This window comes from Amblyomma americanum, chromosome 1 (genome assembly GCF_052857255.1).
Source record: "Amblyomma americanum isolate KBUSLIRL-KWMA chromosome 1, ASM5285725v1, whole genome shotgun sequence".
Taxonomy (NCBI): Eukaryota; Metazoa; Arthropoda; class Arachnida; order Ixodida; family Ixodidae; genus Amblyomma; species Amblyomma americanum.
The window spans coordinates 331,508,395-331,652,573 of NC_135497.1; the positions used below are offsets into that span (position 1 = coordinate 331,508,395).

General features: G+C 46.2%; 3 protein-coding genes and 1 pseudogene across 3 annotated transcripts; all 4 read right to left on the bottom strand.

Annotated features, from left to right (window-relative positions):
- Positions 1-26,237: 26,237 nt before the first annotated feature.
- Positions 26,238-27,235, bottom strand: LOC144120903 (protein disabled-like; annotated as a pseudogene).
- A 6,539-nt stretch (positions 27,236-33,774) lies between these two features.
- On the bottom strand, positions 33,775-69,183 carry LOC144120911 (O-acyltransferase like protein-like). The gene is made up of 13 exons (XM_077653712.1): positions 68,838-69,183; positions 53,667-53,875; positions 52,369-52,492; positions 50,942-51,029; positions 50,191-50,303; positions 49,167-49,346; positions 47,399-47,495; positions 43,380-43,475; positions 39,928-40,093; positions 38,198-38,280; positions 37,370-37,492; positions 35,560-36,004; positions 33,775-34,287 (listed from the first exon to the last, which is right to left on the bottom strand). Exons 1-13 carry the CDS (start codon positions 69,181-69,183, stop codon positions 33,910-33,912), a joined length of 2,448 nt encoding a protein of 815 aa, XP_077509838.1. The 3' UTR covers positions 33,775-33,909.
- Positions 69,184-88,836: 19,653 nt separating this feature from the next.
- Positions 88,837-94,397, bottom strand: LOC144115501 (nose resistant to fluoxetine protein 6-like). The gene is made up of 4 exons (XM_077649910.1): positions 94,320-94,397; positions 93,757-93,879; positions 92,050-92,494; positions 88,837-89,889 (listed from the first exon to the last, which is right to left on the bottom strand). The coding sequence occupies exons 2-4, from the start codon at positions 93,852-93,854 to the stop codon at positions 89,524-89,526; spliced, it is 909 nt and encodes a 302-aa protein (XP_077506036.1). The 5' UTR covers positions 93,855-93,879; positions 94,320-94,397; the 3' UTR covers positions 88,837-89,523.
- Positions 94,398-102,201: 7,804 nt separating this feature from the next.
- Positions 102,202-114,095, bottom strand: LOC144120914 (uncharacterized). Its single transcript, XM_077653727.1, has 8 exons — positions 113,687-114,095; positions 108,818-108,934; positions 107,530-107,738; positions 107,230-107,356; positions 106,314-106,401; positions 105,246-105,355; positions 103,179-103,358; positions 102,202-102,302 (listed from the first exon to the last, which is right to left on the bottom strand). Exons 1-8 carry the CDS (start codon positions 114,093-114,095, stop codon positions 102,202-102,204), a joined length of 1,341 nt encoding a protein of 446 aa, XP_077509853.1.
- Between the last annotated feature and the right edge of the window lie 30,084 nt (positions 114,096-144,179).

The window sequence follows — 144,179 nt, forward strand, 5'->3', positions numbered from 1 at the left end:
GGCGCCCGTGTGCTGTGCGATGTCAGTGCACGTTAAAGATCCCCAGGTGGTCGAAATTATTCCGGAGCCCTCCACTACGGCACCTATTCTTCCTTTCTTCTTTCACTCTCTCCTTTATCCCTTCCCTTACGGCGCGGTTCAGGTGTCCAAAGATATATGAGACAGATACTGCGCCATTTCGTTTCCCCCCCCCCAAAAAAAAAACCAAACCAACCAATTATTAAATATAAAAGCGTCTCAATAATGCAATCGGTGTAATCCTTGTGATTCAGTATGGCGCCTCCCGATCGAACGATCAGTGTCGCCACCCTACCAAAGGCATGCTCTATCTATGCAGCATGAGAGATTATAAAAAGCGGCTTTTGAGGAAAGTAAATGGCGCAGTACCCCTCTCACTTCTCAATGCACTCCTCAATCGCGCCGTGCCACTCGGCCTACCAGGTAAAAACAAACCTGGAGAGAAGATACAGTCTTTTTGTATTTACCTTTTACATTATTGTTATTTCAATTAACAATTTTGTGCAGCTCCTTGAGGACAGCGATTGTAATAGAGTGCCCGAGCCTTCGTTGTGGATTTTAAGGAAACTCTGCCTAAATATGTTAGCTGAATCGGAATACTTTTTAGCGCTGAGTACTAGGATGTTCGGTACAAAACTGCGTGTAGGACGGCTTCTTCTAGCGTTCAATAGTATTCGTCGTGGGTCTAATGAAATCGATGTAATAAGCATATAAACAAGCCCTGAAGGGCCAAGGCACTACTGGACGAAAGCCTACATGCTTATATTGTTGCGCGTGTACTATCGCGATGGAAAGAAATGCGATCAGAGCGGATTCTAGGCACTCCGCTGTTTGAATTTCTTTTGATCGCGCTTTTAACTTGGTGGCAATGAAACGATATGTTAGAGTCATCCTAGAATGACTGACGGACGGCTCTAGCGTCTTCTTCCTGCCACCGAAATAAAACCGCGATGAAAAGAAACGCCAACAGTGGAGCGCCTAGGCCCTGCTCTGTTTGCATTTCTTTCCATCTCCCCTGTACGTGTGTGTAGTGTTGTTTGAGCTAATACGTGAGAAAAAAAACCGAGACAGTTTGAGCCCCAAAATATACCTCTGCCTTTACTTCTGCCACGCGCCGCATACATACATGTGTCCTGCACTTATAACATTTCATTGTTATTTATATGCACTGCTAAAATGAGACATTGCGTTGTTGTGTCTGTGAACAAAAACTAATGTACGCCAAGAATATTTAGAAAACAATGCAGTAGCGTTTACCACGACAATTACAATAAGTGTTAAATACAGAATAGACTCACAGCAAGGAAAGTTAGTAGGTCGCTTAATTACCCTTACCCAATGACATTGCCACAGCACTGGGTCTTCTAAATTTCACTCTTCTAATCTCCCGCCATTTTGTGCGGTGTGCGGCATGCTAGTCTGACGACGCTTCCACGCGCACCGATGAAAAGGGATGAAGACGACACTTTCAAACTACAGCATGAGAGACTGGCAGTTTGACACCCGTGAACGCGGGTACGTGACAAAGATGACGACATCGCAAGCACAGCTCGAGAGCTTGGGAGTTGCTCAGGTAGGATGTCAAGAGTTCTCCCAACTGATTATTCAATTAAGGGAAGTGTATGAACCAACTTACTTTAAACAGGAGTGGCACTCCCTCTTGGTGGTGTGCTGAGCCTTACCTCGCGTCTAGTGGTCTATTGCTCTCTTTTTGCAATGTTTCGTGGCATTTCCTTAATGGTTTGTAAATAATTTAGTTAATGCAAATGGAATATATTTTCAATGTAATAGATTTCATGCTTTTAAAAAAAAAAATCTGTGGTGATGGCATATTGGTCTGAAGCAGCGGCCAGCGGAACTTATTTTTGAGCGCTGCCGCAGTTTAGCATCGCACTCCCCCAGCTATGGAGATTTTTTATTTATTTAGTGCCTTTTCCAAGTGTGATGCCGGCTTTCCGCTGCAGGGAAACTTTTATGCTGTCGCTTAAAGTAAAAATTTATTCAGGACACTTCAAAATCAAATGGTTCGTTAAATGCAGCAATTGGGCTGAATAATGGTAATCGCTAACTCCTCGAGTCTCGAATGAAGCAATCTTGTGGTTGCTATTTTAGTGCCCTAGCGCTTCCACTCTGCCGAAAAGCGGTTGTCTGTCTGTCCAAAGCCTGCATATAACACGTGGGCCACGTTTATCACGTGACGTTCTGAGGTCATTACAAGCTGCCCCCGGATTGTGAGCAAACTGCCCACCGTGGCAGTTCAATTATTGATTAGTCGCGAGAAGTTGCTCAGGAACAATGTGGGTATGACAAGCCCCACCGATGGCAGCAACTGCTATCGCAGGGCAGTGGCGCGTAGCTTAGCTGTTGCACCTCTGCGTCGGGAGCGGAATCAGGACTCGCAGGAATCGGTGAATGTATGGACTGACCAATTCTACCGCAGTGCAAGTCTAAAATGATGCAATATCACGCAAACTTACATCATTTGACATATCAACCTAAGCAAGCCAGTTCAGGTCAAGCAAAAGCCTAGAAAGTGAGGATAAACCGTGGAAACCTGGGGCTAATGGTGCTAGATCATGATAATTCGTGGTAAACCCCAAGCTAAAACACCCGTGATTTTTTTGCTTCCACGTATACGGATTATCCAAACACTGAGTGGCCCCCTACCATGCCTGCAAGAAATGTGGTTCATGTAATCAGGCACGCGATTACGTGGCAGCAGCGCTTACCAGGGAGAGAAATAAACCAACATATGTTACTGTTATTTGGAGAGCAGTGCAACTTTTTATTTTTTAGCACACTGTACAATGCAAGGCGGAGCGAGCGATGATTCACACCAAGGTAATTAAGGTGCCGCTTTATTTTCATGGTAAGATTAAAGTGGTCGCCCTTGCTGAACACATTGTGGCACCGCTTTCCTATACTGCAATTCAAGCGAAAATAGACAGATGATACGACTGTACTTAACTACTCACCGTGTGAATGAAAAAATTTCACAGCAGCGCCACCAACACGCTTTGATTTGACAGTGGAATTTCGTAGAAGCATTTTTTGCGCCGCAGCCAATTCTTTGAAACCTCACTAAGCTGAAATCGCGCTTCGTTCCGGGAAACAAGGATTAGAACTTCGGAATTCAACAACCTTACTAGGTATAATTTCTACAGGTTCTACTCCCCACTCTGATCATCTGAGAGACTCGGGGCTGTTATCGAAAATGCTGACTGCGGTACCACGGTTTCTGTTGGACCGGTGGCCACCCGCAAGGCCCCGCAAGTGCCCCCTTGTTAGCCCTCTGTACAAGGGGTTTCATCTAAGAATTTACACCATTTTAAAGAATAGGCTTTTTGAGTCAGAAGAGCGCTTTTTTCAGCATAGCATTGTCAGCGGTGTAGTACATCGTGGCGACGGAGAATGCGTTCGGCTCACCGGCTTTCGTGTTCTCCTCGTGTACCTCCAGTCTGCATAAACTAAGTCTTCCCCGGGAACCTTCACCCAAAGAACTAGTGCTTTAGAACGGGAATTTATAACGTGCTGCACAGACAAAATGCCTTAGCCAGTAGTATGGTTCGGACCACCGCCCTCGCCCTGAGACAGTGCATCTTGCCCTCCCGCACCCTCACCTCATCATGTGTTCCCTCCCTCGCCCTCACCTCACCACGTCTTTCCTCCCTCACCCTCGTCCTCACGAATTTTCTTGCGCCCATCCTCCCTCAACCACACCTCACCGAGGGAAATCCTCATGAGGTCAGGGCGAGGACGCCCTCATGACGGCTCGCCCTGGGGATGATGCCAATCTCTGGTGACAACGTATTTTTCTACTTGTAGTGCCATCTAGCGGCTGCCACAGCAATTATTATAAAAACGTCAGGATAGCCCGAAAAGACGGCCCTACACATACGCACAAACATTTGTTTTGGGCAATCATTTCTAGAGAAGAAAATAAATTAGTCTCGAAACTATAGGACAAATGTTGCACGTTCATTACACGCGCTTTCCTTCCACCGCATGCGAAGAGTTTTGGACAAGGCACTGCTGCTTGCTCCGTGGAGACTTGAGAAAAAGTCGAAGACGAAGTCGTTGTTCAATCTACTGTCGCCTCAGCTCTGTTTATTTACCTAATTTTGCCTAATTTACCTAGTTTTATTTCAATATTCGAGGACGTCAGCATCTTCAAGGCGGTACTGTCCCTATGTGAATAGTACGGCTGCTCCAGCGCCGGCAAGCCTAAAGGGACCACGCCAATCAAAGGAGGCTGGCTCGGAAGAGGCGGCCATGGCTTCCCAGGCTGTAGAGCGAACAGAACATGGACTCGACCACCCGTCCAGCGAGACGTCATTGCTTAGTGGGGATGCGTCAACGTTCGTGGACAGTGACGTGTCAGTAGCCGATATGGCTGACGTGGACAACGAGGGCTTCAAGTTGGTGAGTCATCGCAAGCAACGAACGGTAGGGATCCCGGTAGTGGTTGAGCCCACAAAAAAAGGGGTTGGTTTAAGAGAGAAGAATCCAATCTTACTTTTCGCGGCCATTCATTCAATCGCTGCCGGGATCAGCTCCGATTCGAAGTCGGTTCACCATACGCGGGGCTCTTCAGCTGGATGTCTCGACGGAAGAGCAGGTTGACAAGCTCCTGCAGAGCTCTCAGATTTTTGGCATCAAAGTTAACGTGCGGTTACCCCATTCCTACATGAAGAACGCCTGTGTTATTAAGGTTGTACCAAAGTGGTATTCAGAACGCGACCTACTTGATTATCTGAAACCACAAGGTGTACTGCACGTGAAGCGACTTGTGCGTCGTGTGGTGTTTCCAGGAAAAGAATGGGCTGCGAAACCTACCAACTCTATCGTGTTGACATTCGCTCCCAACTCAGAGCGCCCCGAAAAAATTGAACTGGGATTCACAAAACACGCAGTTGCAGATTTCACTGAAGCTCTTCCCAGGTGTTTTAGATGCCAACGTTTTGGGCATGTGGGCAAAGTTTGCACAAAGTATCGACGCTGTAAGCGGTGCGGAGGCGACCACGACTTTAAAACCTGCAAGGCCGATTTGGCTTGCGCCAATTGCGGTGATGATCATCCAGCGAGTTTCGGAGGGTGCCCCTTCCGTGTGAGCGCTCTGCACCGTCGGATATCCTTTATTGCGGTCCCAAAACCCAACCGAGTGAGACGCCTGTCCCAGAATTAGACGAGTTTCCAGTGTTAAAGTCTGATGTTGTTGCGTTAGCCAACAATGTCCCTAAGAGACCTGAGTCCAGCAAGACGCCAAGGTCCAGTGCGCGTCAGTCGGTTGTTCGACCTCCAGCAAAAAGTGTCCATGCTCCTGAGCGGCCGGATCACAGCCAGACTCCAAAGCAAAGGGGACCCTCATATCAACACGTGACAAAAAAACCAGCTACTGCGGCCAAGAGTGTGTCCCCGTCGGCATCTTTTGTCGATGCTGTAAGTGAGTGTGTTGCGCAAAATAAGGTGCTCAAAAATCAAGGTATGTCTGACCTTCATGTTTTGTTTGGGGCCCTGCGTTCACATGTTCCAACGATGGCGCCTGGTAAACTGAAGAACTTCCTACAGCTTGTGCTTTCTTTTGGGTCCCTATTTACCACCTTCGCCGCGAACTTCCTTGCGATCTAAAATGGATGGGGTTAAACCTCGTGGATCTCATATGCACCGAAAAGTGCCGTTTATATGTCAGTGGAACTGCGCTGAGATTTTAAGTCGGTTAGCTGAACTAAAACTATTCTTGAGAATTGTGTTCCAGTATTGGCCCTGTCAGAAGCTGGCCTGCCAAGCGGGAGATGTTTGACTGGATATGGCGGCCATAAAAACTGCAGCATAAAGCAATTTCCTGCAGGAAGTGCTGCGCTTTACATAAAAATGGAAATTCTACATGTTTCTCTAAGCGCTCCCGATCTTTGCACGGATGACATTGAGGTAGCGGCTCTGAGAATACAGCAAGGCTCCCGAACCCTTTCTATCCGTGTACGTGTCTCCGCGGAAGAAGGTAGCATTGGATTTGTTTCTACAGCAGCTCTGCGACCACTGCCCAGCTCCTCGAATCATCTGTGGTGATTTCAACGCCTATCATGCCGTTTGGGGTCAATAACCTCTACGCAATCTCGTAGAGGTTATTGACAGTTTGGACCTGTGTGTCGCCAATGGCGGAAGCCCAACTTTCTTCCGGCCTCCAGCCTCAGCGACAGCTGTAGACCTGGCACTGCATTCACATGATGTCCGCGTGAGTTGCTGAGCAGCGCCTGACCGCATGGGAAGTGATCACTATCCGATTTTTGTGTTTGCTGCCGACTTTCGTATGCATGGTCCTAAAATTAGCAATGTGGTCAACTGGGACAAGTACAGAGAGCACCTAAAACGTGTTTCTGGTGATGTTGTTGACAAAATGATTTCTAGTGAGCTAGCAGCAACTACGGCGGTCTAGTTACCTGATCATTTTCCGGCCCCGGATTTAAAACTCAGGAACCTTTGCGCAGCGAGAAGAATGGCGGAGCGCCAACTCGTGCGGAAGGAGGACGACAGGCAACTGAAGACGACCTTCAATAGGCTGAATTCTGCTATTAGACGGCACACGAACAAGCTATACAGGTCGCAATGGGCCTCATTCGGCGCTAGTTTGACTGTTCTCACCGATGATGAGAATATGGCGAGTTATTCGCAGGCTTGCTGGAGAATCTCGACCTTCGAAGCTGTTTGAAGCTCTTGCAATACGCAAGGAAAAACCTATATCGTGCTTGGCAGAGGAGGTTGCAGACGCACTCGTACACGCTAATTCTAGAATAGATACATATACACCACCTGCTTCCTCCATGTCTATCGTGGACGTCACGTTCACGCTTCGTGAGCTTCAGACTGCGCTCAGTGGCCTGCGGCGCCGGTGTGCACCAGGTCCCGACGGCATCACCAATCAAATGCTGAATAATCTGCCCTTGCAACTTAGGAAAGAGCTCCTCAACTTAATCAGTAGAGTTTGAGAGACTGGCGATGTTCCTCCGGCATGGAAGGTGGCACATGTAGTTCCAGTACTGAAGCCTGGCAAAGACATGACAGACCTTGCCTCGTATCGCCCTGTCTCACTGACCTGTGTAGCTAAGTTGATGGAGAAGCTGGTAAATGAACGTTTATCGTGGTGGCTTGAGGACAGGAAGGCACTACCAACATGTATGACATGATTCCTCCGAGGTCTTAGTGCCCAATATAGCCTCTTAGACTTGGTGATTCACAATGAACACCAGAGAGCTTTCAGCCTTTCCACCTTAGCCATTTTTCTTGACGTTGCAAAATTTTACGACAACGTGTTCCAGAGCCCAATTCTGAACAGTTTGCAAGGCATGGGCATACAGGGCCATATGTTAAGATTCATTTACAAGTTTATAAGTGACCGCGCGGTTCGTGTATGGTTAGGGAGTACGTTAAGCACCGAAAGGGTTCTATCACGAGGTGTGCCTCAAAGAAGTGTTCTTTCCCCCACACTCTTTAACGTCGTAATGGCTGGCCTTCCCGATTCGTTGAAAAAAAGTTGCAGGCAAGCGCGTATGTCAATATATGCTGACGACATCTATATTTGGATTACTGGCTACCAACACAAGCGATTAGCCCTGATAGCTCTACAGGCTCTACTTTCGGCACAAGCTTACCTTCAAGGTGTGGGATTGTTTCTATCAGAGGCAAAATCCGGCTTTGCTCTGTTTCCAGGTGTAGGAAGACGGCAAGCGCGGTTGAAGATAGACCTCGGTCACTCTTGCATCCGTCAATTCAACCACACGCGTTTCCTGGGCGTCATTATTGACTCCCGTCTACAGTGGCGAAAAGCTGTAGACGCGATTCTTTCATCTATATCTTCGCGCCTCAATGTGATCCGTAGAATTGCACGTGAGCAATGGGGAAACCATCCTTCTTCAATGGTCAAACTTCATGAAGCGCTGGTGGTCAGTCGCATAATGTATCAATTACCTTTAATTTCTCCCTCGGCATCACAGCTTGAACGTCTCGAAGTGGTCCACAGAAAGGGCCTAAGAAGAGCCATTGGAGTTCCTCAGGCGGCTGCGAATAATGCACTACTTCATGTGTCCCTATCGAAAACTCTTAGCCTTATCGCTTCTCAGAGACTACTAATGCATCTTGACCGCCTAGGGGAGACGGTAGCTGGGCGATCCCTTCACCAGCGGCTCTGCAAGAGATATAATTCTAATGCCTACTTGGCACTCAATACTCTTAGTCCTTTAGGCCTTAATGTCCGAAGGCAAAGGAAACGGTTGAAACCCCCCTGGTCTTTTGCGACCCTCGACTGTCAGGTCACAATTCCCCAAGTGAGAGCAAAGCGCAGGTCTTCTTTGGCAGCAATGCGTTCGCTTGTACTTGAACATTTGGAAACAGAGTATGCCCGCCATCTTCAAATTTTCACGGATGGTTCTGTGGACAAGGTCAAACAAGCTAGCGCAGCGGCTTTTTACATTCCTTCTTTGGACCGTAAGTGGTCCGTACACTTTACTGCTGTCGTATCCTCCACAACGGCTGAAAGTGTTGCTATTGAGGCGGCTTTACGAAGTTACGGTCTTGTCCGGCTCAACCTGTTGTCATCCTAACTGATTCAAGATCTGCCCTTCAGAGGTTAGAGCGCGGATTCCCTACTGACGCCTTGTCTATAAGCTCTGTGCGCTTGGCGCAGAATCTGCACAGCAGAGGCTTTACTCTACATTTCTAATGGGTGCCCTCTCACATAGGAGTCGACGGTAATGAGGTAGCAGACAATCTCGCCCATAAAGCTCTCTCAAGGATTCCATCAAAAAATGTACCTCAAGATGGAAAAATTCTCTACAGGAAAACGGTGCTCGATTATTTCAGTACCCTGTGGAGTGCGTCCCACAAGTCATGTGTGACCAAGGCACTGAGAATATCTCAGGCGACCCTACTACATCGAATTCGCACGGCCTCTGCTCGCACTCCTGCATGGATGCATAAGACGGGCATAGCATCATCTCCGCTCTCTTCTTTGTGTGGTGTGTGCGGGGATATCGAACATTATATTATGTACTGCCCAGAGTACAACGCGGAAAGGTGTGTGATGTTCGCTTCGTTCAAGAAGACAGGAACCCGTCACAGTACAGTTCAGGACATTGTCTACCCGAGTGGAAACCAGACATGCAGAAGGGAGGCTGCACGCCTTCTTTTAACATTTCTGCAGGACACGGATCTTGTTTCTAAATAGTGACAGCAGGAACGGGCTATGACCTACTGTGATTGAATGTGAGCGTAGATGGTGTCTCCCGGAGTGGACTACGTTATACTGTGAGTGAATGTGTGTATGGATTGTGGCACTACAATGGCCTATGTTCTACTGTGACTGAATATGTGCATAGATGGTGACTTCTGGAGTAGACTGTGTGGATTGATTGTGTGCATAGATGGTGACTGCGGGAGAGAATGTGTGCTATTATAAGAGACTGAGCGCATAGCGGGGCAGATGCGGCAGGCTTTAGGACATTGTTAATATAGAAGGGACGCTACGGTGGAGCATTTCGGCAGATGAAGTAAGGCTAACCCCACCTGTAGCATTCAACACCTCAACTCAACTCAACTCAACTTGAGAAAAAGTTACCCTCAGTGGTTTCCATTTCCACATGTATACATACAGTTAGAAACGTATGCTTGTTTATTGTAGCACGTCGTTTATAAAATTTATGAGCTTGCACGCAAAAGGGCACAGCTTTATCGATCAAAATTCAGCCCAGTGAGAGCCGAACTTACCTAGCTTGCTTTGTGCGAAGCAACAAGGCAAAATGAGAACCGCTGCATCTTGCTCACCTTATCTGCTGGCTTAGTCATCCACCCACGGCGAAATTCTTCAAAGTCGATGTCACTGATTTGAAATTCCCTCCAAAGCGCGTGTAGGCCGCCTATCGCGTCACGCCGGCCGTTTCCAAACGCCAGACAAGGATTTCTCCGTTGTTTCTCGGTTATTCCTTCACACCCTCTAGACGAGAAAGTGTTATCGAGAAACTCGTGAGAGGTTGCTTTCGTCCGCAAAAAGTGCGAGTTTGTCGCGAGATTTAGAACTAGCGCGATTCTACATAGGCTGACACAGGCAGCAGTCCTCCGTAGCCCCGTGATTTGGATAAACTGAGGCGCCCTCTCTAGGCCGTGAAGGTCACCAGTATCCGCAGAGAAGATTTAACTGTGTAGGAGGCGCTCTCATGCAGTGATGACGTACGATGTGCAAGGAAACGGGAAGTTTCGCTACCTTCTCAGTATTGAACAGCCTTAGTCCGACATGACTTACAAAACAAAACTGAGCAGGGGACAAGACACAGGATAGAAGCAAACAGGACGAGCTCAAACTAACAACTGATTTATTGGAGCGAAACCCCTTTCCTACAAAAGCAAAACGCATACGCCACGAACTCTCAAAAAACCACACATAACGAAATCATCTTATCAAACCAGGAACGTGAAGCTCTTTCTTATACAGGTGAATCGATGCCTCACTAACAGAAAAATAAAAAGAACAATGCACGCCACTTTTCACGCATACAGAGATTATAGGCCGTGCAAGGGACAAAAAGGCACGTGAAATCATTGAAGCCTTGCACATTTATAAGTTATGGGCCTGATAAGTGTGTTACTGAGGCGTCGATACACCTGTAAAAGAAAGAGCTTCACTTTCTTGGTTTCATAAGATGATTTCTTTGGATGTGGTGTAGCTTGATTGTAGCTGCTAGCTACAGTGAAGTGCAAGCGATCCATAATAGATTGTAAATTATTAATTCCGAATAAAAGCAATAGGAGGTGCGCCTCGCACTGCAACAACTTCGTTAACGTGGGGCAAAGCAGTTAAAAATTTTCGCGGCAGATGCCCGAACGCAGATGCATAATAACCGGCCGCGTAACTGCTTCCACGGAATTGCAACAACGAAAGCAGATTTTTTTTTGCACTCGTGGCAAACCAGCCTTGATCGGAAACATCTATCCTGGGAAGGCGAGCAAAAGCCACAGTGTGCTTGCTTGCGAGGAAAAGCTCCGTCATCTACATTCGCGCTGCCATCGTTATCGTTCCATGCCTTTCTTTTTACTTTCCATCTTCCCTATTCCTTTGTAGGTGGGAAGATGTGCATGTCGTCATGTCGACCTTATTATGCAAAGCCAGCAAATGGCAGTCACCACTGCGCCTTTATGCGAACGCGTGTTCACTGCTATCCCGGATGCCTTCGACTGGGAACGTTTGCAGTCGTTATTCCATAGCATGCATTCATTTAAAAGTCCGAAGTGCAAGAAACTGCACTCAGAAACGACTAAGAGGAAAATGAATCAGAATAATCAGGTCCAAATGTGTTTTGGCTGCCACTTAAAAGCAACGCGAGATCTTTTCACCTGAATGCAGGATGTCATTGATGGCGATTGCTCGGGCCTTTTTCAACTCAGGTATTGCACTGAAATGAGAGGCTCGTTATAAATATGAGAGAAGCCAACAGCCACAGAAACCAAAGAACATTTGGCTACATCGCGCTAAAATACATGCACTTTCGAAAAATATGCCGGAAAAGCAATCCCTCCAGTGGTCGTAACTAGTCGAAATAGCCAACTTTTGCCGTGCCGCAGCGGCGATAGTAATGGCGTTTTCGAAATTCTGAAAACTGATATGGCTATTACTGACCGCCGGCTACAGCACTCTAATTGCATTCAGGTGCCTATTGATAATAGTTAAAAAGTTGATTATTTGAATTTAGTTACTCACTTAGCTATAGTCGGGTACAACTTTAGAAGACAGGAGAGGCCCCGCCCAGATGACCGAAGCACGTCAGCCAATTTGCCTCTGCGACTAAAGAAATAGTCCCGCTCTAAAAATTGTGACTGCTTCTAAAACGCGTATTTCTCGGTATAAATAAGATTTGTGTATCTTGATGAGTGGTTTAGTAAAACTATCATGATGCAAATGCTTCAGCACATGCCGGATCGCGAGAGAAAAATAACCCCGTGCCTTCTACAACGCTGTGCGTCGTCTGCTACGGAGCGAGATCGACGGCACCGGGCGTGTAATTACAAAACAGTCTGGCTCAATAGCATAGGATTCATATGTACTTTTTGTGTGTTTTCACAAGCTTATTTTTTTAATGTGTGAGGCTTATTTTTCAATTGCTACTTGTTTCTTTTTTTTGCGGTTGCGAACCTACAATCTCGTGAGTTCACGCACGTTCGCGCACGGTATTCCGTACCTCTTTTCCGCCATGGAGCCCAGCGAGGTGACATCGGAACGCGAGCCTTTGTTGCCGAACGAGCCTTGTGTCGCATCGATGATCACACCACCAAGGAGCCTCGGCAAGAGCAAGAGCGGCCGCATCCTGAACAGCGATTCACGCAACATGATCTTCCACTGCTACACGTTTTGGCGTAACAGGGAGCCTGAACGCCGCGTAGAGGAGACGAGCAAGTTTGTCGCTGACATGCTCGGTGTCAGCGAAAGGACTGTGTTCAGGGTGAGGAAGGAAGTTAAAGCTTCGCATTTTTCGGGTGGCAAACTGACGACGCCGTCCCGAAAGCGCCCACGCAATGCGGAGAAGAGAAGACGCAGCGCGAAGTTTGACAGCTTCACGTTGTGCGCGCTGAGGTCATGTGTGCACGAGTTCTTTCGCCGCAACGAGATACCGACGGTCGAGAAGATCACTACCGAGTTCTCGGAACGTATAGAACTCCCATCACTAAGGCGGTGGACTGTGCGTCGCCTGCTTGCCGAGATCGGCTTCAAGCACGAAAAGAGAAGCCGCAACTCGCTGCTTATCGACCGGGATGACATCACCGATTGGCGGAATCGCTACCTCCGTGACGTGGAGCGCTACCGAGCGGAAGGCCGAAAGATCTTCTACCTGGACGAGACATGGGTGACGGCGGGACACACTCGGTCGATCGTGTGGACAGACACCGTGGTGCAGAAGCGCGGACGCCTGTTCGCTCGAGCAAATGGCCTAACGACGGGTCTAAAACAACCTTCTGGGAAAGGTCAGCGCCTGATCGTCACGCACGTCGGCAGCGAGGATGGCTTCGTCGACGGCTGCTTGGATGTATTCCGAGGCCAAAAGACAGGCGACTACCACGAGGAAATGGACGGAAATTGCTTTGAGGGCTGGTTTAATGGCGTTCTGCAGAAGTTGCCAGCTGGTAGCGTCATTGTTTTAGACAATGCACCTTACCATAGCCGGCGAGAAGAGAAATTGCCAACGACGGCCTGGAAGAAGGAGAGGATACAGGAGTGGCTCACAAGCAAGAAGATCACCTACGCTGAAAGGATGATAAAGAAGCAGCTGCTTGAGCTGGTGGCATCTGTAAAGTCACGCTTTCTGAGCTACATCATAGACAATGCAGCTGTAAGCGCCGCTTGCATTGTACTCAGGCTCCCGCCGTACCACTGCGAATTTAATCCCATTGAGCTTGTTTGGGCCAAGGTCAAAAAGGTCAAAAAAAAAACAGAGACTTCAAGCTGTCCACGGTCGACGCCATCTTGAGGGAGAAAATCAAGCACGTAGCGGCGGAAGACTGGGCGAAGAGCATTCAGCACGTGATGGACTTGGAGGCAAAGTTCAGACTTGACAGGTCTGGGAGTGAGTACATTCAACCCATCATCATCCAGCTGGGTGAAGATGACACTGAAGAAAGCGACTCCGACTGCGAGCTGTCTGGCATTGAGCCACTGGACGAAGCATAACGGCTTCTTTTAACGAAAGAACAGCCTTTATTAGGGCTACCAAAATTTTTCCCGTTGGTTCGCAACAGACAACCATCCATTCCGGGACCTCTGAAATAAATAAGCAGTTCCATTTATGGCGTATTCCTTATAATAGAAGCTCAATTCTGATAAGCAACGTCCAGCACACATTGTGCTCGATTTAAGAAGTGGCATAGAAACATGTTTAAATGCTGGTATATCTGAATTGAAACACAACTGTTCACTCTGATTATCTTTGGCGGGCTCAAAATGCTCATTCAGGCAGCCACTATCTAGTTTGACAGGCCCCATGTTGAAATAACAGTATTCAAGGCACGCTTTATAGCTCTGTTAGCAGTCTGCACTGGGAATCGCAGTCATGTCATAGCCAGTGCTGCTGCGATACCAGTAGTCAACACGAAACTGACAGCCACTGTTAGCAGCTTGCACGCCAAAACACATTCATGTGGTTGCATTGTTTATTTTGGTTATCTGGCTCACACAAGTAATGAGAATAAGAGAATAAATATAAAGCATCATTAGCTTATTGAGACCCAAAATGCTCATTCAGGCAGCCATCGTCGAGTTTGACGGGCCCTATGTTGAAATAACAGTAGTCGGAGCACGCTTTATGGCTCTGTTAGCAGTATGCACTGGAAATAGCAGTCATGTCATAGCCAGTGCTGCTGCGATACCAGTAGTCAACACGAAACTGACAGCCACTGTTAGCAGCTTGCACGCCAAAGCACATTCATGTGGTTGCATTGTTTATTTTGGTTATCTGGCTCACACAAGTAATGAGAATAAGAGAATAAATATAAAACATCATTAGCTTATTGATGCCCAAAATGCTCATTCAGGCAGCCATCGTCGAGTTTGACGGGCCCTATGTTGAAATAACAGTAGTCGGAGCACGCTTTATGGCTCTGTTAGCAGTATGCACTGGAAATAGCAGTCATGTCATAGCCAGTGCTGCTGCGATACCAGTAGTCAACACGAAACTGACAGCCACTGTTAGCAGCTTGCACGCCAAAGCACATTCATGTGGTTGCATTGTTTATTTTGGTTATCTGGCTCACACAAGTAATGAGAATAAGAGAATAAATATAAAGCATCCTTAGCTTATTGAGACCCAAAATGCTCATTCAGGCAGCCATCGTCGAGTTTGACGGGCCCTATGTTGAAATAACAGTAGTCGGAGCACGCTTTATGGCTCTGTTAGCAGTATGCACTGGAAATAGCAGTCATGTCATAGCCAGTGCTGCTGCGATACCAGTAGTCAACACGAAACTGACAGCCACTGTTAGCAGCTTGCACGCCAAAGCACATTCATGTGGTTGCATTGTTTATTTTGGTTATCTGGCTCACACAAGTAATGAGAATAAGAGAATAAATATAAAACATCATTAGCTTATTGATGCCCAAAATGCTCATTCAGGCAGCCATCGTCGAGTTTGTCGGGCCCCATGTTGAAATAACAGTAGTCAGAGCACGCTTTATGGCTCTGTTAGCAGTATGCACTGAAAAGCGCAGCCTTGTCATAGCCAATTTTTAATTTATTTATCTGACTCTGGCATTAACGCGAATGCAAGCACAATTATCAACGTGAATAACTTTGCTAGCATTTTTTTTTGTCATATTTACGTTCCGGAAAAATGCTCAGCAAGGTTGAACGTGTTTTAGTGAGTCACTTTGTTCATTACAAGCCGTAGGCAAAATGACGGCCAGATTCAGACAGTGATATTGGTGAGGTAATAAATGGTGAAAGCTGAAAAAGCTCTCACAGCACTGCTTTGCTGGACTCCATTCACTAGAAAACTGCATTTGTAATGATGAAAGCGTCAAGACAGGAAATGATAATCCACTGCACAATGTTATGTGTACCCCCACATGGGACGGGCAGCAAAACCATCTACTGAATGCAACAACATCGCAAGATGTTGTTGCACAATATGGCATCCTTTCATGTGCACTCCTGGCGAGCTGCCGTATGCACTGATGCATAAACACATTAAGAGGGGTAAGAGACGAAGTTATTGCGCAAGCCACGTGATGCTTTTAACATTTTGTATCGGTCAATGTTTCTGTTGTCACAGCTGATAGAAGTTTCTTTAGTGCAAGTTGGTTAATCACGTTTCGACAACAGCACAAGAAGCAAGGTCAGAATAGTAGGAGAAAACACAGCAAGATGGCAGACTGAGGAGGCAAGGTAGACAAGAATGTAAGGATTTAATGACATCGAAGAGACCAGCCCTGCTATTCACAGGACTTGGTCCTTTAAATGAGACGATTTAATTAAATTGTAAAGGAAGAGGTGGATGCAGTATGCTTACAAGAACAAACACAAAAATAAAAGGACACAAATAGGAATAATAAACACATACACGCACAGAAGCACTCACATATTCACACACAGGCACACAAACGCGAGCGCGAAAACTAAGATCTAAAATGCAAAAAAAGGGGAAAATAACAAATATAAACGAACACGCAAGAAAACATGCACGCACATTTAATGCAGACGCGAGTAGAGGTATTAGGAGTCAGTTCACAAGCAGCTGTGCCTACTTTGTCGTACTTTTATTTGATGTACATAATGGCTCTGTTGCCTTCACTGTCTTGGAATTGTTTTAGTAGCAACATATCATAACAATCGAAAAGCAGCGCAATGCTGTGTTGTGGGAAAGAAAGTCGAGCGCTGGCAGCACAACTGATGTGCGATTGTGTCACAGCAGGCATTCTACAGCTGGCGCATGCAGTGAGTGAAGAATTCTAAGCCATTGAGAGACGCGAATTCATGCCAAGCTCCCTTGTAGAGGTACCAGTGTATCGGTCATAATTTTATATTAGTACTAAGGCTGACATTAAGGAAACAAACACTGCTCCCACACGCCTGGCCGTTAATAATCCAATGGCATTCGCTCAAGCAGCGCGTGTTAGTCACTGATTGTTAGCACTGGTGGAAAGTGATCAATCGACGGTGCTACACACCACTCGAACGACGCCCTCCTAGACGCTCGGCTATCTTGTCATACTGCTGCCAACGATCGATCGTTTGCGCGCTGAGCTGGCAGCAACAAATCTTTGTGTTGGAGGTTGCTTCCGCGCACGCTTTTCTCATTTATCCTGAGAATGGTTTTGCTCCATCACTTCGCCACGTCCGACGTGAAACGCAGGGGCACAGTACACTAACACACCCGCCGCTCACAGTAGGTACCAGACTTTGGCAAATTCTCCTCGTCGTAACTTCACTTAGGAGCAAAACAAAACACCATAGAACAAACACGCACGATGTTTGTTTGCATCGGTGTGCCGCTGCGGGATCCTGTTTCCAGACGAAGCGCAGCGCAGCGCAGCGCAGTCGCCGATGTTCACAACCTTTTTTCGTCGCCTCACGGCTCAGAACAAACGCACGCGGCACAAGTTGTGCATCGTAAGCTTGCAATAATATTTCCGACATGACAGACGCCCACAAACAATTCGAACTCACTCTGACGAAGGGAGACGCACACAGCTGACGCGACTCGGCCCAGTTCGAAGCGAGGGCGGCCATGTTAGTCATGTTCTCCGTCGGCGGGGTCACCGGCCGTCCGGCTCATGACGTCACCTGAAGTGCGCGCCTATTGACGGAGGCTCGTGTGCATCCGCCTTTGAGGGGCAAATGCCGCTGCCTTCTTAAGTTGTACCCGACTATAGTTAAGATGATTCGCCTGTTTTTTGACGTCCGCCACCACGCATATTACTATGCCACAAATTGATTCTCGTTACGTCAAAAAGCTTGTTTATAAAAATTAGTGATCACCTTCCCTGAAACACCTGTTATATGTTGTATGCTGATGTATTATATTATGTGCCGATTGCAATGCTGCTAAAGGACGCTTTGGTGTCAGCTGTACCCTATAATATCAATTTATACAGCTATATTTCATTGCCTTCGTAAGAGAGTCGCTTGTTCCATCGAAACCTTCGGAAAACACGAAATGCCGGTTTCCCGCAGGAACACTGAACACCTCTGTTGTAGATGTAATCCCCTAATCATGCCGAGTTTCACATGAAAGGATTTCCTGTTGACAGACGCGTTTGAGAATTCACCAAGTGATTGCTTAAGTTTATGAACGCATCCAAAGGTCGCAATAAAGGCACTGGCTTGTTGGATATATATATATATATATATATATATATATATATATATATATATATATATATATATATATATATATATATATATATATATATATATATATATATATATATATACACTGCTACAAGACTACAAAACTGAAACCTGGAAAGGTAAAAATTCGGGCAATTTCCGTATGTGAAGAACTCGGTTTACAGAAGCTCGCAAAAAGTATTCACGACAGCAAGCGTAATAGTTTGGATGTGTTTTTCACTGCGAAGACACACAAGGAAGGTGTACCTTTCAAGGCATAGTGAGCGAAAGAGGTTCCTGGCAAAATCTTGTTAGCCGCTGCCTTCAAAAACAACTCGATAACCTGGTAGTGGAAGATCCGTTTGGTGTCAAGAACAGTCTGGAAATCATTCAATTTCTGCGGGAAAACGAATCACTAGGTTGTATTTTTTCTGTAGATGTAATTGATCTCAGCGCCTGTGTCGTCTCCGTCTTTGCCTATGTGCCGCGTCTTTTGTGCGCTTCATCCACTCAAGCTATAAACCAACTTGCCCAAGGACGTGTTCTACTACAATACCTTCCTTCGTCGTTGTAATAGAGAGCATGCATATTTAATGCCCTTCTACGCAATAACTGCCGCAAATCACGACACGTCTTCTTCGTTAGCCATGGATTGGAGTGGCTGCCCCGTTCCGTGTCCTAGCTGATGACGGGCTTCACCCCAGCTTCGAGGGAGTAGCGCTAACAGCGAGCCTTCTCCGGAGGCTGTGCTTCGTGCCGCCCAACAACCATTCTTCGTCTTCGTGGTGCGTATCGGCCTTTGTCTATTCAACTGACAATGATACTAGCTCACCTGCTCCTCAGTCATTACCTGGTCCCCTTTTGGGAGACGGATGAAGGAAACATGGACAGCTGGATTAAACACAACCCTGGCCCTCTGCCTTGCGCGGCCTTCCCCCACTAAGTGGCCCCAACCCTCCCCTACCCGCTGTGTCCCTAAATGTTGCGCCTATTGAACCACTACCATGCTCGTCACCGTCTGTGGCTACGTCCATTACAGCGGGCCCTCTCAACCTGAAGACGGAAGCCGTTTCGGCCCAACCCCCACGTAAACGACCTCGAGGAATGCGTACTTCGACCCATGATTACGAGCCACTCAGCCCGTCTCCACGTCGTCGAACGTCTAGCTCAACTCGAACCCCTTCCTACCAATCATCAGTGCTCCTATCGCCGCCACCTGTGCCTCTCTAGGTGCAGCGCTACATCCGTGCGCAAGCCCCGCCTAGGTGTCCAAGGTGCCTACACGGAACTGACTAGGCGCTCAGCATTCTTCTGGTACGTCCCTTTCTCTTGGCATGAATAGCAATTTTCTACGGGCTCGTAACATAGTAGAGAAGAGAGTCCGCTCCAGTCTACATGTGTCTACTTTAAAGACGTACCTAGCTGCGTCCATTGCTCCTAAAGGCATCACTATTATGAAAAAGCCTGCCGTAGATCTGTCTTCTGTCAACCGTGCTAAATGTGATCAAAGGCTAAAGAAAGCATCCTTAGAACTTAGCTGTATAGTCGTGTGCCATTATGATAATTATCATATGTCGCTGTAAGACACAGAGAACCAGTTTCTTTCTGAGTCTAGAATGTCAGATCAAGAAATCTCGTTGCTAAACACATACCGTCAAAAGAAAGTGAAATCGGCGCGGTAAAAGCAAAAAAACCTCTTCGTGATGATGTGCCTGTGCCTGAGTGTTCGCAAGCTCTGACAAGCAATGAAACAATCGTGAGTACATCAAATAGCCCAGTAGATTCCCATAACATAGTCACTCTTAACATAGTCACTCTTTCCAGTTATAGCTTAAGCATCGAAGAGATTACTGCTTTGTCACGAGGGTTGAATTTCTGTCCCAGCACCGGCGGTTTTGATGAATTTCACTTAGATAATTTCGCTAGAAATACGGGACTACGCGAATACTTGTACGATCGACCTCTCGCAAACAACGCGATTAGCCACTCGGGTTCAAACAAACGGTGGAAACTTCCCAGCCAGTGCGATAGACGCCTTGATCTTTTCATAAAGGCAGTTAAAAACGACGTACTGGATGCCTACTACAGGCAACGTCGATTTAAACACAATATTTCAGCTGAGCAAAGCAATGCAATTAAAGAATTGGCGAACAATAGCGACATAGTCATCAAGCCCACCGACATACGTGGACTATGAACAATAACGACTATGTCGCGGAGGCTCGCAGGCAACAGGCTGATTCTGTGTTCTATAAGAAACTGAAAACTGACCCCACTGAACAGTTCTATTCCATAACTGAAGAAGTTATTGAGAAACTGTGCAAAGAAAAAGAATCACTGATGATGACAAGCGCTCTATTCTCCACTAAACCCTATTTCGGCTGTGAAGTCCTTGCTGCCAGGAGTGGAAGGGGCCGAAAAGAACTCATCAGCAAAGTGGTCCTGTCCCACGTTGAGGCTGAAGATGATATTGCTGTTGGACAAGGGCGAGGAGGGGGCGGCAGTTGCAGCTGCTGCTATGGCGGCGGCCACGTTCGGCAGGAATGGGGACACGGAGGACGCGTTGCTGCCGCCGCTGAAGCCGTCGTCTAGCTTGGTCAGCGGTGGTGGCGGGGGCGCAAAGTTATTGTTGTTGCTGTCCACATACTGTATGCGGGTGGTGGGAGACCCTCGTCCTCTTCTTTCTCCTCATCAAATGTCTTCCAGCCGCTGCTCGGCTTGACCAGCTCAGCGCGTGTCTTTGGGGGACTCCTGAGTTCCCCAAAGCCGTTGGTTCCCTTGCTGCTATTGCCCTCAGCCAGGTGGTCGAGGTCAACAAAAGGGTCAGGCAAGGCCGTGGGGGGGCAGAGATGCCGTCGCTTGAGGCAGGGTGCCAAACGGCAATGTGCGCCGCGGAGGCACTGCACGGTGCCGCTGCTGTGCTACTCGGTCGTTTCAGCGACGGTGGTGGTGCCACGCGGCCTCTTTCTGAAGCAGCGAGTCGGCGATCGCTCTGCGCGCCGCGTGCAGTCGCAGTGGTTTGGAGCTAAGGCTTCGAGCGTCAAAAATGAGCATATTCTGTTATTCTACAATGTGCGAACTTTTCAAATAACAATGATGTTGCTTCTGCGAACACGTAGAATTCAAAACGCGGTGATTAAGTTCATTCTGCAGGTTGGTGACGAGTTTCAGCCCACTGACCCGTCTGTTAATCAGCGACGTACTCTGTTGGCGCCACGGCACCGTGTCGTCAATGCACTCCTATTCGGAGTTTTGTTCATGCTACCAACGTAGCCTGTCACAGCTGCATGAAAACAGTGCAGTGCTTAAACACTTACATGATATTACGTATATTGGTTATTTTGAAGGCGGACGTTTGCAGAAACCAAAGATTTTTCATCAAGGTTCAGTCTATTCTCTAGATTAAACACGGCTTTCTGGCCACAGTGTGATTTCTAAATGTCGATATGAACGGCAAGAACTTCACAACTGTACCTTCATGTTATAATACGCAAAGTGGATGAATAACCACAAACGCTTCTTGAACTGTCGTCTGCTCACTCGATCACAGCGTTTTCCCTTGATAGTCAAAAACACATTCATCATCATCAGCCTTACTACGCCCACTGCAGGGCAAAGGCCTCTCCCATGTCTCTCCAATTAACCCTATCCTTTGCCAGCTGCATCCACCCTTTGCCTGCAAACTTCTTAATCTCATCAGCCCACCTAACCTTCTGCCGCCCCCTGCTACGCATACTTTCTCTTGGAATCCACTCCGTTACCCTTAAGGACCAGCGGTTATCTTGCCTCCGCATTACATGCCCTGCCCAAGCCCATTTCTTTCTTTTGATTTCGAATAGGATCTCATTAACCCGCGTTTGTTCCCTCACCCACTCTGCCCGCTTCCGGTCTCTTAACGTTACACCTATCATTTTTCTTTCCATGGCTCGTTGCGTTGTCCTTAACTTAAGCTGAACTCTTTTCGTTAGCCTCCACGTTTCTGCCCCGTAGGTGAGTACCGGTAAGATAAAGTTGTTGTACTCTTTCCTCTTGAGGGAAATTGGTGAACTTCCACTCATGATCTGCGAGAATTTGCCATATGCGCTCCACCCCATTCTTATCCTTCTAGTTATCTCCCTCTCATGATCCGGATCAGCTGTCACTACCTGCCCTAAGTAGACGTATTCCGTCACAACTTCTAGGCTCTCGCTGCCAATTGTGAACTGATGTTCTCTTGCTAGGCAGTTGAACATTACCTTGGTTTTATGCATGTTAATTTTTAGACCCATCGATCTGCTTTGCCTGTCTAACTCATTGATCATGATTTGCAGTTCACCTCATGAGTGACTCAGCAAGGCAATGTCATCAGCGAATCGCAGATTATTTAGGTTTTCTACATTTATTCTTATTCCCAACTGTTCCCAATTCAGGCCTCGAAATACCTCCTGTAAACATGCGGTGAACAGCATTGGCGAGATCGTGTCTCCTTGCCTGACGCCCTTCCTTATTGGAATTTTATTGCTGTCTTTATGGAGGATTATAGTAGCTGTGCAGTTGCTATATATATCTTCCAGTATTTTGACATAAGTCTCTTCTACCCCCTGATTACGCAATGCATGTATGACTGCTGAAGTTTCCACTGAGTCGAATGCTTTCTCGTAATCAATGAAAGCTTTATATAGAGGTTAGTTATATTCTGCACATTTATATATCACCTGATTGATAGTGTGAATATGATCTATTGTGGAATATCCTTTACGAAAGCCTGCCTGCTCATTTGGTTGATTAAAGTCTAACGTTGCCCTGACTCTATTATCGATTACCTTATTGAATAGTTTGTGGGCAACAGATAGTAAGCTGATCGGCCTATAATTTTTCAAGTCCTTGGCGTCTCCCTTCTTATGAATTAAGATAATGTTTGCATTCTTCCAAGCTTCTGGTACAGTCGAGGTCAAAAGGCATTGCGTATACAGGGTGGCTAGTTTTTCTAGCACGGTGTCCCCTCCATCCTTCAACAGATCTGCTGTTACGTGATCCTCCCCAGCTGCTTTTCCCCTTTTCATTGCTTCTAAGGCTTTCTTTACTTCATCTTTCGTTACTGGCGGGATGACGCATTGCTGTGCACTGCTGTCTTCCTCATTAACGCTCTGATTACATTGGCTACTGTACAGGTCTGTGTAGAACTCTTCGGCTACACTAACTATCTTATCCATATTGCTAATGACATTGCCCTGCTTGTCTCTTGGTGCATACATCTGGTTTTTACCTATGCCTAGTTTCCTCTTCACTGCTTTTAGGCTACCTCCGTTCTTTAAAGCATGCTCGATTCTCTCCATATTAAACTTCCTTATGTCGGCTACCTTCCGCTTATTTATTAACTTTGATAGCCCTGTTAGTTCTATTCTGTCCGAAGGGTTAGACGCCCTCATGCTTTGGCGCTCCTTAATCAGATCTTTCGTCACCTGAGATAGCTTCCCGGTATCCTGTCGAACTGTCCTACCGCCTACTTCTACAGCGCACTCCGTAATGATGGCTGTCAGATTATCGTGCATTGTATGAACATCAAGATCGTCTTCCTCAGTTAAAGCCGAATATCTGTTTTGCAGCGCTATCCTAAACTCTTGTGCTTTCCCTCTCACGGCGATCTAGTTAGTCTTCTTCTTCACTAGCTTCTTCCGTTCCCTCTTCAAGCCTAAGCTAATTCTAGACCTTACCATTATGTGGTCGCTACAACGCACCTTTCCGAGGACGGCCACATCCTGAATGATGCCAGGTTTTGCGCATAGTATGAAGTCGATTTCATTTTTAGTTTCACCATTGGGGCTCTTCCAGGTCCACTTCCTGTTTTCTCGTTTGCGGAAGAAGGTATTCATGATCCGTAAATTATTTCTATCCGTGAATTCGACTCTTAACTCTCCCCTGCTATTTCTAGAGCCTATCCCATAGTCACCTACCGCGTGGTCGTCAGCCTGCTTCTTGCCCACCTTTGCATTGAAGTCGCCCATCAGTACAGTGTACTGCGATTTTACTTTATTCATTGCCGATTCTACGTCCTCATGGAAACTTTCAACGGTCTGGTCATCATGGCTGGATGTGGATGCGTAGGCCTGCACCACTTTCAGCTTGTACCTCCTATTCAGGCTAATTACTATAGCTGCTACCCCCTCGTTAATACCATAGAGCTCCTCTACGTTGCCAGCTATATCCTTATTAATGAGGAATCCCACACCTACTTCTCGTCTATCCTCTAATCCGTGATGGCACAGTATGTGTCCGTCCTTTAGTACTGTATACGCCTCACCTGTCCTCCTAACTTCGCTAAGCCCTATCACATCCCATTTAATTCCCGCTAGTTCCTCGAACAGCACTGCTAGGCTAGCCTCACTGGATAAAGTTCTAGCGTTAAATGTTGCCAGGTTCAGATTCCAATGGCGGCCTGTCCGGAGCCAGAGATTCTTAGCACCCTCCGCTGCGTCACAGGTCTGACCACCGCCGTAGTCAGTTGCTCCGCACCCGCTGGGGACTGAGGGCCGAGGGTTAATTCGTTTGGTCAGAGAAGGTTGTGGCCAAGTATACTACACCAGGGTGGCCAAATCCTGCTCTGGTGAGAGAGTGCGTTGTCGGTTCTGGTCACCGAGATCAGGCCGCACTCCAGGCCTGGTTATGCAATTCCATAGACATGCTGATTTTTTTTTTTTGAAACCCGGTGGAGAATTGTGCGGCACCAGGATTCGAACCCCGGTCCTCTTCTACGCGAGGCGGATGCTCAACCTCTACGCCATCGCTGCATCGCACGTGGTAGTAGACGGAACCAAAACGGGCGAGGCTTTCTGCCGCTCCGGACGTTTCAGCATCACTCTTTTGGTTACTGGCTTTGATCTTCGTGCAATCTATGCCCTCAAATTACAACATGGCTGGTCGACCGTGAGCAGAGAGGGACTGCAACCCTTTCGGGCCCTAGGAATGCAGCTCTGGCCACACGAGAACTCTTTTTCAGTTTTCATCATCATCTTAACTTTGTCATCTGCAGGACACAGGAAACTCTCACTGGCCGTAAGTCAGTTAACGCTGCAAGCGCTGTACTTGGCCTTGTTCTGAATTCGTATCAGTTTTTTCAATGGGTGACTGTGCGCGGGCGATAGCCAGATAGCTCGATACACAGAGAGAACAAAAACTGTTAAAGCCATGATAAAGAACCCGGCAGCGATAAAGAAATTATCTCCCTTCTGTTTTCAACCGTGTCGCGCGTAATGCGATTACTGTCGGATTAGGCCTGTGATCGGGTCTGCAGGGTTTTCTCAACTTGCTTTAGCAAAGCAGGCAAGGTTTTCATAGAAGCCAGGCGGACACAACGACTTAAGACAGAAGCTATTACTTACAGTGTACTTTTAGTATTCATTGCTTGGCGTGCTCTACTCAAACGCACTGACCACGGGTGACCAAGACCGTACACGAGGGTAACAGTCGTCATGAGGTTGAAAAAAAACACATTATGAGCGCTAATTTCGACTATATTATAATGGAAGCTCGAATGACCCCTTGGCTGACGCTTCATACAACAGCTACATTACCTCTCGTGTTACCGCGAATATGTGACCAACGTGCGCTGCAGATGGGTATAGTCGGATACAATTAAGTCTGATGTGAAGCTTCGCCCACATTCAGGAGCACCGAACAGAATTTCTTCGTAAGAAAATTTAGACCACTGGTAAAACATTTCTGTGTACCTAAACAAGGAGCCAATCACGAGTCGAAATTGTAGGCTCAAAGATTTCGATGTTCCTGGCCTGTTTGATGCAGCCCAAGATTAAAAAGTTGATTTTGATATGTAATAATTGGTAAGTGTAGTTATATTACGGCGCGGACCGTGTTACCAACTACTTATTTGTTGTATTCAAAGGTGTGCTTATAAGATCAGCGCGCAATAAATACACTTACCATATTTATGCGGGAAAGGGCCGCACTCATGAACGCGCGAAATATAGTGTAACACTGTCTGAATCACTAAAGTAGTTTCTTTCTGTTTTCGGGTTAGTGACGTTATAACAAGAAAGTGAACGCGCAAAAAATTACAGTTCAAAGTTTGTCGCACTTTACTATGCTGAGCTCTAAATTTTCAACGCCGACAGAGTTTTTGCGGCACTTCAGAACTAGCGATTCGATGCGCATATCGATAAAAATTTATTTAGAGCCTGTAATGCTGCCAAACTTAAAGGTGGGATCTTATTGATAACGAAGAATGATTTACTGCTGCTTATCTAGACTCTAAAAATCACACGAAAGATGCCACACTGCCAAGAAGCCGCTTTGCTCCTATAGAGACGCACGCTATGGCGCTGGCGCCATCACCGCCGCGTCCGCCATATCGTACTGCCGCCGCGCCACCTATAGGAGCTGGAATGACCGAATCCCTCCGAAGGTGACGGCGGACTGTTAGGTGGCACGGGCAACAGGAGGCGGTCGTTGCAGCAAAGGTGGTGGAGGCCGCATAGGTGGTGCTGGCTCGGACATGAAGGCACGGGACCCGGGCTGATACTGCTGCCTGGGGTTGAACACAAATGATGTGTCGAACGGGTGGGGTGATGCCAGCGTGACCGCGGCGCCTATCATCGTCTCTATCTACTGGATGCCCTTTTGCAAGCAGGCGAGCTCAGACTGCAATTCGAGGATGTCGTTCACCGTGGGAGTTGTTTCCGGCACAAGGGGATCATTACTGCCTGCACCCTCTGGCGTGCAGATCACCTCCTGTAACTCCCCGCAGTTGGAGAAGTCGTTGGGTGGCGTCCAGGCGTGCAGCTTCTCCCGCTGCTCGTGCTGGGCCATGCGCAGCTGGTGCTGCTTCACCTCCAGCACCACCTGAAAGAGGTCGCTCATTGCCACCACTAGCTGGGAGGCCGTTTCTCGGTCTTGGCGATAAAGTGGTGGGAACCGTCCTCGGTCATGCAGACGTGGCCGAAAGCATCGGCGTCACTGGCATCTTTGGTGATGAACGAAGTTCGATTCATCGGATGGTGGAACACCAGCTGCCCGGTCTTGCTGTCCCGTATCTTGATCCCTTGGAAAGAGACGGTTAGCTGGACCCGCGTCTTATGCTCGCCGGACGCTCGGACAGCCATCTCGAGCCGGGACATAGTGTCCTGGCACATGGGGTCCCCACCGGCCTCGGCTACCGCCTGGCTGCCGATGATCTTGGCCCGGAAGACGAGCCCCTCATGCACCTTCAAACTGGAACGGGACGCCACTCTTTCCACCACTGCCGCTGCCGGTGCTCGGTGCTGCTGCTGCCGCCATCACGACTCACACCTACGTCCTTCTTGGGGTTGCTGCGGCGGTTAGCCCGGCGGCCCGCATCAATCCGCGTCGATGCATGGTTGCTCACGGCATCCTCCTCGAGGCTTCTTCTTCTTCTTCACCTCAGTAAATATGTCCTGGGGACTATCTTCGTTGTCTTCTTATTCGTCCCAAGGGCGTTCCGCTCGGCGGCTCGACCAGGGCTCCAGGACTACGGCCATGGTTCTGCTGCTGATTGTTGTTGTTGTTGCATCACAAGCGATTGCACACACCAACGGTGGGGGATTGGCTATTGTTTGGTGGGGATCCCAACAGGAGAAAATTCATCGAGGTTTATCTCAAGCGGCTGATAAATAGCAATACAGGATTTTGTGAATATAAACAACGAATTTAGCGAGATCTTGAGAAAATCGGAACGAAAATCGAGGAAACAAAGCGGAAATAAATGCCGTTTAAAAAAATAACCATAAATAAATTAGTTTCGTGAGAAAAGAAAAGGCAACGCAAAGTTAACACAAAAATCTCCCGGTTTCAGTGACATACCTGTGAAGAAGCTCACATACCTGCCTAATGGCATGCCCTTTCACGGTCACAGCGAAGGAGAGGAGGACGGGAAGAGTAAACGGCAGCCATAGTTGAGCGAGAGGATTTTGCAAAAACTAAATTCTCTGCCGTGCAAACCAGGAGAGGATGATCCTCAGGCAGACACGCGGGGGGGGGGGGGGGGGGGCGTCTCCTTCGTCAACCTTCGTCTCCTTTATATATATATATATATATATATATATATATATATATATATATATATATATATATATATATATATATATATATATATATATATATAGGGTGTCCCAGCTAACTTTAGCCACGTTCGCGGAAGTCTAAGACGACACGACCAATTACATGTAGCTGACTACTGTATGGAGCATAACATTATTTTTTGGGTTGGGCTTAACTGCATAATTAGTCGAGTTTAACCCCCTTCTCAAGCAGCGAAGATACGCGAAAAAGTCCAAAGAGAAAGTTGTTGAACGGTCCGCGAAGCGTCGCACTTAACAATTTCTAACTTTCCGTCTATTATGTATCGGCACTTTTTCGCTGTCTGCAGTTTCCCGCGAAATACAAAAAATAACACGTGACATGTCGGCTTGCGCGCCACGATTGCAGTGCTCTCAAACGTTGCGGCCAACATACAGCTAATTCAGACGGGTGTGCTGCTGCTTGACAGGCGACAGGGCTGCGACGCAGGCGCTGGCTGTGCTACTACGCAAGCGCTAAGCGATGAGGACTCTCTGCTTGTTCCTATCATCAAGCGCCGCGAGGCAAGCATACCGCTGGCGTAAATCGTGCAGCCAGCTGCTGCGTTGCTGCCCTGTCGTCTTTTAAGCGGTAGCATACCGGGCTAAAAGACCTGTTCGTTCCTACGCGGAACGTCTGAGAGCACTACAATCGCGGCGCGAAAGCGGGCATGTCTCGTGGTGTTGTTTGTATTTCGCGGGCATCTGCAGTGAGCGAAAAAAGTGTGATACGTAATAGGTGGAAAGTTAAAAACTGCTTAATCGGACACTCTTGTGGACTGTTCAAAAACTTTCTCATTGCACGCTTGCAAAAAGCGAAAATTTGAAGCTCTCGTCTTTGCCTCCGTTATGATGCTTACAAAAATAAAGAAAACTGAAAACATCTCGGTACATGTGGTTCCAACCCTGCGATTTCTGCGGTCGCTTGTTATGCATTGTATATCACAGTTTCTCAATAACATTTCCCTTAAAATGTCGATACATAGAGGGGGCACACTAGCCGAGACTTGCGAGAACACGTAGACTGAGAAGCAGCAGTTCCTCGCCACTGTTGTGTGATGTGTGCCTGAGGCGCGCTAATTGAGCTTTGAGATGGTTACTATCTAACGCGGCAAACCGATGCAGGCTGGTGAAATGGCGTCACGCAAGCGTGAGATGTTTGCCCCTTCTTTTTGCCATAGAAATCAGTGGATCTCGTGTTGTAAGTTCAAGGTGCGCTACATGCAAAACGTAATTTATGTGGCGAGAGATTAACAGGGCTGTATTTCGCTGACGTCTTGTACCGCTCCTTAGGCCGTTCTAGTCTGGCCCAAAGTAAGAGGAATGCGAGTATGCGTTTCTACAGGCGAATTCATAGCGCAGTATCCCGCACAGGAATAGGTTCCAGAAGAATAGAAAAACGACTAAAATATAACATTGGGGCGAAAAACCTAGGCGAAGCGCGGAAAGGGGTCTCGGCAGAAAGAAGCCGTGTTTGCAAGCGGTCATCTCATTTCCTTAGGACACATTACAGCACGCAAGTCTGGCTTTCACCTTCGCAAGTATTGTTTCGAGCCACCGGCTAATAAACGAGCTATCGATTTCGGAGAAAGTGGTAGCTTGGGGAGTTGGGCCAACTTCTTCTCAATAGCGCAAAGGCGAGAACGTGGAAAGAGGACACAGACAGGGCGCTGACTTACTACCCATTTTTTAAGCCGAAAGCCTTTAATGGCTCATACTCCCGTCCGTCCGTCCGGCGTTACATCCAGCGCACGGTGTGACTCATCGACGAACGCAGCAGGCAAAATGTCCGTCCGTCCGTTGCACTCTTCTACTCGATACGAAAAGAAATCTTTGTGCACGATGAGATTCGAACCACCACCTTTCCGTTCCGCAGCCGAGCGTGCTAACGACTACGCTACTTCCTGCCGACGCGCAGTTCTCCTTGTCTACGACGCTGGATAGTGTTTGAAGAAAGGCGTCGAATCAGAGGGATGCCTCCCAAACACCCTCCACCGTCTGCAGCATTTAAGATTCACAAACAATTGTGTACTTAATTAACATCTTCACCACACATCAGTGACACAAGCAGCAACACCGCGCTAAAGGCTTTCGCCTCACCGCCCTTTAGGTCAACAAAGTGCCCTTCTGAATTTTTTAGGCTTTGCCACAGCTTATATATTGTGGCACGCAACCTCAAGTGGAAACACACAAAAAATGACGAGAACCCCGCACGTGGCAATGGTGACATATGAACGACCGTGCGCATTTTTGTTATCAGTCTTTTAGAAAACGAAATTCCTTCTTGCAGAGTACTGCGGAGGCAGTGGTTACGCATTTCTCATACACAGGATTAGCTCCACCCAATATCAAAGGATGTGCCCTTTGTGTGGAGCTTGCCGTACGTTCTAACATATCACGTAGGGATGCGCAGCCAAAATAAAACAGTGAACGGCGTCTAACTCCATATATCAGCAGTGGGAGGTGGCCCTGACCAGCGAAACCCTGGATCATCATTAAAGTTGGTTCAGCAAGCCCGTCAGTCAGCGAAAGCCAGTGCTGCTCCAGGCTAGGGGACCACCCATTTGCTCGTTCAACCGTCTTGGCATGTAATAAAGGTTTTATCTGTCTCTGTGTCTTACCCATTTCTCTTCGTGTTTATGAATTTCGGGAGCTTCGATCATTTCTTGCTCAAAATCGGATAGTATGTTTTTTTTCTTTTACTTCTTTGCTTTTTCCTATGCAGTCGCTGCAGTGAATTCCCAGATGGCTGCGGCCACAGAGGTGCTCACGTTGTTATTATGTTCCCTTAAACGGTCATGCGAAATATATTTTGTATACTGAATAATGATTTATTTATTTCAGTTCCTTTTGGCCCAGAGGGCATCATAGCGGGGCATTATAGAGAGGAGAATCATTGAAGGGTTTTTAAATAACATCAGACGTACTCAATGCTGAGCGAAGTTAAGAAGCTGCGCCGCATACTAGAAAACTTCTAATTACACTAGATTCTCGTCCTCCTTTTTATTCCGGAGCGGGTTTTTTTTCTTTACCTCACGCGTACGAAACAAAGCCCGTTAAACCTAAGCAGTTGGGCGCAAGCTCGACCAGTAGGCTTGGATGCGTACCCGAAGAAACACCGCGAAAAATCAATCAGGTACCGGTTACAGTATTTAGCGATATAACGAAGACCGTGCAGCAAATACATTCCTCGAGCTTCACAGCTGACAACCACGGACCCCTAAGTGCAGTCATGTACCCATGTGCGCAAGGATTAAATACGGCTACCCTCTTTCCACTTACGCATCTCTATGCCGCAGCTTCACTTTGTAAGCACTGAATGAAAATTGAGTGTTTTCCCGCCATTAACTTTCTATTAATGGCAACTGCGTGACTGCTGCATCCAGTCGCTGGTTGGCTCAATGGATGCCCGCCAGCGAACTTTACCAGGTAATTTTAAACGCTTGGCCTGTTCCATTTGTCGCTGTGTGCCTCACTACCTCACATGAGGCTGCGACTGGACACCTATTCTCTTTTCATGCGGATAGTGCCAAGACGCACGAGCAGCTTCGGGGGAAGATGTTGTACGCCTACAAAATTTAGTGACGATATTATACATAAACGAGGGGCCACCGCGACGGCTTAGGGGCTATAGCGCTCGGCTGCGGACCCGAACGACGCGGGTTCGATCCCGGCTGCTGCAGTCAAATTTCGATGGCGCGAAACTTTAGAGGCCCGTGTACTGTGCGGTGTCAGTGCACGTTAAAGAACCTCTGGTGGTCGAAGTTTCCTGAGCCCTTCACTACGGCGTCCCTCATAGCCGGAGTAGCTTTTGGACGTTAAAATCTCATAAAACAAACATAAACGGTGGCCCGTGTTTTTTCTCATAATATGTGATCCCTGATTTGCAGAGCTTCAATTTTTCTTTTCATGCCCGGTAGCACGCATTTGCCCGTGAGCTCAACGCATAACAAAAACGGAGTGCCATCAATGTAACTCTGGTTTGTCAATATAGGAAAAGCTGCAAAAACTACGCCTAAAAAAGGAAACAACGTGCCGCCCGGCATTGCCGTGCTACCCCCATAATATTTACATAACCAAGGTTCTCTTCCAAGAAAACTCAGGCTTTTTAGTCGCCTTGTTCGCTGAAAGTACGGGCAAACAAAAAAAAAGAAAAGAGAGCGAGAGAGACATTCAGACGTGTGGCGCGTAAACAGTGCCGTTGAGCACTGCTGACGCTCAGAATCCTTTGGACAGTGGCCGTAAGGCAGTTTGCTTTTATCGTCGACGGAAAGTTTCACTAGGTCATTCAGTGTTAGCCGGTACACTTTCGGCGAAAGAATAGCAGTGGGTGAGTAGTCGGTAGTGGTCAGTAGTGGGTGAGATAGAGCACTACGCCGGGATACTTCGGTCTCCGTCTACTGCCGCTGATAGACGCCCCACCTCTGAATAGGTCTTCTGCCTTTATTAATCCGTTCACAGGAACGTTGAAATATTTGGTGACTTGACGCTTAGCAGACGTCACACGAATAGAACGTACAAGTAAAATATAAAGTTCATCTCAAGGCAATTTTTTTTTTCCTTTTTGCTGCGTGATACGCGCATTAGCTTCAATGAAATAGGAACAGTGCCAGATTACAGTTCAGGGGCGGTATTCCGAGTTTGTGTCATATTAAAAAGCGTCATAATCTGCCGTAGCGGCCACACCTGATTTGTCGAAACGCCGGAAGCAGATGTCGGTTCCGTTGCGACTGTGAGCGGCGGCAGGATGTCACTCCGTTGCGGTTGCCGCAACGCACGGTGCACTATGTGTTTGACGTCACCGGTCCGGTTTCTTCGACTCTTTTCGATGCATCCGGACCGCAGATCCGCTTCCGGCGTTTCGACCAATCAGTTGTGGCCGCTGCACCAGATTATAATGCTTTTTAATATGACACAAACTCGGAATACGGACCCATGTTGATGGGACAGCCTTTCATTAAGTCGAACCGAAAAGAACTGAAACGCAGCCTCATCACATGAAACCCAAGACTAATCTATGGCGCCCCCCTGTGGTTACGATGGTAGCAACTGTTTTATGATTAGCCGAAAAGGCAACATTACCATTAGCTCTCGTTAGCGGTTCCTATGGCAGAAGGGCGCTTCGACGAAATATATAAGCTTTTAGTATTTGGAAAAGGGAGCCTTCAGGAAATAATATACGCGGCGGCTAATGTAGCTTAACTGAGACCTCTTCGCAGTTTAACACTACTTCAGGCTGCACAGGTGATGTTTACTGCAGTTCTTTGTTTTCGTTAAAGTTAAGTCTCAATGTTGCTGCTCAAATATACTGGGGATCCGATCCCAAGGCAAACTACATCGGCCTGTCCCTAGTTGTTCTTAAAAGCGAAAGATATGAGGCAATTTTGTAAGTGATTACGGTGTGGTTGGATGTCTGTTGTCGGCGCTTTTCGTCTTATGCAAACGATTTAAAGACGTCACCCAGGACCAGCGAATATGTGATTTTGGTTGCTGCCTTGCCTGGTGAAAATCTCTGGAATAGTGGCGTGCCAAATGTAGTAATGCGATTCAGATCAGCCTGGACATTCTGAGTGCGGCAGGAAAACCCGTACTTAAATTCGTAACAATGAAAGATTCGTGGCGGCACTCGGCAAATACAACAGTTTATTGCGAAATTAGGTACATTTCACTCTGTATTTCCCAAGCACGTAAACATAAAAGTCTAAATCACAGCACAAACGAGGCACAGTTGAGTATATCCTCCTGCTCATTTCGTAGCTATTTACAGGGGCGAACAATAGGAAGCCAACTCCTCAAAGCTCGAGCGAGTTCATTTGTATTCACCCGAGGCGTGACGAGAACACGTGCCAAACGCCGTTCCGCAGTCAGAGCAGAGTGGAGGTCGAGGCGTGCCGCGTGACCGGCTTGCGCTGCCTATAAACGGCGTCGCCTGAGGCCCAAAACGTGCAGCTAGATCCGAGGTCGCCCCCTCACAACTTTACGGAAACAGCTGCAGCGGTGCCCTGCGGGTCGTCGTCGTTGGCGTCACTTTCGCAGACGGAGTTTGCGTAACCGTTAAGGCGCCTCCCATTTCCAACGTCTTTTGTGAGATCGGGAAAGCCGTTGATTATTTGGTGCGGTGCGGACGAAAGCTCCATATTCGTACTCGTCCCGTTGCAATGGAAAGTATGGAAGGACTTGATTTCGTGCGCGATTCCATTGGTTTTTGAGGCGCTTTGGTTTCCCTGTTTCGGCATTACTTTGCTGAAGGCAGTGTTGTCAAGGCCGGCCACGGGGCACTCGAAAAGGAGGTAGACGATGATGGCGAATCCATAGGACATCATGGTCATGGCTAAGTACATCTGGGCCTGCAGAAAGTCGGGAAACATGCGTTATAGAAGCCACAAGCGTGGTCACTGTTAAAAAAACCACGTCAAAGCATTTGGCATGATATTTTTTCCACGGGTTAAATTTGTTTTGAAGATATCCCCTTCAGGCAAGCATTCTGTTTTACTACCAAGATAAATCTAAAAATTTGTCTGTGCATAATTCAAGTCCCCTATTGCACGAACATAGGCTGAATGGCTAAGAAACTTAAGCAATTCACGCACGCCGATCACTTCCACGCTCACGGAATTTCAGCCATATTCTAAATAGAAACTTAATTATGACTAATAATTTTCGTTCTCATCTGAAGCTGTTTCCAAAACGAAAACTCAACTGCAGTGTCCTTTAGTAAAGCATTGCACCACGTAAGAGAAGAAAAAAATCGCAGCTCAAGACAGCACTTCCTATAGGCGTACTATAGGACTTAGCGACGTCCACCTTTAATCCTCATTTTTGAAGAGCGATCCTGTTCTATAGCCACGAAATGTCCCTACCATTCTGTTCAGCGGGGATTTGAAATTTAGCCAGCTTCGCTGACTTCGTGAAAACAGCCTCTAGACGCTTCGAAAAAAGTTTGAAATATAGACGTAATGCCTCAAGGTATTATGCTGCGAAGCTACACATACAGGGGCATAAGCAGTGAATGCAATGTGTTGAAAGCGTCTTCAGTACAGAGCGCCGATAATAAACTTACTCAACCGCCACGCTTTATCAATAGATGATCGTAAATAATGTACAAAACAAATCATAACGACTACAATGGGAAACGCTGGCGGCACCGGTTATAACACTTCTCGTTCCTTGAATGGTCACATGGCATCGCAAAAAAACACTCTTTTCTCTAGGCTTTTAAAAGGACGCCGTTTTTACGCGCGAATATACGAGGAAGTTCTTTTTTCTTTGCTTTTCGCGAGCTCCTCGTCATCAGAAATAGGAGCTTTGATCTATGAAACATGCTGCTAAAGATAAAGCGCGAAAAGTTTTAAACATGAATTAAACGTTCACGCCTTTGGTTCGTGAGATCCATTGCATTCCCTGCCTCTTATTTCCAGTCCTCGGAATGAGGTTTTCACAACGAGCTTGCGAGCTTGTGGTAATCGCGGCTGTTAAGTCGCGCTGTAATATGGGGAATAAGCGCCCGTTGTGTTGTTTCACATTTGTGGCTATACCAGAGGTCTGCGCTCACGCCGAACTTGCCGAGCACTAAGGTGTATTTCTGAACAATGTACGGCTAACAGCACCATGAAGCTTACATGGAGGAACGGTTGCTGACTGACAAGCTCTCGCCCAAGCACCGTGGTCGCTGCTAGCACCTCCAGGTGCACGAGGTAAACGGCAAAGGAGAGCCTTCCCAGGGGGTACATGACGGGCCAGGCGAGTATCTTGTTGACGAAGCCGCCGCGGCCCGTGGCACAGGCGTACATGACCCAAGAGACGCCCAGGCCCCAGGAGACGCGGTGCAGGCCCCCGTAGAAGGCCGACTCGAGCCGCTCCGGTTGGCGGCCCACAGACCACGTGCGCACGCCCAGCAGCGCGGCCAGGGATACGGTGGCGGCCAGAGCCCACGCGGCGCCCTGCACGAGCCTCGACATTCGGTGCCGCCGCACGGCCAGGCAGCCGAAGATGACGCCCACAAAGAGCGGGCCCGCGTGCGCGTACGGCTTGATGTAGATCTCGCTATGCATATCGCCGATTCTCCTGCAGACAATGTGCCAGACGGAATGTGAGGAACAGCCACGTCCTTTTCTTACTGGAACAGGGACTGCGGGACCGCGATTTGAACGCAAGACCATTCGCACGGCAAGCCGTTTGTCATGCATGGATTGCACATTGCTAAAATATTTTATGTAAATGGGCACTAACGGTACCGGCTGTTGTGGTTTGGTTCAGGTAGTATGTCTAAATGGTGAAAACAGAGGTGAAGTTTCCGGAGATGTTTTCTACGATGAAAGTGGCTGTTATGCTATGAGGGAACAAAGCCCACAGAATGGCAAGGAGCCCGGCGAACACCATTCATAGGACCGAGATTTTTGTTCTCCCATATGGTCGTACAACAACTGCAATATCTACTCCTGAATGGCTCTGGCTCTTAATGGAATGCTCAAATTGGTATCGTTTCACCTTGGTTGCTTTTTTCCTGCAGCCACGAAATGAGCAACAGTGGGCCGACGAAATAAGCAAATATTTTCTGAAACCTTCCTTCAAACCTTTCCTTCAACGTCTCAAAGGATTGAGATGAAAATTTAACAGCCATAACCTAGGTCATTAATAATAGTTAACTGGGCAGAAGCGATTTATGCCGCCAGTAGCAAATAGGAGCGTCAAGGCAAAGTAAAAGCATGACGCTGCTGAGCTCAAGTTGCCGTCGCAAGACCTAGTTCAACACAAGAGAGAGCGGAGAATATTCATTAGTGCGTCGCCAGTTTTCAGGGTACCTCCGAACAGTACCATCACAAAGCCCACACGGTATATACAACGTGGTGAGCGCAGCTTCCCTATGCAATTCATCATCCAGGCCAGATGAAAGAAAACTTCCTAAAGTCGTGCCGCACACGACTCGAGCGGTTATTTTCCGCGCACAGGTTAAATATGGTTCCCATATCGGATAAACGCTTAAAAGCGGTCGAAGCTATGCTGCAGTTTGGAAGGAACCGGCAGATGGTGTGAAAAAAATAGCCAAGATGTGTTCATATTAAGAGACGGTAGAATAGTGCCTGCATTCTGATTTTGCTCCATGCAACTATGCAGCATTCCCGCGACTGACAAGCACGTTTAAAATATAATTTTGTCAAGTACGATATCAGTCGTTTACTTAATTTCGTAAACCCGAGTGAATGATTTGTCAATCACGAGCTACAAGCTCAAGGTTTTACTTTTTGCCCTAGCAGGTCGGCCCAGTGAAGAGCACTAGCACCGAGTCGTGGTCGTTACGAGCAGTGCTGGGCAGCGCCCAGGAAAGGGAATGAAGTTGCGTGCTACGTAGGTATCTCTGCGCTTAAAGGGTTACCACACTAAAGGTGCTGCACAGGCATGGCTGCTGTGCTGTGTGCCCGGAACACTTACTTGATGTCCGTGGTTATGATGAGTCCATATGGTAGGGTGTCCATGACGTAAGTCTGTATAGCGGTGGCCAGCGAGGCCACCGCCGCAATCGCGCCCATTAGCCACAGGCTTAGCTTCGGCCACCTGGAAGAGGGCAGAAAAAGCGGCTTTAAAAAAATCCGCTTCTTTTACTCCCAGGGCCCGTGTTGTCCTCTTTCTTGTGTGTGTCTTCGTTGCGCTGAAAATCCTGGTAATCATCAAATGTTTTTTCATTTTTTTAATAATAATAATTTTTACATATTGCTGCCGACTCAATCTACGCAATTAATGAAACGTGGGGCAATCGGTCTTTTAATGTTTTACAAGCTATCTCTTCTTCTCATATTGTCGCGATTGCTTCGCATTTTTTCGGCCGATTAAGCAGCATGACTTTGTTTATTTGCTGCATATTTACGTTCAAGGTTTGAGATGCAGATGCTTGGGCTTTACCAATAACGTTGAAGCACTGAACCAATATTTAAAATCGATTGTAGTTCAGCTGTTTTCTGGTGCGAATATCTGGTTCCTCATTATCAGCCTGAGCCGAGCGTCGTTACCTCTTTAATTAGCCGGTCAGGGGGGTACTAGTGCGAACTACAATCGAAACAAAGAGCCGCTGTGAAATGTCAGCCTTCGATGCCTACGACAACAAGTGAAGCCCGCGTTACTAAGGGCTTTCAGCCGCCGTGTTTCCTCTAATAACAGGCAGTAACTCATGCCACTCAATATCGTAATATGGAACGGGGATTAATTAGCAACTGCACATCGACCATCGATTCATTGCAGCGGAAAATGAAGAAACGTGCTCACTTTGGCATTACGGCAGCCAAGATGATGGTACTGACGATCGCCAGCTGATAGTCCACAGCGATATACCAGTAATGGGGCACGCACTGCGGGAGAGATATGCTGGAATTAGGAGTCGAGGTTATGCATAAAGAAGACGCTTTGATTTTAATAGAAAAGTAGTCGGGGTTTTCAGGCATTTTAGTGTACACAGCAAGCTCCTGAATAGCAGTTCATCATGGTACGAATCATTTTCGTAATCCCTTGAAGAACAGGTGCGAACAACCGCTGAAGATTAGAAGTGTTGCACACGACTTATGCTACAGATTTTAAATTTAGCAGTATTTCATGCATCCTTAATTTCATGTGCACTAAGTTATTGGAAACGTGAAGTTAAATAGCTGTCCGTTTGCTTCATAAAAAGGAAAGAAATGAAGGAAACCAGTGGTTTTGTATTCAATCATCAGCGAGCACAGCTGGGGACACAGCCTTGAAGTCACTCTTAGTCGTTCCCTTCTACTGTGGGTGTTTCGGGGAAAGCCCGGAACTAATTTTTAAAACTAGTATTTTTGAGATTAGAAAGATTTTTTTCGGATGATATTTCCTTAAAATTTTGTGAGTGGTGCCACCTGAGCTGCCCTGGGGGAGACCAAGTTGCCGTGGTGCTATTTTTCCTCTTTATGCTTTGGTACCTTGTTTGCACTCTTTTGCATCTATTGTTTAAAATAATAGCCACCCAGTGTTAACGTCAGTATGCGCTGAGAGAAATTGACGGAAATGGATTGAACAGTGCTACCAGACAGGATGGAAGAGAAGAACAAAGACACAAGCGCTTACTTTATGGCAACGAAAGGATTAACTGCGACAGGGAAGGCAGCAGTATATATATAAAGGGAACATGGAAATCAAGACACATGTAAAGCATCAAACGTATTGGGAAAAGTGCACAATCGGGTGCTACAAATGGTGTCGCTAACTAAGGAAGGCAAGCTCTTGTGGAATCAGAGCCAACGACGGCTGGCTAACGCACGTGCCACCGTAGTTATGGATGTTGTGTGCCTCGCAGATGAGGCACTAGCTCTGGTCTTTACATCTGGCGATGATGATGGTCTTGTTATGAAATGCTTTGCAATCTTCGCAGTCCGCACTATGTATGACTATGTATGACCGTCATCATCGCCGAATATAAAGACCAGAGTCAGTGCCTCATCTGCGAGGTCCACAACATTCATAACTACGGTGGCACGTGCGTTAGCCATCCGTCGTTGGTTCTGATTCCACAAGATCTTGCCTATCTTGGTCAGCGACACCATTTCATAGCACCCGATTGTGGACTTTCCCCGATATGTTTGATGCTTTTTGTCTTGCTTGCCATGTGTCATTTATATTCCTGTCTTCCCTGTCGCAATAAACGATTTGGTTGCTAGTCAGCGCTTTGTGTCCATGTCCTTCTCTTTCGTACTGTCTGTTAACGCTGTTCAATGCATTTCCATCAGCATGCACCAACCAGTCCGACTGAGCCCACTTACTGCGAGAAATAAATACCCTAAAATTAAAAACAAAGGAACAGAGTGAAGCAGCATTATCACTGTTGCTAAATATTTTCTGTATCTAAATAAAGCCAGCCAATGCGCGCAGTGCTTTCAGTGGACACAGAAGCCCATAAATGAGCCTTTTTTTCTGTAATATCTTTGAGATAAAGGGAGCAAGCCCTACGGTGTACAAGGTTTCCCTCGAGAGATGCAGTTGCTCACCAGGTCACTAAACTGGACGTAGTTGTGAGCCATCAGGAACAGTCTCCACCAGTTCTTATCGCAGGGTACCTCAAAGCCACGCCAGTGCTCCCGCAGCATGGGACCGTCCACCACCGCGGGCAGCAGGTAGATGGAGCCCATCACCGCCGCCATCGGCACGATCATCCTGCGAGCAGCGCCGCGCCAAGTATTAGCACAGCCTCATTAGTAGCGAGTTATAGCACAACGCGATCCGCTTCTGCGCGCCCCCCGTGCGCACGCGCTGATTGGTCCCTGCGCGGCAGGCGGGCGCGCTGCTGGCCGTCACCCGGTGCCATATTGTACCCTCAAGACGATCTGCGCATGCTCAGTGGTGCCCAGTAGTAACAGATCGCGGATCGCGCTATTCTATAACTCTCGGGTATGTTTTTTTTTTTCGGCAGAGCATACTCTCGAGCCCACATCCTATCGTTCCGCCTAATTGGCCAATGTGGCAAGGCGACATGACGTCGGATGGCTATGTCTTGCTCCCATAAAAATTTAGTTTGTATGCAGTCTCGTCCGGAAGAAAGTGGACGCGGAATGAAACAAAATCGCAAAATGGTGTAACCTTCAACATGGTACACAGCCTGCTCCGTGTATAGGAAGTCGGCGGTGCCTAAGATACGACTTTCGTGCGACGGTTACTACATTGGTTAGATTGGACCATTGCCTCAATCTGCATTCAAGAGAGCACCAGAATAAGTTATTGCTGAGAGAATTTTCGCATCCGTCAAAACACTTTGCTAAACATGAATGTCACCAGCTGCTCTGCAATACCTGTGTTGGGAAAAAGCACAATCAGCTCCCGCGGGAAATTACAGAGTCCTTCGTAGCTCGCACTGGTAGTAGTTGCATCAGCCGGCCTTCATTTTTTTTACCACAAAAGTCCGGGCATGGCGTTTCTTGCCACCGCGGCCAAGTAGTTTAGCTATTCTAGAGGCTTTTTCATCCTTTATTACTTTTATGTCAATCTTTTTATTATTGTCTGGCCTTTGCAATGACCTGCATGCTGTTCAGAACCTGGGATTATTATGTATACTGTGGAAATGTGCTTGCTTTCTTTGTAATAAAACATCAGTTGCGAAAAGCGCGCGTGATCTGTAGCCGCCTGTTAGAGCTTCAGGCTAGTGATGAACGAATTCGAACTTGCCCCTGTCCAACATTCTCTATAAGTTTGAGACGCAGACCTGAGGGACAGAGGGACTCGCAAACTTCTCTCATCCAAACTAGAAAATGTTTATCGTTTTCCTGTGAAAAAATTCCGTGCTATAATAAAGGACGGGAGAATTTTAAAAGTAAATATACACCAAATTTTTCTTCTGCCATGGCTGGTCCTTCCACGTACCTAATCTCTGCTTACGCGTCCGTGATCGCGATTGTTTAGCGGGTATCAGGTGAGAGTTCAGTAAGCGAACCCCACTCATTATCACGAAATTTCGCATGCGTAAGCGACGACTGACTGGGTTCATGACTCCCAGCCCACTTTTGCCAAGTTTTTTTTTTTAAAAATAATCACGAGAACGGCAAAAAAGTGCCTTTTGTAGGGTGTATAAAAAGGCAGAAAAAAAGAAGCTTAAAAAAACAAAACAACACTCTGCAACTTAAGACAAGTACTACGAAAAGACGGAACACCACCGTGGCTGACTTCAGCTGGTTCCTTATTTCTGGAAGCAACAGCACCATTAGGCACAGTGGGCGGGGAGGCAGGTGAACAACTGCTGAGGTTGCTCCGCAGCACAAGATAACAAAGGTAATATGAAATGACAGGAGATAACAATGCGAGAACTTCGCATAAACGACTTACAACGAAGGAGGAAGTGTGTGCTTTTAAAAGGCTGAATTTGCTAAGCGGGCAATGCAAACAATTGAAAAATAAAAATAAAACAGGTAACAGTATGTGTCCATACCACAAAAACTAGAAGTAATAAAAGAGCTACAAGGGGCGCTGAAAGGCTGAAAAGTGTGATGCGAAATAAAAGAAGAGAAACATGTCGAAAAGGGGCAACTAAAAAAATCGAAAGGTGAAATGTAAGACCTAAAACAATTCCAACCTCACAGAAGAGAGCCCGGAAAAATTACTCATGTGACATCTGACTCAGATAATCTAATTGATGTTTTGTTAGACGTATTGAGGGTGTGCTAACACAATCTTCTAGTCTCAAAATGTTGGTGGTTTCAATGACTTCACGATTGAATTTATGTACATTTCTCGCGAGAACAGTGCATTCTTAAAACAAAGGCTTGCGTAACGGGAGGGACCATTTTAAGCAGTGCACTCCCAGATGCCCCATTCACAGTTGCGCAAACGTTGTTAGAATGCTGAATCAGTCCTTCATCGATGCAACGCCCGATCTGTCTGACGTAGGTTTCGTACAGCTCAAGGGAATTTTGTACAGGGCGCCAACTTTTCATGCGACAACTGGTGACGGGTGCTTGACTGCGCAGGCTGCCTTTCGCGTTGCAGGGGCGTCTACTCATTGACACGGCTTGGAGAGCTTGTCGGGCGCTGAAAACACAACATTGACGCAACGCCCCTTATGGCTATTCTTTTATTGCATCTTTTTTATGGTATTGTCAAATGCAGTTGCCTATTTTTTTTAATGTATCAATTGTAGCCATGCCCTGCTTAGCGAACTCACCCTTTTAAAAAACACCCACTTGCAACTTCTTCGCACTTCATTTGTGCGAAGTTTTCGCCTTGTCATCTCCAGTCTGTTCATGTTGCCTTTGGTATACCTTGCAGTGCACAGCAAATTCGGCAGTTGTTCACGTACCTCCCCGCTCATTGTGCCTATGTGTGCTGTTGCTTCCAGAAAAAAAAAAGAAACAGTTGAAGTCAGCCGCGGTATTGTTCCGTCTTTTCTTCGTACTTGTCTCAAGTTTTAGTGTGTTGCATTCCTTTTTTAAGTTTTCTTTTTCTTTCTGCCTTTTTATACACCCTACAAAAGGCACTTTTTTGCGGTTATTTTTCTTATTTTTAAAGAAAACTTGTCTGGAGTGGGCTGGGAGTCATGCACACAGTCAGTCGTCGCTTACGCATGCGAAATTTTGTGCTAATGAGTGAGGTTTGCTTACTGAACTCTAACCAACGTTGTCTTAAGTTACGCAGTGTTGTATTCCTAGCTATCACGAATTACCAGCTAGGCAGATCAGCCACGCTCGCGCGTAAATAAGGAGAACGTCTTGCTGGCTCTCCTGCTTTGCAAAATAACCCTGCGTGCGTCGTTATCTTTTCCCAGAGCGGTTTCATTAATTTATGCATATATGAAATCTGGTTAATTCAGAGCTTTTGCTTCTATCAGAAGCTCCAGAGGAGCTCCGTGACGGGTAAACTTCGCACTGCATGGGAAGGCGGTACAAAGAAAGCGAGAGGAAAGATCGAGTGTTACGGAGAAAATAAAGCATACAAGCAATGTCGCCTTAAACCTCACCTTATGTAGCGTCTGAAGAGTGCCACGATAATAACCAGGATTGGTGACATCTTCAATCGGCCATTCTTCATAACCAAGTATCCCGACAGAAATCCCCTGAAACGAAAAGCCGATAAGAGTTTGAACGCTTAGAGAATGTACTTTGATGTGCGCATAAAAGCCGCAGTAAAGTTCAAAAGCTCTATCGTTGCTTGCGAACGTGTGGGGCTATTGGAAAATTTGATGCATCCTTGAGTTATTGCTTGAGTTATTGAGCTCACGAATAGGGGCACGGAATTCAAGCGGTTATAAGTGAGACAGGTCGAGGATAGGCTACAACTCTAGATGCATTTTCCTGCCATAATGCGCGGTCAAATTTCATTCACTCCTAATTGGAAGGCGATCCAGTCGTTTAAGCAACCGTGTTTCGACAACAGCGCCTTATAAAGAGATAAAGAGTGTTTGTTGTCTCGCCAACTGCTATCGCTCGCATTAACGCATCAATAACATCCTTATACGACTGTTCTTATCTCGGACATTCCTTCTCGGACGGTTTATAAACATTCTCATGGGTTTTAACTTGACGGTTTGGTTGAAACACTCTGGGCAAATTAAAAACCAGAGCACATACGTCAAAAGGTTTAATTAGGGAGGCGTGGGCACACAAAGTAACCATGATTGACAAAATTTCTAAAAAAAGTGTCTTTAATCCTATGCGTTCATTTTTTTTACGCCCTGACGAAAGCGCTTTAAAAAACCAGAAGAGCAAAACTTCGGCCGCTCGCGGACGCTCATTTCAACCGTACAGCACTCTATGGGAACGGTAGATCGGGGAGCACCGCTGGCGCGTGACGTTCAAGCGTCGTGCTCCTGCCGCAGATGATTAGATGTTCGTTTGCTTAGTTCACAACCTTCAAGATAAATTTTGTTTGTTTTTATGTTGTTTTGTTTGCTTTTATGTGAAGAACATGAAACAGATAAAGGGATTAGAGCGAGAAACGCAGCAGGGGGGAAGCATAGGTCCATCGTCCGTTTCACGTCGTTCGCATCAAAATATACCTCCACTACTAGCCCAAGCCGCCACTGTCGTACAGAATATAAGTGTATTTTCAGTTGTTAAAAAATACCTTTAATATACTGATTTTCACTGGATAAGTAGATATGGCTAGCTTTCCTGCGCATCACCAACTAGCCCAATCTGTCAGCCTTCAGTAACGAAGACAGCGCAAATCAATGGCAATATTTTCATTTGCAATCGGGACAACCCTAAAGAGTGCAGTCAGATGGCGTGCGAAGATGCCGACACTGAGCGCCTTCATTTCGTGTGTGCTACAGAGCCTGACACACTAAAGATGTTCCTGTGCTGGCGCACACTATAATTCTTACGAAGACAAGAAATAAGTGGGAGCACCAAACCTTCGAAATTCCGGCGGTAATTCATGCTATTCAGCGCCATGAAGCACGAACTGGCATTCACACCAATTAAAAGAGCTTTTCCCGATTTTCTGGGCTTGTGTGCTTGTGTGGGCTTGTGTGTGCTTCCGACGGCCACAATCAATTCAACTTCTTTTTTTTTATTTCCCTGGGATGTGTCACCATCATCAGCCTGACTACGCCCACTGCAGGGCAAATATCTTCCCTATCTCTCCAATTAGCACCCGTCTGTGCCAGCTGCTGCCACCTTGTCCCCCCCCCCCCCCCCCCCCCGCCATACTTCCTAACCTCATCCGCCGTTGTAACTATCTGCTGCCCCCTGCTGCATTTGCCTTATCTTTGTATCCATTTTATTACCTTTAACGACCATAGGTTACCTTGCCTTCGCATTACATGCCATGGCTATGCCCATTTCTTCCTCTTTATTTTGACTAGGATGTCAATAACGCGTATTTGTTCCTAGACCCACTCTTCTCCTTTCCTGTCTCTTAACATCACATCTACATTTTGCTTCCCATAGCTTGCTGGTTTGTCCTCATTTTAAGTTTAACGCTTTTACGCTAGTTTCCACGTTTCCTCTCCATGGGTGGGTACTGGTAAGGTACAACTGCTTTTCCCTTGAGGGGTATTGGTAAGCTGCCATTCATGAACTGCAAGAACCTGCCAAATGTGCTCCACCCCAATCTTAATTTTCAACTTATTTCACACTCGTAGTCCGGATCTGCGGAAACTGCCTGCTCTAAGCAGATGTATTCCTTTACCACTTCCAGCGCCTCGCTACCTTTCGTAAACTGCTCTTGCCTTCCTGGACTGTTGAACATGGCTTCAGTTTTCTGCATAATAATTTTAGACTCGTCGTTTTGTTTTGCCTCTTTAGGTCAGTGATCATGCTTTAAAATCCATCCCATGAGTTACTTCACAAGGCAATGTCATCAGTGAATCGCTAATTCTAAGGTATTCGGCATAAACTCCTATCCGCGCCTGTTCCGAATCCAGGTCTCTGAACACCTCCGGTAAACAAGCGGTGAATAGCATTGGAGAGATTGCAGTTTCCTACATAACGCCCTGTTTTATTGGGTTTTTATGACTTTTTCTATAAGACAACTATGGTGGCTGTACAGCTGCTATATATATTTTCCAGTATTTTTACACATGGCTACATTACACTCTGGTTCCGCACTAACAGCATGACTGCAGAGGTTTTGACGTAGTCTAATATTTTCTATTATTTTGTGAAGAATATAAATAGGGGTTGGTTATATTCTGCGCATTTTTCTACAACCTGACTAATAGTGTGAATGTGGTCTATTGTCGAATGCCCTTTATGAAAGCCTGCCTGGTCCTTTGCTTGATTAATGTCTAAGGTTGCCCTGACTCTGTTAGCGACTACCTTAGTAAATACTTTGTAGGCAACGGACAGTGAGCTGATCGGTCTGTAATTTTTCAAATCCTGACGCCCCTTTCTTATGGTTTAGATAATGTTTGTGTTCTTCCTAGATTCCATTGCACTTGCGGTCATGAGACATTGCGTATACAGGGTGGCCAGTATTTCTAGCACAATCTTCCCACCGTCCGTCAACGAGTTACGTGATCTTCACCAGCTTCTTTCCAACTTTGGACTCCTAAGCCTTTCCTCCTTCGAGGTACATATGCACCATTATTCATGCGAAAGCATTACGCGGATCAGCAATGAAACCTGCCGTTGTTGTCCCCACAAAACGGTTCAAAAATTATATTTACGTCATCAGCACTGCTTCCATCGCAGTCATTAGAGTCAACAGAGGACTCAGTATATACATAGACACAAAATGGCCTTTTGAGTCAAAGGCCTTCACCCTAAATGCCTTTGACCGAAAGGCCTTCAACTTAGTGGCTTTTACCGTAAAGGCATTTATTTAACCTAAAAGCCTTCAACCTAAAGGCCTTCACCCAGAAAGTCTTTGAACTTAAGGTTTTTGAGACATTAATACTAGTTACTAACTAGTACTAATTAGTAAACAAATGTCGGCCCACGATAAGAAACAAACGCTTTCGCATTCACATCACATAAGTAGTGTTAAGTGCCCTCCCACATAAGTAGTGTTAAGTGCCCTCCCACTGTCCGTCAACAGGTCTGCAGCTTCCTGATCCTCCCCAGCTGCTTGCCCCTTTGCATTCCTTCTAATGCTTTCTTTACTTCCTTCTTCGAGGGATATAAGTACCATTTGTTGGAGGTGCGACGGGACCCACTTTCATCGAAGTAGTTGGTGTCTTGTGCACATTTTATTTAAGGAATTTGTAATCTCCCTAGCTTAATCAACGCTATTTCAGCCTGCCTACTTCGGAAAACGGTAGAAGCAGGGTTGAGCGCCGGCTGTTATCTGCATAGGACCCGCTCCCGATTAAAATGTTTGTCCCCAACCCTTCTTTTTTGTTGTTTCAGTGACCACATGGTGGATTGAATGCACCAGAGGTAGTTTTCATGTTTTCTTTCATTATAATAACTTAATGCCAAACTATGCGTGATAGTTTTTTGTTTTGTTTTGCGCCGCAGGATGTTATTTCTCCATTGACCCAACTCCAAACTACGCAGTTACATGAAAAGCGTGTAGCCTGACTTTACTTACGTAATCACGAGGAATGTCTCGACACCCATGAATGCGTTCAGCTGGACGGTAAACGAAAAGTCTTCCCTGATTCTTCTTAGAAATCCTATGCTGTCAGCTGTAAAGAAACACGCAACAGTTGTGTTCGCCAATATTATAATGAGTGCATCATTTAAATTTTAAACAATGAGAGGAGCTCTCGTTGACTTCAGCCGGTGCATCAGACAATAAGCGTGAACGCAACATGTCACAAGAGGCAGATGGGCACAGTTTTCTCAAGCACTTCGAAATACTTATGACCTGTTTCTGTATCCTCATTTCATATAGTTTATAAGTTACTGCATGTTAATACTTAACTTGAGTGTAGACTTTAAAGCACATCAGGGAATCTTCAGCGGGCTTGTAAAATATTATGTTTAAAAAAACTTCAACATAGGAATAGCTGGAAAACTGATGAGTGCGCCGGAAAAGTGCAGATAGAAAACACGAGAATAAAACGACAGTATTGATCACTTTGCGAATAGCGAGCTTCACGTCTTTCTCAGTTGCCATCTGTTGACGACAGTATTAAAAATATAGAAAAGACATTTATAAGGCCCACCATGACTTAAACGCAGAACATTATCCACGTTACTTTGGTTTTCTCCAACTTAAATATTGTTGCTCTTCCCACATTCAATTATTGAGCGTTTAAGAAAGGACAAGAACCGCCCATATAGGTTCTGTTGCATGGTTTTGCGGTGTCGGCCTGGATTGGTCTCCTATCTGCATTCATTTGAATAATAATAAAAAAATTGGTTGCTAACTAGTGCTCGTTCACCAACCTCAGGATACTCGCTGCGGGAATAGTCAGGGCTTTGATCTGGAGTGTAGAAACTGGCAAAACTAAAGAACTTCGGGGCTAGCAACATAAGTGTCCGCTATAGCAAGCATCTGAGTAGGCTTTCTTCTTGGGTCAATAAGGCAGGAAGTACGCATAGAAGGCCCACAATGACTTGAACGCAGAACATTATCCGCGTTACTTTGGTTTTCTCCAACCTAAATATTGTTGCTCTTCCCACATTCAATTATTCAGCGTTTAAGGAAGGACAAGAACCGCCCATATAGGTTTTGTTGCATGCTTCTGCAGTGTCGGCCTAGATTGGTCTTCTATGTACATTCATTTCAATAATAATTATAATAATTGGTTGCTAACTAGTGCTCGCTCACCAACCTCAGGATACTTGCTGCGGCAATAGTCAGGGCTTTGATCAGGAGTGTAGAAACTGGCAAAACTAAAGAACTTCAGGGCTAGCAACCTAAGTGTCCGCTCCACTATAGCAAGCATCTGAGTAGGCTTTTTTCTTGGGTCAATAAGGCTGGCAGTACGCATTTCCACGAATTCTACCATTTCTAATTTTGAGATGCAACGAAACAGTAAAACCGCCGTTTCGTTCAGTTCATTGAAGCTACAAAGTTGTTCAGTTAGGGCTTGTTGCAAAGTCCGCATACGAGACGACATCATTTGTATGCTACTGCGCTACAGCACCGTCCTGTTGCAAAAAAAAAAAAAAGAAGCCTTGAGAAAAAAAAATAAATGAAACCACGAGGTTGGTGCACTCAAGTGGTTTAACCTCAGTTACGGGTGAAAACGGGGCGTGTAAGCGCGGAATGGGCAGGTGTTAACATTGCTCGTGTACGTTTTTACTTGAGGCTGGGAAACTTCTAGGACTTGCTGTGACACAGTCGTGCCGTTTTCACGCTTTTTTCGGACAGATCGGGAAGGAAAAACTGTGCCCACACTACTCACAGCTAGCGTGAATATCTCGAATCAAGTGGGTGTGCCCCAGTATGACCCACGTGGCAGAGAAGACTCGCATGCCGTGCACAAAGCCAAGGTCGTTGGAGTAGTCTCCCCAGTTGGGCATGTCCATCAGCTTCTTGAAGGCTTTCCTTAGCGAGAAGGATGTCACTGCTCTGGAGAGGTAGCCTGCGCGACAAGGAATTTTCACAGTGTAGCTATCGCAATCGCTACAAAACCCGACGGTAGATTTCCTTTCAAAAAGTGGATCGATCATGGTTTGATGAATATGGTGGCAGGATTTAAAACTGATTAGATTTACGGAATGCGCCAGAAATCACCTCTCTGCCAACTTTAAACGATTTCGTATTTGACTATTTGCAAAGCGGCAAAGGACAGGGTTAATTTTAGAGACATGGGAGAGCCCTTTGACCCGAAGAGGGAGTAGTAAGGCTGGTGATGGTGATGATGATGATGATGATGATGATGATGATGATGATGATGATGATGATGATGATGATGATGATGAACCTGCAGTGGGCGTAGTGAGGATGATGATGTTGATGTTTGTGTGAGCCTACCCAGCTGGCCGAAACAGAGCCCAGGCGAACACAAAACAGAGGCGCGCTGTAGAAAAAGCGCCGCTTTAGCCACGTGCTTTACTGAGCCCGAAAGAAAAACAACTTAATTACGCTGTGGAGAGCTGGCCGTATTATTCTGTGCGGCCACTTCCCTTCCAGGGTCCACCGGACACCTGTGATTCCTTGGCGGTGCGCTTGCCCAATAAATTCGGAGTTGTACAAGGAAGTGCCTCGAAGACAAACCTCCTTCTTCGACTCTTTCCTCCTTTCTGTCACTAACACATCATGTGGTGCTATCATTTTGAGTTGGTTGCTATGGCGTTACTCTATACCGCAGTGACTTCGGAACGTACGCTCGCCATTAATTGCGAGGCTTCGCGTAGGCGTAGTTTTCGTGACTGTCAAGTTGCTTCCCGATCATCGCCAGCAAGTTCTCGCAACGAGACACTTACCAGAGGACGCCTCTTTTCCAGTTTCCTCGTTGTCACCCACGGAGAGCACCGTTCTGTAGATGTCATAGCCAGTCCCAAAAAGGATAAACGAAATCCACACTCCGAAGATGCACCTAGAGAAGTGGGGAACATTGTCGTACATAATGTGCGTTAGAAACGAGAAACTCCTTTCAGACAGCAAAAAGAGCAGTGGGTTCATTTCTCTACGCAATTTTAGAAAGGCTAAATGCCATAGCAGTCACGTAAATAGGCGTATGTTGTTACTTTGCCTGCACTAAATGAGGTTATGATTCCTTTAGCAACTAAACAAGTAGTTCAAGCCTTTTGTGATTCTCTTTTTTATAGCTATAAGGACTATTGTTCCCCCATTCAAAGGTTTATGAATGTAATGCGGTAATCTGCTCTAGCGTGAAATAAGCTGTGTCATGATTTTTCAGCACTACAAAGTGATGAAAAGATTTCATATGCCTTAGTTAGAGCTTTCCAGTCTTAATATTATGTACTACTACCTCGATGGAAAGAAACGCGAACAACACGGCACCAACACGCTCCGCTATTTCAATTTAGTTTCACCACACTTTTATTTCGGTGGTAGCAAAAAGGCCCTAGACTCGTCCATGATACTTTCTAGGACGACTCTAACGTCTTTTTTGTACCACCCAGGCAAAAGCGCGATGAAAATCGCGGGGCGTGTGGGCGCCGGGTTGTTCGCGTTTCTTTCCATCGAGGTAGTACGGAGTTAGGAACTTACAGGATCACACTTTGGCGTCGATCCAGTTTGACTGGTTCCTCCACCGTGCACCACTTGACCTTCCACTGGGAACCAAGGTCTTTGGTGACTAAATGCAAGAGAGAAATCGAGCCACAAAATAAGCGTTCGTGTCGGACAGAAACTGGATATAATAAAAACAACAATGCTTTTGGATGAAGCGCTGCAGCTCGCTGTATTGCAAAAACTGCAACATGGCACGTGCGCGAAAACGTGCCCAGCTTTGGGTTCGAAAAAAAAATTAAGCCTGGCGCAAAAAAAAAACTATGCTTATTTAGGCGGGAAAAAGGCGGCAGGAGCTTCGGGCAACAAAGCCCCAGTTTTGGTTTGAAACAGCTGGTTTCATTAAGTGGAATAACTTGAGCAGTGGTTTCCGGCGCTTATCTGCAGCATATAAATTTGAAATAATTAGACCATCATAAAGTGGTAACCTTAAGAGATAGATGAAAGGGGGGGGGGGGGGGGGTGCACTAAGAGGACAGGAATGCGTCAAAGACCAATTTTTAAAGAACAATCTTTAAGGTAAGGTCAAAGCAATAAATTGTCCGCGAAATTGCTACGGCAGCTTACAGCGGCAAACGATATGTGCCGAGAAGATAATTACGACGCACTAAGTTATAAGAAAGGAACCAAAAAGAAAAAGCAACACAAAAGCTGCATAGCTTCGTTTCCGGCTTGACTCGTAGACCAAAAAAACGTCCGTTCAGTTGATTAACACGTAACCTATGCTCAAGAAATCAGATTATCACACTCCAAGATGCCATTTCATGCATGCTTATTTAGCATGCAGGTTCGGCTTGCAGCGAAGTTTCGCTCGTGAGATGGGCGACGTGCACTTTATTTCGTTTAGCAAAAGGGCTAAGAGCATCCGTTAAATACGATCCCTCTGTAATCAAAAAGAATGTGACATTCTCTCTTTCTGGCTGGCTTACTCTTCTAATAACAAGAAGCAGCGCGAATAGACAAGGACTTAAAAGCGAAAATGTGAAATAGACAAGGAGCGATGATCAGCAATCGAATACGACGTGGCCATGTCTGCGTATGTGCTTAAGTTTTGTCCTTTTTCTCAACCGAAATAATCCATCGCTAGTCTTGCAATGCGTAACGCAAGGTTGTAAGGAAGAGAAATAGTGTTGAAATGTGGGTCAGTTGGTACATGCTCAGGAGTAAAACCAGTCAAAAGACGGAGACGAGGCCTCGTCTCTTCACTGTGTTCCGTGTTTTGACTGGTTTTACTCCTGAAGGAAGAGAAACTTGAGAGGGAAAAATTCAGAGTAAGTATAAAAACGACAAGGACGTCGGCAAGATGAAAATATGGCGTCATCTTCACAGTTCAGAGTGAATTTACAGTCGCGCGGCGAAGGCAACATGCAATTCTTAGTGAACTCCAGATCGCAAGGCGTGCTTACAGTGGTCGATGATGATCTGCAGGTCTTCCTTTTGGCACGTGGAAGGCACACAGGCCCCGACCTTGTAGAGTGGCACCCAGAGCGGAGTGCCGGCTTCGGCCTGTCTTGATAGGTTGCCAACATACTGTTCGCAGGTGAGAGGACAAGCGGGTAAAGCAAGGGCCACGTGCGGCAGTGGTGTCACAAGAAAAGTGGCACCCGACTGTTAACAGCGCATATGTACAGACTTCGGAAGTTTTGTTTACAGCGCTCAGGCGTTCTAACTACAAGCGAGCGTTCATATCACCTTGTATTGTGAAAGTGCGAGAGAGATAGTTAGCCCTGCATTTCACTGTAGATGGGCCTCGTTTACCGATAGAGCTTGTGCTTATCACAGCAGGTACCCGAGACATGTGAAGCATTGCTGCTATCAGTGATAATAAGTCCGTGCTTTAATCTTGGTATCCTAGGTCAGTATGCAGAAAAATGCTTTTAAGTGTGCACGCTTAGAAGAGAACACTCGCACCTGTCGAGCCTCTGTATCCGCGGTTCCTGACACGCAGTGCCTAGCTCATGTTGTGCCCGGCGCACAATTTTTTTCGCGTGGAATAACGGGCATGCCTTTGCACACAGCCTCTAGAAAACAACGTCAAAGAAGTCATAGTTTGTGCCACCACATGTACACGTAGACCCGCAACAGAAACATGCCCCGTATTAAAACAGCGGTAACAAAGAATGAGGAAGCCTACTCACAGTAACATTAATCTATATAATCTGCTTGCTTGGAACAGTCGCGGGCAAATCCAAACCAATGACGTCACTGAAGCAGAGGATACAGCCATCATGCTAGCCGCTGCTTCAAGAAAGAAGCCAAATGTTGTCACGAATTCATAGGCGGCTTGTCGCAGCCAAATGAAAGGGCGCTTTGGCATGATCTGAAAATATTTCAGACACACGCCACACACTTTGACAATGTCAGGTCATCTGACTTCTGGCGAGCGAGAAGGGAGCTGCCTCCTCCCAACAAGCACCTGAGCGTTAAGAAGTCAGCCATTGAAAACTGCACACTAAATATATTCTTAATCCTACAAAACTTCGTGCCATATACCCGGAACTCTACCACCCAGTATACCCGCACTGTGAAGAGCGCTGCGACTGTGTGCCATATGGTATGGGCTTGCCAAAAAAACCCAGAACTCCCCCAAGTAACATGCATGAGCGGCGAGCGGAGAAAACAATAATCACTAACGTTGTCTGTGGTTAAGAACCACAGTCAGCGTTAGGGCAGACTTCGCTAGTGCAGCGATTGGGTTGCCCACCTGGAGGCCGTAGTGCTCGACGAATCTGTTGACGAGGACCCGCAGTGATGGCGAAAACTCTGAGCCGTCGAGCTCCAGGTGCAACATACAGTACTTGCCCTGGAACAGCCCCTCATCGTGCCGCACCGCCAGACACTGGTCGTACGCACCGTAAGCCGCGATGCGGCCCTGCATCGTGCCAGCGTGCGGCCTGCCCATTGCGTCCACCACTGCGCGTAAGGAATTGAAAGATTTGTTCACTTATTTAGTTCTTTTAGTGTTTTCAGGATGCAATGCTATCAGCGAAGCGCCTGGAAAAAGTCAAAAGAAAGAAAGTAAAGCAGGCGGAATAAAAAATACCACGAAGCAACACAGCCAGTCAGCAAAATACGATTCTCGGCAGCACATTTGAATGCGGCAGCGTCGGTTATTGGGGTACGTTGCGAACAAATTGATATTGCTTTTATTGTTAGATTATTGCGTCATATTGACGAAGACGACCCTTTCACTGAAAACGCAGCCTTTATAAATAACAAAAGTGCGAAAACCGAGAAATGAACTACACGGTCCGTATTCTACAACCTGTTCATTTTCCGTTGCCCACTTCGCCTTCAATCGGTCCTCGGTCGCTGGTCACTCAGATGTCGCCACCGCTTTCAAGCGTCTGTGGCAAGCGACCCAGCCATTGGGCAGTTTGCGACTCGACCTTACTATTGGGCTGAATTGGATGCAAGATGCAGCCAATGGTGAGACGCATCTCAGTGCTCTGCCAACAGCAGGCGACCGAACATGACCAGTGGCTGCCATTAGCTGCGACATGCAGCCAATGGTGAGGTCCAGTCGCCAACCACGCAATGGCCGGGTCGCTTTCAACAGATGCTTGAAAGCCGCGGGTATGTCTGAGTGACCAATGACGGAGGACAGAATGGACGCGAAATGGACAACCGAAAATGGACAGCTCATAGAATACGGCCACTGGTGTCGCCATCGCCAGCCGATATCGCAAATGAATGACGATATGTGTGTGCAGTTTCTTGGGCGCCGATCCCAGATACTAGGCTACACCGATATCCGCTCCAAAACGCTCATCTAGAGGCACTATTTGGTGTAGGCGCCATGAGTCTGAATAGGCTTGCGGGAAAATTTTGAAAAGGAGTCTCCTCGGCCAAAAATGCGCCTTCTGCGGCCGAACAAATATCAACACACAGAGAAAAACCACACCACTGATTTTTACTGAGCAAAAATTGAATGACGTTGCCTTCACTGTCCCTTTAAGGCCATGGAAGGGGTGCAGTGGTTATGTTCTCCAGCAGGTCTTGACGAAATAAAGAAAAAAAGTAGGCTAGTACTGCACCACAGGCAACCTTTAAGGAAGCATACGAGATAGCCGTAGCGGCGTCCACTTTTGAAGAGGAAATGATTGACAAAGTATTGGGAACTTCGCGCCACTAACTGTGTTATGACATTAGAGAAGAAAGGAGAGAGAAAGATCGAGAGGGAGAGAAGGCAGCGAATGTGCTAAGCGCAATATTCTAAAAAAAGAGAAAAATCGACGAAAGAAATAAACTTGCAAGAAAACGGAAGCGAAGGAAGGAGAAAAGCTATCACGAGGGCAGCGCATTCATCCTCACTAATTAAACAAATACGAGAAGGGGGAGGGGGGGTGGAGGGGTTAAGCCTTTAGCTTTGCAAAGAAAAATTAACGGCACAGGAATCAAACTTGCCAGTAATTCATATTCTCCTCGAAGGTGAATGTACCTTTGACGTCTGTCCTGCAGCGTCGAAAGGCCCTTCAGAAAATAGGACTGTGCATCGTTCAGCATCAAACCACCTACTTGCCGTCGATGTAACATCTTCGCGGAAAGAACATTGTGTGCCCTTCAAGTGCTTCTTCAGATCTGGAAGCAAATGGTAGTCACTGGGAGCTAAATCGGGCGAGTAAAGGGGATGTTGCACTATCTGAAATTTGATGTTGGCCAGTTTCTGGGCGGTTATGGAAACTTTGTGAGCTGGGGCACTGTCATGCAAAAAGAGCCCTCCCGTCAACAGCTTTCCTCGTCGTTTCTTGAGCATCTCCTGCCTGACTTTGTGCAGCTTCTGAGTCCACGGCACCCACGTCTATATAATTCACAGACACATTTCCGTCACCTGGAAGGTGACCTTTCTTCGGCCGGGGTGAACGCAGTTCTCTCCACAACTTACAGAAATAACCTTGTCTCATCCAATGTGATAAGCTTACACAAAAACTCGCTTCACCTGTCTCAAGAATGGCGAAGAATGTCCTAGGAAGTCGCCACGAGTTCATACTTCCGGTCGACACTGAGGCATATGGGGACCCACTTTGCCGAAACCTTCGTCACGTCAAGTACATCGGGTTGTGTGTAAGACACGCGATGTCGTGAATTTTTAGGGTCCCTGCTACACAGTTACTCGACATGCTTCTGTTTTCCATAATCATTTCGCGAATGGTGTCGACATTTTCCGAAGAAGTTGCATCCACATGCATCTCAGGGATTCTACTGAAATGGCCTGTGGAATCGAGCCATCCACCATGTCAGTGCACATGGCGTTTGAAGCAGCACTCTCCGCTTCATTTGCTCACGCAGTATCAAAAGTGCTCTTTGGACACTTTCCTTCTGCCGAGATAAAAATCATCACACCAGGGCGTGAAGTTCGTTAAGATCACCTGCTATATCAGTTCAACAACAACAACCAAAAAGAAAATAGAAAACACTTGTCTTAGCCGGATGAAATTGGGCCCAGAATGTCTTAAGATAGGCTTTCTAGTAACGTACCAAAAGTTGACACTGCTCACTTGGATCAGGTTGAACTCAAGACTTATCTGCACCGACTCGCAAACCAAAGTCGTCGAACAACTGAGTTTTTTTTTCTACAAAACTTTTTGTGCGTGTAATTCATTTTCTCCTCCTCATAAATTTTTGTTTGGCTGATAGCACTGCCTTTTCTTGTCTCATTAAAAATACAGGCATCCACAAGTTCAACTTATATGCGGTTAATGGTGACTAAATAAGTCAGTGTGAAGCCTGAAACTTAATGAAGGCGGCTTAGATGAACCGGGCAAAGAGAAAGGCCCACGAAAGCTCGCTCTCTTTGTTCTGATGGAGTATATATATATATATATATATATATATATATATATATATATATATATATATATATATATATATATATATATATATATATATATATATATATATGCTTTCTCATTCTTGTCTTCCCGGATGCTTTCGTACTGTGTGTGGTGTGTGTGGAGGGGGGGGGGGGGGGGGGGGGCGGGTACCTGTCACTATGACTTCTAGTTGGTAACGCACACATATAAGTCTCATTTTCATCTCTTTTGCTCTTTTTCGACGTGAAAGGAAAAACGGATAACTCACTAGCTGGCATTCGAGCTAAGGGGACACAAGGAAAGCGCCCGCCAGCTCCGCAGCGGCTCTCTGAGCGCGGCTGATGACGACACCCGTCTCGCTGGAGGCGCTGCGCTTTCCGCCGAGAAAACCTTCCGCACGCGCGTCTTCGAGATAACTCGCACGCGTGTGGTGCTGATCGCGCGCGCGTAGATTACGCGCATGTTGCGCTGTCTGCGCGCGTGCTGCCAAGCACGCGTCGCGTCATCGCGCCCTTGCACGCGCGCAATGATCGGATTTATATACCCCCTCCTTCACTTCGCCGGAGGTTCTCGGTGTTTACGGTTCAGGTTGACAAGGCCTGCTTCAAGACACGTGTCTTCTGAGTTTTCGCGTCTTTTGGTTTCTGGTTTTAAAGCCACACTTGCTGAGCCCTTGATGATATGACATGTTTTGTGATTTGCAAAACACGAAACGCAGAGTTGACTGAATCTTAAAAAGCAGCTCAATCACGTTGTCTCTCGTCGTGCAGTAAAGTACGGTCTCGTTTCAAAATTGCCGCGGAACGCAAAACACGACCGCGAGGTGGACAGAAAAGATGCGCGAGCTCTTAACTTTCGGCCACGAATTGGAAAGTGGGCGCTCGTACTTCAGCTATTGTACTCCCGTCCGTGCGCAGAGAGCTGTCATTTTCAAACCGTGTCGAACCAGTTTGCCGAAACGGCCATTTCGGACAGAAGTGTGAACTCTATTCACATTGGGCGCTGTATGTATGGCTTTCTCTGAGGCGAACGACGCGAGCATCTCTGTCGTGAAGTGTTCTGGCCGGTGCCTACCGTTTACACTTCCAAGCCTATCAGCATGAGTAGAGACACAAACAGGGAGGTTGAGGGGCTCTTTCACGATTTGTTTACACAGGGAAAGATGCCAACAACCTTTCGCCTAGGCGGCTGGCACAGGGGAATGTTACTTTTTTGGTTGCGGCTTTCTTGATAGGAGGAAGCATTCATATATCTTTCTTGTTTAACCTACGAGACAAAATTGAAGAAATTAGCAGAAAAGAGAAGCACCCGCAGTCGGGGGAATACGAACATGCGACATCAGCATGTCGCATACGGTGTTCTAACGACTGAGCCACGGCGGCGATGGTTCTGCCTTAACTTTCGCACACATTTACGTTAAGTGTAGCCTAACAATCACAGTGTTCACCAGTACCAGCCCAACCATAGCAGTGGACGTGGAACGTCCTGTTATATATAAATCATATCAGCATGGCGTACAGAAAAAAAGGGCGTATTTTCGGATAGTGGTAACTCGACTACAAATTCATGATATTTGTAGTCCAACCAGTCTCATGTCACGCGCGATGGCACTCGACGACAATAAATTGTGCACTCTTTCATACGTATTTACTAGGTGGCCTGGGAACGAGCACTCAGTATATTTCTGCTGGTGCTGGAAGCTCCGTCTCTGACAAAATATCGAACAAACTCCACGGAGTCAAACTATGAAAGTACACCTGCTGGTGGTTGCGGGCTTAAAGGCGACCGCGACCACAGCATTACAATGCTGGTGATGCAAAAGCCCCCAAACATTTCGCTCGGTGGTGATGAACCCCGGGTCGCCGAAATTACCCTTTACGACGGAGTGCCTCATGTACTCAGTTGCGTTCTTTTGGCGTGTAAAAATTCAGGACTCATTAAAACGTTTTAGGTTGTTTTTTTTCTGAATGTTTACCTGCTCTTGAGATTAAGCTTATAGTTGATACTTATTCCTGGTGTTTCAACTGAAATTACTTGCAATTTTTTTTTACTTCAAAAATACTCTTTTTGGGTTAAAAGAGCGCTCTTTTCGCCATAGCATTGTCAGCGGTATAGCGCATCAGAATAAATCTAAAATGGAATAACTAGTAGGCTGCTTACCTTATATCGGACAGTTAACTTTTTAACTACTACTTTATTCTTCTTATTTATTGAGAGGCGTGTAGCCCACCGGAAGTAGCATCCATACAAGTTTTAGAATTTCGGAAACGCGGCTACACTCGGCGCTGTGCCCAACCAGATTTGGCTATTTCCACGAGTTAAGCGTACTGGAGAGATTGCTTTGCCTGCAAGTTTTTCAAAACCGCATGTATTTTGGCAGGATGTAGGCAAAATATGTTGGGCAACAAGGCCAAGGGTAACTGCGTTTTGGAAATTCTGAACGCTGATAGTGATATTACTTACAATGTTCTACACGTATCTCAATAAACAAGGAGACTAACGGCAATAGTTAAGAAGTTAACCATTCAGTATTAGTTAACCAGCGTACTAGTTAGCATTACTTAGCAGTATTTTGGTTCGCTACACTGCTGACAATGCTGTGCTGAAAAAAGCAGTCTTCTAACTAAAAAAGCCTCTTTTTAAAGATTTCAGAAGATCTCATGTGAAACACTCAGTCTTGCAGCCTTCAGCCGTTTCCAGGTAACACAGACAACGTTTTACCTCATACGCATCTTGATATATGTTGTAAATCTAATGTTTTAATTAAGTACAGGGAAAGAAGATAAGTACCGGAAATGTTACAAAATTGGCAAGCCTACCTGATGGTAATGGACTTAAAACATCGATATGAAGGGAAGGGCAGCAAAAAGCGAGGCGAGTTAGTGAATAGAAAAGGAGAAAAAAATTCAAAGGGCACTTTAGACGACTTACATGCTGTGAAGGCGAAAGGATCAGTGCGTCATCGTGAGCGTTCGACGTCGACGCAGGTTGCGCACTGAGAAATGAAACGAATACGCGCCTCCGAACGCTGATTCCACATTTCATTCTTTAATTGAAAACTTTAATGAACCAAAGAGGTTGCCGCTTTATCGCTTTGTTTGCGATGCAAGACGCGACCAGATTTATCTCGATTGATCGCATCCAGGCAGAGCTGATTCTACCTTGTTCCAGAATGTGCTAGTAACTTTGCACGCTTTATCTCGAAAGTTCGCTATGAGCTTTAAATTAAGCACGGCCGACAGCGGTGGATATTCTGTTCAACGACCGCCGAGCACGCTTGTCGCTTCGCCGCCGCCGAGTGATTCAGTTCATTGTTGGCGCAAGTCAGCCCAAATAAGGAGTTTTCTTTTGGAAGAACTTCTGTCCGTCTTCATCGCTCCTTCAACTGCCGTCGCCACTACGTGACATCTGGTGGAGGTGCTCGGTAAGTGATGCTGATGGGTATGGTGCTGGGTAAAGTGATGTCCGTGACGTGCTCGTCACGGACAGAGGAACAGCATTCACGGCGGAACTAACGCAAGCCATCCTGCGTTACAGTCAAACCAGCCACAGGAGGACAACTGCGTTCCATCCGCAGACCAGCGCACTCACCGAGCGCCTGAACAAAACCATCGCCGATATGCTCGCCATGTATGTCGATGCCGAACACAAGACCTGGGACGTCATCCTGCCTTACGTCGTCTTCGCCTACAACACCGCAGTGCAGGAGATCACCCGGATGACGCCTTTTAGGCTCGTCCATGGCAGGGAAGCCACGACCACGCTAGACCCCATGCTGCCCAACATTACAGAAGAAGAGAACGTCGACATCACCGCCTACCTTCAACGCGCAGAAGCCCGTAGACTTGCCCGGTTACGGATCAAAGACCAGCCCCGGACCGACGCCAGGCGATACAACCTAGGAAGACGCAACGCGGAATACAAGATAGGAGACCGAGTCTGGGTTTCGACGCCCATTCGCCACCGCGGATTGAATGAAAAGCTTTTTCGCAGCTATTTCGACCCATACAAGGCTCTTCGTCGGCTAGGTGAACTGGATTGTGAAGTCGTTCCTGATAAAATGACTGCTTCCCAGCGACGCCGCGTGTAACCCGAACTTTTCCATGTCGCAAGTCTAGAGCCCTATTATGGGCGCTACAAACTAACGACGCTGTGTTTCCACACTAGGTGTTTATTTTTCACAGTCGGTTTTGTTTGTACTCTTACGTCTTAAAGCGTCGGGTCGATGCTTGTTTGAGAGCGGAGTAATGCCGTATATCTTTGCAGTGTTTCTTTGTTCATTCTTCAAAGCTGACGGCACGCCGCTTTATCGCTTTGTTTGCGATGCAAGACGCGAACATAATTATCTCGATTGATCGCGTCCAGGCGTAGCTGATTGTCCAGAATATTCTAGTAACTTTGCACGCTTTATCTATAAAGTTCGCTTTTAGCTTTAAGTTGAGTACGGCCGAGAGCGGCGGGCATTCTGTTCGACGACCGCCGAGCCCGATTGTCGCGACGCCCCCGCCGAGTGATTCGGTCCATTGTGGGCGCAAGTCAGCCTAAATGAAGAGTTTTGTTTAGACGCCATCTTCGCTCTCTTGCTGCTCTCCGGATTGCAGTCACCACCACGTGACAATATTCTAGGGAGCCCAGCTAAGAAGCTTAGAAGGAAATCCCTTGGGCTCTACACTTTTGACGGGGGCTGTACATATGTCATAGAGTGGGCGCAAAACTTGGACATGGGCCGAGAAGAAACACATACGACGATTGGCAAGCGCTTTGCAGTCGTCGTAAGTATTTCTTCTCAGTCCTTGTCCAAGTTTTGCGCCCACTTCATTTATATCATGCAGAGCCAACTTGACCGACAACATGCTGCTCTGACCTGTACATATGTCGGCGATTCGATCCACTGTCGTCAGCTAGTCTCCAACTCGACTAAGAGACGTATGCTATATGCGACGAGAAATCGTATGACACCACCCGCAGCGGTGTCATACCGGTTGGCCCGGTATTGCACTACCTCCGGGATCGGCCTTGTCTTTAGCGCGTCTTTGCTATCCTGTCTTTCTATCCCCTCTTACAACTCTCGTTCTATCTGCACGTGGTAGCGATTGTGGCTCGGCTTGAGCCAGCGAGCAGGGCTGTGCACTTTCCTTTCTTTTTTCCTGGCAGTAACAGACAGACAGGCAGACATCTTTCCAAGCGAATGTCCGGACCCCCTAGAGTATCTGTTACGGGTCCAATTGGACTTATTTTGGAAATGTGGCTGAGAGTTTGAAGGATGCTTCACTCCCGCCTTGGCCCGGTATTGCACTACCTCCGGGATCGGCCTTGTCTTTAGCGCGTCTTTACTATTCTGTCTTTCTGTCCCATCTTTCAACTCTCCTACTATCTGCACGTGGTAGCGATTGTGGCTCGGCTAGAGCCAGTGAGCAGGCCTGCGCACTTTCCTTTTCTTTCTTCCTGGCAACAATCTATCTATCTATCTATCTTTCCTATCCTGTCTCTCTATCTCTATCCAATCTTTTAACTCTACTATCAGCACGTGGTAGCGATTGTGGCTCGGCTTGAGCCAGTGGGCAGGCCTGTGCACTTTCCTTTTCTTTCTTCCTGGCAACGACTGACTGACTGACTGACTGACTCCTGGCCACACGTGTGGCGCACTCCTACGCGTTTTATGTTCATCATTTCCGGTGGATTTGCTATGACGCGCCAGCTGCCGCTTCTTGCTCCATAGGCTTTCTGGTGGCGATATCATCACACGCCAGTTCTCGCGGCGCCGTGCGTCCTTTCTTTTCTGTACCATCGCCGTACACACGCAGACGGCGACAGCTTTTCGCGTAATGGGTCTACTATGGTCTTAAAAAAGCTCACGATTTAGGCGGTAGGCGTTAAAGGAATAAACGAAGACAGCGACAGGCGATTTGATGCCGTGCTGAAATCGACAAACGAGTTATGTACGAAGCAATTAGCAGCCTCGCAGAACCAGTGATACCAGAAAATAAGAAAACAATAATAGCAGCAGTATTATTCAGAAAGGAAAATAATGGTAGCAAAGAAAACCTGGAGAAAAATACGCACACAGTGTAAAGCAGACGAACCCATTCTATTCTTGAGAAAACCATATAGAAATGGGCAACGCATCACGGATGCGTTAGAGACACCAAAATTATCGCAATGCGTTTTCACCTATGCTAGGTACCTGACTTGTGACTGAATTCATTATTCCATGTAATTTAAGTGTCAGCAGTGTAAAGGCGGTGAAGACGTCACAGTGCACGTCAGATCACGTGAGGCGCAAGAAAACTGCAGTAAAATTGTTTCTTGTTAATTTCCTGCCATTCTGGCTTCTTGATAAGTTTAGCGTCAGAGTTTGAATGGATTCGAAACGACCAAGCAGTGGTACTTGCATGCCTCACGTCTTCCGATACTCACGACGCCGCAACCATCATTTCGCAACGAAACCGAAACTGAAACTGCCGAGGAAAAAAAATTCAATAACAATTTATTTATTGAGCGCTGAGGATTTCCACACGGTAATCGATGTCTACTAATGCCGTACGCATCATTCCAAACCAAAAACGCACTCCTCAAAATATGGTGCCTCTACTCCTTTAAGTGTTGAGAAACACTGTTGGTTATGTGATTATGTGATACGTCGGTTGTTGAAGGCGGCTCCGAATTATTGTATACACGGGCGTTTCTACATTTTACATCCGGTGACATTTTTTGCGGGAAGAGTCAATAAGAAAAGAAACCTACAAATAATGTTTACTAGATTCGAATCGGAGCGAAAGCAGGGATTTCTCCTACGTAGAAGACGACGATGAGCGGGCAGTGCTGCGAGACGGCGCGCTTGCGCTTGGTTATAGCTGCGTACACACAACGCGACAACGGACGATTCTGCTCGGGGTTGGTACCCATCGGATTAGTGCTTAAGCACTAAAAACTAAACTCATATTCCCCCAAGGCTCACCAGTTGCTTGGGAGAAAATTGAGAAGTTCATGCTTGCATTAAAACATCAAATAAAAAATGATGAAAAATGACTATATTCAGTGGAATCTTGAAAGCCTATTATAGGCGCCAGACGACACGCCATTGCTTCAAAGGTATATAAGGTTAAGGAGGATGGTGGCAGATACTTTAAACACAATCTGAGTAATATCGTCTGATTTAAGGCTTCATTAGCATTCGAATGTGTCACTCCACGAATTAACTTCGCTTGACCGAAATATTTACAGAGGTAATTAACAACTCATATCCTGGTTCACGGATGTTGCGTCGGTGCCTCATAATATGGAAATGTCTCACAATTAAGGTACCCTGCCAATAACTTGTATCTGATTTTTGTTGCAATGTTGCAGCAACATTCCCAAGGCGTTTTTGTTATCAGTGCAGATTCGTTCTAATTTAATTCGCCTCTTTCGCCCGCTCCTGGCGGCTGTTATACAGTACGTTGTCCGGTTTTGATCACAGCAATTTCTTTCTTCCTTTTTTTGCAGCGAGAACTGTGATAGCTTTGTTATAAGCCATTATAATCAAAAATGGGCCTGCCACCTATCGGCCGCTAATGGCAATCAGCTGTCGCTTATTATTGCGCTGAACCTGTATGCTTAGGTCTAATAACTTAGTTTCACAGCAATTGCTTCCTGGTCAAATGCAAAGAAGAGATTTAAATAACCGTGCGGAATTTCTCTCGTTCCAGCGCTTTTCAGCGTCCCATGGCCCTGTTCACGAGCACAGCTGGCCATAAGTAGAACGAACAGATGAAGCAATTAGTTGCTTTCGGAATATTTAATCATTGCCTTTCAGTGACACTCACTTGAGTATTCTTATCATCTTGCTTCCTAGACGTATATTATGGGGACATATATGTGGCAACATCTGCCTATGGATTTTCGGGACAACCATGTCGAGCATTCAGAATGTTCATATAAAAAGGCTGTCTCTAAAGGCCGCTCCGGACATTTTTTTTTTACCTTCTCACACGCCCCGAAGAATGTGTTCAGATATTTTTCGTGCGGAATTATCCCTCAGTTCACTGAGAGTAGCTCTTTTACTCCTGGACCAACTGTTAAGCCCGCACTATCAACCCAAAAACTCAGGTTGGAACCGGTTCCGTTGCCCTTATATGGTATGCATGAGTCACCTCCAAAAATTTTCTTGCACCTTCCATGGAATTATCATATAGGATTATACTATTCCGACCCACTAATCTACCTTAATTCACTTTCTGGGGTGGGCTTCCAAATTTTTTTGGCGTCCTTTGGAATTTCTCGGGGGATGAGCTAACTTCCAAATTGTGCAGATGCTCAGATTTTGAAATTTAGCGGTGTCCTATGATTGGTTTATTCGTGGTCACGTAGTGTTGATGACGTCACGACCCATTCAGTAGCGTTCATGGATCCCGAGGAGTCCTCGTGCAGCTACTGGCGCAATGGCGCGGTGGTTAAGCGACGCGCCAGTGCTCAGGTGGCTTTTTCAAGCACAGCCACCGGTGGGGCTGGTGAGACCCAGGTTGCTCTTCCGGAGTTCCCGTAAGGCTTATCCGCAGCGCCACGTTGGGCAGGTGGTAACTGCATTGACTTTATATGAATTAGCTTCACTGCCACGGGGGGCAGGTTGTACACAGCCCGGTGGGCAAGTTGCCAGGTGCCATGGTGGCCAGGTTGTGATGACGTCGCAAGGTCACGTCATCTCTGTAGACGAGTTGAGGAATTTTGTGACAGAAAAACCGGAAATTTTTTTTAGACGACAGCCTAAATGCTACAGCATTAATAATTATGCCGGGTTGCCTAAGTAATGAGGCTCAGAGTACGCTTTGCGTGGGTTAGTAAGCTCCAGCAAGGTCGCTTAATCGCGAATTATGTTAAAGCTGGTGTCATAAAGTTGATCCATGTGGCAGCGATTGGGTGCCTATAAATCATATAGTATTGGGCGTTTAATTTTGGTTTTGTTTTGCCCCTTTTGGCACATGCACAAGTCGCATAAGATTCTGTCAGCAGCAAACCGGAGTCCAGGGGCCGTATTTTGTCGTTCAGTTTGATGCTCTTTGAGGAAAGGGAGATCTCAACTGCCAGCGGCATAACGCTTATTCCTATCGATCTGCAACAGCCAGCGGCGTCATAATCGTCTTGGACTACCTTAACGCCCTCTTTCATCACACCTACGTTGGCAGCTGCTGCATTATAAGCAGCCCGCGGCTCTGATAAGCTAACCAGCCTCAATTTTTTCTGCTTCACCGACGCAGCGAGTGCTCGCCGGTGCGCTTTTTTCTGCTCCGTCCTCCAGCGGCGGTCTGTGTTTACACACGCAGAGCCAAATTGAGCTGAGCGATCATTATAACAGAGAGAGAGGGAGGAGAGAGAGACACGTATGTTTCACTTTTTATGGACAGTGAAAATTCGAGAAACAAAAGGACTGTGGATGGCGGATCGCAATTTGAACTAAAGACAAATTAGCGCAAAAGCAGACGTTTACATAGAGGTATTTTCGGGTCTTTTGACAGTGGTGTTCGCTTTTTCTTTTTCCACCAGGGCCGGTTGATCCTCGAACTGCTGCGAGGACAACGAGGCACTCCAGGACGAAGGGGGTGGGTAACAGAAGCTCGTTCCCTCCTCTGCGACTGATACGACGTTGTCAAATAAAATTCTTTCTCTCTCTCTCTCTCTCTCGATTTTACTTGTTTCTAAAATATTGATGAACTTCTTTATCTTTCTGGCGAACTAAAAAAAAGAGTCCAGTTAAGGTCATAGCTCGTCAGTCAAGTAGAAGTAGCTTCATGCGAGAGACGCCGCTTTATGAGTTTTTTTTTACGTGCAAATGGCTTCGTTATCTCAATCCTGGGGCCGATATAATGCATGATGCTTTTCGCTCAGTTCCGTTCCGCATTTATCGTTCACGGCTCTGAATGGCAGGCCCCAACGATGAACAAGGGCGTGGCGTGGTGAGTGACAATAATTAATCGAAAAAGAGATCGAAATCGAACACATTCGGAATATAATCACTTTATAGCTCCGACACTGCTGGCGAACGCAAGCTAGAGCTTCTGCAGCACTGCACCGCTTCACAGAGTTGACAAATAGAGTCACTCGTCAGCTGGCCGTTCATCACAGCGAGTGCTTCACAAGGACGAGACAGCGCAGCGTCTCGGTCTTTCCTGCGTCTGTATGCACGCTGCACACGCCAGAGACGCCTTACAATTTATCTGCCTCAGATTCCCCTTGTATTGGAATGGATCTGGTGGTGCGGGTGGAGCAATTTTATCTTTATTTTCCTCGCCCTTCCTGACCTTTGTATTGGAATGGAAAAAACTGCCCCGTTCCAATAAATCTGGTGAAAAACTGTAAAAGCTGCAGGCTCGTAAAACTTTTTCGGGTCTGGCTTGTGCCCGTTACTTCTGTTTTTTTTCCACCGTCAAAAAGGGCACAAAAACACCAGGACGCTCGGAAGGAGCGCCACGGACACGAGCGCGATTGCCCCGTGTCGTTCTTTCCAAGTGTCCTCGTGTTTTTGTGCGCTTTTTGACGATGGAAGAAATAAAGCACCAACTGGCCCAACGTTCTACCTTGCCGTTACTTCGGCTTCCGCTTTCAGAATTCAGAATCTCATTTGGTGTCGCTACTTGGGACTTCGACTTCAGTACTCAGAAATTGCGCGATACATGCTTCGATGTTGACAAGCCGCCTTGTTTTCGCTCCTATGGCCGTTTCCTTGTTTGCATCTTCAACTGCTTTTTCGCTGGCACAGTTCATAACGCATGCGGTACTGCCGTGTTACGTCATTAGATGTTTTAAGTCATCAACGTGACGTAGGCTGCCGTGAACGGCACTACAAAGTAAATGCATTTGCTGGCGTGTTGAACTTGTGCCAACATTAAGTCCCTCCTCGTCGGAGGAAGAATACCGTCTGTACTTTGCAGCTTTAACAAGAGGATAGAACGTATGGAGTCCACGTTTTTCCGGAAGCGAAAGGAAGTTGAGAAGTCGGTGGTTGTTCCAATTTCAGTGCTGGCTTATCTCACACAGAGTGTAGATATTGGTCGTTGAGCAAAGCAGTCAGTGCATGTTATGAGGTTATAGCCTTTCGGATGGCGAGTCTAGGTGCCTTCCTTTTTTTTTTCATCATAAATGTTTTAATTTCGTTTTTGGTCCCTACTCTTATCGTACAAATTCGCTGCTAGGAGATAAAAAATGTCGTTTTACTTCGTTATAATTTTTATACGCAAAAACTTAGCACCACGCTGTACGCGCTATGCAAGTCACTTGCTTGCAAGACCCGGAGTTTCCGCTTCACTGAGATGCAGCCAACGAGTTCGTCTTGAGATAACTAAGCTTAGGGAAAGCTATAAAAAACAGACACATGTCGTGCTCTTGAAGCTTAATGCAAAGAAATGGAGCGCAAAACAAGAGTGCGCTAACTTTGTCACGGCAAGCGACCCGTCAGACCAAGGACACCAGCCTGTGACTGAAAGCACAAGTCTAAACAAAATCACTGCTGTCTCTCTCTTTGCGCTTCATTTCACGCAGGAAAACGAGTGGCTGACCAGAGCTTAATCAATGTTCGTCTGCAGCCAGCCTGCCAGAAGAGCCAGCGTAAGAAGCAAAATTAGCCAACTTTTATTCAGGAAAAGCAGTGCTGAAAACCTACTCGGGCTGCGATTATGATTTTCTGTTTACCCTAGGCTGTGACAAGCATTGAAACATTTGAGAAATCCTCACCTCACTGCAATGATAAAGATGAAAGCAGCGACAAAGTTGAAGCTTTCTACTGAAACCCATTACTGAGCGTCCAGGCAAAAATTAATGGCTCTGCTGAAGTACGCTCATAAAGAAAACAAGGCCACTCTTCTCAGTTTTTTAACAGCGTTTTCGACTTGGTGGCACTTATTTAAAAGTGTTTTCAGGCCGGAGACAGGGGGGAGGGGGGTAAATTACAACTGCAAACAAAATTCACACTTTTCACAAAAATTTGGCCCAATACACGGCGGCGTTGTCGTTGTTGTTTTTCTACGAGCGCGCAACCGCTACAGAAATGTGTGGCCTTGTGGAAGGATTGAGGGAACTCGAAAAACACTTACTCTGCACGGCCCAAATATCGAAATTCCTCAGCGCCGGGCCAAGCTTCATCAGGGACCCAAGGCATCCCGTGGAAAGCCGCGTATCGTATATCAGTTCGCTGATGATGGGGTACAACTCTCGCACCACGAGTCGCGTCACCTTCTCCGACATTGCCTCGAACTTCTCCTTCAAGAGGTCCGGCTTGGCCGTCGTCGTGCGCATCGTAGTGGTCGCAGTGGTCGTAGCGTTCGTCGTGGACACAAGGGTTGCAGAGTCACTGTCATGCTGCGCTGAGGCATACGCGGCGGACGCCAGAACAAGCAGAACGATAACGCAGCGCGTCGGCGTCCGAGGCCGCATGGTCATCTTGGTCCGTGCCGCTCTACTCGGTGAATGAAAGCGCCAGCCGTTACTCCGTACTGCGAGTATAACCCCTGTTCTGGGCCGGCAGGTGGCCGACTGAGCGTCCGGACATCATGCGCAGCCCCAATAAACGACTCGGAAGAGGAAATATCGTTGCATCACAATGGCAGGAGAAGAGAATCGGGGAGGGAGCCGATGTAAATGGTGGGAAGCGGCGGCCGCAGCTTCTTCTATCAATCTTGGCACCAACAGCTTTTCTCACGGGTCGGCGTGGTCTCAGTAGGGTTCAATACGTGACGCCTTCCTTAAACTTGAAAAACCGATTCCCAAGCATCAGGAGGCATATAGAAAAAAGGTCGTCTAGGCAAGTCGGGGCCCCGTTCCGTGAAACCTTATTACGCAATGACAGAGACCACCACCCCGAACCGACTTGTCACAGCTCAGGCTCACGGCGTCGCTCGTCGTTTGACCTCCGTGACTTCCGAAGATGTCCGCCGTTGGCCTTGGCCATGTCCATGCACAAGTCTGAGAAGGTTGCAAAGCTAGCGTATAATCAGCCGCCGGCCTATTTCACAATACTCGCACATTCTCCACTGTGGCCGCTGGTGTGGAACTCCCGGAGGGGACAGTTTCATTAATTTCTGCGTGACTTTCTCACAGGAGCCATACACTTTCGTTACGACAGGTCGCGAAGGGGAGAAATGAGTTCTGAAAAGGAGCTCATAGTTTTCCTGTAGCCTGAGATCTCATCAGTCCGTATCGAGACGTTACCTGATTTTTTTTCGTGCTTATCTTTTTTCTGAAAACGCTGCCAGCAAGATGTTACTAGCGATTTTCTTTTCATTGTATCCTGGTATGTTGTCTCTTGAGCTCGGTCTCTTTTTAAAGGCTTCTCAATCCTTTTTTTCCGAGTATTGTTAAGGCTGCCATCATTGCACTAAATACGGCGTTCTACAAACCAGGTTAAGACTGATATTTTTTTTATATTCTCATGGGATACAGTGTCTGTAGTGTTCGCAAATCGAGTGTTGGAAAAAAAAATGTTTAGACCACTGTCTTCTCGAGCCAGTGAGAACCACAACCATTCTTGCAGAATCTACTGCCAAGGAAATATGGCTACCCCATCGCATATTTTGCAATCAATATCAGATCAAAACAAATCACTGTGAAATATCATCATTAATATTCTTACAAGCTGTACTGGCCGCGCTGATTAACAGCTTACTGGTATCACTGATGAGAAGGGTCAGTCTTTCCGCTTTTTAGAACTTTGCACCTTCATTGAAAACTTTGTCATGAGGAGGAGAGATGAAAATCATCTGTTGTCTTTACTTATGACAGAAAAAAAGAAGCTGAGGCTGCATCGGTAACATTTATGGTCGTTGATCCAATGTGTTGTCCACAAAACATCACATGACAGCCGCTACCATCAATTCAGAGTCTATTTTCATATCGCTTTCTTTCGTGCGTCATGCTTCAGTTAGGCAGAGGATTTGTCAAACACTATAGCTCTTTCATTTTTAAGGCTCAACGATGTTACTGGTATTTCAAATATTTATTCCTTGTTGCAAGTTTTAAGAATTTGTGCAGTAGTTTCTGCTTTCATTGGTAGACCTGATAGTGTAGTTTAGGGCCTCGTTAAGATATGTCTCGAAAAAAGCCAACCGTCTTTGAGACCACAGAAGGCATAGGGGAATGCTTATATTTAGAGCCTTTTGTTAACGATCGGAAGTTAATTCCGGAATTTATTTTTAGATAACGAGATAAATTAAAATAAAGTATAAGAAAAGAAAATCACATACCACCACTCGACTGCAAACGCATGACCTCCACATGTCGTATAATCAGCCGTAATAAGAGCCCGGTACGCAACATGCAGAAGTCGTGGGTTCGCATCCCACAGATGGCATATGGCCATCCTTTCTTCTACTTCATTGTTATTTATCTCGTTACCTATAAATTTATTGGGGAATTAATTTGCACTCATAAACAAAAAGCTGTGGCAAAAATTCTTCTATGCCTTCCGTGGACTTAAACACTGTTGCCTTCTTTCTAAATATGCCTTCATTTATGTAAGTCTACTTTTAATATGCGTATTTCTAAAACTCCATCGGTAACCTATACCAAAGGGCCTTGAGGAAATTTCGTGTACATGAAAAACGCAGGAAAGCCAGGACGCCAGTGCCATTTTTTCTACAAAACTTTCTTTTTAGCGAAAAGCGGTAGCAGTGAAGCGCGTGCGACTGCGAGGAGATGAAACGTTGCCAGGGAAGTCTGACGCAGCGTGACATTATTAAACAGTGCGCCGGCTTATCTGGTCATTCGTCCACTTGACATGTCGTTCATGCATCTATATTCTGGCGAAGAATTAGGTATTAGCACAGCGACAATAAGGCCTTTCCTTTCGTTTTCGTCAGTTCCGTCAACTGTGGTGTGCTTCTGTCGGTAATGCACGAAGTTGTCGGCACAATACTAAACAAATATATACACACTGAGGGGGTTTTAACAGAAAATAATTGCGCTTTCAGTTTGCGCCTTTAATATCTATGAATATTATTCGTTTTCCCTTACACTTTTTTTCTTTAAATTGTTTCCATTTGATTGCTTGGTGCTTGTATTTTCATTACGATTACTGTGAGTTGTATAATTTTTTTATTTCGTTTTTGTTTTTATTATTGTCTTCTTTTTAAAACTTCCACTGTTTTTTCACTGTGCTGCTGCCATGTAATGGTCTGTTCGGCCCCGTCAAGCTTATATGTAGCTTTTAGCCCCAGAGACCGTCCAGTTCTTTCTGGAAAATAAAGACGTATTGTATCGTAAATAAGCCCACCGCGGTGGCTCAGTGGTTAGCGCGCTCGTCTATTGATCCGGAGTACGCGGGTTCGAACCCAACCGTGGTGGCCGCCTTTCGATGGAGGCAAAACGCAGAAGGCGCCCGTGTGCTCTGCGATGTCAGTGTGCGTAAAAGGTCCTTAGGTGGTCAAAATTATTCCGGAGACCTCCACTGCGGCACCTCTTTCATCTTTCGCTCCCTGCTTTATCTACTTCCTTACGGCGTGGTTGGGTGTCCCCCGAGGTATGTGAGACAGTCACTGCGTCATTTACCTTCCTAAAATAAACTATTTTGAATTTTAAAATTTGTGAATAAACAGCGCATGCGTGGTGCATAGTGATTAGAGTAGATTGCTTTGCCGTTTATCCCTACTTTGGGCCTTCGTAAATAGTATTTGAGTAATTCGGCGATGTTGGTGTCATGTCTTTTATAGGATTATTTCTGCAATTAAATTAGTCAACATGAGCTTAAAGCTGCTTTGTGATACAGTTCCAGAAACAGCTCGACGGTAGTTTAAGCGGTGACGGGGGGTATTCGCTGTTTAGAATGGGTCGGCTCTGGAAGATGGACCGGCACTTTTTTTTTTTAACAGAGACCGCGAGCCATGCAATGAAGTTAGTGGCTCTCAACCGATCCATGAGTTACTCCTGTCCGGTTGCTCCGCGCAGAACAGTTTTATAGTTCTGGAAGGCGTGGTGGTTTGCCTGCAGGCGAAGACAGTAAATTCACCACGTCGTGGGGACAGGTCCCTACGGGCAAAAAACTTACGCCCATGCGGTTACTCGTGGGGCTGAGCGCAACAGAAACTAAAATCCCTATGCTCAGTGTGCGCTGGCGGGCGAATGCTATAGTACGGGATATGACCAACGGCATATAGATGGCGTGTGCTATGTTAATTCACATACCACGTACACTTCAAAACGTTGACAACTAAGAGGCGTTGATGTTCCACTCCTTGGAAAAATCTTCGCCGTTGTAATCGTATGGCTGTGCTATCTTTCTTTTTATCATAAACACCAACTTTACAGAATGGTAGAGGCAATGAGGTTCTAGCAAAGTTTATGACGTCGTTCTTATTTCTTCTATGTGAGAGCATAGCATGTTGAAATATTGAAGCTGCGCTGGCTGCAGCCTATTTCGTTGCATGGTATTATGGAGGCAGGTCTGGCGTGCAAGGGAATACTTGAAGAACGATAATAAAATCCAGACCTCAATTTTGCAAGGTGTGGCTGAAGAATGTTTTTTCTGGAGAACGAGGGAAATGCCCCAAGCAATTTTCGAGGCTCTATGAGAGCACCGTTATGTGAGCAACGACCTCAGATGTGCAGTCGCGGACAGAAGAAAATGGACAGCGCTTTGGTGCTCAAGATCTTCCGACGCGTTTAGTTGCAAAATTTTATGAATATGATGAAAATTTATGGATACAAAAATTTATGCAAATAAAGTTTACTTATGCACTTTCATCGAAAAGCAGCAAGCATTTGTATTCCCGTTACGCAACGCGACAGAAGAGTTTGAACGCGGAAGCGTGGTCTGGGTTATTCTGTTCGCGACTATACGTACCGAAAAACAAAAGGCTGATGCTATTGAGAAACTTCCCTGCTGTTCATCTACAAGCGTTATTCGTGTCAGACTGGCGGACAGACGCTGGCCAATGGTCACCAGGACTGTCGCCGAGGCCGCACATAGTCATGAACAAGTTCAATTGGTTAATCTTAGTTACTGTTCTGGCTGCGGCTACTGCTCTTTTCGCAAAAATTATAAGAACAAAATACCCACCGAGCCAGAAATTCTCAAGTGTACGAAACATGTTGGCTCACGTCGAGTGAGCAGAGTTAGGAAAATTACGATGGCTGCCGCAGCACCTGCAGTTTTCCGGTTGCCTCCAGGTGTCGAAGTGGTCGTTATCTGCGCGGCTACCTTGAGGGGCGCACGTACTCGTGCACAGGCTGGCTACTATCACCTAAATAAAGTCACCAGACACGAACAACGTATTTATAAAGATATAGGCGGGATTTCCTCAATCAGGCACGACATGTGATGTGATATCGACGAGTGCCCAAGACACTCAAGCGCATATAGGCTTCTTTTAGGATAGAACCCCATTGTCAGTTTGCATTACTCGTCACGTGTTCAGCGCGCCAAAGTAGTTTGCGATTAAGCTGTAACATGCCAACGCCTTAGATTCGTCAGCAAGGGGTGGGACTCTTAGAAATTGTAATAGCTTTCAGATGTACTTGAGCACTGCAGCCCTTTTTTTTCTCCTTTCGTTTAGTAAAGGTGTTGAAAATCATATCAATATAGTACCAGATATCAATCAACTTTGGAGCTACAGCAGTGTTTATTCCGCCGCTTCTCATGTGCTGTAGTGCATAGTGCCTACGCCTATAGTGTTCAATGTCCAAGCAACAAGCTCGCCAATTCAGATTAGCCTACGCCATGGGCACAGTGCAAGTTACTATGGGGCGACACGTTTGCTTTCCTTGTTGGTTATGCTTCAGCACATTACACGGTTGTGTTTGTGATTGTGGCTCATAATATATCATAAATACAGGGCCGTAGACAAATTATTCAAAGGTATCCCCGCTCACACGAAAATTCTCCGAAATCAATAGGTTCCCAGGGAAAAAATTGTTCCAACTCACCGAGACAATAATAAATTAAGGGTTCACTTAGGTCACCTTAAATGAGGAATGCGAGAAATTTCACATTTCTTTCAGTTTTTGATGTACTTCTGTTTGTGTTTGCGCCAGTTAATTTGCAACTGTCGGTCTATCAACGCCCATGTTCGGACTGATAACTGCAGTAACATGTATCCGCTATGCTGTGACTATACCGACATTTGCATATATCGCACCTTTTTGCGATGTTTGATTTAGCTTCTCTGTCTAGTTTGCTGTCTCGAAATTAGGTTGCTCACAGCCCGGCGGGCAGGTTGCGATGACGGCACAAGGTCATGTGGCCTTTCTCAAACAATCATCACATGGTGGGTACGTTGTTCATAATCCGATGGCCTCTCTAGACCAACAAATGCGATCCATCAGGGCAGCTTCGGATGACGTCACAAGGTCATGTGAGCTCTCTCGACGAATTAGAATCAGCGAATTGCGTCACACCGGCGGGGCTTTGCTGCAACAACTCTAATGCTACCGCATTAAAATGTGTGTATGTGAAGTGTACTCATCTGCTATAATGCGCTAGGAATTTTCGCCCGAGACAGCCCGACACTATTTTTATGTGAAACAATCACCGCCGTCTGGTGGATAAAGAAGCGGCTTGTTGATTTTCATGATTCAGCATCATATTTAGAGCAGCATAAATTTCAGTGCTAACTTGCAGTGAAGGTTGCAGTACACTGATTATAGTAGTCCGTACTGCCGGAAGCAAATACGGTAATTTATCTTGTTTTCCTTCATCTTTTTCTGCTCCATTTTTTCAACTCGTGGTGCCTAGACACCAGCTAGCTCAACCGATTTTAAATGTCAGTCCTATCAAGCGTACTGATTGCGAAGCGATGCAAACTTTCAGTCTTTGCAGGTTGCTACAGATGCACGAAGCTCCGCTCTCGCTATTTTTAATTTCTCGCTCAGGAGCAGGACGTTGCTGCGCACGCCCCCTCCAGCAGTTTGTCTGTATCCTAGACGCCATTGCAGTGCATGGCAGCAGCATCACAGAGCACGATGGACAAGAAAGAAAATGAATAGTCCTTTATAAGTGAGAGCAAAAGATACATACTAGATCAAAACTTGATTAAAATAGCGAGAAGATCCCATGACCAGAAGCCTCCTATCGCGCCGTTTACGTTCCTGTTCTGTTCATCCAGCACGGGGGTGATTCCATAAATTCCTTTTCGGTCGTGCCGTTAATGAGCATTTCGATGTGCCATGTTCAGGAACAATCACCGTACAGGAAACAACTTGTTCTTCCATCGTCTTTGCATATTGCACTTCCTGCTGTTGTGCCGCACTGTAAGCATGAATACGCCCACACGGGAGTAAAGGAGTAAGCTGCCCTCTAGATAAAAGGGAGTGTGCTAGAGGTCAGCCTGCTCCCTTTTTACACCGTTCTGCTTAGAGTGCATATCACGAGACGCCTTGCGAGTGGGCACAAGTTCCCAAACACGTTCATGTTGTCATATGCCCAATTGCCCTGCGGTTACTCTGCATCACGCGGACACACAGAGGCCCGTGGTACTATATACACAGCGATTCAGTTATGCGGTGCCCCTCTCCCCCCCCCCCACTCACACAGACACACACTTCATCCCTTTAACTCCACGAAAGCGGTCTCACACCACACGGTCGACCAAGGATAACACATGAGCAGAAGCCCCCTATCCACGTGCTTCGTAACGCTGAAATTCGAGCTATGCCGTCAGAGGGGCAAGCACGATAGATGCGGGCTTCAACAGCTTCAGCTGCGTCTTAATTCAGTTCTCATGTCCTCTTTTTGGCTCGCTCGTGGCCGCCTTGGAAGTCGTGAATTCTGACGACGCTGAGTGGATTGGAAAATGCGCATCACAGAATTCACGTCCAAAATCTAATCCAGTCGAGGCTCGGTGGACAGCGACACAATTTCGCTTCCGAGCCGCACTTTGCGTAATTTTTTTTTTCAGGCAGGTAGTTTCTATTATCCATTATAAATAGATGCTAACTATGTTTTCCAAAAGCTGATTCGCACTAGTCCTCGGAAGCGAATGTAAACATCCGGAAAACTGTTGTAAAACCAGCAAACTAACTACCAACGCCAGGGATTTATATGGTTGGTTGCGAAGCACCGGCTTAGCTCTCTCTCACTGGCAAATGTAGACCACAATAATCGTGGCCTTTACGACTCACGACCCAGAGCTTACCCTTGGCGGTTTAAACGCCACGAACTTGATGCAACAGGGTCGCAAAGATGCAGCTGTAATCAATGGCTGAAGCTTCGGCGGTATGACTCTACAGAACAGCACCGTGCTTACGCGCTGCATATATGCTCAGAATCGAGCAAGCTCACCTTCTATTACTCAACGGGCATACACTGTTATTGTGGAACACAAGCCGAAAGCTCGTAAAACGACGAGAGTGATGGAGACAGCTAGGTGCGATTAGCAGCTGGTTTATCGTGCCATGATGGTCTTTTGTTTCACTTTTATACACCCACCGCTATCATGAGCTCCTACTTACAAGCTCAGAACAGAAGAAAAGAAACGGAAACGGGTACGGGTAGCAGAAAGCAGCCATACGTAATGCTTGGCAGTAATCACAGTAGTTCGCGAGAACCCATCGTTCGTCTTTTTTCAAAGCAACGCTTCTCCCGGCTATCCTTCCTACTTCTTCAGGTGGAGTGTGATCGATGAATGGAGCTGACACACACACACACGCGCGCGCGCGCACACACGCACGCACGCACGCACGCACGCACACACACACGCACACACACAGCAGATTGCGCGTGCGCGATCGCGAAAGATTCAGAAAGCTGCCTTACATTTTTCTGAAGTGCCCGAAAATAGCAGCGTCTTCAAAATATGGTTCAAATTTGCGCTGTGGAACGTACTTCGTTAGGTTTCCCAGGTGCGCGATTTACGCACAGTTCTTAGGATGTTGCCCTTTAACGCTTATTTAGCACCGTTTTGTATGCGCAACGTAACAGGTGGGATAGTGTGTCACGCGGACAAAACATCTCCTATACAATTTACCATTAAAATGCGGGAAATCTATACTCGGCGCGAGAGACTCACAAATCTCCGGGGTAAGAAAATTGTAGGATTTACATCGTAGGGTACCTGTAATCCCGTGAAGGTCACTTTAAATATCCTCTTTGAAACCTACCCCACCATGGTACAGTTCCTAGAACGTTCTAGAACGAGGAATAAATTAGTTACTGCAGTGGGATTTAGTAACCGTCGTCTTTAACCTAATCACACTGTTCCCACGGCGTGCAATGATATTCTGAAGTCCAAAATTGTACGCAGAAATTCAGTACAAGAGCCTTTATTTCAGCGGGAACTTGTTTATGAGGGCAGTTGTTTCGTATATCGAAAGGTACAAGGTACATAACAATCAATATATCCGCAGATCTTTCCTCGGGACGTTCATAGATTTCTGCTATTTGTGACAGAGCGCAATGACACGCTTGCATAGCCAACAACTGCGCACGTAGCCTGCGCACGCCGCTTATCGCAAGCGGAATAAAGCGTCTTTTACCCTGCTGCTCGTCTCGCTTGCACTACATTAATGCGAAAGCATTACTAGGCTATGTCGACGGGGTCGTGTTCGCAAAGCCTGTCATCGAAACGTGTTGTCAGGAACTCAGGAGAGATAGCGCCAAACGAATAGTTGCCATCGACAGAGGACAAAGTGAGGTTCATGTCACAAATAGAATTTCCAAAATTGGATGAGTAGGTAATTAGAGCCAAAAAAGGGCGGGGTCGGAGCAAAAGTGGCGCCAAATTTGAAAGCACCGGAAGTGTGCCCGGAGCCAAGCGTGGCGCCAAATTAGAGAACAAAGCGTGGTGCCAAGTTTGAAAACTCAAAATGCACAATTAACGGAACTTGATTAATTAAGACAAATTATTGTGGCAATTGGGCAATTTGATGAACTGACATCAATTCTTTCAATCAAAGAGAAGCGATGAGTGAAGCAAAGAAAGGCGACGAGTGAAGGAAAGAGAGTTGAAGAGGGGCGAATAGGCGTCAGTGCTTTCGCATTCTCCCAATGCAGGTTACCGCAGTGATCTTGAACGTTGTATTTACAGGAGAGCGTTAAAGAGGACGTTCGGAGGGAACGCCGTGCGCGTTGTCACAGTAATTCAGGATCGCTTCAGGGGATTGTGACGTCACACATCAATATGGATTTAAAAGGATTGAAACTCGAGTTAAATTGCTGCTGTGAGGTTCTTGTATCATTTAAATGTCATTATCATATAAAAAGGAGTCAAGTAAATTAATTACGCTCAAAATAAAATTGGGGTAGATTGAAATCGAGCCATAACCTCTGGGCTGCGAGTCAGACTCGGTACCTAAAGACTACTGAGGAACTTTTTTTCTTCATTGCATGTAAATAGTGCCGTGCTGAAAAGAAAAATTTAAGCATGCTTACGCCACAAAACACCAGGCCACCATACACCTCCACAACCCCGCCTTCCAGAACATCAAACGTCTGGGAGGCACACACATGCATCCAGATAGGGGAGCCAGCTATAGGCGGCTCTTGCAGGGCAGCATATGTTCACCGCACCAAAGCGCATTGCTCCCAAAACAAAGATCTCGACGACCGTGGTGATTCGGCGTGGCGGTTCATCATGAGGCTCTTCCAGAGACTAAATAGTCCCAGCAACATATATAGATCATATGGCAAAACACAGTTTTCCTCCACAGGCAAAAAACGGATACTGTAGGGTGTGATGTGAATGTCCTTCTTAATTGTTCGTTGTGATATGTCCCAAAAGGACATAGCATGAATGTACCGGATTAAACCATGGTTAATTGTCTCTGGTGTACTGCACAGGCGGCAATTCATCGTTCATGGCGCAAGCAACTCCTTATCATGAAGCCGTACCTCCACAGGCAGCGTGGATGTGTGCAGTTTAAAGAAGAATGATTTTGCAGCAGAAGAAATGCACACTCGTCTAGCACGTTTTAAAACACTGGTGTCAAGGAACTTCAGAAAAGGTTGCCGATACAATGGTACAGTAACCAAATACTCTCTAATGCCTGAGTGATCTGCCTTCTGGAGAGGCTATTCAGGTAGTCTAAAGAAAAACGCACAGGGAGGAAATTGAAGGTGTCACAAACTTCCTTAAGGAATCCCCATAACCCCCCCCCCCCCCCTATCGAGTGTGTCCAGTCGATGCGAATAGGAAAGCAAAATGAGCACTGAGACGCCTAATAAGCACAGCTACTAAAAAAGGGTGATTTGTCGATTTGAAAAATAAAAAAACGTGAAACAAGCTGATGCACGAATAAGTGAACAAGGCCAATTCCAACAGACTCTAGAGAAAGAAATAGGTTATCGCGACACGTGGGTTCCCAATGGGAGCGCCATACGAAAGTAGCAAATATTCTGTGCATCCCCTGCACTTTCTTCCACGCAAAGTGCAGAACCTGCAGTACTTAGGCAAGTTTCGCAAATAAAAAAATGTTGCAGACTTGAGCCCGAGCAAATACTGGCAGGTCCCTACCTATCCAAGCCTGGGTTTGTCACCTCATGGAGATTATCTGTAAATCTCAGTAGGCTCCACTGCTGCGCATTTGGTGAAGAGGAACCCCTAGGTAGTGAAGGGTCCCGCAGTCCCAGCTTATGCCACTATAATGACTTAGCGTTGTACCCCAATGACCCAACCAAAACCTCTTGGATTTATCTAAATTAAGAGCCGCATCTGATACCTCACAAAACTATTCAGTAAACTGTAAAGCCTCAATGGCACTCTTTTTGTCAGAACAAAAGAGGGCGACATTGTCTGCATAGGGTAAATCTTAATTTCACATTGCACCAGGGAGAAACCACGGATAGTTGCGCTGTTAATAATACTCAGGCAAAGGGGTTCAAGATATAGGACTAACACCAAAGCCGATAATGAACAGGCTTGGCGAACTAATAATTTTAATGGAATAAGTTTGGTTAGCGCTTGGTTAACAATTAGCCTTGTATTGGACTCCTTATAGCACAGTCTTATGCCCCGAAGCAAAACATCAATATATGCGTGCTCAGAGACCGCAAACAAGAATTCGTCACGAACTATATCAGATGCATTGCCAAGGTCAATCTGAATAATAGCTGCTTGTTCGGTCTCATCTGACACTGTATCCAACACTGAATGTGCAATATGAATATGGGTTTAGATGGTGCAGCCTCTGATACCGCAGACCTGATGCGTGCCTATTAAGTCAGCGACAACTAGCTGCCGACGATTGCAAAGAACCATTGCAAAAAGTTTGTAATCTACATTAGAGAGGGAAATTGGACGATATCACTCAACTGTTCTCAATCGATATGTAACAGTGCTTATTGGAATAAATGTAGTATGCCCAACATAGAAAGTGGGGGGCAAAAAACCAATATCGTAAGAAGTCTGGAAGCCCTCCATCAAAACAGATGCTAGGCAAGCGGAAAGTGCTTTATAGAACTCGCTAGTAATCCATCTGGCCCAGGAGATTTCTGAGCCGTCAGGTCCGTAATGGCAGATTTAATTTCTTCCAAAGTGATAGGCCCCTCCACTACACCACGCTGCTCATCGTCAAGTCGGGGCAAGGCTTCGAATAAGTGACAGTAATCTGATGTCACATTAGTACCCGCACAACCACCAATCAGCTTCCGATAATAGTCAAACAAAGCCTCAATAATACCAGGACCATCGCTGTAAGTGCAACCACCATACTGAATTTCCAATATTTTTTTAGCTAGAGCAGTCTGCCTTTCATCACTCTGGGCCCGACGAGGTGGTTGCTCATCCAGTAATCTGCGGGTCCTAGATCTTATCAAGGCCCCTTTGTATCTTTCGGTTTCAAACTGCTGAAGCTCTGCTTTTACGGCAGAGATATCTCCTACATAGACACCTGGGCTAATTCTCTCTAGCTCATGTAGCTCAATCAAAGTACGGCTCTCGCAGGTGATGTCTCTTCAAAAACGCGATTCTTCCTGAGTCTTCAATAGCAATGTTTTTGGTTTAAATAAGTCCCATTTTTGCAAAACTGAGGAATCACCGCGTGACTACGTGTCTTTCAAGCAAGTAGATACAGCACGTTTGAAGATTTCATCTGAGAGCAGGCAGCTATTCAGCTTCCACAGCTCCCATCGAGGATGGAGTATGCGCCGACTGTACCTCCCTATCTGACGAGACGCCATGCAGTGATCACTGAATAATATGGGCCGCACCTAGTAACCAAAAACTCTGGATAACATGTCTGCTGAAACGAAAATCCTGTCAAGCCGAGCACTGGAGGAGCACTGAAAATGAGTGAAATGAATGCCATGCCTCTTATCTTGCCCAACATCCACCAGGGTATATTCGAATGCAAAATCAGTGATTAAAGCAGCACTATAGGGTAATATCACTTACTTAACACTGATCGGTCTTCATACCTACAAGAACAATTGAAATCACCCAACAGCATAATTTTACGGTCCGTGCACAAATGGTCGACTAGTGACAGGAAAAATAGCTTTCTATCAGGCAATGCAAAGAATCTCACGGAGGTCCACAATCTGCGCAAGCGCGTCTCGAAAGTCGGGAGTACGGTACGGGCGACCTTTGAGGCCAGCATGCAGAAAGACGCTGTTGAGGACAACATTACAGGTGGGAAGTCGAGGGAGGATAATATTGTACGAGTCCGTGGCAACTTCAGGTGTCAAGAGACCTCGCCCAACGGCTGATGCGCTGTTTCCACCTAGAAGCATTTCAAGAAGGAAGGATGGAAGGAAGGAAGGCCTCAGACGTTGCTGGCACATACCCACTACGGGGGAGTGGCCAAGACACAGGCGGTTAATTACTGGATACAGGAAAGTTTTGACGGTAAAACCAGTGGCAGCAGTATGTAGTATGATAGATTGGAAGAGGGAAGGAAAGGGGTCCAGTTAACTTGGAGATCGAAGACGGGACAATTGCTTAATGTGCATAATAGTACACAATGCCTGTAATGTTGCAATGTCGTACTGACTGAGAGCGGGAAAATGAAATTAGAATGGGAGTCGCTGCGTTTCTTGAAGAAAATTTTGCACAGCAGAGCGCACACTCCTGTCGCTTCGTCCAAGCAAAGAAGCGCCAATGGAAAGAACAACCGCGGAAGACACAGGCAAGCCCAGTTGATGAAATGGAATTTGCAAAAGACGCTTCCTCAAATGAGAAAAGCGGCGGCAGAACAGCAGGAAGTGATCTATTGTCTCAGGTTCGGCACAAAAAGGGCACAGTGGGGAAGCTGCCAGGCCAGATGTGTGAAGGTAGAAATTTGGAAGGGCAACCCGGCAACGCAAGCGCGTGAAAGAGACCTCTAGTCTGCGTGAGCGCCAGTCTTCGCTACTCCAAGGATGCAGAAGATGCTGATATTCGGGAGATGATGTAAGAGCCGAGGCAGCAAATTCCTGAAATATTGTGTAGCTGCGAAACCTCACCGCAGTTGTATAGGCACACGATGGTAGGACAGCAACAATTGGGCCGCTGAGAGAGGCTCTTGCTAAGGAATCTGCAACCTCATTTAAGTGAAAGCCCATGTGACCTGGTACCCAAAGCAACCTTACTGAATTTAGATGGAGCGGAATCAGGAACTTAAAGAGGCGTAATGGCCGAGAGTCAGTGGGTGAGGATAAGGAAGAGCAAATGGACAGAGAGTCTGTCATAACCACGACCTGGGAAACGGTAGATTCTAATTTTCGTAAGGCTAAGATTACTGCTAATAATTCAGCGAGAAAAATTGGAGTGAAGTCAGGAAGACGGAGAGAAAAAGACCAATCCAGTGAAGGTGAAAAAATTCCCACACCTGCCTTTTCGCGATCCTGCGAGGCATCGGTAGCAATAAGAACATGAGAGGGAAAGGACCTTAGGTGGTCCTGCAATAGACCCTGAAGAAGCGGGAAGGGCTGCAGCTTTGCATTCGATGAGAAAATGTCATCGAATTCAATCTGGACAGATGAGGAGTTGTTATATATTTGGCGGACATCTGTGAAAGGAATATTTATGCGATCAAGGAGGGACTGCACGTAACATATCTGCGGGGTATGATATCGAGACCAGGCAGCACTAAAAAAGGCGGAAGGTTGACTGAGAAATATTATACTGGAAGCGTGAAGAGGTGAGTCGCACAGTTTTAAAAATGTTTGAACTGTTAAAAGGCGAAACCTAGCTGATAACGAAGGCATTCGCGCCTCAAGGTGCAGAACAGCATTGGCGACATATTTTGGAAGCCCCAAGCAAAGGCGCAACGCCTCACGCTCCAAAAGCACAAGAGGGCGAAGTTTATAGGCAGGAGCTCCTGAGAATAAAACACACCCGAACTCCAAAATTGGGCGGACGTACATTTTATAAATCATCAGAAGCGTATGCCTTCTCATGCCTGACCTAGCACTACAAAGCCTGCGCAGGATGTCAATGGCCCGAACTCCTTTTGCAGAAACTTGCTCAATGTGTGGCCGCCAGGAGAGAGTAGAGTCGTATATTACACCGAGATACTTCACCGTCTGAACTTGAGGTATTATGTTATTTCTATAGACCAGGCAGATATTTACAGGAACAGAAACTGGAAATACTAACGATGCGCATTTCTTCAAATTAAGGGACAGATGAATTCTTCCTAGCCAGTTGTCAAGAACATTGCGGTAATTTTGCAGGGTTCGATAAAGAGTGTGAATGTCACCTGCTGATGCAAAAAATGCAATATCGTCGGCGTACACATAAGTTTTCACATTTTGAATGCATGGGATTGAGCTTAGAAAAATGTTAAAAATAACAGGTGAGAGAACTGATCCTTGCGGAACACCTCTTGTCTGTGGAAATCTCCTTGAGGAAACACCATTTTGGCAGCAGTAAAATTCTCTATTTTCCAAAAAAAAACAGAAATCCAGGCTACAAAATAGCTTGGGAAGTTGAGTTTCTGTAATCTCAGTAATAGAGTCGAGTGCTCCACGCTGTCGTATGCTTTACTGACATTCAAGGTGACAAGCGCAGCAAACTTTTTTTCTGTTGCGAGCTAATTTAATACGTCTCTCAAGGTCAGTATGAGCACACCAAATTGAACAACCTGGCCTGAAACCAATTTGACATGGATTCAATACAGCATTTTCTGAAATGAATGACATGACGCGGCTGAGAAGGACCCTTTCCACCAATTTCACTAGGTTCGATGTTAACGAAATAGGGCGTATATTGTCTAAAGTGAAGCCCTCCCCTTGCTTTTTAAGCAATGGAACTATTTCACCAAGACGCCACTCATGCGTTATCCAAGGACCTTTAATAGAATGGTTAATTAGAGCCAACAGGTCTGCAGGAGATTCATTGAACAAAATTTTGATCATAGATGAAGTGACCTTATCGGGGCCAGGAGCCGCTGGGGATAAGCGCAGCACAATTTGCGACAGCTCAGGCATAGAGACCTCAGTGAAATCACTTGAGGTGCATGTGAATATAGTAGGAGAAGGTAAAGCAGATGTAAAGCGAAGCTCTAGGCCACACGCAATATCCTCTAAGGCCTTTGCAATGTCAGCAGGGGACTGAACGAGGGATTCAATGTTGGCAGCCGGAGGAATCACTTTGTTGCGCCTCATGAAATTAACAAAGCTCGTTTACTTCTTGATTGGGAAAGGAAATCATAATGATTTGTATTATACTCCTCCTTTGTACGGGCGACAGTGCGCTTAAATGTTGCTGCAACATACTTATAATCCAGCCAATTTTTTGGGCATTGATTGATGAGAAGTTTCTTCCAAGCTGCTTTCCGTCGTCTATATGCACGCGTGCACTCAGCAGTCCACCAATTGTTCGCGATTGCACCCTTTGTTCTCTTAACCAAAAATTCAGACTTTTGCCTTGCATGGTCCAGTAGTGAACATAGATGTGCAGCCTTGCTTTCGGCACTTCTCTGAGCGCGAGTGTCTGAAGTGATTTGGAGGGCTGATTTTAGCGTGTCTTGAAAGCAAATGTAATTTATTAACTTGCGCTGATGTCGCTCAGGAAGAGTTAATTTACACGCAAATTTGAAACTAATCGGTAGATGATCACTGTTTGTTGCACAGTCAACAGGCGCCCAAGACATAACGGAGACTCCTGGTGAGGAAAAAGTTAAATCCAAGGCAGAGAGGCATTGACTGCGAACAAACGTAGGCAATCCGGAATTGTTGCAGATCAAGTTGTTGCCAGAAGCCCAATCAAATATTCTAGAACCAAAGCTGTCTGTTTTAAACCCCCAAGTCACATGGTGCGAATTGAAGTCGCCAAGTAATAGAACCTGAGATCGGCTACTAGACATGAGTGAGTCAAGGGGCCGGGTGTCACGCACACCAGACGGGAAATATGCATTAGCTACCGTAAAGGGCTGTTGACCTGGGACACTGAGGTCAACAGCAAGGATTTCACATTCATTGTCCGCATATTGAAAAGAAATGCATGCCCTGTGGCAAAACATTGTAGATATGAGCACTAACAACCCTCCCCCTCGTGATGACCGGTCAAGCCGGAGCGGATGGTAATCCTTGGGATGATAATTGAAATTTGAAGTTAGCCATGTTTCCTGTAAAGCAACTAAATCTGGTAGAAGCTGATTGCATAGGCAATTTAAATCTATTGAAGCTGAGAATATAGATCGACAATTCCACTGGAGAAGACTTAAGAACCCTATCTTGGCGGAAGTGCCGCAGCCGCGACTGCCTTTTCTAGAATCCTGGTCTTAGCGTTTTGACTTGCGTTACTTTTCTTTGTCTTTGACTGGGGGCAAGATGGACCTGCAATATTCAGAGGAGACCCACTTCGTTTCTGGGCGCGCAGATCAGACTCCATATCCATACAGTCCATAGAGGATGCGTCCATAACGCTGTTCGAAGGAGAGGCCCGAGAGTTCTTCTGTTGCTCACATTGTTTTTGGCCCTGTGCAGCGGAATCGATTACTACAGAAGGAGGACTAGCTTCCGAAGCCAAAGAAGACAAGAGCGGAGCGGTGGACGCCTGCTGAAGATTGGCCATCTGGGTAGCTATGACCTGCGAAATGCACGTGGACACGGTTTCCATAATGCGATCCATTGCATTTGCCACAGCTTTCTCAACTGCCGCTGTAATAGCCTGGGACCAACTAGAATCCATTATGGGTGGGCATTTGGCGGCCACACTAGAGTAGGCTGAGGCCCTCTCCTTGACTGCGGCAAAAGCCTCTCTCCGCGTGCATCTGCGCTTGTCTATAAGCTCGAGCACCTGAACTTCTTGTGCTCGTGCAGGACAGTCAGGCGAATCAGCAGGGTGAGCACCGCTACACAAACAACATTTCTCTTTCTGTTCAGGACATTCCTCTCTGCAATGACGTTCCCCACAGGCACAGCAGCGTAAGGCCGATTTGCAGGCTTTTCCGCTGTGGCCAAATCGCCAGCAGTTTTGACACTGAAGGGGTCGAGAGTTAAAGTCATCTACTCGAAAAACCAGTGACCACACCTTAATCTCTGACGGGCACAATATTCCTGCAAATGTGGCAATGACGGACTCCGTAGGAATTTTTACTACGTCAACCTTCCTGCTGCATCGATGGACAGCAATCACTCCCGCAGGCGAGAGGTTCTCAAGCGTTTCCGCAGGGCTCAATCGAGAGTCGACCCCTCGGACCAAGCCCTTGGAACATGCTAGATGAGGCGGAATGAATGCGCTCACCGGGTGGCTGGCGAAGGTCGTACACTTTAGAAGATCTTCAATACAGTCTTTATCTGGCGACCGGCACAAAATACCACCCCTGCCGAACTGCCGGACATCGGTAATGTGCATAAAGTGCTTCGATGTGGACTGAAGGGCCGCCTGCACTGCCTCCGGTTTGTTCCGTCGGATAGCGCCTCCATCGGAAGGCACTAATGCGACTGGAATGCTTGAAACACCGCTGCGGAAAAAGAGATCAATTGTGAGCTGGTCTTTAGGAAGAGATGCCGACCAAGGGGAAAACCCCTGGCCAGGAGAAGTAGTAGACATTAAGCTCTCGTCCCGCACCCAATCACCCCAGAACAGGAGCAAACAGGCACAGACAAAAAGAAGGAGAAATTTAACAAGCTAACGCAACACCGCCAGGTACTTAGCCACTGCCACGCAGCCTGGGTAGCTGAGCCACGTCAACAGAACAGCGATCAGCAAACCCAGCACAGCCGTTCTTCTTGTTCTTCTTTTTCTTCTTAAAACATGGCACCAAGCCCTTCTTCTTCTTCTTCTTCTTCTTTTTCTTCTTCTTCTTCTTCTTCTTGAAACATGGCACCAAGCCCTTCTTATTATACTTCTTTTTTTATTCTCCTTCTTAAACCATGGCACCACAGCCGTTCAGAACGGCGTCCTTTTCCTCTTCCTACTGAGGCACACCCGTTCGACTTGGTAAAAGAGAAACCTTCCGTGTCTTGTGGCGTACGTATCACATAGTCTAGTATGCCTAGTTGCATATGCTAGTGAGTTCGTAATTAATTAGAAACACTATTAAGAAACTAGCAAATAAACATTACGTTTTCGCGTCATACCCTTGAGGCGCAACATAAGTGTCCCCCTAATTTTGTAAAAAAAGAACGAACCCTATGGGTTTAGTAAATTTTAAAAGCCAGGTTTTGCTATGCATGGGAAGGCTAGACTTCTCCTATCTATGCGTTCATAACCGCATCTTACAATAATTCACAGTTGCTTCAGAATTAAGCAAGGTGTCCAAGAAAGCTTCACGTCTATGTTCTCAAACTTTCACGATCTGTGGTAGAATTTATTTCACTCACTGGTGGCATCGTTTTGCTGTATTTGCGCGATATTCGTGACAATTCGGACTGTTTTGCCACGTTGCGGGATGCGGCAGTGGAATTTATGTCATCAGTGAATGAACCCCAAACTGAAGCTTTGCGTCCAGTGTGCTTTGACCGCTTTTTCTTCTAACTAAAAAACTGCAACGGCAAGAAGGTAGCCCTCTACAACGAACCAAAGAGCTATACGGGTCTGCTGTAAGAGCAGATTTGTTTTTCACGACACAAAGTTCGCTCGCATGAGACGACATTGACTAAAGGAGGCCGTACTGAAGCCTCTTTTTATTTTTTTCTTGAAGACCATAAGAAAACAGGCCTAATAACAACCGACATCTTTTTTTATTATTTTACAAAATCAGTGGAAGCTCACATTCTCTTTTCTTTTTACAGTTATCACAAAAAAAGCGCTTGAAATACATGTACAGGAACATATTTCAGGACAAATCGATCGTTCAGAAACGCGTAAAAAGCGTTTGCATTGCCAAAGTCACGCTTCGCGTGGCTAGTGCTTGGGACTGTCCCGTACATTAGTTTCGTATCTGAACAGCCGCATGTTCTATCGGCAAAGTTCCACGCAGCGAAATCGGCCCCGAGCCATGGGGATTGCGCTAGCGCTACGAGGAAGCATTTGCGACCATCAGATGAAGTGGACAATTATTCATTTAAAATAATGAGCTGTTCAACTCTGGTCATTATATCTGGGTAGAGTATAAGAACGCTGCCTGTATGTGTTCACCAACGCTAAACAGCCCCTTTCACACAAGCACAAAACACAAATTGGCGGTGGTTTAGCTCTGGTTGAACCTGGAGTGACGCGATAGCTACAGCTGGCCGAGCGGAACTTGGTCACGTGACCAACCACGTTACGAACCACGTGATCAGCCATGGCACCGCGCCGCCGGCAGCTGCTCCGCACCACGCGACCAACCACGTGACAGCGTGCCGGCGCAGCCACAGAGTGGCAGCGCCGCCACGCTGAGGGTTCGAAATGCTACCGTAATGTAGCTATCGCTACAAAATACACACAGAATGCAGTAAATTCATAAATGGGAATAAAAGCGGCCACGAATGATTCCTCCAAAAGTTCAAAACTTCGCTGATATCACTGCGCCGTTGGCAGATGTGTCTTCGTTGGAATCAATTTCGCAAGCGCCATTGACGTGGCAGTGGTGGCCGTCTAAGTTGATTTTCGTGAAATCGGGAAGCTCACTGATGTTCTTTCCTTTAGCTGGAGACTCGACAGGCTTCTTCTTCTTTCCTTCAGCCAAGGCTTGGATGGCCTTCACCTCTTGGGCTGTACCCTTGCCCTGTATGACTTTCAATATGGTTTCTTTCGGCATCATCTTGTGGAATACCAAATTGTCCAGTGCTGCTACAGGACACTCGATGAGCAAGTACACGATGGAAGCAAGCGCGTAGGCCGTGATGGCTGTGGAGACGTACATCTGGGCCTGCAAGAAAGATTAAGCGCGAAAGATTCAATTTTTGCCGTCTGCCCCGTAATCACAACGTGGCAATGGTGGGGCGCAGAAATTTTTCGCGATTTGATACTTCATTCACTGAGATATCAGAGCAGGAAATTCCACCGCGAATGTCGTTTTACACTTTGGCCTCACCTTGCCCGTATATATATATATATATATATATATATATATATATATATATATATATATATATATATATATATATATATATATATATATATATATATATATATATATATATATATATATATATATATTCCATAAGGAGGGATTGGCAGAAATTCAATCAGTCGCAGCGTTGCCAGACCTGCTATCATTTAAGTACCATCTGTTGTCGCGAGTAGTGTCATACCAATGCGCCCGTGACGTTGTAAGCATGTGGCAGTGCGGCGAAGCAGAGACCTTTGCCAGCCGCCTGTTCTGTTATTAAGGACGTCGAGGAGCAATTACGTTATCGCTAACAAAACTCATGCGAAGAAACTAACTGGCTCACTTGGCCAACATATGCTGCTTACCGCACCCCAGACACGGGTGCGTTGGGCAGGGAAGCTTTTAACTGATGGTACGTCAACGATGTTTGGTTCCATACGTGTCAGAAAGCCCTTTTATGGCTTCTCAAATATATACAATGTCATGTAACTTGCACGATACAACTCAACAGCGTAGTGGTATGTTCCTCTCAAAGCAGGCCCTTAATCCAATGGTGTCGACCGGTTCATATGACGTCGCAGGCAATTCTACAGCGTGAAATCGCAGGCGGCTGACACGTACTCCCTTGAGGGGCATTTCCCGCTGCGTTCTTGAGTTGTATCCGACTATAGAGCCAGGTGACAAAAGCGTTAGTCAACACCCGTATAGAAATAACAGGCGAAAAAATTGGCCGACGATTACGCTTCTCGGTGATGGGATTTTTCAGCGCAGTTGCAGCGGTATGTGAACCGTAGGCTAGCACATATGGAACACGCAGTACCGTGGGGAGGCGGCTGTAGGTTTCGGCTTTGGCAGCGCACAGCACACAGCGATCGGCCCCGTTGAGCCTCTTTTCAGCCGGTGCGTTTGCTATCAGCCGCCGCCGCAGACTCTCTTGCGCTGTTGAAGTACCCCGTCCTCCTCTACACCGCTTTCGCCTACTTCCTCTGTACCCTTCTTCTCCACTTTCCTCCTCGCGTTCTCTTCGGTGTCGTCGTACTTTCATCCCCTCCCCCCCCCCCCCCCCCCCCGCCCACTGAGCTTTTCGTTCTCTCTCTTCTCTATCGTCGCACTTCCGTCATCTGCTGTGCTATTTACTTGTTGGCTCTGGCGGTTATAATGCCGACTCTCAACCAGGAACGGGCGCTTATGAGTTCCTCTCTAAAAGCATGATATTCGATCAATCATTCCTGAAGCAAACGCGCATCCCTTAAAATATGGCATTTACTTGAACATAACAGCGGTATTCTTTTTTCTAAACGCAGTAGAGCTAGTAACAGGGCGTCACTGCAGGCGAGCTACTCACAAGGATCGCTCGCTCCCAAGGATGACATCACTATTTGAGCCCACTATCCACTCCGTACAGAAATGTATATTGAGTTGAGTTTTTATTCTCTTCATATAAACCGCATAAAAGGCCGTTAGTGATATTGGCTATGCTTCGGGTCTTTCAAGTGTTTGTAAGGCAGAACAATATAGAAAACATCGAACGATTCCATCAGCACTTTGAAGAACTGCTTACATGTGATTTTACATGTCGGTTTGGTCATAGCTTGAATATACTGACTCATGCCACCGTCTAAGGCATCGTGACCAAGCGTAACAAGCTGGAGGCTTCTGTCAGAATTGTTGCGGCCCGAAACTTAACTATCACGGCCTGTATAATGGCGTCAAGGGTGATGTCACAAGTAACGTCAGAGCAGAGTATGAGGAATGAGAAGAGCCCTATTAAAAGCGCTACTCCCGTGAAGGAAGTTCGTGTAAACGTGTACAAAAGTTTGTGTTGTCTTGAGGCTTTGCAGCTCTGCTTCTTAAAGCCAAAATAAGTCTAAATAATATCTATATTTTGGTGTCTTCTCTTGCTATAAAGTTTTGTATGGTTACTAGTTAAGCGCACTTATTGCTCGACCCAACAAAAGAGAACAAAAAGTCCCGTACGTGTAGAAACGGGTGCTGGGTGACCCGCTCACGGCTCAGTACAGAGTTGCAAGCCATGAGGATGAGGTGAACGAGGTAGACAGAGAACGACAGCCTTCCCAGCGGGTAGAAGATCGGCCAGGCGAGGATCTTGTTGACGAAGCCGCCGCGTTTCGTAGCGCAGGCGTACATGACCCAGGCGACACCCAGGCCCCAGGAGGCACGGTGCAGACCGGCGTAAATGGCCGACTCAAGCCGTTCCGGCTGGCGGCCCACGTTCCAGGTGCGGACGCCCATCAGCGCGGCCAGAGACACGGTGGCGGCCACCAGCCACGCTGCACCCTGGGCCAGCGAGGACATCCGGTGGCGCCGGGTGGCGAGGCAGCCAAAGATGATACCCACGAAAAGGGGCGGAGCATGGGTGTGGGCCATTAGGTAGATATCCAAATGCATGTCGATCAATTTCCTGCGCATAGCAAGTCGGCCCGCTGTTGAGCTTCCGCGGCTGTTCGTCAGGAGTAGGTATCGCCCCAAAGCAAGCTCGCCGGAGCTCGAAACGCAGTGTTGGCGCTCATGTGAAACCGAATGAGGCGAAATTTGCGGTCGTGTGTATAGTAGTGGATGCGCGTTCAGTAAATGATCAGGCTGTAGTGTATTGCAAAGAGATGACTTAGACAATGCATTCCTGCAGGCTGGAACGGGTGCTACTGCCTTGGCACTGGCGCAAAGTGTAGCGTTACCAGAAGAGCTCTCCTCTGCTTAGTAGATATTTTGAGCGTAAAGTAAACGGCGACACCTCCGTGTATACCACGCTGCACTATAGCTCCGTGTTCTTCGTATTTGAGCCAACGGTAAAGCCGTTTGGGGAGCCTGGTAGGAGCAAGGAAAAGCATAGGCCCCGGAAGAAAAAAAAAGATCGTTCCTTAGATTTCATTCAGCCCACAGGTCCTGCCTTTAGTGTTCAAGCTCATTCACACCATGCGCTTTCCGCGGTCAATGCTTCAACTCTTGCGCGACAACTAGATAAGTTCAGCGCGTCTCAAAAGGTCTCTTAAGCTACTCCTGTAAAGTTTTTGTCGTTATCGACAGCCACACGATCCTCTGTGGCCTAATTGTACTGTACTTTTGTGGATTACAAGTGGTACATTAGTGGAGCGGGGAGTCCTTCCTTCTTTCGGACTCGCCTACTTTATGTACTTTTGCAGAGCGGCGAGCCCTCCACCTTTCGGGCTCATCTATTCGTATATTCTGTCCGTAGCATCATTAAAAGAAAAGTAATGCCGCTTCATGGCGGCTTGTTTTGCCTGGTAGGAGAAAGAAAAAAAAAACGTTCGCAGGTGCATCGCTGAAACAAAGAAAGAAGCAAAACACCCATAACCATGACACACGACCAACCAAAGATAACGCTACACATGTTGCAACCGGCGTGCCGCTGTAGCTCCCAGCTCTTTAGCTACGACGAGAAGGCAAGAAAACCTTCTACTCTACTCCACTATCCATCTTGGAAGACAAAAAAATTACGCCGTTGATGATGAGTGGTTAAGGACATCTCGAGCAGCGTCGCACCGTAAAGAACGATGTGCACGACGGTTATAGTTTAGCCTGATGCAGCCGTCTCACTGAGAGGACAAAAATTATTATAGAGAAGGCAGTCAGTAACAGCACGTGTGAGACCGGGAAAATGGCGGCGAAGCGCATGGAATTCCCGGTGTGCACTAGATAACTCACTTGATGTCTGTGGTAACGACGAGGTTGAACGGTAGGGATTCCTGAACATAGACTTGGATCCCTGTTGCCAAGCAAGCGGCTGCTGCGATGGTGCCCATCAGCCAGAGGGAGGCCTTTGGCCACCTGCATCGAGCAGAGCACAGAAAGAGCGCGAAATAAGTCTCAATAGCATAAGTCCATTCCTTCTCCAAACCGGACAGAGTCCATCCTGTTCTGAAATAAATTTATTCATCATCGATGGCCTTCGCGCTGCGTGATTTAAACACCTAAATTAAGATAAGGAGGCGTCTAGCTTGGTTGAGTTGTTTCAGGCTGAAGGAAAAAAAAACAAACACAATATAAACTTATAATAACCACAATATTCAGGAGGCAGCGGCATGAAGGCGTCCATGAAAAGCGTTCTCTCAAAGGAAGGCTTTATTTCCTCCGCTAAACAATAGTAGCAGCAGTAACAGTAACGGGAACAACAAGAAACAGCTGAGTGACGATAAAATTGAAAATCAAAACGAAGGGAAGATATCAAAAATTGAGAATAGATGAAATGCCAAGCCTCAAATTCATACCTGGGCGTTATGACAGCGAGGATCACTGTCGTAATGATCGCCAGCTGGAAATCCACTGCGATGTACCAGTAGTGCGGGAGGCACTGCGCAAAAACGGCAAAAAAGTTTCTTCGTAGTGTCCAACGAAAGTGATAGCTGAATGATTTGAGTGACTAGGTTTTATGATTTTCGTCCTGCAAAATGCAGTAAAGTTACCAGAAACGCGCTCAGGAAGTGAAATAACTTTCCCGGAATTTTCGCCTTCTACTGGGGCGAACTGATAGCGATAACTCTTCCGTTCCTGTTGCCGTTTTTGCAACAACTCCCAGGCCCACCCACACAACCACCGTAAACACGAATCTTCTGATACGAGAGTAAATGTTCTTCTAGAACACTCTCTAAGAGAGTCAGGATGTGCTTCTAAAGCCCCGGGGTATACTTCCACCCCTAAAAATATGAAACACTTCAGGGTTAGTAATAGAAGCAAATTCCCACCTCACAACATTCGGAGTTCTTGCGGTTAGCAATGGGAGGAGATTTTAAGCGAGGTTTTAAATCTGCTCCCATTGCTAACCTGAAGGCTTACGTTTTTACTGCTAAAAAATCTCCTTTCATTGCTCACTGCATCAACCCTCATTGCCAACAAAAACTATTCAGCATTTTTAGCGGTGGAAATCAACCCCAGAGCTTCGGCACCACATCGTTTCCCTATTTGGGAGGGCACTAAAGGACCGCTTACTCCCATATCGTGTAATTCGTGTCAAGTATGGGCCATGATGGACCACAATACACACATGCACCTGAGAGTGACATGTTTGTGTGACCGGTTGTGATTGTGCTCCTCAGCCCCTTCCCTCTTCCCTTTTACATCCTCTATACCCTTTCCCCAGTGCAGGTTAACCAACCGGAACACCCTTCTGGTTAACCTCCCTGCCTTCCCTCTACCACTTCTCTCTCTCTCTCTCTCTCTATTCCTCTATCTCTCCCTCATCCCTCATCCCCCTCCCCTCGTCCCTCTCCCCCAGTGCAGGGTAGCCAACCGGAACATTTTACTGGTTAACCTCCCTCATCCCTCAACCCCCTCCCCTCATCCCTCTCCCCGAGTGCAGGGTAGCCAACCGGAACATTTTACTGGTTAACCTCTCTGCCTTTCCTCTACCACTTCTCTCTCTTTCTTCCTTTTTATCTGTTCTGTGCACCATCGACGGCAACACTTTCTCCGCAGTGTTCACTGCCCGGCCCACCTGTCGCTTATCGCTAAGGCGCACTTTTGGAGAGCACGTGAATGCGAGGGAGTTTCAGTTAGGACGTAATACGACAGCGACGCCAAAGTAAGTGCTGCTTGCCCTGGATAAAGCACCATTCTGTAGTTGCGAGAAAAAGGCAACAGTTTCATGTATCTCGTCTTCCTCCTGGCCGATTATTTTACTGATAAACGCTCTTGATAAAACAGCTGTTCTTTAAAAATGCTCTCTTGCCCTTGGAATATGAGCGGGCGTGGGGCTCAACTTAGTAGTGATAATTTGGTCAATCTTAATCATAATAACAAAAGGTTTTGACTACTTCAAACTTTTTCATAAACGTCAACTACGCAATTAAATGTTTACCTCAGTAACCTCCTTTCATCAAAGTTGCCTGATCAGTTTTATAATTCAGGTGTTCCTCACACCTTGCCATAACATTATGCCGCGGTACGCGGCTCCTCCGCAATAACTTCGTGAAACTGAACTGTCCCCCTTCGCAAGGAATTTTCAGGGGTGAAAGATCTATTCGCGTAAAGTCCCTCAACATAGGCGCCATCTCTAGCTGTTTTACTCCTGACCACCGATAGTTGCATACGCAGTGCAAGGCAGTCGCTCCCGTCCTCACCGTGTCCTTGAAGTCGTCGAGGAAGTTTTCAGTCATCGTCAAGATTTTCCACCAGTTCTTGTTGCAGGGCGCTTCGAAAATATGCCACCAGTCTCTCAAGGCTGGTCCGTCCACGATCGCCGGAATGAGATACATGAATCCCAGCAGTGTCATTAACGGCACGACGAACCTGTGAGCAGATCATCCCTTCGAGGTGAAGAAGGAACTCCTAAGCCTAGTATGCAATCGCAAGCATTTATTTAGCAAGCGGGCAGGAGTGGGATTGTGTTCCGTAAGAAAGAACGTGTAAATCGATGAACCACACGCAGACATATTTTATGCTATCGGGCCCACAACCTGGGACCACTGGCTTCCGCTGACGCGGCCTGCCGACTGGTTCTAGGCGACTATTGCCGAAGTCACTCTGTCATAACAGCCACTTACCAAAACAAACCGAGTACCGCTGCTGAGGTTTCAGCATCTCTGAGCTAATCGGCGCCAGAATTGGCAGGCTGCTCGCATGTAAAAGCTATTTGGAATTCCCATAAGCCCGGTGGCCGACCGTGGGCGTTTACAAGTGACAAGACTCAAGTTTCCACCTGATAAAATATTGTTTTGACTTGCAAACAGCTTCGTTAGCTCAGCCCTTGATTAGTTAAAGCACGCTACGGGCACCTGCGAAGCCTTTCACGATCAGGAGTTCGCTTTTGTACTCGGCATTCATCAGCCCACTTCGCACGTTGCACGTGTGTCAAAGGCTGAGGGAACAGAACGCCGAACGCCGGCGTGATCGTGCATGTGCCCGCTTATAACCGTTCGCAGGCCGTGCTGGTAGTGAGGAACGAGAGAGACTCTGCCATCTGCTCTGGGGTGCATCTATGCACTCGATGCTTCAACTGTACCATTCGCTGTTGACGGGCGACATGCGGTACAGCTTTCCTATTTTAAGCAATATTATAAATACCAACATCCGGACACTTCAAAGTGTACAAGTGCAAGCTCTACGAATGTGCCTTGGACTGCCTAAATGTACCTCAACAGCAGCCACTGCTCTTGTCGCTGGGGAGCATCCGCTTACTACAGACATTGCTGTTGAAACGATCAGAACACACATTCGGCACATCACACTAGTTCCGAGTCATCATCTCGAAGCTCTTCCTGTAATCAGACCACATACTGCCTTCCCCAAAGTAATTGAAGCTCACCGTGCCTATCTTCCTTCGCTGTTTACTCCTGCTTCAAGACCATACTCACCCATATGGAGTCTGCATGAACCTCGGGCACACCTCTCTATTCCGGGAATTACTAAGAAATCTGGTTTATCATTGCCTGCTCTGAAACAAATGACACTGGATCATCTGCATTTTAACCACAGCCAACGCACACATGTATACACACATGGCTCAGTGAACTCAACAAGTTCCGCTGGGTCTGTGGTGATACCGGTCAGGTCTATCTTAATGAAGGTGAGGACCACCTATCTCACCTCTTCAAATGGTACGGAACTAGCTGCCCTGCAGGCTGCAGGTAAGTTCATCCGTCAGGAATCTCCACATGACTGGACAGTTTTCACCGACTCTAAAGCAGCCCTTCAAGGCCTGCAAGCTGCACTACGCCGCAGATCGCACGAACAACTCTTTGCAGAAATGCGCAAGCTGTACCACGGCGCCACATTGAAAGGGCATGACGTAATTTTCCAGTGGCTGCCAGGACACTGCGGAATTACAGGAAATCACCAGACAGACGAGGCTGCCCGTTCTTCCCACAACGATGGGTTAATATCCTTGTAACTAGAGCTGACACAGAGTGTGGGCCTCATTCTTTTGCGCTGGAACTCACACTTTCAGCGTGGAACACGGGAGAGTTCTGCAATCGTCGCCTCAGGGAATTGTACCCCGGACTGCGCCTCCGTCTTCCATGTGACACAACTCGTCGCGAAGCAACATTGCTGTGCTGTTTATGGCTCGGCGTTGCCTTAACAAATCGATATCCTTTCCGGATCGGGATGGCCGATAGCCCTTCTTGTGAAAGCTGTGTCTGCGAAGGGTCAATCCGTCATCTCCTGTGTGAGTGCCCTGTCTTTGTGAACGAAAGACGTAAGCTGCGTTGTTCTCTGTGCCGCCTTGATCCTCGCCCTTTCACAGAGGACAAGATCCTCGGTCCGTGGCCACAACAAGCATCTTCCATCAAGGCTTACAAGGCACTTTTTTGTGCTTTTACGACCAACTGCCTTGATTGACAGATTGTGACTGTGTTTCTCGTTCCTTCTCTCTTCCCTCTTTAATCCCCTCATTCCCTTCCCCAGTGCAGGGTAGCCAACCGGAAGCCTTTCTAGATAACATCCCTGCCCTCCCCCTTTCTCTTTATCTATCAATCTATCTCTTACATACATTTAACCTTTCACCGGAATAAGAGACTTTTTCTGCTAGTATGCAACAAGAGGAAATCTGATGTCCAAACATAAAGATAAGAATAATTCAGTGAAGTGCCCATTATTCTTTCTACTTTCTGAAATGGTATCGAATAAATCTTATAATCTCAAAACTCCGCGATTCCTTTACAGCGCTTAACATCATATCAACTCTCAGCTGCACCGGACCCGGTCCCACAGCAGTGGAGTGCGATCCTTACTTATCAAAAGCTGAATCGAAGAATCTACCCACCACTACACAAGAAGCTGACGTGGGAAGAAGCCGTAGCTTGTAAATAGCTACAGACGAACACATACCCACACATCGACCCCTTACACCACGTACACCCCACATTATACCCAAACCCATGCCCGCTATGCAGGGAACACCCGACACTGTATCACACTACATGGGCTTCCCAAAGCATGTAGGCAGACCCGAAAATCCCTAACCCGCAACCTGAGCAGTGGGAGGCCGTGTTGTCCAGCTCAAGCGTAGAGGACCAAAGACAGCTGGTTCAGTGGGCGCAGCAAATAGCTAAGGCCGTAGGAGCCCGACACTTAGGGCCCCTTCCAGTTCGGGGGGCGCTACGTTTACCACCACCATACCAACCCACTAATGGTGGAAAGTTGGGCGCGTCGGTATCGATCCATGCGAAAAGGAGTGCGAAAACAAGACGACGGACGAAGACAGAACACACACCACGAGCGCTAACTTCTAACATAAGGAATAGAACAACTTAGCAGCTTCAGATTTCAAGAACAACTTCGAAGATTCCTCGAAGCAGGGTATCCTAATGATATCAGTGTTTCAGTGGCTGAAAGCTTACTCAAGAAGAAACGTCAGGAAGAAGGAAGAGTGACAGATAAAACGCAAGGCAAGACAGCTGTCATCTTTTATATTCGTGGTATGTCGCACAATCTAAAGAAAATAGGAAAGAAGGCTAATGTTCATGTGGTTTTTTCAGCCCCAGATGAACTAAGTGCCAAATGCAAAAGAATCCTGCATGCTCGCCGAACAACGTCTCCAAAATCTGCAGGGTAACACCCGCCACCGGAAAAGATTTGTTAAATGCACAGAGGGCATCATATGCAGCATCCTGCCGCCCTGTGGGAAGCAGTACGTGGGACAGTCTGGTAGGTGCCTGAACGAAAGGCTTCGTGAACACAACAGCAATATGAAATCGTTAACGGGCAGTAATCTTGCTTTGCGTTGCAAGGACTGCGGGTGTGTGCCATTTTTGGATAAATGCTTTGCCGTTGCCAGAAGCAGAGATAAACTGACTATAGAAATCGTTGAAGCTACACAGGTAGCTACTTTGCGTGATCTGTGTTTCAGCGAGCCTTCTGTATTTTTATCGAAACGAGAATTGAGATTCCTAGGTTTGAAATGGCATTTATCCTCTTATCATTATTTTTTCCTTTGATTTCTTCGGCTTCCCTGCTTTGACGCATGCGCTCGTCGATAGGCTCAGGTCTAGGTCGCCACGGTCTTGTTATTCCTTCAGTCTGAAGTTAGCACTCGTGATGTGTGTTCTGTCTTCGTCCATCATCTTGGTTTCGCGCTCCTTTTCTCATGGATCAACTCACCAAGGTAGTTTTCAGAAGGGCACTTCGGTGACAATGCTGTATTACTTGAAAAAAAATTCCGTAGCAAATAAACTTAATATTGGATTATTTGTGGAGTGCACTAAGGGCACAGATCTTCTAAGTGACGCTGTCCTTTCAAGATAACTCTGTCTGGTGTTCATGGCATAGCACATTCTTACCTTCAGTGCTCCATCACTCACAGTAAAGAATACGTCGCCACAATTACTCTCACTCCCTCACTCGAGAAAAAATGATCAATGAGCGCCATTCTTTGTAAAGATACACGGCACAGTTGTGTCTACAAGATGACGGTATTGGTAACAACAAACCCCTTGTTAACAACAAAAAAAAGCAACTAACGTGTTTTTCGCAGAAAATGTTCTTTTGTGGAAACTATACGAAACACGCCGAACACACGAATGGTTCGAACATTGCAACATAATCTGATACCACCCTTTTGCCACCTAAAAACTGATTCGTGCCTGCGCATGGAAATAGTTCCTGTCTCCGCCACTTTAGACTGCATGAAGAACACGAAGTTCTCTTCAGTTAGTTATCTAGCTAAGTGACGTGGGACTCGCACGTTGACTGCAGCTCGTGGACTGATGGCATACTCAATTTGTCGCTTTCGAGCGCTCTAGGGCTCTCTGAGAAGATTCTTAGCATTCGACTGGTCAATAGCAGACGCTATTGTTGTATTCGGTTCGTTCTGGGAGCACTGCCACGCGTCGAAACTGGAAGTCACCGCGGCCAAGATCGTATGTGTATTTCCATGCAGTCCCAACGCGGCGTGATGGACGGTGCCCTTGTTGCATGGTCGCAGTAAGCTGTGTGGCAGTGCTTTCTAATTTTTTGTCTGCGTCTACGCTGAAGCTTCAAGTTGATGAAGTTTACGAGTATGCGTGAAAGTATCACTACGCTTATTCGCGTTCCATAACAGAAGGGATCTCAGCGCTGACGTCGATGACCGCAGCAGCAGCGTTTGCGAATATGTAAGAACGTTCAGCGCGCGGGAACTTCTGCGGCGCCTTTGCGTCTACAGTTTTTTTATTACACGTCTTTGAGTTTGCACTTTTTTGCTTTTTTCACATAGTTGTACGCTGAGAAAACCCTAATTTTTTATGACCTCAGTGCCGTTTGCCGTACTACAACGTACTAGGTTGCAGATATTTTTTATGGTTCCATTATTATCCTTTTGTGTTTCTTATCTCTTCATTGCGCTCAGCAGCCAACCAGTGGCCCCTTGGCACACTAAAGCTGAAGAAGAGGGTAATTAGCGTTACCTGAGCGCAGCCATTATTGCTACAAAGGTAAGCTATGCCGCTTTGTCTAAGCATAGAGTTCAACAAAAATTCGTTCTTCGTCTTGGGCCCGAAAAAAATATGGCACCAAATTTCCTGACGTGCCATTCTGTCGGCTAAGATAATCAGGACGGTCAGCATTGAAAATAAAGGTCAAATGTATGAACATTTGGAGGCAGCAAAGAAGTTTGCTCAGCTCATATTTTTTTTTTCATCACAGACAGTTTGAGGAAGCTGCATTGCTTTCTTCAGTAACTGTATTGTTAAATCAGAGGGGATTAAGAGCAATTATGTACTTCTTTAAAGTCTACCCCACAAAGGAGATCCCTCTAAAGGCACTTTAACCCAGCAAGTTTTCGTCGGACTCATTACACGCGCACACATTTCAGTAAGCATACGATGAGAACAAACATGCACGAGAGGGCACAACTTACCGTATGTAACGCCTGAACAACGCCACGAAGATGACCATTATAGGTGACAAATGCACACGCGGGGCCTTGCTCACCAAGTAGCCCGAAAGGAAACCACTGCAAATCCAACAAGTTTCATGAAACGAATGGCGTGTCATGCTCTGAAGGTGCTATTCGCGAAGCGCTCGTATGACATGGCACGTTAGCAGGCGAGTATTTTAGACCATTTTTATAATATTTTGCAGGACAACGTGCAGAGGCAACGCGCTTTTCTAGGGAAAATAGAACTGCTGGTGAACAAAATGTTTATTGAAGCGCTGGAATATTTTATCTGAAGAGGCTTACGTAATCACGAGGAACGTCTCCACTGCCATGAATGAATTTGACTGGACGGTGAAGAGGAAGTCATCCCGAAGTCTTGTAAAGAAGGCCACGAAATTTGCTGAGGAAAGAAAAACATATGCAAAAAAAAATACTCCACAAGATTCGGAAAATTCGCGCGCTAAATTCAAGGCAGCCGTTTCACAATAGCAGTTATGTTCTCAAGACATATGTGATCAAGTGTTCGATAACAGGAACTTTCCTCCATTTATTTGAAGACAAACACCTGCACATTGTAATCGAGGGGTTGCGGGGTGTATTCTCAATGACAGGCACATGGGTCCTTCTATAATATTTGCCTATCTTCATTACAGGAAGCGCAATGCATTGTGTGGCTTGCTGAAGTAATCTGTTCAAAAGGACAGAAATAGGTGATGGTCTGTATCGGCAGGGTAGCGCGTGTCATTTACAAAGAGACAACTCTCACCAAAAATGGAACTGTTATAAGCTAGAAAAGAAAAAAAATGAAAAGCAGGTGTCGCCATCGCCGACCAATTTCGCAGGTAATATGCATGCGTAGACACTGATTTCTCTGCGCTAATCCCGGATGCTACACTTAATGCGGTGGCAGCCCATACCTTTAGGTACGAACGTCACGAGTCTGCATCGACTGGCGAGAAGATTTTTATGTCTAGTTTGCTAGGCAATAAATGCGTCTTTTGCTGGTTAACAAACACCAGCATAGCCAGAAAGAGCAAGAGTCAGTCCTCACTGAGAACACTAATTGGATCCACAGTGGTCCACAGTATGTCTTTAACATTTTCCCGCGAATTTAGGAAGCGATAGAGCTGACGTGCGGCCATAACTACGCTCTTGTGCAGGTGCTGCAAATAACTTGTTCTTTTCTTTCGCGAATAGTCAGAAAAGAAGGGGTGAAGTATGGGGGAATGTTTCGCCACACGTTTTTTTTTTTTCCTTTTTCCCACGTCATACTCACAGTTGTTGTAAGGGTCCCTAATCATGTAACTGTGTCCCAGGACGACCCACGTGGCGGAAAGGACACGGATTCCGTGCACGAACCCCAGCTCGTTGGAGTAGTCGCCCCAGTTTGGCATTTGGACGAGCTTCTTGGTGGCTCTTCGTAGGGAGAACGCTCGAACCGCTCTGGACATGTATCCTGAGCATGCGGCCGAGCAAAATGCATCCGCTTAACATATAAGCGAGTCCTTGCATGAATGTAAAAAACAAAAATGAGATAAGCGTGTGATATAGAAAACCATGCTGGCCTCTGCGGCAGGAAACAGGCTAATGAACAGCTCGCACTAGCTCTTAGAGTGTCACTACTATTCCGTACGGCCACAAAATTAATTAAAAGCAAGGTATAAAATGAACAGAGCAAAGACCGTAATTTCTGAGAATTCTGCGCATATACAGAAGTAGATCTACTGGTTGTTCACTCTAATGACCTCTTTGCAAATTATTGATCGGCTCTTTTACACCCTTTTGGGATAAATAAATGGACTTTTCGTATTCATGCTTCGGCGTGGTGTGCTGGATCACGTGGGTACACCGCGAAATGTCGCTGCAGCTCCCTGCTTGTGTCGTGGTGTATATCGAAAGCAGCGCCCTGAACGACAAGCAGCAACTACAGATATGTAAAATGAGTCACCAAATACGTTTATAAAGACAAAAATGTCATGGTCTGTAAAGTTGACTTTGCAATTCACAATTTGCATTTCGGGAAGTTTGGTTTATTGAACGGACAGAAATGCCGAAAAGCAGGGAAAATACTCCGCTGATACAAAAAAATTACAAAAGAGGGAGAGAACAGCCGCATTATAGAATTCATCAGGAGAACCGCCTCGTACAACGTAGAAGGCATATATAACATTATTGACGTCCTTTTGACTAAGTAAAACATAGAGCTGAAGCCTCTAGGCAAGCCACAGCCGGTATACACTCAGACATGGAAAACACGCCTTTGAGGAGCCTTTCTTTTTTCTTTTTTTTTCAGGAGGAACAATCTGAACAGAGTCAACTGCGATCATTAGATAAATGCCGTAAGGATGACTGCGTCGAACCACAAGTATGGAAGTGAAACTTCAACAGCGGCCTCGAGAGCACCCTAGTCTTTTAAGAAGCATTATTTAGTTTTTTGTTATTATTTTGCAAGGCTTTGAAGATAGTGCTTCTCTGAGTCTTCCTGCTGTTTATCTTTGCAACTCAGCAACATATGTGTGTTTCAGCTCATCCTCTTTTGGTGCCTTGTTTGGTCGTCTTGGCAAATATTTTATGGCTTCATTTTTTTATTTTTTGTCTTATTGAGCTCCTCTCGCGTTCCATATCTCGAACCTCACCGTTATTCCAAGCCTTGATGAATGAAGGGTGGCCATTACTATTGTTATTATCGTTGTTGTTGCAAGCGATTCACTTGATGACAGAGAAGCCACGTTGTTTGTACAGGCCAGCCACTGATTTATCACAGCGAAATATGCTGTTCAGAACTGCTCACAGAACGGCACTGTTAAATAGTTTCCCGATATCTTTTATCCACCTGCACGGCACACACAAGGCTGTGCATTGGCGGTGGAAGCATTAATGCTATAGAAGGAGTTCCTCACTACGCGGTGCGCTTTGCAGTGAGGGTTGGGTTTGCCATTCAAACTTTATAAATTCTTTGTTCTATCGAGCACCCATAATGGCTAAATTGGTTATGCAGTAGGGCGTAACCTCTTTGGCAGAGCTTGTTATGCAGGGTGAAGCTTTAGTAGCACAGACAGGATGTAGCGACGAGAGGACATCAAGCACTAACTTGAACTGGGGCCGTATATTCTATAAGCTGTCCATTTTCCATTGCCAATTTCGCGTACATTTAGTCCTCCGTCATTGATCGCTCAGATATACAAGAGGCTTTCAAGAGTCTGTGGAAAGCCACCCGCACATCGCGTGGCTGGCGACCGGACCTCACCATTGGCTGCATATCGCAGCCAATGGCAGCGATATACATTGCATATAATTTGATCTCTTGGTGCCTGTGTTAGGTCTTTTGAAACTTGTCACAAACCTGCAAAGGTCTTGGCTGAGTCTGTGTACTCGTCACCCCATAACATTGCTTTGTAGAAATCGTACGCTGTGCCGAAGAGAATAAAGGACACCCACACGCCAAATATGCACCTAGAAACGAAAAGAAAAGGAGCTATATATATAGACGAAAATGTCCTTCTTGTTTGTAATATCGCTCAAAGCACCCTATGGCTACGAGAGACGCAGTCCTTTCTTTTTGCTATTCTGCTGTTTCTCTGTTTGCCTTTCTTGCAGACATCTGCATTTTTCTTGATTTTTCACGTCAACTCCCAACTATGAGACAGATGCTTAAGGCCAGAACAACAAGTAACTGACGTATTAAAGAAAGTAGCCCGCATCAAGTCATCCCAGTTTCTGGTTGCTAGTCATCCAATGAATACTGTTTCACTCGTAGAGCACGCAGCTGGAAGCGGCCAGCGATCAGAAAGTTCTTTTACTGCTTTTATACTACATGACGGATGGCGATGCATATTCATAATCAAACGTCGTGCTCACGGAGCTCCTGTTGAGTAACTGTCAGAGTGGGATTAAGCCTAGCACGGTATCTTACTGCGTAGTACGCACAACCGAGAAGAAATTGCACGCACTAACCCAGTTCACTTTGTTGCCTTCAACTTGCTGGTGCAAGGAGAAGTGCAAGAAGTTGGGAAGACAGCTAAAAAGGCATGCACATGATAAAGGAACACTGCACACGCAATGCTGTCATTCAGCCTCCCGCGTGCCGTAGTCCCTTCGGTCGTCCGAGTCTTTTTTAACTTTCTTCACGAGCTCACTCTGAGTAACCAACAAACCTAAGCTTCTGTAAGGACGCAGGTTGGTAGATTTGCGAAAACAAAAATCGCGTTAAACAAAAGCTGGCAAACGTATTGCTGGTGGCCGGAACATTCTGCCACTTTGTCTGTCGGCTAGTATGCCTTCACTGCAGTGTCTTAAAAAAAAGGCGCATTTTACTGTGTGGATATGATGTCACATTTTTGTCAGAAGTTAAAGATTATACAAACATGAACGAAGTTGGGAGAGTAATGAGAGTGCTATTTTAGTTACTTACAATATTAGCGTTTGCCGTTGGTTGAGCTTTACTGGTTCATCAATGGCACACCACTTAGCTTTCAGTTGGAGGTTAAAGTCTTTCGTCACTATAAACAAAGAAAAAAAGAAGGATATGGTGAGACAACGGTACAAGAATTAATTCGACTACCAATATGTATCACCTTCAGCAATATTCAGACCGAGAAAAATATTCACGCCATAAAAAAAAGGCTTCCTGCACTCCCTTACATTACATGCCGTGCGAAAATCACGGACTCAATTAATAAATCCGTATCCCCACAAGAAACATGGTAGGTATGGGGGGAAAAGCTTCTGTTCATTTTGTTTTCTCGCGTAAAGTGTTCTTGATCTGAAATGAAGTAGTTTACAGGTGTTCGCCAGTTACTTTTCCTTCGCGAGCTTGCATTCGCCAGGCATTCTTTCTTATCGCATTGGTAGCTAAAACTAGGCTCATTTATTTGTTAACTGCATGCGAACTACATTACTGTAGCACAAAAATAACTGCATCACAGGAATTTCAGTTTTTGATTGGTTAAGGCTTTATCCCATTAATATGTTAAAGGGTAAAAAATGGGGCTATCTTCAAATAATGGGGCTATTTTCAAAAACTGCTTCTCATTGCAATGGGCATGCCTTGTTCGCAAGCTCAGACGTTTCCATTTTCACATAGAAAATAATCTGGGAAGGCCTGTTTCCATCTCAAAATTTGGAAATACAGGGGAGCCAGTTCAGAAAGGATCACGAATATTTTAGCCCACATCGCATGACTTTGGTGCGTGGGGTCAATTCCTGATGGACGGCCCCTATTCACGTATTGTATTTCGCCATGCAACCTATCAAATCATCTGTTTTGCACTAATGTACCATATCTGAGAACGCTACTAGCAGTTGTTACGAGAAAAATCGGCGCTTACAGTGATCCATAATGACCTGCAAGTCTTCTGGTTCGCAGTGAGAGGGCACACAGACTCCGAACTTATATAGCTGGGCAATGCCAGTAAAGCCTTTGTTATTCACCATGCGTGTCAGGTTGCCGGCACTCTGTAAACAAGCACAATCAGAAATGTTCATTAAACGTCTCCATCGTCGCTGTCAGTGAACACGCGGAATTGGTTGTTTTTTTTTGTGGATGAAAAAAAGCTGTGTCAACAGGGCGAAATAAGATATTTAGGCTAAGGAGAATGCGAACTAAAAAGAGACAAGCAACGACTAACCTCAAATCCCAGATGCTTGGCGAACTTTCTGACGACTCTTCTTAGACTGGGCGTCATTTGTGAGCCGTTGTAGCCGAGGTGTACCATGCAGTACTTGCCCTGGAAGAGGCCCTCGTCGTGCCTCACAGCCAAACACTGGTCGTAGGCGCCGTAACCCGACAGGCGCCCCTGCATCATGCCCGCAGGAGGTCGCCCCATCGCGTCGATCACTGCGCAACAGGCCCATGGCCTATGAAGTTCCGCTCCGGGACGGCAGTGAAAAAAGCGGTATCAGCGGAGACTGCTTCTCCCGTTACACTGAATGTTTCTCTGGGGGTGCCGCTATTGATCTCCCCGAACCGTTACAGAGGCTGTGGCAGGAATTTGCATGGAATGCAATGTTTGAAACTTAACCAGCTACTAGCAGCGAATGTAATTAGGCTGTGGCAGGAATTTGCATGGAATGCAATGTTTGAAACTTAACCAGCTACAAGCAGCGAATGTAGTTAATTCTAGACAGTTGCTTTTCTGGAGGAGAGTGTCACTTTGCCACTTTTGATGGGCTCGCGGTTAAACAAATAATATATGCATGTTGTTCCTTTCTTTCTTTTTCTCTTTCTTTCCTTTTATTCTTTGTTTCTGTCTTTATTTATTTATTTCTCCTCCCATTCGTTCGCTCCTTCTTTGTTTCTTTCATACTCTCTTTCATTCTTTCTCTGTCTTTCTTTCTTTCATTCTTTCTCCCTTTTACACGAGGTGCTGAAACATATCTAAAGGCCAGACTCTTGCACAGGTGGGCTTCCGCTCCTCTTCAGCTTCCGAATTAAGCACAAGTAATGCTCACTTTTATGTAATAACTCGCACACAGTGAAAAACCGCCAGCATACGGCCACTTAAGATACGAAAACGGAGAAAAGAACACTTGCATACAAACATGCCGGCCTTTTCAGCCAAGGTCACCATTGATTTTAAGAAAAGGATTTTTCGGTATAATGATAGCTTTTTCGGCAAAGCTACAGCAGTGGCAGCCGACGTCAGAAATCGTGTAGATCATGTTAACTTCCAAATGCCCACAAGGACCCTTAGGATAAAGAAAAAACTCTATTAGTTGTATTTATAACTATTTTGGTTAGGCACCTGTTTGTAAGAGGAGGTGTATATGGCCGTGAGAACTAGCGATATCCCTTTTTAGAATTTTCAGGGCTAAATTGCGCAGCTCAATTCTGACCATCCCGCGCGCCATCTGAAAATTGAGTAGCTTTGAAGCGTACAGAGCACGTCCAGAAGTGCACGTCTCTCGGCGGCACACGTGTCACGTAGCCTTGCATGCCCCGCTCGGAGTGGTGGGCTGGAGCAGCAAACAACAGCCCGAGCTGGGCGGAGAAGGTCACGTGCGCCACCAGGTGACGCGTATTGTTGGGCGCACCTGCGCGCGCCCATCAGTTCACGTATGTGCAGCCTATGTGAAATATATACATTTTATGGTGTTTGCTTCAATGCCAGTGCCACACGGAGAAACTTAATGCCCTTCGACTTACTGTCATTCGCAATCTACTAAGTTCACCAAAACTCATTGGCTCGAGAAATGGGCACTCGCACCAGCTTTACACACACAGAGAGAAGCATGCAACTTTGTTATTAGCGACTTCCCATCAAGTAGCAATTCGATTGTTGATAACTTTCAGTCAGAGGAAGCACTCTACTGTATTTCAAGTGCGAATGGCACCATTTTTACCGGAACGTGTGACGGGTACTGTCGGCTTGTGTGCACACACGAGAGTTTATAGCTAACTTTTCGATTTTCAGCTAAGAGTAGCGTCATTTTCTGCAAATAAATTTTCTTACACATTAACACAGCGAAACGGAAAGAGGACAAGAAGAGCAGAAACACGTAACACAGGACAGCACCTGTCCTATGTTACGTGTTTCTTCTCTTTCTGTCCTTGTTCCGTTGGTCTGTGTTAATCTGTTTCGTAGAAAGTATGAACCATCTACCCCATACCCGATTCCTCATTTCATTTTGTTAATCTATATGAACAACTTTAATGAAATTGAGTACATATGAACACTGTTTAATGAGGTAAAATATCTGTCTGGCTGGAAGGTGCTATCTTCATCGTGATTTTCGTATAATGACTTCATACCTAGACGTGTGGCATTAACTACGGAAATAATGACATTAACAAACATATGGACTAAATCAGTTACGGTCGTTCCTTGTGCGCGTGTGGCACGGGTATAAGCCATGCACTGGCGCTCTCTAGCACTCCTAGAAATTCTAAGCTGCCGGAGGGATGACGGTGAAAGTTTCTCTCCCAGCCAACACAATTTGAACGCTGCGATGCAGAAATAGCCATACTGCATGACCCGTAGATGGACACGGCGGACTTTATGTTTTCAAAAATGGCTCTTATACATACAAATATGCCTTTAGACACTGTTATATCACTATCCCTCAGTATAAATATGGCTAGAGGTAGAATTTCCGTTTGTACATTTTTCTGTTAATAACTTCCCTGTTTTGCACGCTTCATGTGATATTCCACCACTACAATTTACACTTATTCTGTCAAGAAGCTTTTCAGTAGCCCATCTTTGAGGTTCAGTTAGGTGGTGGTTCCTAAACTTTTTTTTTTTCAGTCGAAGCATCATTCTCCTATCGAGAAATATAGCCCCTGATTGGCTGGTTGGTTTCTGATATTTCAAGCAGTCACCCTGGATAAGCCTACCTATGCCTAGCAACTCTGAACAAAAGGGTTTTTGAGCGGGAAATCAATTATGAATGGAATTTTTTGCATATAAGTGAAAATTTCATATAAGAATGAATATATCAGATCCCCCGACGGCAGTCTTGTATCTTTTTTTTTTCTTTTCATGTTTTTGCTATCGTCCAAGCCGTTCCCTATTGGTTTTCTATTGCAGTATTAACTGTTCGATGCGATCGATTGAAACATTTTAAAAGAAAGATTTTGCTACATAACAGAATAACGGACCATTCATTGCCGTCATTATTTCCATAACAGTGCCTTACAATTTTCCAATTTTCAAAATTTTTGCTCGAGAAAGCTGGACTTGTTCTGCCCACTTGCTCCGTTTAGATCCATTAACGACGCTTCGTGGGAAACTTATTACGCCTTAAGCATTCTTAAGTGGGTCTTCGCTGAGTACCGCGGGCGCCAAGAGTGAGAGCTCCTTGATGCTAGTTCATTCATGGAGCGCCTACGCGTTACTCTAACGGCGCGCCTAGTTCTTGTTTCTGTTCGCGTTTAATTTCCCCCTCATGGTGAAATGTGCGAATGTGACGAAGAGGAAATCTCTTTTTCTTCTACTAATTTTGTTTCAAGTGTCTGGACGGGCTAATTATTAGTGCTAAGTGCATGCAGTGGGAAGAGAAATTGTCACGTTTATTACGTGATGCATTTTTTTTTTTTGCATACATGGACACTGTGGTGGATGTCAGGTCCTTTTAATGCATGCTGAAGGCATTTTGATGCTTTGAAGCAGAGTATAGCATGTGTGTGGCATTAGCGCATAAATAGGTTCGTGCTAGTCCTTCGTATAGTGTCGTCTCCATTCAGACTGCTCAGCGCTGAACTCTTTGGAGGGCAGTTTATAAATAGCGAATGAAGGTGAAAGAACAAGGGAGCTTAACGAGACGAATTGCCTTGTTCACTGCAGTCTAGTAAAAAACGTGAACTTCAAAATGGAGAAGAAAAATGAATAACGATTACGCAACTGGTAACAAGGAAAATCAGCGCTGGCTCCCATGCCATAAGGATTACGCACAAAGATATGCAGGCCGTGCAGGATCCTCGCCCGTCCCCTCGGGCGCTGCCGACTGCACGGAGGTGAAATGGCAGTGAAAGCAGACGCGCCTTTTCTGGGAACAATCGCTCGCCTTGTTTAGGAAAGTTAGCGCGAGGCGCAAGACACGTGCACGGAGTGGTCACGTGATCGCGTCGCCGTAAGGTGACGCCCCGTGCGGGGAGCCCGACCCGTCCGGTCAAACCCGCCCCCCCCCCCCCCACCTCTTTGCACATACTTTGGGACGAGTATCTCTACCTCTTTGTTATCTCTCCTGTATATTCTTCCAATCGGTTGAAAGTTTGAATCTGCAACCCATAAGCTGCTGTTTATTCCGTAAAACTGCCGTAAACTGAGAGGTTGCTCATAATATTTCACTTGCAAGATCTCATTTCACGGCATTTTAGAGCGACATACATGAGCACACGATATAGCCCGGTTTTTTCTGCAACCTGGCGACCGATTCGCGTCGCTCATTATTGCCACAACTGAGCTGGAACAGAGCTCTTTCAAGTACGGGAACGTAAAGATACCTGGCTTTCTTAAATTTCAACGCTAGCTGGGCTCCAGACACCGCCTCAATATTCATGATTTTGTTGCAGACCGAACATGCAAAGCCGAACGGGACAGCGATGAATTAGCGCTCTAGGTGCCGAGTGCCACCACTGGGTGTCTTTTGCGTCTGGCAGAATCGAACTGAACTGTGATAGTCGAGGGCCCGGCACGAGGTGTTCTGTAAAACCCCACACGAATGGAACGCGGCCAGCTAATTGTGATATAGTTGAATTGACGCCAGCACGTCCGGGTAACGCAATGGGGATTGCTTCCCATCTGAGCTCAGACGCTGCTATCTCAAGGACGCGTACCTAACGGTGTGGTCACTGGCACCTCTTCTAGGCGGTAACACGGGATGGCATTTCAGGATTTTTTTGTCGGCCGCAATTCTGATATGATTCGCCGGCACGTAAATCAGGGTCTTTCCACCGTCGACGCATGCGCGCGGTGACGCCCACGACAACGTTCTCGCACCTCTTCATCCGAGTTAGCTTTGGGCGGGCCGCCAAAAGTTGCAGATTTTTCGGAGGCGGCTCGAAAGACGACCGATCTTCGCCTTCGTCGCCCGCCTTGCGTAATCCATCGTCGCCGTTTGCGTGAAGCACGTCGGCCGTCACGTGATCGTGGACGCGAATTGAGAAAACTGTGTCACGGTCTCCCAAAAGCCCGCCCAACATTCGATTATCAGCTAGCCCTACAAAACCTAGAAATTAGATTTAAAATTTAAAATCCTTCCTGGACACATCCAGCACATATGACTACTTGTAAAATGTGCAGTTGTTTCTATTTTTAGCAAAAGCCACTGCTATGCTGCTCCAGGTGTGAATAGCTTTGACAGCGAGAGCTGTATCTAGAACTTTCCCCAGATTCGCGGCGTCGTCTCCTGCGTCGGCCGCACAATCCCACTCTCACTGCCTCTCTGCTTTTTTCTCTCTGCCTTCCTCGCCTGTTTCCCTCGCTGCGCCTGTTGCTCTGGAAGCCCACCTTATATCGGTGGAAAAGCAACCGTGCGCCACGTGTGGCCCTGCCACTGCACTACACCGCTGCACCACCACTCCACACCCTATGACTGATTACTGCAGCCGGGTCCTCGAACAGCCTCAGCAAAAGGCATCGGCTACAACTTATTCGAGGAGCTATTGCGAATGTGGCCGTATAAATGCAACAGACTACCTTGATATACTAAAAGGCTACAACTTGCATCGCAATTTACAATCGCAACCCTTCAGCTGCCGTTGAAATTCGCGTTGGTGTAAGGGTAAATCTCCAGCGAATATTTCCTTCTTCTCTATGCTTGATGAGCAAACTGTCAATGGCGTTACAGAGAATGTTCCTGCGAGTGCGACCAGCAGGATCATATTGATCAAAGTGCCAACACCACCTTCGTGACTATTCTCCACAACGTCACTCTGGAAATTATGCGACTTTTTACTGATAAGTACATGCGCAATTTCTCAATTCTTAAACACTCCGAGAGAGCGAAATCAACCAGAATGCGTACATTTGTGCGTTAAAGCCTCTTATCCGCAGCGTACTCTTTAGCACGCTAGCAGGATAAAGAGACGACCAGGCAACTTCTCTCCTGACCTTCTGACGCTTATAGATTTGTGACAGACGCGTTATTTTTGAATTAGAACTAACTGCGTGCAACCCCAGTCACGCGCAATTAGTTAGCAAGTTCAGGGTAACCCTCGTATACCACTTTCAAATGTAATATGTTCAAACCAAGCAACAAACTGCCAGTGGAGGAGTCACTTGCAGCTGGTTGCCTATCCCCGTACCGTACAACGGGCTTTCATCTTAGCGTCAAAAGACTCACTCTGCACGGCCCAGATGTCTAACGTGCGTAGTGCCGTTCCGATTTTCATGAGGGACCCGATGCAGCTCGAGGAGAGGTTCGGGTCGTAGATGAGATCGCTGACCACGGGGTAGAATTCACGCGTCACAATGCGCGTCATCTTCTCCGAGAGTTCCCTGAAGGCGACTTGAAGACGGTCCGGCTCGGCAGTTGTGGTCGAAGTCGTTGTCGTCGTTGAAGTCATCGTCGTCTTCAATTTTATAGTCGTCGACGTTGACTGTGTCGAAGCTGGGCTAGTGGTGGCGTTCATTATGCTCATTACAGTCCCCGCTGTGTATTCGTCCAGTTGGGCCCGGATGCAGATGCACTGCGACGCAATCACTGCGAACAGGAGGAGCAGGCCGCTCATTGACGGCTTCATAGAAACCATGATGGAACGCTTAGATTTGGCGCCGAGAACTGGAAAAGTGTCCCACTCGAGTCGCGGAGGAGCCAAATATCCACGCGCCGATACTAGCGCCGGCACAGGACTGGCAGTCCCTACTCCAATAACGGGCTCCTTTGAATCACACCTACTGGATACTTTCCGCACCCTAACGGCGACGACGGTAATCGAATCGAACGCAGTAGTGAGTTGATGTAGCGTTGCATGTTAAGGAAAAGTGCTGCAAACCGTGGGAAACAACGCCCGTCCCCGTTAAGCGCTCTTGTTTTCCTTGCGTCTTCTTGTCCCTGAACGCGTGCGTTTCCCACGATTCGGGAACGGAACGGAGGCGTGGGGCAAAGACCCCTCTCGTGTTCCGAGAAGACGGGAGTCGCAGCTTCGAGCGGTAAATGCAGGTCGCGTGCGGTGTTTCGCACCGATTCGCTTGTTGCAATGCATTAATAACCTGCGATTGCAAAAGAGCGGTGTCTCAGGCATTGACACTTCGTATGATTATTACTGATGTGTTTTCCCATCCACAGTGAGACATGTGAAAAGATGCGTGGATTGCCATCTTGAAAGACAGTCTCTTGCTATGGACTTGCAAGGTACTAATGCTTGCCGTTTGTACAAGCACAGATTGACTCCAGGCGCTATCACGTAGATTAGCGTTGAAGTGTTCTCACCGCCATAATGTGCACTGAAAATTTATATAGGTGTTTCATATCCACGTGCACATGTGTTAACCATTGATCATTGCAGCTTTCGACACCCTGTGAAGGAGCGCAGCCTCCGGAAGTGACCACTGCAAGCACAACCACAAACAGACAGGTGGTAACCAGCGGGAAGAATTGTTCGGCTTGCGCGGTCAAATATAAACACCGTAAGAACGTCCTTTCGCTATCAAAGCCGCAGAAAAAAATCATTAGGTCTACTTTTTTTCTGAAGTGGTTTTGTCTAGAATTTTTTCAACTTGTTTGGTTGGTCCTGCCATCCGTCATCTTACGCTAAACACAACCGAAGTCAGGTTTAATCACATGATAAACACGCTGTTAATAATACTGTGCAAGCATCTTTAGGGCGAATAGTTTCTTGAATTGAGCCTCAGAGTTGTTTCGCGCTTTTATTTGCACAATACAACGCTTGCTTCATCACATATTGGCTGGTAAAAACACTTAAATGCCGAGAACCTCAAAAACAAACTTACGGAGCAGTGCTCTTGTACTGCGCTATTGCGGGTAGCTTTAGGGTTAAGACTAAACAATAATATTCTTAAATTCAGCCCTCTTTTTGATGACATCCTCAGTTTTTCCTTTCATAGTGAAAAATAAAGATGAAACAGAAGGCGATGACCAGACAAAATGTGCAGATATATTGCAGTTTGGATAACTTAGTAGACGCAGCGACTGCGCTTAAGGGATACAAACGATATCGGGCGTATGTAAATCTGTACAGATTTTTATACATATGTGCGAAGGGCCCAGAGGCCCAGTATTTATTCCTGTGGGACGCCTGAATTCACCTAATTGTTCGAAAAGGAAAGGCCATTAAATGCAACGAATTTCGAACATTTTGCAAGAAAGCCTTTAAACCCCACTAAAAGGCCATGGTTAAGGTTGAAGTCACTTAGTTCCTAAAATAAGAACGACTAGCAAACATTCGCGAAAGCTTGAAGGAGTCCATGCAATCGCTAATCAGGAATGACAACTAAAGCGAATGAGTGAAGAACATCTTGTACTTCACATTAGAATGACTTCTGGAATCGGGAACAAAAAAAGGGATCCAGTGTTCCATAGTGCCAGGAAGACTACTAACTCCTAAGAGCAGGCGTGGTTGCGCAAATTCGATGAACATTTTACATGATATCGTGAAGGTCATGGACACAAGTACTACAACATGTGGACAAACGATAGCGTATGCGGAACACTGAAAATATTTTCTAATGAGTTGAAGAAGCCCTCATTATATTCAGGGGATTATTTGGGTGAATACAAGAAGACGGTCCGTTTTTAGAAGTGGTCGAAAGAACGTTACCGCCTCGGCTTGCGATTCTATAACCGCAGTACAACGAGCAGGGATACACATGATGAAATATTTCAAAATGTAGAGCACGAGCGAGAGGCCAAGCGTATCAAACTGATTACTTGAGCTGCTAATGCACCTACTGCATATGATAACCATTTATAATTATTAATCAGTTCGTGACTAGAAAGCAGAGAAGCACTGTGCATACTTCTGTTATTCTCGATTGTCAATTTATTGTTTATCAATTTATAGCCGCCAATGCCTGCACAGTACTCAAGTTCATTCTACTCCACCAAAGAGGTGCTTAAAACGCGCGTTGCAAACGTCCGTAGGCTCTATTGAGCTGTGAAGAATCAGCGCTTGCCTGCGACGTTTTATTTTCGTCCGCCTAGCTTCAGCTGTAAATGTGGTCGTTATCTTAGCCATGCATAGACTGCGAACGATAGAAGGTCGTTACCAACACGTCGGCTCTCAGAGCACCATAATGCCGGAGGCGTATTAAGTTAAATACGCTTGTCGCGTATCTCCGGTGGCAGAGGCCATGCAAAGAATTGAGTTTTTTCTTCTCTGCGAAATGAGTCAAATCCACCTTGACAACAACCGAGAAACACGCCGAAGTTTTTTGTCTGCAGCAGCGCATCGCATTGCAAGCTGTTATGTGATTTGTTTTAAAATGCTAGTTAAATGGCCGATTTTATTTTTATAGTTTTTCAAAGGGAGGGGCTATGTGCGAACTTTTAATTACAGTTGATATTCATTAAATTCCATGTGTCTGGCTCGTTTAGAAAAAAAAAACATGAGTTATCCCCAGGTGCTTTACCGGTCTGAACGGAGCGAAGATCACGTGCTGTGGGATAACATTCGGCTCCCGTTCCACAAGCACCCAGCCATTCCATGTATCGAATATATCCTCGTGCACGGGGATGTATCCGTTCGTGACGCGAACCCAGAATATTTGGACCAGCGCTTCTAGTTCGTGCAGCTGCCACCACGTGCTGTACGACGCTGAGCGAAAATTGCCACTGGGATTTTAAATGTTTGTTACACCTCTCTGATTTCAAATGAAAATGAAAATTGTTTTTTCAGGAAAGATATGGCGCAGTAATTGTCTCGCATCTCGGTGGATACCCGAACCGTGCGCTAAGGGAAGGAGGAAGGTGGGAGTGAAAGAAAAAAGGAAGAAAGAGGTGCCGTAGTGGAGGACTCCGGAATAATTTCGATTACCTGGGTATCTTTAACGTGCACTGACATCGCACAGCACACGGGGGCCTTTTGCATTTTGCCTCTATCGAAATGCGCCCGCCGCGGTCGGGTTCGCACCCTTGTACTCCGGCTCAGTAGCCGAGTTCCTAACCACTGAGCCACCGCGGCGGGTCATTGATTTATGTAGCACAATTTCCCCTCCGTCTTTCAACAGATCTGCTGTTACCTGATCCTCACCAGCTGCTTTCCCCCTCTGCATTGCTCCTAAGGCTTTCTTTACTTCCTCTTTCATTACTGGCGGGATGACGCATTGCTGCGCGCTACTCTCTCTATCATTAACGTTCTGGTTACATTGGCTACTGTATAGATTTGTTTAGGACTCTTCGGCTACTTTAACTAGCTTATCCACATTGTTAATGACATTGCCCTGCTTGTCTCTTAATGCATACATCTGGTTTTTACCTATGCCTAGTTTCCGCTTCACCGCTTTTAGGCTACCTCCATTTTTAGAGCATGCTTGATTCTCCATATTAAACTTCCTTACGTCGGCTACCTTGCGCTTATTTATGAACTTGGATAGCTCGGCTAGTTCTATTCTGCCTGTAGGGTTAGACACCCTCATGCTTTGACGTTTCGTAATCAGATCTTTCGTCTCCTGCGATAGCTTGCAGGGATCCTGCCGAACCGTCTTACCGCCTACTTCTACTGCGCACTTTGTATTGATAGCTGTCAGATTTTCGTTCATAGTATGAAAATTAAGATCGCCTTCATCAGTTAAAGCTGAACATCTGTTCTGCAGTGGTATCCTGAATTCCTCTATTTTCCCTCTTACCGCTAACTCGTTAATGGACTTCATCTTCACTAGCTTCTTCCATTCCCTCTTCAAGTCTAAGCTAATTCGAAACCTCACCATTTTGTAGTCGCTACAGCGCACCTTTCCGAGGACGTCCGCATCCTGAACGATGTCAGGTTGAGCGCATAGTATAAAGTCGATTTCATTTTTAGTTTCTCCATTGGGGCTCTTCCAGGTCCACTTCCTGTTCTCTCGTTTGCGGAAGAAGGTATTCATGATCCGTAAATTATTTCTATCTGCGAACTGCCTATCCCATAGTCGCCTACCGCCGGGTCGCCAGCCCGCTTCTTGCCCACCTTCGCATTGAAATAGCCCATCAGTACAGTGTACTGTGATTTTAGTTTGTTCTTTGCATTCCATGTCTTCGTAAAGCTTTCAGCAGCCTAGTCATCATGCCCTGGATGCAGGCGCGAAGGCCTGCACCACCTTCAGTTTGTACCTCTTATTAAGCCTAATTACGACAGCTGCCACCCTTTCGTTAATACTATAGAATTCCTCTACGTTGCCAGCTATATCATGATTAATGAGGAATCTTACACCTAGTTCTCGTCTATCCGCTAATCCGCGATAGCACAGTATGTGCCCGTCCTTTAGTACTGTATACGCCTCACCTGTCCTCCTAACTTCACTAAGCCCTATGGCATCCCATTTAATGCCCGTTAGTTCCTCGAACAGCCCTGCTAGACTGTCCTCACTAGATAAAGTTCTAGCGTTAAACGTTGCCAGGTACAAATTCCAATGGCGGCCTGTCCGGAGCCAGAAATTTTTAGCACCCTTCGCTGGGTCACAGATTTCACCGCCGCCTTGGTCAGTTGCTCCTCAGCCGCTTGGGACTGAGGGCCGAGGGTTAATTGGTTTGTTCATAGAAGGATATACTCCACAAGGAGGGTGTAATTCAGGACTCTTTGAGCCCTTGGGCGGAACCAGTAATTCTGGCCCGTAAAAAGGATGGTAGGTGCAGCTTTTGCCTGGATTATTGCCGTCTCATTTCCATCACAAGAAAAAGACGTACACCAGCTACATTGTATAGATGACGCACAGACTCCCTTTCTGCCACCTCGTGCTTTTCTTGTGTCGATCTAAGATCCGGCTAGTGGGACATTCCTGTGAACCCTGAGGATGAACAAAAAACAGCGTTTGTAACAACCGACAGTCTTTTTGAATTGAATGTTATCGCCTTCAGACTTTGTAATGCGCCTGCCACCTTCGAACGACTTCTGGATACGGTCTTGCGGGGCTTAAAACGGGACATTTTATGTTCTATTTTGACAACGTCATCATTTTTGCGAAGACTTTTGATGAGCATAGCGAGAGATTAGCTGTTATCTTGGACTGTTTGCATCACGTTGGCGTAGTCCTCAATTCGACGAAGTGTCGGTTTGGCGAGCGTCGAGATGTGGTGTTCGGATGTTTCGTCGACGAGTACGGTGTGCGACCTGATCCCCAGAAAACAGAGGCTGTTTACTCATATAAGCCACCTCCGAATGTAAAATAGAGACGCAGTTTCCTGTGGCTGTGCTCTTATTTCCGCCGTTTTATACACCGCTTCGCTGATATCGCCGACTCGCTGACGCGCCTTCTACACAAAACCGACGCGATCGGGCGGCCGCCGCTACCACTTTGCTCATTTGAGACCCCTGGTGACATCTCCGCGAGCCGAATGCGGACGGTCACGGTGCTTGTCCCCCTCCGAAAGGGAGCTCTTACTAGAGCAGCTGTCAGGCACTCTCCCCTCTATGGGAAGTAACGACGGAAGGAGTCCGCCAACGGCCTGGGCAGCAGCAGGGTGCGTACTAGATCCTCTCAATTTCCTGGCTTTTGACAGAGGACCATGAAGCTTTCATGTTTACTGGAGTCGCGGCCCTACTTTAGGCCACCCGCCTGAGCGGCGCTGACTCTCTGTAGCCGGGAGAGCGCGGTTCTCCGCCCTCAGCGGAGACTCGCGATGAACCATCGATGTGCGACCCCTGACGTCAAGATGTGATCTGCGAATTCTTCATCTTCCTTCGTATGAAGTCCCGCGATTTGAACTTTTGACTGGCTTTTCCGCCTGCGAGAGCCCTTAGCTTCGCCGCGAACTCGTGTAGTCCTTTCTTTGCATGCGCTAATCCGCTGGACCGCTTTCGTGGGCTGCTCCAGGGCTATGAACATTGTACTGAGGTCTGCCCATTAGGGTAGTGCTTTTTAATGCTGCTTACTGTATAATTAGCACTTCTACTCTAAATCTGCACCTTTTTTTCTCTGCTTGCTTGCTTGCGTCCTTCCTTCCTTCCTTCCTTCCTTCCTTCCTTCCTTCCTTCCTTCCTTCCTTCCTTCCTTCCTTCCTTCCTTCCTTCCTTCCTTCCTTCCTTCCTGCCTGCCTGCCTGCCTGCCTGCCTGCCTGCCTGCCTGCCTGCCTGCCTGCCTGCCTGCCTGCCTTCCTTCCTTCCTTCCTTCCTTCCTTCCTTCCTTCCTTCCTTCATGTGCCTCCATTAGCTTAGTGCTACCCAAACCCGCGTTATGTGGCCGAAGCAACCCTACCACAATGGCGGCATTCCACCAGAAAGGGCAAGTAAATCTGTAACCACAGCTACAAGACTTCCTACTTTTCCGATAAATACAAATTTTTGCAGCGGGAAACAAAGGATGAAACGAAGGGGGTACTATAGTATAGGAGCTAATTTATACTGATTTTTATGAGAAAAAATCCGTGCCGATATTTCTAACGAAAGGGCAACATACACATGCATCGAAAAATAAAAATAGAGGGGACAAATAAATTAACGCTCGACTGATGACTCCTTAAACTCGACACTCAGTCGCACATTTGCAGATGGCTAGCCAACTTGGCATTCTGTGCAGATTCTGAAATTTTGGGGGCTAGAACTATTCGGCTCCTACTCTAAGCCAAAACCGGACGAGCCAAACTGCACCACTTTCTCCCCACCAGGAACATTTATTGGGTGAGAAGATTAACTGTAGCTGGCGGTCCCTTTGTATTTAGTTTCAGAGAGAGCACTGATCTTTTTGCGGACTAATGGTTGCGCCAGTGCAAATTTACTCAGAAAGGACTACTCCTTACCCTACCTTAATTACTTACTGGCTAATTAGCTGCAGCTAGATGTAGCGTCCACTAACATCTGCGATTTTGAGGCATCTGAGTCCGTAATACTCTTACATCAGTTTGGTGGCGCTGAAGCAGAAAATACAGCCAGTTCCACAAAATCAGAGCCGAATTGTCAAAGCACTTTGGCAGGTAGAAAGCCACGTGATTGGTCGGCAGTTTTGGTGTCGTACGCCGAGTTATCCTTACCGAAATCAGAGGCCCGTACCAGTCACGAAGTATTCTAACGTACAAGATACTTTGTTTCTACCCTGTACGTTAATGCTGGTGTAAGATACAGTTATATACTTTCCTCTTAAGAGGTATTAGTAAACTTATTCATAACTTAAGAGTATCTGCCAAATGCAATAAACCTATTCTTATTCTCCTATTTATTTCACTCTCCTAGTCCGGATCTGTGGTCATATACCTGCAGTAAATAGATGTAATTCCATACCTCTTTTAATTCTTCGCTGCCTATTGTAAGCTGTTGTTTCTTTCCTAGGCAATTCAATATTTCTTTAGATTTCTACGCATTATTTTTTGGCCTACTTTATCGCTTTGTCTACCTAGGTCGTCGAAAATGCTTTCTAGCTCGTCCCGTGAGTTATTTAGGAACTCAATATTGTCAGCAAATCGGAGATGACTAGGATGTTCTCCATGAGCTTTAATCCCCAGGTCTTCCCAGTCTTGTTCTCAAAATATGTCCTGTAAACAAGCGGTGAATAGTACTGGAGCGATCTTGTCACACTGGCTGACACCCTTCCTGACTGATATTGTAATATATATATATATATATATATATATATATATATATATATATATATATATATATATATATATATATATATATATATATATATATATATATATATATAGCGCCTAAAGGATAGGGCCTATGGTTGTTTCTGGGCACCTGAAATAAATATTGAGTGATTCATCAATATTTCAGAACAGAGAAAAGTTAATTGGGTGCTTGTTTCTTAGAACTGTCTTTTTTAAACTAGGGTTCAAATTTTGTCAGCATTCTTTCGTTTCTTCTGCCGCTTCGAAGAGCCGGCGAATGGCATAGCTTCCAGGCTGTATCAACCCTCACGTCAGAGGCGGCAGCTGCAAATGAAATAAATAGAGGAGAAAGGAGAAAAGAGAAGAACGAATGGATCGGGAAATGAATTTTTCCAAAATGCGACCCCTGATCCATTCTTGCAAGCTCCACTGAGGCCACTGTAGCCCATGTGGCTGCTTTGAGGCGTAGCGGACAAATAACTTTTAAATTGTGTCCAGAAATTTCTGTCCTTTCTTTAGTTGAGCTTCCCAGCCTCACCGACCCAGAAAAAGTTTCTTGAAATAGAAGATCTACTACTTGTTCCCAGGCGGCAGATCTATCAGCTTCTTTGAGCTCATTTGCTTTCACCGCAGGTGTTATCTGGCGAAGTGTTGTCAATGCTGTTGCTGCACCTTTAAGTCAGCAGCCGGGGCAGAAGCGGAAGGCAGCTGCCGTTAGTTATAATTCTCGACGCTTGCGTCAGTGCCGCCGCGACTCGTTACTCCCTCATTAACAAGGAAATTGGCGCCACAGTTAGCTCGCACTGCCTGCTAATGCGAGATCCTCGAACAGCCTGATCCTGCAGCAGATACCCCGCATTTCCTCCTCCTGTAACTACACCGGAGGCTTCTTCGGGTGCCTCTACGGCGCCATTGAACAGCGTGGCACCGCGCTCCTTTTTCCTCCACACGTCCCGGATCCGGCGGGGCCACGCAATAAACTAACGGGCACGCGCGCTATTATACCCCGAAGTGCGTTTCTACCCACGCCGATGTGCAAGGTGTCGAGATCCTGGGAATGCCCCGTCGCAGACTATTCGGCGGAAAATAGGCCGTCGACTACGGTACTGAATATTGCGAAATTTGAGCGCAGCTAGATTTTTCGCTACATTGGGGTGAAAAACTTGTACGACGCTTAAGCTACCCTTAAGAGTGCGATGCGAAGCATTTCTGTTTTGTCGCGCAAGGCCTCTAAGCTGTCCCACTGAACGAACGCTCCTCAGCTGTGTGTGCGATGGGCGGTGCAACCTTTGCCCGGCTGGGGCGTCCTCTCCCGCGTTTGCTGCTCCCTGCGAGAACGCATTGCAACGTGCTTGTCTCATTGCTTCAAGGAGGAACGCTGAAGCCACAAAGGAGGCGTCTTCGTTTGGAGCGGACCACGAATGCGCGTGGCCCACCCATTCAGAGTAGCACGTGGCCGTTTCCGTGGTAAACGGCGTAGGCTCCACAAAGCGGCCGCCATAGACGCCCATGTATGTGCTGGTTGACGGTTTGATTGCCGAATTAAGGCTGACTCTGATCGCGACTAGCCGTTTAATGGTAGGTAGAACTTACGCTGATGAGGACCTAACCAACCGCGCACCTAGGCGACAATTAAGAGGCCCACACTTTTTGCGCAAGGTATCGCCTCACTTGCGCAAGGCAGTGCGTCGTTCATCGGAAACCCTCCCTTGTGTGCAACCCGAAACTGGGGGGTTTCGGTGGCATGTGCCTGCTATAGCTGATCCACCGCAGTCGCTCATGCGCAAGTTGTTGTACGGTGAACGTTCTAAGCATGACGGCCAACTGTAAGCGCGTTTAGGAAGTCATTGCACACAGCCTGCACAAATTGAGCGCGATCCCTCTTTCCTGCCCCTTCCGTACCCTCCTCCTCGACTTTCCACATTATTACGCTTCCGCCTTTCTCTCTTCCACTGCTACCCGCTCCCCCTACGTTCATTCGCGCCCTCCCTTCGTTATCCTTTGCAGTGCTCTTCGCTTCGCTACAGTTCTGCCGGTTCACCGTGGTTTTCGCTTTGATGTAGTTCTGCCGATTGCGCCGACAACGATGACGACGCGCAAGCCAGGAACAGCGGCGCTCTGAAAAGAGGATGTCCTTGAGTACAGTAAGAGCGCCGACAAAACTATTCAGCCTGTACCGGCAGTTCTTGATACGGTATGCAAGGTGTGTCCAGAAACTGATCAGAATAAGGCTGTAGTGCTCACCACCTCGGGCTGGTGCGGCGAGAATAGTCACGCAGAGATTAGGCACACAGTTGCTGAAAGTCGTCAAGCCACACGGATCACTTCTCTTCCGTGTAGTGCAGCCTTTCAAGCTCATAAATCATTGTAAAACGACAAAAACACTTGCTTTCACATTTAATGCCTTTTGGTCTTAAGGGGTGCAAACGTGCTTTATTATAGGCCTGAAAAGTAAACTCCGTGGCCTGAAGACTTTCGTCTATGGCTGAACCTTTGAGGCTTCCTTTCAATTACGCCATGTGTCGCTCAGTGTCGGGGTGCTTGTTATTATGGCACCCTGCTAAAACTCCTCCTGACAAAGAACCTGCCGGCTACATTGGCACAAAGGGAGCTGAAAAGAATCTGCGCTGAAATGGTTAACAGAGCATCGGATTGTTTCATAAGTCATATTTCAAGCAGTGATAGTTAAAAATGAACTGTGAGGGTTTGCGTAAGTTCTTAAGACGAAGAGAAAATCTGTGGTTGCCAGCATAGCCTCATCAATCCTTATCATAACTCGCATGAGGATATTTGTGCTGGAATTGATGGTTTTTGTGATGTTAGACTGCTCAGTACATGGAAGGGAAAATTCCTGTCAGAGTGCCAAATGGCACATTATGAAATTTAGTTGCAAGTTCTTGATACTCAAAAAAACGTGACACGAGTGCTTGGGTAAGATCATGATTTTGTGACTCTTTAATGACGATAATGCAGCTGATTTCAAGGGGGAGGGGGGGGGGGCGGCAGCAAAAACGTTTTTTTCCTGGATAAGAAATCCCAGAGGATTTTAGTCCGTTCTGAAGCGCAGACTGGGCCTAAAGAACCTTATTTTCCGAAAGCCGTGTGCATTTCGAAAGATAAGTTTATGTCCAGAAGCCGCCACACAGGCACTGATCACATTCAGTTTGAAGTTTTCAGCAACGCTGCCATTAATGCCGGACTCGCAAAGACGTTCCGGGCCTTCCAAGTGGCCATTCCAATAAAGAAATAACACCCAATTTTAAATGTTGGTCATCAGACCCCTGTTACTATCAATACTCACCAATTTCCGGCTAAAGCTCGATCACATCCGAGGCTAAGTAAAAGAAGCGCACAGACTAAAGGTAATGAGATATAAATTTTCCTTCAGTTGTTACGGTCGCCGTTCCGCGGGTTTGGAGGCGCACTTTTTGAAAATACTTATATTTTTTTTCGAGAGAACAGTCGGATACTATCATGCACGGAGTTCAAATCAAACCAACACTTTTTTTTTATTTTAGCAGATTTGACGGCAGCTGTGAGGCGCCTTAACAGGTGCTATTCCCGTGATATAATTATTTACGCAAGCGCACTGTCAACGTGCACGGGCACCTGCGCTTAAGCAGGTTACTTTTTTGATCCTTACAGCATTGTCTGCAGATGGTATCTGCGCATGAGGTAGCAACGGATAGGCAACCTAGTGCGCCAGGTGAGTGTCATAACATAAAACGCACAGGCGAGCCTCGCCACGCACAGGCGAGCCTCGCCAAACAAACAACAATGAAAGAAGTCACATTCCAACGTTCAAACCGTGCGATGCTGACAAGCCAGTAGACAAGAAGCGCTGTTGAGCTGCAGTAAAACGGAAATTTGAGCTAGTTGGTACGTCATGTTGGTCATATTGGTTTAGTGCTTGACGGAGTATTTCAGCCGGCTTGATACCAACATGAAGTACCAACTTGCTATGTTTGTATGGGATATAACACATTTCCTCTGTGATAGCATGCGCTTCCGCAAGGAGCTTGAACGCAGTTTCCGCCGATTGAAGCGTAGGCCAGCTGTAGCGGCCACCGCAAATCATGGAAATGCTCCCCTTCAGCAGTGCAGTAAGACACGAGGTATCATGGTAATTTTTGGTAATTTCAGGGGGTTCCCGGTTTCCGTGCAATCGGCACCAATGCTTGGGTTTGGCGTTAGCAATGCTCAAGCAGATGAAATGTGGGAAATAACTATTCTAGGCGAGACAATCATATGAAACAGTGTTGGTCAAACGTTTAGGGAAACCTGCCAAGGTGGACCAGATTTCGTAATTTCGGAGCAATTACTCACTGGCATCCATCCAAGCGCAATCATACGGCTACAATGCAAAGCTACTCTACGGATGAAGCATTTCCAACGAGATGTAGACAGCGATAAAGGGGAAACGGGAAGCCAGAGATGTTAACTAGAACGGTGTTCTGGTTGGCTACCCTGTACTGGGGAAGAGAGATGACGGGATCAAGGGGGGAAGGAGAGAAGGGGCGAGGGGCGCAGTCACAATTGGTCCCTCAAGCCAGTCAAGTCGCTTTCAGGAAGCAAAACTGGGCCTTGTAGGCCTTGAGCGCAGTCGACTCATGTGGCCACGGTCCCATGATCTTAGCCTCTGTTTAAGGGCGAGGATCGAGGCGGTCCAGAGCTGAACACAGCGTACGTCACCCGGTCGCAGAAGCAAGCCACTCGCACAGGAGATGTGCAATTTTCTCCTCGCAGCCGCATCTTTCACAAGCTGGGCTGTCGGCCATCCCAATCCGAAACATGTATTGCTTTGTAAATGCGACATCGAACGGGATCCTTTTCGCTATTATTATGCTATTCGCAAGTCCAGATCATTCCTCATCACCTTGCGACTGGCGCAAGAAACCGCTGATTCCGGTCGGGCGTAGTAACGTGCGCTATAGGTTTCCGTTACTCGCATGTTGTAAAACAGCATCTCTGCCCTCGACTCGTAGGCGAAAAATATAAACGCGAGCGCCGGAAGAGCTAAAGCAATTGCTCCATTGCATTTTGTGCGTATTCGCGCTATAAACTCCGCACAGTGTATTTATGGTTTCCCGAGGGAATCAGACGATGCGCTTCAGAGGCCGTCATTTATCAAAATGCTCAGGTCTGGAAAAAAAAAGACAGTGACCACGACCATGATCGTTTCCGCGAAGCATTTCACTCGGAATGACTTCTTCCTGCCCCATGTAATCATAAACGTCCCTTGTAATCACTGACTTCAAAAGTACACTGAAGGAGAATACTAGGTCATGCTGGACTCACATATTAATGTCACGCTATAGATTGTCTATAGACAGCCTATAGACAAAAAGAAATAAGGCGGCAACAGAGTTTAGTCTATAGAGAGTCTATAGACCGTGTACAGACAGAAGGAAATTAGAGCGATTTTTTGCAAAATCTTAGTCGAGGTCGCTGGGACACCCTGTGTGTATATATATGTATATATATGTAAACTTAAGAAACGCTTCATTTAGATGTAAATCTCTGCCTAAATGAAGCGTTTCTCAACTTGGCAGTTTACCTCTAGCAACCAAATACGTTTATCTTTCTGTACAGTATAAATATGAATATATATATATATATATATATATATATATATATATATATATATATATATATATATATATATATATATATATACATATATATATATATGTGTGTGTGTGTGTGTGTGTGTGTGTGTGTGTGTGTGTGTGTGTGTGTGTGTGTGTGTGTGTGTGTGTGTGTGTGTGTGTGTGTGTGTGTGTGTGTGTGTGTGTGTGTGTGTGTGTGTGTGTGTGTGTGTGTGTGTGTGTGTGTGTGTGTGTGTGTGTGTGTGTGTGTGTGTGTGTGTGTGTGTGTGTGTGTGTGTGTGTGTGTGTGTGTGTGTGTGTGTGTGTGTGTGTGTGTGTGTGTGTGTGTGTGTGTGTGTGTGTGTGTGTGTGTGTGTGTGTGTGTGTGTGTGTGTGTGTGTGTGTGTGTGTGTGTGTGTGTGTGTGTGTGTGTGTGTGTGTGTGTGTGTGTGTGTGTGTGTGTGAGAGAGAGAGAGAGAGAGAGATAAAAATCAACACGAGGAAGAACTAGATGAGGTTTCTCAGGGCGTGTCATTCCAATAGAAATCAGCAGTGAAGAACGGAAAAAGTATCGGGAACACCCCCTTTCGGCTCCTTTTCCTGCAGCTGCTCGTGAGGTGGCCACTCAAAGCGCGTGGTAATGGACCACGCAGTCTCTTATTTCGGGTCAGCAGGAAGTTCACGCAGCAGCGATGATGTTCCCAATCGAACGGGCAGCGCCTCACCCGTGCGTGCCCCATCACGCGAAAACAAGGCCGGTATAATCCTCAAGGTGAACGCATCCGTCAGGCCCGCCAGCAGCGAAGCACGCCTGGTGCCGCCCACGCCCCTGACGCAGTTAGTTCCTCTTCCTGTTGGCGTCTCTTGTCTTTCCTTGTCGTGCCTTCATTCGCTTTGTTTTATTTTCTTTCCGAGGCCCAGAAAACACATTTAAAACAAAACCCTCAAGTCGTATTAGAAGACCTCAATGCAGTGCTCCTGGGCGCTTAGTCTTGAATTGTGTAGTATTTTGTTTTTAGGGACATAAAAAAACTGAGTGCGGTGATGGGCGGTGCCGAGTGCGCTCTACAGGAAGTGAACCTAGCCAGGAGGGTACGCTTGTTATTTTTATTCTCTCTGCTATCAATGCTTGTACGCCTTCCTGCTAATCTTTTCCTTTTGCGGGGTACATACGTGAACACTTGCAGAGTGTTTTGGGCTAACATAAATGCTGATCTACGTTTGAAACACCTCGTGAACGGTTAATTGGCGTAATAATGACGATTTTGGATACGTGGAGATTTCTGTCGTGTTTCTGGCGCGCTTAAAAAAGCCCACTGCAGAAGAATGCTTTCCGTATCAGGCCATATTTTTCTCTACATTTCTCATTGCGTGAACTCGCTCCCATGATGTTTGCTGCGCCCACAGTCTCTAAGTAAGGTTCGTCGTAGCTACGAGGGCTCAGGGTTGTGAATCATTGCTCTGTCTGGGCTTATAGGGCGGCGGAGAGGTTGGTTGAGGCAAGGGGATCGCGACAGTAATAGTACCACATGTCCCACCACCAACAAATCGTGGCAACACCGAAGACGCTCTGCATGCAAGCAAAATATCGTCGTTCGTTCTTGCACAAAGCTATACACCACTCGTAATACATTAACTGTCTCTAGAGGACTGCTTCTTTTCATCCGGTGTTCCAATTAGGCTTTCAAGATTTTTCATCAGCAATCGATACGTATACAGAGAAGCCACTTTTACGCGTAGCATATGCTATAAGGCGTACACAAAGTAATAACATAATCGTCGCCTCAAATATATTTATTAAATTAAAGTGATAAAGTTTTTGACATTGGAATTAGTGTGCAAGCCCCCGTTTAAAACTTACAGGTGATGCTATTTCTGGACTACCCCATTTGAAAGAATTCTCACTGAACAGCTGTGTTCCAAGATATAAGCCTCGAAATTTTCAACTCAGTCCCTGTAATTTCCCACTCAAGACGGTGGCGGTCGGCTCTGAGGTCTTCCCTTGTGCGACGCACCTGATATTTTTGGAGTTCGCACTATTTCGCTAGCCGAAACTGAAAGGGGGACAGTCTAAGCTTCACCGATTGCTCTGCGCCGTTGGCAGACGAAATGACCCGCCAAGAAGCTACGACTTGCCTGTGGAATTGCACGTACCAGGGTGTAAATTTGGCGGCAGATATCTCGAAACACGAACGTGCCACGAGAATTCTACCAAACGAAACCATGTAGCAGTGCAACCGCTTCTAATTTCCATTATTAGCATGCAGGCCAACAGCATGACAAAAGCTTCATTGGTTGATTTTAGTTGTTTAGAAGGTTTTCGGGCGACGGTTACCCTCTCACTCTGCCCTCCGAAGCGGTGGCTTTGTGTTAGAGCATTCGCTTCGTACTCGATATGCGCTGGGTTCGATCCCCAGCGCCACAGAAAACCCACAGGTTTTCTAATAGGTACCAGAATTCAACCGGTGGCCTGGTGCTCGGCCTTTCTGGGGTGAAAGTTTGGGAAAAGGATCTTGGACCGAAATCATTGCTTCGACGGGCCAGTGATTCGTTCCACCCGCAAGCAACTTGAATTCGCCCAGTGCAGTAAAGCCCACTTGTGGCAGAAACGTATTTCGTGTGCTACTCATTTTTTTTAGTTTATGTGTTTTTATAAATGAAGGACTTAATTCAAACACCCGGTACAGGCAGACATTACAAAACCCAGTCACCCTGCACTCCTGTAAAAGCACCGAGCTTATACCGGCAAGGCATACACCACAGCAGCGCCATGTCCACGGATGACGGATGTATGCGGTGTCTGAAAACTGTAGTCGTATAGTCACCCACGACACCATGGTTTCGATTGCATGTTCGTTCGACCCACCGATTCATGCCCAGACCGCGATGGCATGTACACGTAAACCTCTTTCCGCCTCCCTTTTTTCGGCCCCTTCAGGCACGGTTGAGGTGTCTCGACAGAGTAAGACAGCGCGCTCTTCCTTGCTCCATGGTGCACTTCTCGAGGCTACACAGAGCACCCGCCTGCTAAGGGCAAAGAATTTTTTCTGGAAATGTTAAGGACGAAAAAAACTGAGAGCTTTGTGCGCGTGTCCAAAACAGGGTAGAAATAATGAAACTTAAATTACACCTATGTCCACGTAAGCTACGGGCTCCGCCTGTCCTGAGTTCGGCTCTACTGTCCTCAGAAGTCTGCAAAAAAAAAAAAAATAGGGGCTTCATCATCTCACAGCCCGTCGCCTCGAACACTCTGAACCTTGATAACAATTTTAATTTTACAGAGTCTTTAATGAATGGGGCTTATCAGTGGCTTGTCCAGTGCCGGTGAGTAATTGTCAGGTAGAAGGGATACGTGATACGAGTGTAGGATAAGATAATGGACATTCTGATACATACACATGTGCTTCCATATAAAAGCGTACGCGTACCACACCCAGATGGAGTTTGTGCACATGTCGTATGTGCTGAATATAACAAGCCTCTTCTTTACAACGAAACAGGCGATATTGTAATGACATTATGCAGTTTGTACGCCCATTTCGAATGTCCTGAGCAGGACTGTCACATTTCGGACATGCATTGAAACGGGAATATCGCTGCCTCACCGAGTTCTTCGTAGCATAATACACAGAATTTATGCCCTTGTAAAAACAGCCGTGAACATGAGACAGTAGGACAACATTGATAGAGAATGCTAGCGTTAAAATTACCATGCGAGTTTTTTCGTTTATTTGATGGCTGTTTGTTAACTACGTCGTTATGTTACTTGCACTGAAAGCGGCTAGGATGTGCTAAATAATGAATTCCGGCCTTAGTTTCACCGGTAATTTTTCGTTTCTACAGCCCAGAAGAGGAAGACTAATGTATAATGTCGAGGAACGGGTTCCACAGAGCTCATGATTATTCGTCCTTAAACACTACTGCCGGCACAACTGCTACCTCCGCATCGCCTGTACTCTTTTTCTACGGTACTTGTGCCGGATGTTGTCGCGCTTTCCTGCACGGACATTACACATGCTTGTCAAATTTAAGGTTTTTTCCGAGTAGTTTTTGAATGAAAGCTTGATGTGCTAATTTCTGAAGTTGGTGGTCACACCATCTTCAATTATGCATTATATTTTATACAGAACGCTCCCGTCAACAGCGAAGATTCTAATTATGGGCAGGCATTCTAGGGACAAACATTTCCAACGTAACGTACATAGCCTTACTACTCGGAGAATGGAGAGGGTGAACATGAGCAGATCTTATTGGGAATAAAATAGGATCACTCGCCTTAGCACACACACCTGTTCTACCAAGATGACGAGATTTCTAGACAGGTTTTCTTACATTTTATGTGCGAGAGACCTTATATATATATTATATATATATATACCTTATTATTATATATATATATAAGGTCTCTCGCACATAAAATGTAAGAAAACCTGTCTAGAAATCTCGTCATCTTGGTAGAACAGGTGTGTGTGCTAAGGCGAGTGATATATATATATATATATATATATATATATATATATATATATATATATATATATATATATATATATATATATATATATATATATATATATATATATATATATATATATATATATATGCAGCGTTTCGACCAGGAACTAGTCTTTGTTAAGAATGGTCAAACAGTGCATGGACACGTCTTTTAATAGCATGGGACATGGCACACAGAGGGCTTAAACAGAAAATAAACGGAAAAGGGGGGTGGGAGAGCGGGAGGCCGGGCTGGGCGGGCACGCGGCTACTTCGAGGGAAAAAAAAGACAAACAATAACATATGAAGAAAAAACGTTGTGGGGGCTTAACAAAAGAAGGTAAATGTCCGCCAATTGTGGGCGTCTGTACCCCTTTGGCCTTGTTTGTATGGCCCCGTGCGACTCCAAAAGGTGGCCCAACGAGGAGGCACAGGTTGCGACTGCCTAAAGTGGCTCCACATGGTGACACATGAGCCGCTAAAACCAGATGAGGTTCCCATACGAGCACCACAAGGAAAGGCTTGTTTACAGGAACGCAAGAAAAAAAATGATGCACAGAGAAAATTGCACAGCACTGGCTGAGAGAAAGAAAAAAACAGGAGACACGAATGTACAGGATACACACACAAATATATCACTGTTGTAGCATCTTTGAGCAGATGATATGCGGGAAAGCATGGAAGCCCACAAAAAGGCTGTGCCAGAGGGTTAAAAAGTGTCCCAAGAAAGGAATTGCATCCCAGAGAACAGTGCTTAGCAAAAACAGAACAATAATAGGATAAATACAGATGACAAGCGAAATCATAAAAGGCCACAAATGAATGCAAATACAACACGAGTGTGAATAAAAAGTGTCTTAAAAACAAGTTTTACCTAAAATGCTACGATCAGCTAAAACACAACAATAATAATAGGAATAACACACATGGTAGCCGAGAGTCACAGAATAAGACAGCCTTTAAAACCACAAGAATTGGAATACCTCGGCTAGAAATTAAACTGTTAAGCATAGAAGAATGCGTTATAAAAAGTCACCATAGTAGGACACCCGTTTGGTTGCAAAATAGTTCCCAAGAAAAAAACCAAACACAGAACAAAAACGTCGCAGGAAGATTTAGCCGGAAAGGCAGGATACTTCGCTAGCGCTCTTATTAATGCCAGCAGACGAAGTGTTAAACTCAAATATTAGGTATGATCCACAAGCTTCCCTGCCGTAATGTGTCTGGAAGCCAGATTGGAGAATGATGGCCTTGAAGCTTCCAAATGGATGGCCTTTTGTGGTTACGTGTCTTGAAAGAGGCATACCAGGCAGTTATAGCATGCGTGCTCTGTGGTTATTTATTCTCAATCGGAAAGGAGTTTCAGTTTACGCAATGTGCTGCGCACGACACACATCGAATTCGAGAAGGCAGAAAACGTTGCTGGCTTCACAGTTGAAATGTCCTCGAATTTTGAATGAGAAAGACACCAGCAACGTTGTCTACCTTCTCGAATGCGGTGTGTGTCGTGCGCAGTACATTGCGTAAACTGAAACTCCTTTCCGATTGAGAATAAATAACCACAGAGCACATACACGATCACTGCCAGATCTTCCTCTTTCATGACAAGTAACCACAAAAGGCCATCCATTTGGAAGCTTCAAGACCACCATTCTGCGGCTTGGCTTCCAGACACATTACGACAGGGAAGCCTGTGAATCATACCTAATATTTGAGTTTAACACTTCGTCTGCTGCCATTAATGTGAGCGCTAGCAAACTATCCTGCCTTTCCGGCTAAATCTTCCTGCGATGCTTTTGTTCTGTGTTTGTTTTTTTCTTGGGAACTATTTTGCAACCAAGCGGGTGTTCCTTAAGCCTACTATGGTAGCGTTTTTATAAAGCATTCTTCTATGCGTAACACTTTAATTTCTAGTCGATGTATTGAAATCTCCTTGCGGTTAAACGCTGTTTAATTCTATGACGCTTGTCTCCCATGGGTATTCATCCTATTATTATTGTTGTGTTTTTGCTGATTGCTGCATTTTAGGCAAGACTTGTTTTTAAGACACTTTTTATTCACACTCGTGTTGTATTTGCATTCATTTGTGCCCTTTTATGATTTCACTTGTCATCTGTATTTATCCTATTATTGTTGTGTTGTTGGTAAGCACTGTTCTCTGGGATAAACTTCCTTTCTTGTGACACTTTTAACACTCTGGCACAGCGTTTTTGTGGGCTTCCATTCTTTTCCGCAAACCTTCTGCTCAAAGATGCTACAAGAGTGACATATTTGTGTATGTCTCCTGTTTTTTCTGTCTCTCAGCCATTGCTGTGCAATTTTCTCTGTCCATTATTTCTTTTCTGCATTCCTGTAAACAAGCCTTTCCATGTGATCCTCATATGGGAACCCACGGTCGGTCTGGAGGGGAGCGCGCTCTTTTCTTCTTACGGCCTTCTCAATGGGGTCTGTTTCCGCCTCCCGCCGCACCTCGGTGGGGTCGCCACTGCCCCACCGCTCCGCCGCTGCGACCGCCGCTCACTCCGAAAGAGAACGCGCGCTCGCTCCCAGCTCGGCCCGCGTCAGTGGTAACCGTCAAACCTTTATATTTTGCCTCTTACGCTTCACGCAAAGACCGCGTAGTCAGCCCCATTGCCACGGGAGAAATCTGAAACGACGGATTAGCGTTTGCGCGCTCTCTCCTTGAGCCCGACTGTGTATGGTCGAACGTATGCTTCGAGCACAGACGTCAGCACGTTCTACCCTTATATTTGGCTAAAAAGCAACGCCTTCAGCTTCTATAGTTCGTCTTCCAGCAGTTTCTTTATTAGTGTGCAGAATAATATTCGGCATGTAATACTTGGATTGGAAGTTTCAAAGAGCAAAGGATTCTGCACAGCAATTATAGCTACTGAAATTTCAAGCGCAGCTGTTTTAAGCTTGCATAACCCGATATTAGCAAGAATTCATGGTGCTACCCAGGAAAACGCGTCATTTTATTCGCAAAAGGAACGGTTATAGACGGAACCCAACCCTGGCTGCAGGAGCAGAGCACGTTGCAAGCACGCGACGTCCAAGATTTCCTCTTGAAAAGGAATCTTGAAGTTTGGCGGCGTCTCACGACCGCCCGTCCCAACCCATCACAACGCGAAAGTTAAGTCACTTGTTAACAGTAACTGCAAGCATGAACTAACTGCCAGCAAAGCAAAATTAGGAACTGCGCTCTGTCTTAATAAAATCTGCCTTTACGAGCGAGCAGACTTGTCTGAGAGGCGATCACTATAACAGCTTTGAATTATTCTCTTGCATATCTGTAGCCTCGTCATCGCTTTCGATAAACCTCCCGCGAGCATGAACTTTCCTCACGTCATTCAGGAAACAAAGTAGCACCACAAAAAGAAGTTTTGCGCAATCTAACGAAGCACCATTAAACCTCAACACAATGCGCGTTATACCAGCTGGCTTATCTCACAATTTAAGGAACTAAAAATAAACATTTGCAGTGCTTACATGTTAATAAATGTCCCCAAATTTATGAGAATAGAGGGCATTGGGCATTCAAGTGCATAATATGATGTCTTTTACAATGATATTTAAACCGATTATTTTAGGAAATTTCAGGACACGCCGCAGGTTGAATATACGTGGACAACAAAAAATGGCGCTCTTTTTAGTAGATGAAGTCACTCATTGGACATACATACTTTCTGAAATTGCAATACTCAGTACGCGTCAACATCTGTGGCAGCATACGCAGCTTGTACTGGTTGCTTCTGTTATGTTCTATTAACGTTAGTCAGGCCACAATGAGGACAAGGAAGCTTGCGTCCAACTCGAAAATTGTTTATTGGGCTAACTCTTGTCCTCAAACAGAAAGCATGCAGTTCGGCGACGCAGCGATAAAACAAGTGCTCGGTCAACGAAGGTCAGAATGGCGGTCGCTCTCGGCCTTGTAAAGTTTAAAGATGACCAGGAACTTGAAACTTTAGACGCCTAATGCGCTTACGAAAATTTTGAACATGAAGGGAGACTTGAACGCGGCTACAGTCATTCCAGAAAAATCTGGTGGCCTCTTGTTTGACAACAAAAACGGAAAGGCCGCGGGCCGTTGGCTTCGAGCAAAAAACAATTCATTACAATGCTTTTTGACACTTGCTCGCACATTATTAATTAGTTTCTTTTGAGATACAGGACCCTCGTTTAAGGAAGTTGTGACGTATATGAGGGTGAAAATAAGTTCATTCATGACGTGCGAAAAGCGATATCGGCGTAATTAAGCACTGTATACACCTCCCATCAATCTTGCAATTTATTTGACAGTTCAACGACTCAAGTGTCGTCTCAAGCCACCAGCTACGGCGTTATTGATTTTACGGCTCAAGTGTCGTAAAGAATTTTTTCCCCGATATAGTACATTTTTATGGGACGAGCACAAACCTTTCGTTCTCTGAGTTTTCATTATCTTCCCCTTAGCATTAACTTGTCATTTAATCACGAACCATGATATATACGAGAGGAAATGATCAGAGTATTTCCTTCTGGATATAAAACCACTAATGCTCGACATAGTTCGGAGGAATGAGAGAGTGATTCCTCATTTTAAATGTTTTCATCGAGCAAAGTTTGTGATGAAGAATCTGTTCACGTGTGGACTTTGTTGCAGATACGCAGCTTAAGCATCTGCATTTTGTTTTCTTTTATTTCGGTGCTGCGCTCACCATGAACCAGCGGGCTACAGCGTGAAACCAGGCAAAAGCCCCTCGTCGCCGCAGATGCAGGTGGGGAGCGAGCGGAGGGGTCGTCGCGCCGCTAGCGGCAGCGGGCGGCGCGACGCCCGAAAAACGCTCCATGTATCCCGGGCCCGGGATACATGGAGCGTTTTTTTGGGCGATTTTCACCCGACGGCGCGCATTTGACGCCCGGCCTCGAAAAAAACGCCCGCCGCCGCCCATCTGGCCCCACCAGATATTAGCGCGCGGCGTCCGACGAGACCGGAAGCGGCAGCCGAAGCAAGCCAATAGCCGCGCAGGAAGCCCGCTCTTCCGGTTTGGCTGCCTCCGCCGCCGCCGCCGCCAACATGGCCGCCATGGCGGACGAGCTCTGCTGTGTTTATTGCAAGGAAATGTTATTATCGTGAAAATAAACGCTTCACGAGATCGGAGACAAGCTCGCATTGCTTCCGCGGCGAATGCGAAGGCCGTATGACACAGCGCGCGCGCCCTCCTCGAGACCGGCCGTGGGGAACCTCATCTGGTTTTAGCGGCTCACGTGTCACCATGTGGAGCCACTTTAGGCAGTCGCAACCTGTGCCTCCTCGTTGAGCCACCTTTTGCAGTCGCACGGGGCCTCACAAACAGCGCCAAAGGGGTACAGACGCCCACATTTGGCGGACACTTCCCTTCTTTTGTTAAGCCCCCACCACGTATTTTTCTTCATATGTTATTGTTTGTCTTTTTTTTTTCCTCGAAGTAGCCGCGTGCCCGCCCAGCCCGGCCTCCCTTCCGCTCTCCCTCCCCCCTTTTCCGTTTATTTTCTGTTTAAGCCCTCTGTGTGCCATGTCCCATGCTATAAGAAGACGCGTCTATGCACTGTATGTTCATTCTTGACAAAGACCAGTTCCTGGTCGAAACGTGTGTGTATATATATATATATATATATATATATATATATATATATATATATATATATATATATACTTATGAAGGGAGCCAACAGTCACCAAAACCAAGGTGCATGGGGGAGTGCTTAATTTTTTTTTATCTGTAGCGGGATAGTAATAGATTAATCTAAATATTATTATATTAAGAAAATATATATTATTATATGTTTTTATATTAAATATTATTATATCACGTACTCCGCACTTGCCAACCTTTGCCAAGAAGCTCCACGGGCTCTTTTGAACACTTATAACAAGTCATGGACTGCTGGTATAGTTCCTCATGATTGGAAGACCAGTCGTCTGGTTCCACTTCTTAAACCGGGGAAATCACCGCTCGACCTTTCATCATACCGTCCAATTGCACTCGCCAGCTGCGTCGGCAAAGTCATGGAAAGAATGCTGCTCACACGCGTGGAATGGTACTTGGAGCGATATCAGAATTATCCAACCTTCATGACTGGGTTCCGACGGGGCCGCTCTTCTATCGACAACGTGGTTAACCTTGTAACGTCGGTGCAACACAGCAGAAGCTTGAAAAGATTGACCGCGTGGCATTGTTTTTTGGATATCAAGGGCGCGTACGACAACGTAACGCATCAGGCCATTTTGGACGCAATGGAAGCTGCTGAGATCGGAGGCCGCACGTTAAGCTGGATACGCAGCTATTTATCAGAGAGGTCGTTTTTTGTCCTGACTGCGGACGGACCAACGTCCTTACACCGAAATTCGCGCGGAGTCCCTCAGGGCGGAGTGCTGAGCCCAGTTCTCTTCAACCTTGCTCTCATCGGCCTGGTCGACGTATTGCCACAATCTGCTCAGATCTCTATATATGCAAATATATCTATTTGGGCATCAGGGGTGACCCGTCCTCAAGTTCGTGCAAGACTTCAAAAGGCGGCATGGATATTGACATCTTATCTTCGCTTGCAGGGCCTGAACATTTGGACCGAAAATTGTTCACTTGTGGCGTTCACACGCAAAATAATGTCACGTTACACCATTCGCATCAATGGCGAAGCCATTCCCTATGAGGGAAGCCACAGATTCCTTGGTGTTGTCATCGACAGGAACCTCTCGTGGAAGCCACATATCTACGACATGAGAAAGAGACTAATTGTGATTGTCCACGTCCTCTCCTTCCTCGGGGGAAAGTCCTGGGGCGCATCAGTGCACTCGATGCTACAACTGTACCGTTTCCTATTTCTGAGCTACATGCGGTACAGTCTTCCGATATTCAGTTCCATTAGAAAAACAAATATCAAGATTCTTCGAAATGTGCAAGCGCAAGCTTTCCGTATCTGCCTTGGACTGCCAAAATGTGCATCAACAGCAGCAACTGTTCTTGTTGCCCGGGAATATCTTGTTACTACATACATTGCTGTTGACATCATGAGAACACATATTCGGCACCTCACACGGGTTCCTTGTCATCACCTCGCAACACTCCCAATAATTAGGCCGCGTACTGCATTCGTCAAAGTCATTGATGCCCATCGCGCATATCTTCCATCGGAGTTCACCCCTGCGTCAAGACCGTGCTCACCCTTATGGAGTCTTCATGAACGTCGGGTTCACGTCTATATTCCTGGCATTACGAAGAAAGCTGGTGTATCACTGCCCGCTCTCAAACAACTGGGATTGAATCACCTGCATTCTTACCACAGCCACCGCATACATGTTTACACACATGGATCAGTTCACTCGACCAGTTCTGCGGGATCGATGGTCATACCGGCCAGATCCATCTTCATGAAAGTGAAGACGACCTATCCAACATCTTCAACTAGTGCGGAACTCGCAGCCTTACCGGCTGTGGTTGAGTTCATCAGTCAAGAATCTCCACATGACTGGACGGTTTTCACCGACTCTAAAGCAGCCCTTCAAGCCCGTCAAGCTGCGCTACGCCGCGGGTCGCAGGAACTACTTGTTGCTGAGATCCGTCTACTGTACCACGGCACCGTATCCAAAGGTCATGACATCATTTTTCAATGGCTGCTAGGACACTGTGGTATTACCGGTAATCAGCAGGCCGATGCGGCCGCGCGTTCTGCTCACGACGGACTTCCAGTGAGGATCCCAATAACAAGACCTGACGACGCTGCGTGTGGGCTTCGCCCTTTGTTGCTGGAGCTCACACTTTCAGCGTGGAACACGGGAAAGTTTTGCAACCTCCGCCTCAAGGCACTGGACCCCGGACTGCGCCTTCGTCTTCCACGTAACTTAGCACGTCGCGAAGCAGCATTGTTATGCCGTTTATGAATCGGTGTTGCTTTTACCAACCACTATGCTTTCCTGATGGGGATGGCCGACAGCCCTGCCTGTGAAAGCTGTGGTTGTGAGGAGACCATCCTCATCTTCTCTGTGAGTGTCCTGCATTTGCGAGTGCAAGACATGCACTGTGTTGTGCCCTGGACCGCCTCGATCCTCGCCCATTAACAGAGCAAAAGATCCTCGGTCCGTGGCCACATCAGTCGACTGCCCTCAAGGCATACAAGGCACTCTTTGCCTAGTTGAGAGAGACTGGATTGAGTGACAAATTGTGACAGCGTTGTGCGTGTGTGTGTGTTATGCCTTTTTCCCCTTCTGTCTTCCTCCTTTTAGTCCCCTAATTCCTCTTCTCCCCAGTGCAGGGTAGCCAACCGGAACCCCTTTCTGGTTAACATCCCTGCCTTTCCCTCCTCTTCTTTATCTATCTATTTATTATCCCACTACACATAAAAAACATTAAACACTCCCTATGCACCTTGGTTACAGTGACTGTTGGCTCCTTTCATAAGTTTGTCAAAGGAGCCCCTCATTTCCTTTACCTTGTCATATATATATATATATATATATATATATATATATATATATATATATATATATATATATATATATAAGACCGCACCGCGGTCGAAACGTTGATAAATAAAAGTGTCTTTGTAGAAGTGCCCACTTCTCTTAAATCTATATATATATATATATATATATATATATATATATATATATATATATATATATATAATCGATACTGTTGGCCGGAAACCGTTACAGGGTGGTTGCAAGACAAGATATACAACATAGGAATGGTGGTGCGGTCATAAACAGACCAAAAGGAACACATACACAAGAAAAGGCATAAAGCAAGAAGAAACAAAAGACAAAATACATCAGGGTGTCATCAGATTTTGCAGCAGCCGCTAGATGAGACAGGTGAATTACGACGAGGAATATAGGATCTTAATTGGACAAATTACCATCAATAACGCAGTAGCTGTGTATTCCCAGCCGAAGTAAACAGTTTTGTTAGTATAGTTTCGAATTTATTTACGCTGTCCACTGTTAGTAATTCATGTGGCAACCAGTTCCATTCCTCTATTGTTCTGGGGAAAAACGAGTACTTATGTACATCTATTCGTGCTGAAATGGGCTGGATTTTCTCTTGGTGGCTGCTTCTGACTGTTCGAGAGATACGCTGTTTCATGTACTGTTTTGTATCGAGGTTAAACCAGTTACGGCGAATGAGATAGATAAATCTTAATCTAGCTATCTTGGGAAAGTGGAGGAAGGTTCAGTTTCCTGAGCATCTGAGTTACCGAGTCGGTTGAACGATATTTCGACAAGATGAACCTTGCTGCTCTTCTTTGATTTTTTTTTCAATTTTATCTATCATATTTTTCCTGAAAGGGTCCCATACGACGCTGGCGTACTCTAATGTGGGACGAATAAGCGTTAAATATGCGGCTAATTTAGTTTGTTCAGGAGCAAATTTTAACTTTTGTCTCAAATACCAGAGCTGAGGAGCATTTGTTTTTTATGTGCGTTTTCCAGTTCAGGTCATTCGATATGGTAATTTCGAGGTATTTAAAGTGATTCACATGGCTTACGGCCTTACCATTCATCTCGTAATCGAAAGAGAGTATATTTTTATTCTTATTCGTTATCCTTATATGCATAGTCTTACTGTAATTTATTTTCATCTTCCACTTACTACACCGGTCACTAATATTTTTTAACGCGAAATTTAAGGCGATCTGGTCATTGAGGCTGGCTATGGTAGTATAAATTAGGCAGTCGTCTGCAAAAGGTCTTATTTTGATGTTAGAGTTAATCTTGGCTGTGATGTCATTTATATAACTGAGAAAAAGGACCAGGCCTAGTACCGATCCCTGGGGGACTCCTGACGTTACAGGTGACACTCCGGATTTTGCGCCATTTACTTCCACAAACTGCGTTCTTACTAAATATGATTTAATCCATTTGAGAATATCAATGTTAACACCGAGCCTAAGGATCTTATCAAGAAGTTCTGAGTGTGGAACACGGTCAAACGCCTTAGAGAAATCAAGGCAGAAACCATCTATCTGACCTTTCTCATTTCGTACGCTAGAAAAATCATGAATGGCTTTAGTGAGTTGGGTAACTGCTGACAATCTTTGTCTAAAACCATGATGGTAAGAAGAGAAGATATCAGCATTTTTGAAGTAATTGAACAAACTTTTTGATATTACATGTTCCATAAGCTTACAACATGTGGACGTAATTGAAATAGGCCTATAATTTTCTATACTGTGTCTATCACCGGATTTATGGATAGGAATAACTCTGGCAGGCAGCCAATCAGGTGGCAATTTATGCTGCTCTAGGGACGCCTTAAAAACAATATATAGAGATACTTAGATACCTATTCCGCATATTGTTTTAAAAATTCATTTGGGATACCGTCAGGACCGGCCGATTTTTTTGTGCCTATGTTAAACAGTAGTGCAAATATTCCCTCCTCAGTGAAAACGATTTCTGCCATAAGCGAAATTCCCTCGGTACGATTCTCGTCAAGGGCAGTAGAAGTTGGCTCGGGTGGAGCAAACACAGAATGAAAATATTCATTATATCTTTCAGCAATTCCTGCACAGTCATTAATTATATTACCATCAAGACTGATATATCGTATTTGTTCGTCCGACGGGGCAAAATGACGCCAAAAACGTTGTGGTGAATCTCTGAGGAAATTAGATAATGTCTTCGAGTAAAAATGTTCTTTTGCAGTCACAAGCATATGCTTAAGGGTTTGGGAACTAGTTACGTGCTATATCGACTAGTTACGTGCACTGGAGGTGTTGCTTTCCCTGCATGCTTTCGAAAGCGCAAGTATTTTCGCACGACGCAGCCAAATTTTGCCGAGCCACAGCGGCGAGGGTAATCGCGTTTTCGAAATTCCAAAAGCTGATATGGCGGTTACTAACGGCCGGCTACAAATCTCTCATTGCAAGTAGACGCCTAACTCGAATATTTAAAAAGTTAATTATTGGAAATTAGTTAACTATATTACCAGTTAAAATCATTCACTGGTTTTCTGGCGTCCTTCAACTCTGGCAATACTATGCCGCAAAAGCCATATTTTTTACTCAAAAATTCGATTTTTGAAAATTACTTAATCTTCCTTGTAGGCTAACACCCGCTGTATATAATAGAAAAATGCCAACGGAGACCACGGAACATAAGTGGAATGTCGGCGTTTTATCGCACCATTTTATTACGGCGTTTATTGGAGTCAAAAATTAATGAAGGAATTCTTGACACGAGGTAACTGAGAAGCAGGAGAAAAGACAACCACATGCTCCTGGTGGTGCCCACCTTCGGCACATAGTAAAAGTACAATGTTTTGAAAAGTACATTTTTTCACCATCTCGGCGCTGACGCCATGGCCAAGAACCTTCAACTTTTTGGGTTTAGATTGGCACCATTCAAGAGTGAAGGAGAGGTTAGCCGTTCGGAACGCATTCACAGTCTTTGTTACGCTTCAGAATTCTGAATTGTTCTAATGTTTACAGGAATAGAGCCACGTTACACCCTCTAAACAAGTAGACCGCTGATCTGCTCAGACTAACCAGAATGCTGCCATTTTTCCTGAGGAATTAATTGGATCGGACAAGGTCCTGAGGCAATCCTGTTTAATTTGTAGTTAGGTGGGTATCTGGCGGTTGCTTTCACCCACCCCGATCTGTTGATCTGGGCTGATTGTGTCGATGGCTGAAAAATGCCTAGCGAACCACTTTATGTCTAATAAGGTCATCATACAAATCAGAGGGTGGGAAAGTTTTTCCCCCTTCGCCTATTAGGCTTCCTGTAATCAGCTCAGAAATGTACTTTCCGATCTTGCTAACAAAGATCACAAACAGTGACGGCGCACTGCTTAAAGTCTGATTTCCTTCAGTTTACAGATGCCAGTTACCCTTGCATTGCTTACTACACCACCTTGAGTCTCATTCCTAAAGCATTTCGTAGGCTTCTGACATTAGCCCCCCAGAGTATCGGCTGTATACTTGCATTTCGTAGATATCGCTAAATTGTTGTCACGATACCTTGGTAGCGAAAGCCAAGTGCACTACTGCCCATTCTCCTTCACCGGCTCATTCCTTTCTCATGGTCTGCTCTGCGGCGG

Coding starts and splice junctions, on each gene's coding strand:
- LOC144120914 (XM_077653727.1), bottom strand. CDS start 114,095: ATGGTTTCTATGAAGCCGTCAATGAGCGGCCTGCTCCTCCTGTTCGCA. Junction 107,739..108,817: donor CATGCAAGGCTACGTGACAC/GTGTGCCGCCGA, acceptor CCTGTTGCGCAG/TGATCGACGCGATGGGGCGA. Junction 107,357..107,529: donor CCAAGCATCTGGGATTTGAG/GTTAGTCGTTGC, acceptor GCTTGTTTACAG/AGTGCCGGCAACCTGACACG.
- LOC144115501 (XM_077649910.1), bottom strand. CDS start 93,854: ATGGGCACCATCGCAGCAGCCGCTTGCTTGGCAACAGGGATCCAAGTC. Junction 92,495..93,756: donor GTCGTTACCACAGACATCAA/GTGAGTTATCTA, acceptor TGCTATGCGCAG/GAAATTGATCGACATGCATT. Junction 89,890..92,049: donor CCCAGCACCCGTTTCTACAC/GTACGGGACTTT, acceptor TCTTTCTTGCAG/GCCCAGATGTACGTCTCCAC.
- LOC144120911 (XM_077653712.1), bottom strand. CDS start 69,183: ATGACCATGCGGCCTCGGACGCCGACGCGCTGCGTTATCGTTCTGCTT. Junction 40,094..43,379: donor CTCTTCAGACGCTACATAAG/GTGAGGTTTAAG, acceptor CGCTGCTCGCAG/GATGATCGTGCCGATGGCGG. Junction 38,281..39,927: donor ACGTCCAGTTTAGTGACCTG/GTGAGCAACTGC, acceptor TCTCTCCCGCAG/TGCGTGCCCCATTACTGGTA.